At 33.6% G+C, this 144179-nt stretch overlaps 2 protein-coding genes across 2 annotated transcripts; both read left to right on the top strand.

Annotated features, from left to right (window-relative positions):
- Positions 1 to 71601: 71601 nt before the first annotated feature.
- Positions 71602 to 82210, top strand: ND-B8 (NADH dehydrogenase (ubiquinone) B8 subunit). The gene is made up of 3 exons (XM_035371378.2): positions 71602 to 71785; positions 73777 to 73883; positions 81962 to 82210. The coding sequence occupies exons 1-3, from the start codon at positions 71697 to 71699 to the stop codon at positions 82048 to 82050; spliced, it is 285 nt and encodes a 94-aa protein (XP_035227269.1). The 5' UTR covers positions 71602 to 71696; the 3' UTR covers positions 82051 to 82210.
- Positions 82211 to 90075: 7865 nt separating this feature from the next.
- On the top strand, positions 90076 to 112493 carry LOC118199503 (diacylglycerol lipase-beta-like). The gene is made up of 4 exons (XM_035371388.2): positions 90076 to 90187; positions 90825 to 90984; positions 99826 to 99959; positions 112085 to 112493. Exons 1-3 carry the CDS (start codon positions 90093 to 90095, stop codon positions 99880 to 99882), a joined length of 312 nt encoding a protein of 103 aa, XP_035227279.1. The 5' UTR covers positions 90076 to 90092; the 3' UTR covers positions 99883 to 99959; positions 112085 to 112493.
- Positions 112494 to 144179: the final 31686 nt, after the last annotated feature.

Below are 144179 nucleotides of genomic sequence, written 5' to 3'. Positions count from 1 at the left end.
CATCCACTTTTAAAGTTACTATAACACTGCAACAAGTTCAACCAAACAAAAAATTTAAATTCAAAACCGAAGCAATAAAACTATTGAAGTTAAAAAAAATTGACAAAGTCGAAAAAAATTTTTTTTTTATCTCCATTAAAAACTGATGTTAGACCACTCACTAGTAAACTCACTATAAACCTACTATTAAAACACTTGAAAAACAACAGTAAGAGTAAAGAGAATAATATCTTTTAACTACATTTCCAAAATTCCAAACAAAACCAGCTCTACCTTTCCAAAAAAAATTTTCAAAATTCACAACTCACAATTGCTGTAAAACACAAAACACACTATTCTACTGTTTTCAGACATTTCTCAGACAGCAATAAATATTCACAAACTAAGGTAGAAAATTAATTACTCAAACTCATAAAAGCTAAACAAGAAACTTCACTCCGGCTGAAAATTAACTTCCAAAAAAAAAAAAAAAAATTCAATGAATCCCTAAGTAAACTATCACGGGTCCCGCGCAACTTTACAAATGTAACCAATATTAACTTTAAGAAACAAACATTTCAGATTTTTCCAAAAATAATTTCAAAAATCAAATTTTTAACTCAATTCCATTAGGCACAAATTTCATAAAACCTCTTAACACACTTCAAGAAGTTTAAAAAATTACTATTTCTAGAACACAAAAATATACTGCTCTGACACTAAATAAATTAATTAAAATTAGAATCTCCAAAGCAATTATTCAAAATGCCATAAACAAAATCAACACATTAACACAAAAGCAATTCTCACCAAAAACTTTAAACTAAAGGATAAATGGATCAAACATCTAGGTGAGCGCAAAAATATTTTTCATCATTTATAATCAGAAATGTAGTATTCATACACATAAAAACAAAATAGAAAATAAATAGAAAATAATACTCAAATAATATACACAAAAATTATTCTAGTGCTCTGCCAGTCGCGAGGTCACGGCACCATTGTTGAATATCTGAAAATTAATGGTGTTTTAAACCTTTTTAAAACTTTAAACCCTAATTTTGATCCAGTTATGGTGCCGGACAAATTAAATAAAAAAAATGTAATCAAAACAAATCTAATTCATAATAATCAAAAGATCAATCAAATAAACAATCGTATATCATATCTATTAATCCTACAGTGGTATTGGTTTAGTACAATAGGGCGCGTTGTGAAACCCACTAGGGAAAATTCAATAACCCCAATTCAATAAAACTCCATGTTTCTTAAAAGCATCCCGGCTTAAACAAATGGAGAGACCTGACAAACCACAGTACATTATACACTAAATTAAAGAAATGAAACATTAAATATATATCAAACACATTTATTAATTTCTAGAATATTCAAACATATGATAACTAGGTAAACTGATCAGTCCCCTACAAATTAAACTTAAGATGTAAATTAACATATATATCATTTTAAATCTTACACTCATGTTAAGTGTAGGTGTACTAATTTTTTTTAACATTACATAACTCACAATTTCGGTGGTTGTACCAATTTTCTAGTTAATCGTTTACAGGTACACTTAAATAACTTGACATTACTTAAATCTTCAAATCATTTCGTTTACAAGTACATTAATATAACTACTCATTATTTAATTCTTCTATTCACTTTGTTTACACGTATATTAAAATAAGTATCATTACTCGGTTACAGTTTAAATAGAAAAGACAAAAAACATTCACTCACAGGGTGAAGTTCATCATCAAACTCCTATTTTCTCGCGTGTGTCATCATCGATTGAAAAGTACGGAGTTTTAAATAGTTCAACAGATAGTCCTGCTTAATTTCATTGACTGATTAATACGGAGTGTTAATAGTTCAACAGCTCGTCCACCTCATTTCGTTGACTATTCGAGGAAATCCACAAAATTCAAATCATGCTGCTTGCCGAATGCTGGTCAGTGAAACACACTACATTCAGGAACACTTAAATCAGGTCGAAACAGGAAATCAGGAAAGTATTGATATCAGGTAGCCTTTTTTTAAACAGGAACACTCTTAATCAGAAACGTTAACGCTTCAACAGAATCAAGACCCAAGGAAGACACAGGTATCGGGATGCTTTTTTTAAATCCGGAACAGTCTTTATCAGGAACCCTGCAATCAACCCGGAAAAAATGCCTTGAAAGGACCCTAACTCAAAAATGCACTAGGCAGGATAAGCAAAAAACCCACTGGTATCTGCATCACCCTGAGAATACCTATTTAAAATTCACAATGGAGAAACGACGATGCTATAAATTTTTGCGATGAGTTCTAGAGCCTTTTTTTATGTCTTTTCTCATCTGATCAAAGCCGGGAATCCGTAGCCGCAGCCCGCTGGTACACGCCGTTCGCAAGAGCAAGACCCGCCACTCTTTCTCTTCTTATTCTAGCTTTCTAGCTTGAAAATCAGAATCATAAAATATGAAATCTAGCCTGATGCAAGCACCCAGGAAATCTCAGTTTCTCCGCCTTTGTGAGTTCATAGGCTTTCAAAAATCATAAAATTAAAATCGCACCAATGCCGGAATTTTACGTTATCTAAACTGAGGAAATGACACACCCATGACGAATCAAACACCAGAAAAGCTGACAATGCAGTCCGAAAAACATCTGTACACACAACGTGAGAAAAAAATGGACCCCCCAGCTAACAAGCGGAACTAAGCTTTACGAGAACCCAATTACCTAAGCTTAGTTCAACCACCACTGTCTTGAAGTAAGCAAAACTGCAACTATAACAAAGCGAAAGGAAGACGATTTTCGTTTCAAACACCATTAGTAAAAAGTGACAACAGAGCACCCTACTGCCGCCGTTGTTAGTAAAAAGGCCATGAACCAATAAAGCAGATGGCTCTTGCAACCGTTTCCTGTCGTTGTTACATTCGCTTTCAAGAACTACCAGTTAAATAAGGCTTTAACAATTTAAAAATACTTTTTTCCAGATTAAAATATACATGAATACAAATAAAAATATTAGAATAATAATAACTTGAAACACATAATAATAATTAAAATTCGCGACATATCATTCCCCCACGCACCAGGGAAAAAAATTTTGAGCATCAAATTTTTTTTTCAAAACAAAAGAAAACAGCATTTCAAAACAGTAGCAAGTTAAGTGCCACATAAATAATCAGTTCAAAACTAGTTGTCACGGAGAGCAGTGATAAAAAAATTTCCTTGCAAAGCAGTAAGTTTAACAAATTAAATTCAAAATCCAAATACAACTCGTATAACCAACTAAACAGCAGCAGGAGTGAAGTGTCATAAAATCCATTTGCAAAAACAAGTTAATAAAAGCACACAAACCAAAAAAAAAAAAAATTAAATCACTAGTGAAGAAAAAAAAATACATTTTAACTTTCGAACCAATGAACAGTGACAAAAAAAAATCCTAAATGAATTAAACACTGAACTGAACCAGAAGATGAAACAAACGGAGAACACCCCCAGAAACGGAAAAGAGAACTTGACGAAAAAAAAAATAAGCCAAAAGAATCTAGAGCGCATCTAGAAGCAAAAGGGAAAAATAATTTAGAGAAACTTACTTGAAACAAGGAAATTAAAAGTTCGGACCAGCCGAAAAAATCATTAAACGCAAAGCTTTATTGTGTCAAGAACTCGAAACCGAAACTAAAAAAATTCATACAAATGCAGACAACTCCTAGACCAAACCATTTGCAAAATACGGAGGAAAAACCTTAAATACTCTTTCAAGAAAAACAAAACTAACACTAAAAAAATTGGAATTCAAATTCATAAACAATTCAAGATCAAGCAAAAAAATGAATTCTGAAATTAGTCAACAAGAATTCAACAAAAACTGAAATGAAGCAGGTTACGCACACAGTTTCACTGCCATGAAGAAACATAGAGCCATTAAACCATAGCCATGTAAGTCGGGAGAGTAAGGCAATTTAATGAACAATACTTGCAATTCAGTGCATTCCCTAGACAAACCACCAGCCCAGTTAAAAATGCACTCGGAATCCACGTCTAGTTAAAAGGTGATGTACCGAACTAAGGCTGTAATCAACACAACTGCAATGAACGACACAAAATAGTTCTCAAAAGTCTAGTTCCTGGAGAGTAAGTAATGAAGATGAAGAGTATGCATTGCACTTTAGGTAGCAGTCGTAAGCATGACAACTTCACAAAAAGACTACAAAACTGCAGGCACAAAAATGCGAGAGCAGACAAGAGGGAACAGTTTACACACACACACACAAAAAAAAAAAAAAAAAAAAAAAAAAAAAAAAAAAAATCAAACTTAAAATTTATAAATCTCACAAAATTCAATGCTATACTTCTTAAACCACTTCGAAACAAAACTCCTTGAAATACACTAAGCCTCAAGAGCAATCACAATTTGTCAGTAACCACACAGTGTCAACCAGAAAACCAGAAAAAAAAAAAAAAAAAATTCTGAAAGACAACCAATTTGAAAACAGAAACTCAATACAAAACTAAGTGGAGTTTATTACTCTTAAAATATCAAATCAAAAATTCTTCTCAAATCTTCATAACACTAAACTCACATAAGTAATTTCTAATTCCACAAAATCAAGTTTAACTTCTCAAAACAAATTTCACTTCCACTAATATCAATACAAATGCAGACAACTCCTAGACCAAATTTAGTTTAAATTTCCAAAACACATTTCACATCCACTTTTAAAGTTACTTTAACACTGCAACAAGTTCAACCAAAGAAAAAATTTAAATTCAAAACCAAAGCAATAAAACTATTGAAGCTAAAAAAAATTGACAAAGTCGAAAAAAAATTTTTTTTTATCTCCATTAAAAACTGATGTTAGACCACTCACTAGTAAACTCACTATAAACCTACTATTAAAACACTTGAAAAACAAAAGTAAGAGTAAAGAGAATAATATCTTTTAACTACATTTCCAAAATTCCAAACAAAACCAGCTCTACCTTTCCAAAAAAATTTTTCAAAATTCACAACTCACAATTGCTGTAAAACACAAAACTCACTATTCTACTGTTTTCAGACATTTCTCAGACAGCAATAAATGTTCACAAACTAAGTTAGAAAATTAATTACTCAAACTCATAAAAGCTAAACAAGAAACTTCACTCCGGCTGAAAATTAACTTCCAAAAAAAAAAAAAAAATTCAATGAATCCCTAAGTAAACTATCACGGGTCCCGCGCAACTTTACAAATGTAACCAATATTAACTTTAAGAAACAAACATTTCAGATTTTTCCAAAAATAATTTCAAAAATCAAATTTTTAACTCAATTCCATTAGGCACAAATTTCATAAAACCTCTTAACACACTTCAAGAAGTTTAAAAAATTACTATTTCTAGAACACAAAAATATACTGCTCTGACACTAAATAAATTAATTAAAATTAGAATCTCCAAAGCAATTATTCAAAATGCCATAAACAAAATCAACACATTAACACAAAAGCAATTCTCACCAAAAACTTTAAACTAAAGGATAAATGGATCAAACATCTAGGTGAGCGCAAAAATATTTTTCATCATTTATAATCAGAAATGTAGTATTCATACACATAAAAACAAAATAGAAAATAAATAGAAAATAATACTCAAATAATATACACAAAAATTATTCTAGTGCTCTGCCAGTCGCGAGGTCACGGCACCATTGTTGAATATCTGAAAATTAATGGTGTTTTAAACCTTTTTAAAACTTTAAACCCTAATTTTGATCCAGTTATGGTGCCGGACAAATTAAATAAAAAAAAATGTAATCAAAACAAATCTAATTCATAATAATCAAAAGATCAATCAAATAAACAATCGTATATCATATCTATTAATCCTACAGTGGTATTGGTTTAGTACAATAGGGCGCGTTGTGAAACCCACTAGGGAAAATTCAATAACCCCAATTCAATAAAACTCCATGTTTCTTAAAAGCATCCCGGCTTAAACAAATGGAGAGACCTGACAAACCACAGTACATTATACACTAAATTAAAGAAATGAAACATTAAATATATATCAAACACATTTATTAATTTCTAGAATATTCAAACATATGATAACTAGGTAAACTGATCAGTCCCCTACAAATTAAACTTAAGATGTAAATTAACATATATATCATTTTAAATCTTACACTCATGTTAAGTGTAGGTGTACTAATTTTTTTTAACATTACATAACTCACAATTTCGGTGGTTGTACCAATTTTCTAGTTAATCGTTTACAGGTACACTTAAATAACTTGACATTACTTAAATCTTCAAATCATTTCGTTTACAAGTACATTAATATAACTACTCATTATTTAATTCTTCTATTCACTTTGTTTACACGTATATTAAAATAAGTATCATTACTCGGTTACAGTTTAAATAGAAAAGACAAAAAACATTCACTCACAGGGTGAAGTTCATCATCAAACTCCTATTTTCTCGCGTGTGTCATCATCGATTGAAAAGTACGGAGTTTTAAATAGTTCAACAGATAGTCCTGCTTAATTTCATTGACTGATTAATACGGAGTGTTAATAGTTCAACAGCTCGTCCACCTCATTTCGTTGACTATTCGAGGAAATCCACAAAATTCAAATCATGCTGCTTGCCGAATGCTGGTCAGTGAAACACACTACATTCAGGAACACTTAAATCAGGTCGAAACCTCAGGAAAGTATTGATATCAGGTAGCCTTTTTTTAAACAGGAACACTCTTATTCAGAAACGTTAACGCTTCAACAGAATCAAGACCCAAGGAAGACACAGGTATCGGGATGCTTTTTTTAAATCCGGAACAGTCTTTATCAGGAACCCTGCAATCAACCCGGAAAAAATGCCTTGAAAGGACCCAAACTGAAAATGCACTAGGCAGGATAAGCAAAAAACCGACTGGTATCTGCATCACCCTGAGAATACCTATTTAAAATTCACAATGGAGAAACGACGATGCTATAAATTTTTGCGATGAGTTCTAGAGCCTTTTTTTATGTAATTTCTCATCTGATCAAAGCCGGGAATCCGCACCGCAGCCCGCTGGTACACGCCGTTCGCAAGAGCAAGACCCGCAAGGGGTCAAGCCCCGCCACTCTTTCTCTTCTTACTCTAGCTTTCTAGCTTGAAAATCAGAATCAGAAAATATGAACTCTAGCCTGGTGCAAGCACCCAGGAAATCTCGGTTTCTCCGCCTTTATGAGTTCATATTCTTTCAAAAATCATAAAATTAAAATCGCACCAATGCCGGAATTTTACGTTATCTAAACTGAGGAAATGACACACCCATGACGAATCAAACACCAGAAAAGCTGACAATGCAGTCCGAAAAACATCTGTACACACAACGTGAGAAAAAAATGAACCCCCCAGCTAACAAGCGAAACTAAGCTTTACGAGAACCCGATTACCTAAGCTTAGTTCAACCACCACTGTCTTGAAGTAAGCAAAACTGCAACTATAACAAAGCGAAAGGAAGACGATTTTCGTTTCAAACACCATTAGTAAAAGGCGACAACACAACACCCTACTGCCTGCATTATTAGTAAAAAGGCCATAAACCAATAAACTAGATGGCTCTTGCAACCGTTTCCTATCGTTGTTACACTACGCTTTCAAGAACTACCAGTTAAATAAGGCTTTAACAATTTAAAAATACTTTTTTCCAGATTAAAATATACATGAATACAAATTAAAATATTAGAGTAATAATAACTTGAAACACATATTAATAATTAAAATTCGCGACATAACACTTGATGATCACATTAGTAACACGATAGAGGGCTGTATGTTTACTCTTACGCCGAGTGATCTCGTTAGCAACACGATATAGCTTTGATTTCAAGGCAGGCAATGCAATTTTTTTTTGTCAACAACATCTGTAGTTTCGAAGTCTTTTTTTGAACGTTATAAGCCTAAAGTTAACCGCCCAACTCAATGCTTTTAAATGCCAGATATTTGAGAATACTCAACATAGATGTTTCAAGGATGAAAGACGCTGTAAATGTGGAGGTCATCACAGAAGTTCAACCTGTATTCTTAAGGATAATTAAGAACCTAAATGTATTTCCTGCGTTTAAAATCATGTAAGCTCATTTCAAGGATGCTCTGAATATCAGAAAAGACTCACCGAAATGCAAAAGAAAAGTGAGCCGCGCAACCTAGCACCTGCCAAAACTGAAGTTAATTCCCTTCATTTATTAAGGTATCTGCCTACGTTAAAAAAACGATTTCGGCGAAAAAATTCAATTTTTTTTATTGCCCAATTTGAAAGGTCAATTTTGTAGGATTCCGAAAATGGTTCATTTTTACGTTTGTGATAATTAGAAGAGAAGGTATAGCCAATTAACTGCACTGGAAGTGCAAGCAGAAAGACCGGAAGTGCCATTTAAAAGGCTCAACTTAAAGGTAAACAATGTTGTTATCCGTGTTTTTTTTTTAACTGTTTGTGTGTAAAATTGTGCTAAAACATTTCATTTTAATTCTGGGTACTTTTTTTTTTTGTTTCTGGCAATAATTATTTGCCTTAATTCTTTGAACTAGGACTAGCAACATTGCGGTTTTTTTAACTGGGTTTGGCAACATTGCGATTAGGTATAAAGACTATGTTGCTGGGTGCATATATAGCCGTTTTAATTTTTAATTCAGGGTATCTTGGATTACTTCCTGTGTTTGAACATTTAGGCATATCAATTGAACAAGAAATGATTAAAAATTACTTTGGAATTGATAACGAAAGAATAAAGAACTCGAAAATTCATTCGTCGCTCATTTCGAAAATAGCCAGAAAAAAATTAAAATCAAATAGGAAATCAAAATTACTTAAGTATAAAGATATGGAGGGTGTGATGTACAAATGTGGAGAATTTTAAGTGTGTAAATACAACAGAACAGTTTTTCTGTTAATGTGAAATCTTTAAATGCGTTTTCTGAAAAACTAATTTTTCTAGTGTTTTTACATACAAGAAATGTAATTACTCAAAATGGTCTAAAGATATCTCTATTAAATTTCCCTAAAATGTTTTCTATATTATTTATTAGGTTTTAAGCTACAATCTAAGTAATATTTATTAATTTGATTGTTTTATAAGTATTTCTATATAAAACGATAAGAAATATTTTACAAAAAACTGTGTTTTTTCATGTAATTACACATATTTTAGTAAATTTTAGAAATATCATATACATTTTAGTTCATAACACAGATAAGTGTTGTATTAGTATACAGTATAAAAAAAATTGAAATATATGCTGTGAGAAAAAATATACGGCATTTAACGTAAGTGTTAAATTCTCCTAAAAATTTGCATAAAATTGCATATATTTCAAAAATTTATAAAAATATTCCTAAAAATTTACCTATTTTCATGATTTGATATCATATTTTGACTAAATAAATATATATTTCATCAGAATTCTATGTTTTTAAAAAAAAGTGCTCCGAACGTAGGCAGATACCTTAAAGACGATCTCCCTGTCAGCTTCACTACAGGAAAAAATTCTCCTGCAGTGAAATACTTAAACTTTTCTGAAGATGAAAAACTCAACCCCATCTTTTACATATTTAAAAACGATAGCAATCTCAACTTCCTGCAAAATATTCTTTAAATTATTCAAAAAAGGGAAATTCTAAATCTCAAGTCGATAAATTAATATTAGGACTGCAAGCTTTTCAAATTATGTTAGCTTTTCCCGAAATTGATTAACTACGATTGGCCGTCAAATACAAGACTTCGCCCACTCATCCATCCCTTCACAGCTAAGTATTGTTTAATGCGCCATTGCCAATAATTCTTTACTCCTTTTTTAACAACTGGGATTTTTCCTGAATCATCTCCTATTTTCTCAAAGATTTAGCTCTCCTTTCTCTACTACCACTTAGACATGTAGGCTTTCCTATTATTTCTCCCCTTTCTTTTCTGTTCTTCCAAACTCTGTACATTTTTAATACTACTATGATGTGGAGGTGCGTGGTTTTAAACCTTAGGTACTCCAAAATGTTTCGTCATTGGCATTGGATATAGCTTTGCACTGTAGCCGACTGGCTCAGTTATGTAACCGACGTTTAAGTGAAATTTGCAGAAACTAGACCGTAGAAGATCGAGGGGCGAGGGAAAATTGTGGAGATTGACAAGTCTATAACTGAAAAAAGAAAGTATAAAAGAAAGAAAGTATGTCGATTGGTTGAGGGAGTGGGTTTTCAAGGGGTAGAACGAGATTCATGTGGCTGTTTTTTGGTTGCTGGGAAAGACAGAACAGCAGATACTCTTCCCGCTTTAACCCTTTCTGGCACGCTAGCTTTTCAAGTCGGAGTTTTGATTTAAAAAAGGTAGGCAGTCTAATTAGGCCTAGAGGAGTACACAAGTAAAATTTTGTGAAGATAGCACTTATCGTTTTAATTCTGTGGATATGCCCAAGGTGGCACACTGATTGAATAGAGCTTCGAAAAGAGTGTTGAAACGAGCATTGTTGTCAATGAACTGACCGATGAGATTGGAAGAAACAAAGAATACAGACTCTGAGTTGTCCTAGATTATTGTGGACCCCGGTCTGGGCACACCTAGGGTTCGCCGTTTACTTTTAGGCAAGATTTCAAAGTAAAAATTTTAAACTAATACAGAATAAGGAGATTAGCATACAGCCAAAAGGATAACTTGGAAATTTCTTTTCAAACAATTCGTTTTATACCCTAAAAAAAAATCTGGAAGATTTCTTTCAAAAATGAGGGTCTTAAAAAACTAAACATGGCTAAAATATATAGACTGGTTTGTGTTGAGCTGCCATCTCTTCTCTACATATAATAAAACAAAGAAACTGTCTGTCTCTCTGTCTGTCTGTCTGTGTGTGTGTGTGTCTTTCGTTCGCGCTGCGCGTAAGCTAATAGACCCACGTCTACGAAATTTGGTACATAGGTGCATATAGACAAGAGCCAGTGAACCTCGAAGCGATTTTTTCGAAATTCGAATTCGAATTTTTTTATTTTATGTTTTATGACGAAATCGCGTGATTTTGAGACATAATGGGCTATAAGGAAAGCCAGATTTTACTCTACACACTCCATTTTCACAGCATCATGAAACGTAGGCATTTAGCTATTTTACGAACTTAAAATAAATTTCGTGTTTCAATAAATCGATTAAATACGGATTTATTTAACAAAGTGAGCTTAACACCTTTTCAACGGGATTTTTTCTAAAAAAGTTTTTGCTTAAAAATGTACAGTTTATTTTGCTTTGATTTTTGGACACGTTAAACTTTCATCCTTGCGACTGCTTATACAAAAAGAATTTTGGAAAAATGATAATATTTTTTATTTTTAACAAATTTTTTAAATGAAGCTTTCCATTAAACTTCTCACATCTCACATCTTTAAAAATGTGATTTTGGCAACAATTTTCCTTTCTTATTGTTGTTGATAGATTTTTGATGAATTCGCGTCATTTTGAATAGTTTCATTCTTTTAGAAATACGGGTTTGGCAACAATTTTTCATCGTATTTCTTATATCACTGTTTTTAAGAGATTGGCATATTTCATTGTCATTTTTTATATATATAATACATTTTTATTGATGTTTTTTATAAAGTTGTTCTGCAGAGTAAAATTGTGTGCGGAATTTTTTGTTTTTTGAGTTTCTTTCATGTTATTTTTTGCTTATTTCACTGTTTGTAAGATATTGAAAAGTTTTGCATGATTTTTTTTAAAGGAAAGTTGGTTAATTTTTTTATTAGGATAATTAATATTTGTATTAAGGTATATAGCTTATTTCATCGTAATTTTTGGTGGTACTGTGGTAGACGGTTGCACGGATTTTGGTGATTTTTCTTTTGGCGAGTAATGTGACTTATGGTAAACCCATTGCTGGATAAGTTATTTATGGTAACCGATACTTTGTTGTCAATTTATTTAAAAAATAATGCGTTTTATTATTAATAAATTTCCGTGTTTAAAATATTATTTATGGCTTTTAAATATTAAAAATCAAAATTTTTATAATATTTTATATAATTTTATTTTGTGAATGATGTAATCAATGACGTCACCTTACTTAAAAAGTAATTGGTTTTATTAATATCTATAAATTAAATCTAATGTTTTAAACATTATTTATGGCTGTTAAATATTAAAATACAATTTAATTTTGCATTTGTTTTAAAAATGATTTTATTAGGAATGATTAATTAAATAATTTTAATTCTATGCATGATGTAATCAGCTCCCTGATTGGTTACTGAATATTTGTGCATTACCGCTCCATTTCAAAATTTTATTATTCATGTCTTCGAATTCCTCAGATTTCAAATGGAATGGATATGTCCGTTTCGGAGATGAATGTTGTTATTGGTAATTATCAAGAATTATTGGTATAGGAATAAAAACATTGCCCTTTGAGACCTTATTTTGGCCAACCTGGCTTTCCTAATCAAAGATTTATTTATAAATTGTTAATAGCGTCAGAGGAAATTTATTTTAAATTTTTGGAGAAAACCTCGCTAATTGTTTCTTCAATGAAGTGCGAGAGATGTGGATCATAGATGAAGATCAGTAGAAAACGTTTTGTGTGTGTGTGTGGGGGGGGGTATTTATCAATATACGACAGGTAAAACACTTTAAAAAATGTAAGTACATAATTTCCTTTTACTTTATAATTGCATACTTCAACATTTATTAAAAATTAATACAATGTTTTAAAAAATTCCTGAGATATTTATTGCCACATATGTTTTAATGTTAAATAATTATATCCTATAAAACTTATTTTAGAGTATTTAAGTAATATTTTAATTCTTTTAAACGTTGGTATGATGTTTTTAATTCGATATTCAATTTAAGTAATATATTAATTCAATTAAATGTTGGCGCAATGTTTTTATAGCGGTGTTTTTATTCTATTATATGAAGTAATAATTTAACCTTACTTTAGCATTTTATACCCTTAGTAAATGTATTTATTTACATTTGCCAGCTATCTTAAAAAACAACGTTTTCAACAAAAAATTAATCCATTATTTTTAATGATATTTATTTTTTACAGCTTCTAATACTTTACTATATGAGTAAAATACGTAAAAAGAACATTTTTCAAGATGGTTGATGACTATAAAAACCGCGCCAACAATTGCGCAAATGTAAATCGCCAAACATCCCTGCAACCGTCTACCAAAGTAGCAACTAATTTTTTTCTTTTGAAAATATAAGATAAAATATCATTAATTATACTTTGCTTTTCAGAATATTTTGTTTTTTGTATTCTTTCATGTTATTTATTGCTGATTTCACTGTTTTTAAGATATTGAAAAGTTCTAACTGATTTTTTTAGGAAGCAAAGTTCTTAACCTTCTTTATACCATTTGAGTTCTTCAGATTTTGCAAAGGGAAGTTGGTTTATTTATTTATTAGGATAATTAATATTTGTATTAAGGGATATTGCTTATTTCATTGTAATTTTGTTATACGTAATAACATTTTTTTATGAAGTTTTTCTGCAGAGTAAAATTCTATGCAGTTTTTAAATTTAATGTTTGGTGTTCCCTTCAGCCATTTTCCCGGTACATTTAAAAGCCAAACGAAGGCTGGCAGCGAAGCTGCTAGTCTACTATAAATAAAGGAGGTTCAGAGTAACCTATAGTAACCTATAAATCCTTTTAAATTCAATTTTTCTGTGCGTACAGAAGGAAATTTTTAGGTGTCTCCAGACTGGACACACTGTGCACAAAGGGTTAATTAATCAAAGGGTGCCGCAAAGGGTTAGGGATTGATCGAATCGGAAATACAGATTATTTCAGCCTGCTGGAAAGCTTATGACCATTTGAGCGAGAATTTTTAATCACGTGTAAATTAATCACGCGTAAGACAATGGGATGACTTTGCCGGTTTACAATCGTCGACGAGCCTTTGAAGAATACATAGCCTGGTATATGTGTAGGAAAATTTGCTTATCATTGCATTAGCGTCCATTTTAAATTTCTCAAAACTATTCAAGATATAAATTGGACTGATTCGGCATATACTTCAGGGAGGGGCGGTAAAGGATCTTCGAAATTTTAAAAACAATATTAATTTTTTTTTTATTTTTTCAAAAAATTTTTTTAAAATCTTCATGATCAAATTCGGCTATAAATTGCTTTTTTATGTTTATAAAGGTTTTTACATATTTTTTATTCCCGCCCTTGCCTTTTCATTTTTCAAATTTTTTTGATTAAAATCTAAACTATGGTTCTGATTTTTTGTTATTGGCCTTACTTAACATTATATGCTTAAAACTTAATAGAAATTCGACAGAAACGTAAGTACATATTTTTCTATTACTTTATATATGTACACTGCGAAAAAAAAAGGAAGGGGCGATAGTTCTATATCTCTCGTTCTACTGGGCCGATTGACGAATCTTGCGTTTTTCATGTAAGGCGCGACTTAGGATATGTATTATATTTATATACTTGTAGCTTCGCTGCCAGCCTTCGTCTGGCTTTTAAATGTACCGGAAAAATGGCTGAAGGGAACAACAAACGTTAAATTTAAAAACTGCGTAGAAATTTACTCTGCAGAACAACTTCATTAAAAAAAGTTATTACGTATAACAAAATTACAATGAAATAAGCAACATCTCTTAATACAAATATTAATTATCCTAATAAATAAATTAACCAATTTCCTTTTGCAAAATCTTAAGAACTCAAAGGGTATAAAGGAGGTTAAGAACTTTGTTTCCTAAAAAAATCACTCAAAACTTTTCAATATCTTAAAAACAGTGAAATGAGCAATAAATAACATAAAAGAATGCAAAAATACAAAAAATTCTGAAAAGCAAAGTATAATTAATGATATTTTATCATATATTTTCAAGAGAAAAAAATTAGGTGCTACTTTGGTAGACGGTTGCACGGATTTTTGGCGATTTATATTGGCGCAATTGTTGGCGCGGTTTTTATAATCATCAGCCATCTTGAAAAATGCTGCTTTTGCGTATTTTACGCATATAGTAAAGTATTAGAAAGTATTAGAAACGGCGAGTCATGGAGCTCTTCTAAAATATTTAAACGTGGACTCTCTGGGATCACTGCCCGATAGTCCTGATTATCATTTGTTAATTTCGTAATGCACCGCTCTATTGCGAATAGCTCTTAAGTCTATGTTCAAAGTTTTCGGGGTTTTCAAGATATTTGTAATTGTCTTTGAATTCAGTATCCTTTCTTAATTCCTCAATAATAGACTCACGGGATTCAATAACTTTTGAAGTGAGCATAGCAGACTTGACTGTATTGCCCTCCTCATCAATTTTCATTCGCGAAAGGGCTTCGGCTACTAAATTTTCTTTTCCATGCATGTGTTTTATAATTAAATTAAATTCTTGTAGTTTTAATGTTTACCGTATAAAGCGAGGCGATAGATTTTCCCCTGAATACAAGCGACCGACTGCCGCATGGTCCGAGTGTACCGTTATCGGAGAGCTTCCGAAGTAAACGCGAAATTTCGAAACCGCTAATAAAACAAGGAACGTTTCTCGCTGTGTTGCCGAGTAGTTCCTTCGAGTAGAGTTTAGGGTTTTTGAAAAAAAAAAGCTATCGGCTGCCCTTTTTGAGAAAGAACAGCACCAGTTGTGTAATCGTATGCATCCGCAGCAATCTCTATATCTTTTTCCCTTCCAGGGAATTTGAGTACGGGGCCATTAATTAGGACACTTTTTAGCGATCGCCTTGGCTGTCCAAGAAAATCTTTTTTTTTTTTTTTTTTTTTTTTTTTTTTTTTTTTTTTTTCCCAGCATCAAAAGAGGCTTAACAATTTTGGCGAAATCTTTTATAAACATTCTGTAATAGGAACTTTGGCTCAAAGACGAAGATAATTTCTTAGCCGTGTTTGCGGAAGGGGAAGTTTTAATCGCTAATATTTTGGAAATATCGGTATCGATGCCTTTCGAGACCGATAATTCCAAAATCTTATACCAAAGGTACCGCATTTCCTTGGCAGCAAACTTGCATTTTCTTGCATTTATTTTGAAACCGGCCTCGTTAAGCAAGGCAAAAACTTCTTCCAAAATGTTTCAAATGTTCCTTTAATGTTTCGCTGGTGACTATTATGTCATCGAGATTACTTGAAACTGATGATTGTACTTTTACTCAAAACTGGCCTTAAAACTATATCCAAGCCTTTTTGAAATGTAGCCGACGCTCCGCTTAAACCAAAATTTATTCTTAAGAGGGCATAGACGTCTGACTTTGTGATAAACGCCGTCTTTTCAATATCGTCGGATTTTACCGCAATTTGAAAATAACCAGACGTTAGGTCTAAGGTTGTCATAAACTTAGTAGAGCGAATTTTTCTGATAATTTGATCAGTTATTGGTAGGGGATACGTGGGATATTTTGTTATACTATTAAGTTTGGGATAATCAACTGCAAACCTGTACGCGTCTGGATGGCGTATTTCCAAACTCTACCCCACTTTTCGAATTTTTTACGCCACGGAAATATCGACTAGTTTCACCTGGCAAATAGAAAACGGGGTACCCCACTTTTGACTACTACGGCGCGCTTTCGAAAGAATTGGGGTGCAGAATAATGTGTTTAGGTGCTAATTGTGAGATTTTCCCAATTTAAATTATTATGAGTGGAAATTTACGCAAAAATCTTTAGTGTATTGGCGTAGTGTATTTGAAAAAAGAGGAGAATAATTCACTGCTGATGTATACAAAACAGATGAGATTGTTCGAAAAACTTATCCAGATCTGAAGTCACTATACAGAAATTTGTATGTGTGTCAATACAGCAATTTTAATAATAATAATAATAATAACAATAATAATAATAATAATAATAATAATAATAATAATAATAATAATAATAATAATAATAATAATAAACACCACTTGCAAAAAACTTCAGGTCAAGCAATAAGAATTGAAGTGCTTCTGTGTGCTTAAAAACCACGAAGCATTCTGCAAACTTTTATGCCAAAATTAAGGTTGACAAATAGATTAATACATTTTCATGTTATTTTAGTGTATACATTTCAAAATTATTAAAATAACTTGTACAGTTAATTGCTTAAAACAGCAATAAAGTTCACCTATAAAGATATACAAGGAACTTCATAATTATTAAAATACTTCATTGCTTTGGTGAAAAACTGAAATTTACTAAATTACCTAACTTTATAACATTAAATATCTTCGCAACTGTAGTATGTTTTGTTTGATGAAAGCTTTAACAACTTTATTCATTTGTTATACATTAAAATATTTTCTGATTTATATAACATAATTATCAGGATTACTAAATGTTTAGCTGTAAAAGTAAATTCACTTCAAGTATGTGTCTGTGCACTTTTGACGATGTAAATACTGAAATGTGTGTACAATAAAAATTCAACTAAAAAAATATCCGGAAAGCTCTTGAAATTTTGGATAATCAAGCATTGACTATCAAAAGCCAATATTTAATATTATGCAAGATTTTGAAAAAAAATGTATGCTGCTGATCTTTAGAATATGATAACGGGCGATTTTTGCAATGGTTGTTATGTGGATTAAGATTGCAAGTTGAGACTTTAGATATGAACATTAGTAACCTGAAAATTTGAAGTAGCAATTTTATATGCAACAATCTCTGCCAAATAACTTCCATGTTTTAAGTAATTAAAATATATATTTTTAACCACTTGTTATTTATTTTATAAAGTAACATTCTATAATTTAAATTTTATTTACTTTCATCTATTTTAATGTTTGCCAATATAAATTTCATACTACTTTTTTAAGATTTCATAGTTGCTAATTAAGCGAACAGAACAGGATATTTTTTATCCGGACTTCCTTTACTATTTAGTTATTTTATACATACATATATATTTTATGTAAGAAAGGAATTTATGTGCAATAGATATATACAGATGTGTTTGGATTATGTATATACAAATAATACTTTAAAAGGAAAATTTATAATCCTTTCAAGAATTTTCGTGCATTATGCTGCTAAAAATTGATTAGTAAAAGAGGTTCTAGCAAAGTTTGGTGTTAAGATTATTTTGAACATTCAAAGATTTTTCACTGTAGAATTTTAATTTTTCTACATTATTAAGGGCATGTTTTCATTTTTTAAAAATTCTTTTTAGATTAGAAAAATATTTTTAAATCGGAAGATATTTTTAATGATTTTACTATGTACTTTTGCCATTTTCCTCCGCTTTGAGGAGGACCAGAATTTTCGGGTGAACTATTAAGATAAAAAATATATTGAAATGGTTCATCAGCTGATTCTGGATACAGAAAAGCAAGGATTCTGTTTTAGAAGGGGAAATGTAATTAAATTCGACATACCTCCTCTTGACGATGTTATGTTGAAGTTGGTTGGATTCCTCATCTTCCTTATACTCTTTTTTTGTTTTTTCTTGTGATGATTTAATTTTTGCATTTAAAAATATTCTTATTCTACATTTATAGGATTTTATGAAGTTATAAAGTATTTCTCCCGCCTTCCTATCGTGCTTTCGTGGTGTAGTGGTTCTGCACGGTGGGCCGATATTAAAGAGGTCCGTGGTTCGATTCTCGGCGAAAGCGTTTGCTCATTTTTCGTCTTGCCTGCTTCCAAAAATCCTAATGTCTCTACAAAGTTCATTTGAATTTAAATTTTTTAGTCTTTGTGAAAAGTTGGTTCTAAGTTTCTTTATATAAGAACTCCTACACTCCTAGAAAAAACTAATTTATGTATTTATTTATGCACATTTTCATTTTGAAACATTTTAGTACATGTTTTTCCTCAATATTTTAAAAGTTGATTTTTTGTTGAACTGGAAAAATTCTATCAGAAAACATAATTCAACTCAGAATTGAAACAGGAGATAAATAGAGATAATAATGTGGGGTATTTGATCCTCTTCCCCTAATAGTCATTTGAATTATTTTAGCATGTTTTTCCATTCAGCTGAAACAGTAAAAATATAGAAAAATTCCCACAGAAATATAATTCGTTTGAGAAACAAACAGGAAAAAAATGTGTTGGCGTCAGGAAATTGATTGGTTTAAAATAGGGATTCTTAAACATTTTCAGTCGCTACCCTTTTTTATCACTGAGATTTTTTCGCGACCCCAGGAGTCCAAAATATTTCGAAAATTTTGTGGGACCCCCATAAGCATTGCAAAAATCCGACACACGCATGAGTGAAACTGTCAATTTTTTCACTTGTACTGTAAAATACTTTTGCAGTTTTAGGTCGTTAACTTTAATTTCTAATTTTAAGACATAGAACAATGTGAAAATTTTTATTAAGTAAGAGATGAAATGACAGCTTCACGTGCAAAGCAAGTAAAATGAACATTTATATTAGAAAAAGAATGCGTCGAAACGTTTTTGTTTTTCTATTTGTCTGTATTGTCTTTATTTTTCAAATGTATTGTGTAAAAATATTTGGTAATTGTAAAATTATTATATTAAATTAAAGAAATACCAAAAACGTTTTGCGACCCCCAGCTGCAAATGGGGGTCGCGATCCACAGTTTAAGAAACTCTAGTCTAAAATATCGTTACAATATTTGACTTTGCTAGAACATTGGATAACTGAGGCCACAGCCAGTGCTCTTATGGCAGGTGTGCAAAATTCTCGAATTTACAGAAAGATTAAGTAGTAAAATTTTTGGAATTTAAGAGCATAAAAGTTTTTAGAATTTAGGAGCCACAGAGATTGCATAGCACAGCAAAATGCACCTGCTGAAGCTAGACTAGTTGTCATTTTATTTTAAAAATAATGCGTTTTATTATTCATACATTCCGTGTTTTAAATATTATTTATGGCTTCTAAATATTAAAAATAAATTTAATTTTGCATTTTTATTTGAAATAAAAATTTTGTTGTTTATAATATTTTATATAATTTTATGTTGTGGATGATGTAATCAATGACGTCACCTTACTTAAAACGTAATTGGTTTTATTAATATCTATAAATTTAATCTAATGTTTTAAACATTATTTATGGCTGTTAAATATTAAAATATAATTTAATTTTGCATTTGTTTTAAAAATGATTTTATTAGGAATGATTAATTAAATAATTTTAATTCTATGCATAATGTAATCAGCTCCTTTATTGGTTACTGAATATTTGTGCATTACCGCGCCATTTTAAAATTTTATTATTCATGTCTTCGAATTCCTCAGATTTCAAATGGAATGGATATGTCCGTTTCGAAGATGAATGTTGTTATTGGTAATTACCAAGATATATTGGTATCGGAATAAAAAAAAATGCCCTTCGAGACCTTATTTTGGCCAACCTGGCTTTCCTAATCAAATATTTATTTATAAATTGTTAATAGCGTCAGAGGAAATTTATTTTAAATTTTTGGAGAAAACCTCGTTAATTGCTTCTCCAATGAAGTGCGAGAGATGTGGATCACAGATGAAGATCGTGTCTTTTTCTGGTACTTATCAATATACGACATGTAAAACACTTTCAAAAAAATGTAAGTACATAATTTTCTTTTACTTTATAATTGAATACTTCAACTTTTATTAAAAAATTAATAAAATGTTTTAAAAAATTCCTGAGATATTTATTGCCACATATGTTTTAATGTTAAATAATTAAATCCTATAAAACTTATTTTAAAGTATTTAAGTAATATTTTAATTGTTTTAAACTTTGGTATGATGTTTTTAATTCGATACTCAATTTAAGCAATATTTTAATCCAATTAAATGCTGACGCAATGTTTTTATTCTATTATATGAAAGTAATAATTTAACCTTACTTTAGCATTTTATACTCTTAGTAAATGTATTTATTTACATTTGCCAACCATCTTAAAAAACAACGTTTTCAACAAAAAATTAATCCATTATTTTTAACGATATTTATTTTTTTAAAGTTTCTAATACTTTACTGTATGCGTAGATACCCAATGTTCACATGAGAAACGGGATGGGTGGACCAACATCAAATAAACTTAGAGAAAAACTATTGATGAAAATGCAAACCAAAACGAATCCACTGGCTGTCTTTGCACTTCTAATAAAAAATTGAGTAAATATCAAGAAGAGTTTATTTTATACTGTTTTACATGTTGATTTATCAATGGAAAATGAATATTCATTGTGTGCTAAATCAGTGAAAACTTGGCACATGGAAAGCATGAAACCTGCGAGATTAAAAACACATTTAGAAACTAAACATAAAGATTAAGTAAACAAATCTGAAGAATTGTTTTAAGGAATGAACTGAGAGCATGAAAAATTAAAAACTGTTTTTGAAAAAATATACAACAGTTCTTGAGAAGGCTTTACGGGCATCTTTAAAAGTTTCATATTTAATTGCAAAAAATTTAAAACTTCATACAATTGGAGAATCGCTCCTTCTTCCTTAAAATGACATCATTTATGCACGGAGAAAAATATAGTAATGATTTAAAAACAATAGAATTATCAAAAGATACCGTTTCTCGCCAAATTTATGTCATGATGATGTCGTGTCTATGACAAAGTGCAATTATATAGCTTCGAAGCTGTCAAAGACGGCTTTTGCAACCTCGGCAGCTCTATCAGTATAAACTAGGTCCACTGGGTCTTCAATGCCGATGTCAAACAGTCTGTTCTGGATTGCTGGGCAGCTGAAGATGTGATATGGAGAGACAGTGGGATGCCATCTGGGCAATGAGGACAAATGTTGATGTAACTACGCTGTCCGTCTGCAGACATCCTCATTCCTTTTAAGTGATTTGTCCTAAGTCTGGTTATGATAGTCGATATGGCTCTGTCACAGTTCAATTCCTGGATGGAGTTTCTTTTAACTTGACCGATTAGTATTTGGCTGGCAACTGCATTGGCATCAACGAGGGTTAGGCAGTTAGATGGCTGAAGAGAATCACGGGATGCCTTTGCAAGCTCATTGGCCTTCTCATTACCAAAAATATTTACATGAGCCGGTATCCATTGTAAGATGCAGGATCTTTGGGCAGCAATGATTTTGTTTGTGAGCTCAATGATCTGATAACTGAGTTGACATTTGCCCTTCTGGATCGCTTGCAATGCTGATCTGCAGTCAGAGGAGATGATGATGCCCTTAGAACTCTGGTCTTCTTTATAGAGATAAATCTCCAGAGCACTTTTGATGGCGACGAGCTCGCGTGTATAGTTGGAGGCGATTTTCCCAACAGGAATACTGTGGCATTTCTGCACTCCGCCTGCTCCGATGAAGAAAAAGTCTCCCGCTCCTCCTCTGTTCAGATTGGAGTCGTAAGAGCCGTCTGTGTAGGCGATCGTCAGATCTTGAGTTAAGGTCGTGAGTTCCTCAATGGTATGGTCACCCTTTTCTTTGATTATTGCTTTGGGATCTTTCTTGGTACAAGGCTGTATGAGATTTAAATAAATTTTTGTTTAGGGGAGAGGGCACAGAATGTTTTAAGGCTCTTTGGAAATTTTGAGAGTCTCATTTTGAGAGAAATTTTGATCAATTTATGTCATATCAGACACTATAGAATACAAAATTCTGTCTTTACTATACAACTTGATGAAACTACCGACATTACTAAAATGTCTCAATTCAGTGTTTATCTGAGATACATTTTTGAAGACGACGCAGTAGAATATTTTTTATGTTGTAATATTTGCGAAGGAAAGGCAACTGGAGAGAAAATATTTGAAATTATTAACAGATATTTTGAAGCGAATAATCTTACCTAGACACACTGTGTCGCAGTTTGTACTGATGATGCTGCAGCATTAACAGGTAATTATAAAGGACTAAGAGGGTGAATAATGAAACGTGCTCCTCATATAATATTCAACCATTGTATGACACATAGACAAGCTCTTGTTTCAAAAGACATTAATGAAAAATTGCACAAGATATTGCAGGGTTATTACTGCAATTAATTACATTAAAAGGCAAGATCCTAAACAGTTGTCCCTTTTTAATACGCCGTAATGAGATAAGTGCTGTGTATGGGACATTATTACCAAAGTGGCTTCCACACAGAAAAATACTGTGACATATTTTCGATTTGAGAAATACAGTTTACATATTTTTGGAAGAAAAGAAACATACATCAGCAAGTTCATTCATTAATAATTATTGGTTAGGAAAACTCAGTTACATAGCAGACATTTTCTAAAAACCTAAACATTTTAATACTGAGCACCAATAATGAAGCTTTTAAAGCTAAGCTAATACTTTGGCAAGGAAAAATGAACAAAAACAACAGAAACATGTTTTCGGAATTTACTAAAGAAAATAATAGTGATTTCTTATTTAAAACAACATATGATAAAATTGACAGAACACTTTTTGAAAAATTTCCAAATAAGGAATTATGTTGGATCCGTGACACATTTTTCTTTGGTATTTTCAATTCCAATGTATTTCTAAATGAAAAAGAACAATTAATTGATATTTTAAGTACTGTGGAATACTGTGTGTTTAAGTTAAGTCTCTAACTTGCCAAAAACTTTAGTTATTGGAAACGAATATGCCGATTTAAAAGGAATGAAAGTAAATTATTATGTTTATTACATAAAATTGTATAGTAAACCTTTAGCTTATATTTTAAAGCTTCCAAAATGCTTATGTTACATTTCTCTGTTATATAAGCATTGAAAGTGGATTCCTCACTGAAATAGAAATAATTTTGCTATTGAATTAACATGGAGAATTTTTTATTGAAATATTTTTTCTGTGTGCCATTTAGTTGCATCTACTACAAACTAAAGATTAAAGAACTGTTTTTAAAACATTTTGAATTCGTTGTCATATTGATGTACGAAGCACTAGAATAGTGAGTTTTTATTACATTACTAGCAGCTTCGCTGCCAGCCTTCGTCTGGCTTTTAAATGTACCGAAAAAATGGCTGAAGGGAACACCAAACGTTAAATATTGGTTTAATCCTAGTATCCGGTGCACACGGGATTTGGCTACTTTTGGCGACTTTATGAGCAGTAGAAACGGGACATATACGATGATATGTGTATATTTGTGTTATACATAGTATGTACTATGTATATAGTGATAGTATATAGTGTATAGTATATACATAGACGTTCTTTGAGCCATTTTTGGTGTCGGCGATAAGTTTCAAAATCGCGCCAAGGCTGCACCGTATACTAGGATTTTACCGTTAAATTTAAAATCTGCGTAGAATTTTACTCTGCAGAACAACTTCATAAAAAAAAGTTGTTACATATAACAAAATTACAATGAAATAAGCAATATCCCTTAATACAAATATTAATTATAGTAATAAATAAATTAATCAACTTCCCTTAGCAAAATCTTAAGAACTCAAGTGGTATAAAGGAGATTAAGAAGTTGGTTTCCTAAAAAAAATCACTCAAAGCATTTCAATATCTTAAAAACAGTGAAATGAGCAATAAATAACATAAAAGAATACAAAAAACAAAAAATTCTGAAAAGCAAAGTATAATTAATGATATTTTATCTTAGGAACAGCTTTAGTATAGCCCACCTTCAAAGTTTGGCGAATTTGGTTTGGCGCCAAAACCCATGAAATACGTTGTTTTGAAAAATGGTTGCCATCCAGATTTTCGACGAAACTCCGTGTTTCAAAAAATGGCGGCCATCTTGATTTCGCCAGAAATCGTGGATAATGGAAATAAGTTTACGACTATTATACACGATTTTAAGAGAAAGAAATATTAAGAAATGATTAATAAAAATGATTAAGGTTAAAAGTATGTAATTTTAAAAACAATACCGGAAACCTTTAGCTATTTCACCTTTAATAAATAATTTGATGTGACGTCACAAGTTGGCTGTGGTGTTCTCCATGCTACGCGTAATTTCTATTTTCTCTTTAAAAAAAATAATGAATTGTTTATTATTGTAAATTAACATCAAATTTTCTAAATTTACATTTCTGAGCTTAGGCGTAACTGAAAATAAGTATAATAAATTGTTTATATTTAAAATTATCATGATACAGTAAGCGAATTCTACCGGTTATTACAACGATAAAGAATGTCGCAGTCTCATACTTGTATTTCATACAGCTTCAGCATTTTCAAATATTTTTAAGCTTTAGCATTTATACAAATAAAAAAAGTTTTTTTTATTAATACTCTGGAAAATATCCATTTTATCATATTTACAAATTAACGTTTTGCTACGTAACAACATAATCCCTTACATACCAGTAAGTAGACAATTTTCATTATTTTCTAAAAATTTTAAACTTCACATTAATGAAAAACAGGTTCTTAAATTCATAAATCACATTATATTCTCTGTACGCAGGCATACTAGAATTCTACACATAAATAAATAAAAAAATTAATTTCTCGCAATGAAAGAAAATATTATAAGAAAATAAATACTACAAATTAGGAACACTAAGCAATGCTTCACATACACACACACATACAGTGTCTCACAAAAGTGATGGGACACTTGTGCTTTACAATAGGAAACTGTAGTAAAATAAATTAAAAAAAAACATGTAAACATTTTTGTGGCTGTGTTTCATACTTAAATTTAGTAACAATTATTACATAACATACATTTTCTCAAAATATTAATTTAATAAAAATACAATTGTTTAGAACGGAGCAAAAAATGGCTCACATAAGTGATGGGACACTTACTTTTCCATCAAATATTTATCCAAAAATTTTATTTTATAAAAGGTTTTAATATTTTGTTGGATTTCCTTTTACTTTTAAAACATGATTTAATCTTCTTGAGATGGATTCGACTAATTTTTTTTGCGATTTCTGAAGTGATTTTACCCCATTCTTCTTGAAGCACCGATTTTAATTGTTGTTTTGAAGAAATGGTGTGTTTGCGAAATTCTTCCCTAGGTTTTATCCACACCAAGATTCTACCGTCAGAATAAATTTATTAAATTTACTCTCATCAGCAAATATAACTTCATTCCAGTAATCAGAATTCTTATTTATGTTGGATTTTGCGGAAGCCAGTCTGAGGTTTCTATTCTTTTCACTCACGAAGAATTTTTTCCTGGCTGCTCTACCGTGATATCCAGCAGATCGAATTACTCTTCCAATAGTCTCAGGATTAACAATTACTCCATATAATGCTTGTAAATCAGCAGCAACTTTAGGAGCACTCATTCTTGGATTTTTTTTTAATATTTCGAACGATAATTCGCTTTATTCCATTGGATAGCTTTGATGGTCGGCCAGGTCTTCTTTTATCCTGAATCATATGATTCTTTTTATATCGTTTAATGATATTGAAAACTGTTGAATGACTCAGGTTAACTGTTTCAGCAGTTTCTCTAATAGAATTTCCACGTTCAATATGCAAATTAATAACTAATTTTCGAATTTCAGGCAAAGTTTCTTTTCGTTTAGCATTCATGGCTACACAGAGATAAAAAACACAAAAATTCCAAAACAAACTGGAGAGAAATACTGCAGACAATTTTATAAATTATTGCCAATTGCTTTTGAGTAAAAATAAAAACCCCCAACAATATTTTTATTGCTTACTTCAGACGATTTTTGTTGCATAGTACGTAGTAGTATCTAATGCTGTCCCATCACTTATGTGAACCATTTTTTGCTCCGTTCTAAACAATTGTATTTTTATTAAATTAATTATTTTGAGAAAATGTATGTTATGTAATAATTGTTACTAAATTTAAGTATGAAACACACCCACAAAAAATTTTTACATGTTTTTTTTAAATTTATTTTATTAAAGTTTCCTTTTGTAAAGCACAAGTGTTCCATCACTTTTGTGAGACACTGTATTATCAAAGAACTCATATTATCAAGTGCGATTACGATTGCAAACACTACGTATGATAATAATGAGGTAAAAGTTACACAACGATCCGTATTCGCTCGAAAAACATCAAAGCTCGGTGTCCATGTACACATCCATCTACTTCCACCTTCAAAATATCAAAGAATTGCACAACCTCGGCATTGCGCACTACCTTGGCTCTGCCCATGTACACATCGATCTATTTTCACTTAAAAAAACATCCTTTTGCCCATGTACACTTCGATCTATTTTCACTTAAAAAAACATCCTTTTGCCCATGTACACTTCGATCTATTTTCACTTAAAAAAACATCCTAGAATTGCATAAACTAGGCACCGCGCACTACATTGGCTTTGCCCATGTGCACATCGATCTATTTTCACTTAAAAAAAATCCTAGAATTGCACCAACTAGGCACAGCGCACTACATTGGCTTTGCCCATGTACACATCGATCTATTTTCACTTAAGAAAACATCCTAGAATTGCACAAACTAGGCACCGCGCACAACCTCGGCATTGCTCACTGCATTGGCTTTGCCCATGTATATAGCGATCTCTTTTCACTTAAAAAATCAGAAATTGAATAAACTCTGCATTGCTCATATACTAAGAAATCTGCTTTCACTTAAAAGAAATCGGAGAATTGCAGAAATTCGCGCATAAGCAACTCCATTGATTCGCGTTGTAAAAAAAAAAAAAAAAAAAAAAAAAAAAAAAAAAATTAAAAAAAAAAAAAATTCTAGAAAAATTGAGCTTACTACAGGCGAATCAAAATCCTAGCCTAATTGATTTCTCAGCCGTACATTTCTTGCAAATACTACCATTCGATGACTTTTTCTGACTAACTAACCAGCATGGTATCTTAATTTTTCACAGTAAACGTTATCCTTTAATAATGGACAATCCATCAAAAATCCTCTAAAAAGTTCATACTCTATTGTTAATTCATACATAAAATATCTGTTTCCAAAATTTTACCCTTGTTTGAAAACTCCCACCTTAAATTTTCCTTTATAATCTTCTGATACTTAATTACAACATTGTAATATTTAATAATTTGTAAATGGTAACATTTAATATTTAGTAACTTGTAATTGGCAACACTTTGGATAGAGATTGAAAAATAGAACTATGCTGGTATTGCAGTTCTCTGTGATTATACATTCTAAGATTGTAAATAAATAGTTTCTAAAAATTAAAAGTGTACCCTCATAATTTTATATGGTGTCAGAAGTGTTTTGCTTTCAAAATGGAAAGTTTAAAACCACCAGAGCCGATGAAATTTGATGGAAATCTGGCTTCGAATTGGCAGAGATGGCTGCAATCATTTGAAATATATGAAGTAGCTAGTGGATTACATAATAAAGAAGAGAAGGTAAGAGTTAATACTTTTCTTCATGTAATAGGAATTCGTGGTCTTGAAATATATAATACATTTCCTATAGAAGAGGGTAAAGAAATTAAATTAAGTGAAATTAAAACAAAATTTACAGAATATTGTATTCCTAAGAAAAATATTACATATGAAAGACATTTATTCTTTACTAGAAATCAAACCATAGATGAATACGTAACTGATCTTCGAAATAAAGCTAGAACATGCGAGTTTGCACAATTAACGGATAGTTTAATAAAGGATAAAATTGTTTGTGGTATTAAAGATGATATAGTGAGAGCAAGATTGTTACATGAAACAGAATTAACATTAGAAAAAGCTCTTGATATATGCAGATCTGCTGAAATAAGTGCACATCAAATGAAAATCATAAAGGATGAGGAAACTGCTGTAAACTTAGTGAAAAAGAAACTAAGTAAATATAATAAGAATACCTACAAAGAGGTAAATACCAATAAACAAAAGACAAAAGTTTGTTCTAAATGTGGAACATCTCATGAGTATCGAATGTGTCCAGCATATGGAAAAATCTGTCATAAATGTAAAAAGGCAAATCATTTCGCGAGTCAGTGTAAAAGCTATATAATAAAAAATGAAGCAGTCAAGGTAAACAAAAAAGATAGACAAATTAAATTAATAAATCATGACTCTGAGAAAGAGTTAGAATTTTATGTTGGCACATTAAACCTTAATTCAGATAACAAGGAAGAGAAATGGACTGTTGACGTTAATGTAAATAAAAGTAAACTAAATTTGCAGTTAGATACTGGAGCAATGTGCAATGTTATTTCTAAAAGCAAACTGAAATTGCTAAATGTTCCGATACAGAAGTCTGAAATTAAAAGATTAGTTACATTCTCTGGGAATAAAATGGATACTTTAGGAAAAGTAGTACTTAACTGCCAATATGGAAAAAATAATTATGTTGTGGAATTCCAAGTTATTGACAAAGAAGTACCTTCTATATTAGGATTAAAATCATGTTTGCAACTAGGTTTGATTCAGAAAGTAATGTCTGTTTACACTGAAGACTTACTGGAGGAATACAAAGATGTATTTGAAGGCTTAGGTTGTTTGAATGGAGAATATAAAATCCAGTTAAAACAAGATGTAACGCCAGTCATTCATCCTCCAAGAAAAATACCCATAGCTATACGTGATAAAGTTAAGAAAGAATTACAAAGAATGGAAAATTTAAATGTTATTGAGAAAGTAAGAGAACCAACTGAATGGGTAAATTCAATGGTTACAGTTGTCAAACCGAACAAAATAAGAATATGTTTAGATCCTAGAGATTTAAATAAAGCTATAAAACGAGAACATTATCCGATGTTAACCATTGACGAAGTTGTCACTAGAATGCCTAACGCAAAAATATTTTCTGTTTTAGATGCTAATAGTGCTTTTTGGCAAATCCAGCTTGACGAAGAAAGTAGTAATTTGTGTACATTCAATACACCTTTTGGCAGATACAAATTTAAAAGATTACCTTTTGGCATATGTTCAGCTCCAGAAATTTGCCAAAGAAAATTAAGCCAAATAATAGAAGGTCTAGATGGTGTTGAATGTATTATAGATGATATCTTAATATGGGGATCTAATGAAAAGGAACATGAGCTACGACTTAAAAAAGTACTCCAGAGAGCACGAGAAAATAATTTGAAGTTCAATAAGGCTAAATGTAAAATAAAAGTTAATCGTGTGAATTATATAGGACACGAGTTAAGTGAAAATGGACTAAAACCTGATTTTTCTAAAGTGGAAGCAATTGTTAAAATGCCAGAACCTACAGATGTGCCTTCGCTACAAAGATTTTTGGGAATGATTAATTATTTAGCCAAATTTATTCCTAACTTAACTACTATTACTGCACCATTAAGACAGTTACTTGAGAAAAATGTCCTCTGGCACTGGACTGAAAAGCATCAAAAAGCTTTCGAAACACTTAAAGAACTGATTGCAAAAGCACCCGTATTAAAATTCTATGATGTTAATAAGGATGTAACTCTTTCAGTAGATGCAAGTTCTGAAGGATTAGGTGCTGTTTTACTACAAGAAAACCAACCAATTGCTTATGCTTCCAGAGCTCTAACAAAAAATCAGAAAAATTATGCTCAGATAGAAAAAGAGCTTTTAGCTATTACTTTTGGATGTTCTAAATTTCATCAATATATATATGGCAAACGTATTACAGTTGAAACTGATCATCGACCATTAGAAAGCATAACTAAGAAACCTCTTTTTAAAGCACCACAGCGATTGCAAAGAATGCTGTTAAATTTACAGAAATATGATCTAGATGTACGATACAAAAAGGGGAAACACTTATTAATAGCAGACACTTTGAGTAGAGCATATTTGAATACAACAGAAGAAGATAATGATGAAGATACAGAAATTTGTACACTGATTCCAGCATCTGATGACAAAATTTATGAATTAAAGAAAGAAAGTGAATGTGATGCTACACTACAGTGCTTAAAGAAATATATTCTGAGAGGCTGGCCAGAAAGGAAACATCAGGTAGAACCTCAAGTCAAAGTATTTTGGGACTACAGAGATGAGTTGACAATGGAAAATGATTTATTTTTCAAAGGAGGAAGGGTAATTATTCCTTTATCTATGCAAAAGGAAATGTTAAATTTAATTCATGAGGGTCATTTTGGTATAGAAAAATGTAAGAAAAGAGCTAGAGATGTTTTGTTTTGGCCATTTATGAACAAGCAGATAGAAGATAAAATTTCAAAATGTTCTATATGTAATGAATACCAGAACAAAAACATAAGAGAGCCTATGATACCACATGAAATTCCCAATTTACCTTGGTATAAAGTTGCGACAGATTTATTTGAGATTAACAAAGATGTATATTTATTAATTGTAGATTACTATTCCAACTTTTTTGAAATCTGCAAACTACCGGATACTCGAAGTCAGACAGTGATCAGTTACATGAAATCTCATTTTGCAAGATACGGTATACCATTGATAGTGATATCTGATAATGGACCTCAGTTTGCAAGTAAAGAATTTTCAGAATTTGAAAAGAAATACCAATTTAAACATATAACAAGCAGTCCATACCATCCACAGTCGAACGGATTAGCAGAGCGTTCAGTACAAACGGCGAAGAAATTGTTAAAGAAAGCTCAAGCAGATCATGCTGATCCTTATTTAGCATTGTTAGCTCATAGGAACACTCCAACTAATGAGATGCTAGGATCACCAGCTCAACGACTTATGAGTAGAAGAACAAGAACGATTCTTCCTACATCTGAAGAATTACTTAAACCTCAAGTTGTGAGAAATGTAAAAGAAAAAATCAACCAAGAAAGAACTAAACAGAAGTCATATTATGATCGTCATACAAAAACATTACCATTGCTAAATAAAGGAGATTGTGTTCGGGTATATCAAGATAATCGCTGGAAACCAGCAGTTGTAGAAGAAGTGCATAAGACGCCTAGATCATATGTACTTAGATCAGGTGGATCAGTATTGAGAAGAAATAGAAAAGATATTAGAGGAAACAGTTTAGCTGTTGATGAGAATATCAGAGGAACAGAACAAGGAGTTAATACACAGAAAACAGATGTAAAAGGATATGATTCCAGATATTCTCAAGGGCAAAGTTTAGAAGATCAACTACCAAACTCTGCTAACTCAGAAACAAGGAACGGTGAGCTAAGAACTAGAAGTGGGAGACTGATTAGAAAGCCGGCCAGGTATTTGGACTGATTTTAGACTGTTAAAACTTTTGAACTTTTTAAAAAAACGGAAGATGTAATATTTAATAATTTGTAAATGGTAACATTTAATATTTAGTAACTTGTAATTGGCAACACTTTGGATAGAGATTGAAAAATAGAACTATGCTGGTATTGCAGTTCTCTGTGATTATACATTCTAAGATTGTAAATAAATAGTTTCTAAAAATTAAAAGTGTACCCTCATAATTTTATAAACATCACTAACAGCAGTTTTAGAGCAAGCAATAACTAAACGCAAAAATATCACCTCAAGTAGCCAAAAAAATATATACAAAATAGTATTTACGGTATGAGCTTTAAACAATCGCCAATAACAGTGTTACGAATTGTGTATTTAGATATTAATTTTAGTAGAATTCTAATTTAAAATGTTGTATTTCCTCCTGCTCACGCTGTCTCAAATTTGTCTCACGCTGCGTTGCAGCGTGAGACAAATTTTTAGAGAAATCTATACTGGAAAAGTAAGAATACAGGGCACGTGCATTAAACTTTGAGTAAACGGATATGTCGGTAATTTGTATTGAAATTGAATAAATGTAACTGACTACTAAATTAGCTGTAACCGTAATTCCATCCTCTTGTTTACATTGCGTTTGGCGAATAGTATGGGTTACCAGATCATATCATTTATCGCCGCTCTTGGCGATATTTTTTTTGTTTAAAATTCCGGGTGGGCTATACTAAAGCTGTGCCTTATCTTATATTTTCAAGAGAAAAAAATTACAATGAAATAAGCTATATCCCTTAATACAAATATTAATTAGCCTAATACAAATATTAATTAATCAACTTTCCGTTGAAGAAAAAAAATCATGCAAAACTTTTCAATATCTTACAAACAGTGAAATAAGCTAAAAGTAACATGAAAGCAACTCAAAACACGTAAAATTCCGCGCAGAATTTTACTCTGCAGAAGAACTTTATAAAAAACATCAATAAAAATGTATTATATATGTAAAAAAATGACAATAAAATATGCCCAACTCTTAAAAACAGTGACATAAGAAATACGATGAAAAATTGTTGCCAAACCCATATTTCTAAAAAAATGAAACTATTCAATATGATGCGATTTCATCAAAAATCTATCAACAACAATAAGAAAGGAAAATTGTTGCCAAAATCACATTTTTAAAGATGTGAGATGTGAGAAGTGTACTCGGAAGCTTCATTTAAAAAATATTTTAAAAAGGCAAAATGTTATCATTTTTCCAAAATTCTTTTTGCATAAGCAGTCGCAAGGATGAAAGTTTAACGTGTCCAAAAATCAAAGAAAAATAAACTGTACATTTTTAAACATAAACGTTTTTAGAAAAAATCCTGTTGAAAAGGTGTTAAGCTCACTTTGTTAAATAAATTCGTATTTAATCGATTTATTGAAACACGAAATTTATTTTAAGTTCGTAAAATAGCTAAGTGCCTACATTTCATGACAATGTGAAAATGGAGTGCGTAGAGTAAAATCTCGCTTTCTTATAGCCCATTATGTCTCAAAATTACATTTCGTCATACAACATAAAATTAAAAAAATTCTAATTCGATTTTCGAAAAAATCGCTTCGAGGTGCACTGGCTGTTGTCTAGATGCACCTATGTACCAAATTTCGTAGCCGTGGGTCTATTAACGTACGCGCAGCTCGAACGAAAGACACACACGCACACAGACAGACTTTTTGTTTTATTATATGTTGAGATTGACAAATATTGTTTTTAAACAAACAAAAAATTTTCAGCGGAGATAATTATTTGTCAAATATGAATGTGATTTCAAAGCAGAAATAAATAGTAAGTGATAAAAAGAAAATTCAGCTAGAACATTCACATCTCTAACAGAGTAATCTGCTTTGATTTAAGCTTTGTAATACAATATATTTTACAATGATAAGGCAAAATCCAACGTGAAAAGTTATGTGAAGATTGCGATAGTACCTACAGTATTCAGCATTTCATATAATCCTATAACCAGATAATAATACTAAAATAAATTTTATCTGAATGAAGTTTTCTTATTACAGAAACAGTCAAATTATGCAATTACATAAGCAAATGCACTTTCAGACTACATACTTAATACTGTTTACAAGTGCAAGTCAAAGTTCTGTTTATGTTATTTTTCGCCCTTCAGCGCATGCTCAAGAATTACCATCCAGGCGAAACTAGTCGATTTTTCCATGACGTCAAAAATTCGAAAAGGGGGGTAGAGTTTGGAAATAGAAATGGGTCGATTTTTCCATGACGTCAAAAATTCGAAAAGTGGGGTAGGGTTTGGAAATAGAAAAAAGAACCACCGGACATGCGTATGGGCTAGTGCTCGGCACAATGACTTTAATTTCTAACATTTTTTATATGATGTTTCAGAATCTTTTTTTTTTTTTTTTTTTTTTTTTTTGACTCTATCTGTTTTTTGACCCTTACCCTGTTTTTTGACCCATTTTGACTACGGCTCCGGTGCTTCTCAATTTTTAAGATAAATTACAATATTACCCGAAGGCACCGGAGACCTAAATAAGATGAGTTCCAGTACTTTTTATAAAACTGAACCACAATTTAAAGTGAAAAAAATTATAATTCCTAGCGTTTTAATTTAACAATAAGCAGACCTTGCAATACTCTATTTCCCTAGAAATACGAATTCATGAGAACATGAGACGTTCATGTAAAGTCCCCTCACTCACATGCGGAAACCTTTTTCTTTAAGAAAAGCAATAAATTTGGGGAATTTTGTTTAGGAACGCGTAAATTTCTCGCCATGCCATCGTATCTAGTGTATTGTTATCGATGCTTACAGTTAGTTATCCTTGTAGGAAGGAAAATTTGTGTTCTTAAATGTGCGTTAAGTGACCGCGAGTACAATAAAAGTGAAATACTGAGAAAAACTGCTCAAGCACGACAGTATCCACTTATGGGGGGGGCAAAGCGTAACCAGCAACTTTTACATTCATCCTTAGAAGTCAGAGTCAGGACTCATTTTACCTCTGATACACATCTGCTTGACGGCTATAATTTTATCAGCAGAGAGCGGCGGCCAAAGAGAATATTCTCTCTCACCAAGATTCCCCTCATTTTTTGTTTCCACCCACTCATACCCTCATTCTGTTTCGCCCTGGAAATTTCATCAGCTATACTTTAAATATACTTAATTTTTGTGATGATAAAAGAACTAGCCCCCTCCCGCCTACGATCAGAGCTTAAATTGGGCCGGAGCCCACTGGATCTCGGCTACGGTGCTTCTTAGTTTTTGTAATAAATCATAATTCTAGCCGGAACGCACCGGAGCCGTGAATAAGAAGTCTGCGGCACTTCTTTTATGTAACTGAATAACAATTTCAGTAAAACTTTTATCTCGAAAATTTTATTTTAACAATAAAATGATATTAAAAATCGCGTATAAATTTCAATTTATCTCTTTACATTTTATTTAATTTTAATTATTTAATTACTTCAATCTTTAATTATTTCAGTACATAATAATTATCAGTTAAATTATAATTAATTGATTATATGATAATTGTTGATTAAATAAGAATTTATAAAAATTAATTAAATGGCTATTAATTCCTTCGATAATAATTAACCATTTAATTTTAAAATTATTAATGAGTTTGATAGTCATTTTATTTATTTATTTACTCTTGTTCCTCTTTGCTGACGGTCTTCCATAGGGCTCCGGCACTTCTAATCTTAGAAATTAAGCCCTGCATATCGATATGGATTTGATTGAACTGGAGAGGCAATCCCCGCATCAATAGTGTGGGTAACAACCTGACAAAAACCCGGTTTGTCGTTAAACAACGAATTAAATTTTCTTACCAAGTTTTCCATTTTGTCCTACTCTTCGGGTTTTAGGTGGTTCAGGCTTATATATAGCATAGTCCCTTCCTCTTCTTCCACAGGGTCCATGTGTATCTGCAACGTAGAATTCTGAAAATTAAAATTCGCGCTAGCTGCGCGTAAGTAATCGACCCCTAATATTACGGATGTTAGGAAATCTTTAACCACTAAAAAATTTACTTTTAACACCTCGTTTTTAATTTGTACATGCAGTGCGGTTTTCCCGAAACGTACGCACTGCTTGCCTTGGCGGCAATTACTCGTTGTCCCGTGGTTTTAAACAGCCTATAATGACGAAAATGTTTCTTAAAGAAATCCTGTGAGAGAAATGAACACTGAGCTCTGGTATCCAGGAGGGTGGTGGTTGACACGTGTTAACTTCCTTTTGTAGTTAAATTAATCACTCGTAAAATGGTTGTAAAAGACAAACATTTATTTAAAGATAAATCTTAATAACTTACACGTAACGTATTCGTAAACGTACATAACATAACAAACGTACTTACTGCATCGTACCATTAAACATTTCAAGCGTACATCATCTCAATGTATATTTTAAAGTTATAAAATAGAACGACATCCAGAAATTAGCTGTTGCCATTTTCTCAATAGATATTTTGTCTAATAACAATTAAATAATTTACATTCGTGCTTACATTCGACCATCCTGACTTTTCAATTGTCCTCAATTGAACCAAATCTTGTCATACATTAAAACGACAAATAAGCAACAACAAAAATATAATAATAGGTAGGGAAAAAATTAAATATTTAAAAAAAAAATTCCTTAAGTCCTATACAAAGTCTCTATAACGCAATGGTTTGCGCACTGTTCGCTTGGGCCTTTTAAGTTCATCATCGTCTTCGTCATTATCGTCATCGTCGCCATTGTCATCATCATCATTTGCTTCTGCATTTTTCCAAGATTTTAGTTGACTTACATGAGCAGTTGACGCATAAAAGCGACAATCGCAGGCTTCTTCTAGTTGTGATATTCTATAAGTGTCGCCCGGAAGTACTTCTGTCACAACCATTGGACCACGATACTTAGGTTGAGTTTTGGTTGGTTCTCCTGGTGTAGATTTCGAATTTCTTTTAATTACTACTATTTCTCCTTGCTCAAATGATGGAGATCCCGATTTCCTCTTGTCATAATAAGTTTTCATTTTTTCTTGTTCTCTAACAATCTTTTCTCTAGCTTCTTTTTGTAGTTTTTCCGGCTCCTTCCAAACTTCTGCTTCTTCATCAGCAAGTAATCTCAAAACTCCATCTTGAAATCGTGGTACATATCCATGAAGTATTTCAAATCGTGTTTTCCCAATAGTTTTATTGATTGTGTTATTCAAGTTTCTCTCGACTTCTTTAATTCTTTTGTCCCAATCCTCTTGATCTTTACTTTTCATTGATGTTACTATCGTTGATAAAATTGTTCTGTTCGATCTCTCGACCATACCATTCCCTTGTGGGTGGGAGGTTGAATTTAATGTATGAAGAATTCCCTTTTCCTTGCAAAAATTTTGAAATTCCTTTGAAGTAAAACAAGAACCTCGATCTGATATTATACGATCTGGTAATCCAAGTTCTTCTATGAAACTCATCAATGATTTCAGTACGTTCTTCGAAGATGTGTTTTTCACAGCATACAATCGAACGAATCTCGTCATATTATCAATGACGACTAACAATTCCTTGTATCTTTTAGAACTTGTGATGAAAGGTCCAAGATGATCAATGTGTATTGTTGCAAAAAGTCTGCGGCCTGGGGGGTATAGGATGCAAATGACCCTGTCTTTTTCCACCGGGAACTTTGTTGATCAGGCATTCGAAACGCATTGATATATGTCGACGAACATATCTCTTCATAGCAGGAAACCAGTACAGTTCTTTGATTTTTGAGACAGTCCAATCAACAGCAAAATGTCCCATAAGGTCATGAAACTTCACAGCTATGCTTTTTCTCATGCTTTTAGGTACGACGTATAATAACTTCTTCTTTTCTCCATCCTCCACAATACGGAACAGTCTATTCCTTTTCAAAATATAATTCTCCACATTTTGATTTCCTTCTTTGGTTCTTTCACTTGGGTCTTTCTTCAAAACTGTTATTAATTTTCTTAACTTTTCATCTGCAGGCTGTATCATAAGAGTTTGTTCATCTAAATTTAAGGTCAGACAAACTTCTAAATTATCTTCTATCAAAGAATGCATGGTGTCTGATGAATAAATAACAGGAGCTCTACTGATTGCATCGATATGAGACATTTTAATTCCTGGTTTGTGGCGTATTTCAAAATTATATTCTTGAATAAGGATACTCCAACGAGCAATTTGAGGATTGCTAGATTTCTTTACATTCATGTAAACCGATGCTTGGCAGTCGGTAACTACCGTAAATTCAATTCCGAGTAAGAATTGTCGAAGTCTATCTAGAGTTCAGACAATTGCCATTAGCTCAAGTTTACTCGAGTGATAATTCTTTTCAGCTTCTGTTGTCTTTTTACTCATGCAGTAGACAAGATTCCATTTGCCGTCAGTTCCGAGTTGAAGTAACATGCCAGCAATAGCCTCTGAGCATGCATCAGTATGGACTTCTGTTTGAGCTTTAGGATTGTACAAAGCTAAAATTGGTTGATTCGTCAGTTCATTTTTCAGCACTGTTAAAGAATTCCGCTGACTTTCTTCCCATCTGAATGTTGGATTTTTCTTAGTTAGTTGAGTCAATGGTCCAGCTTTAATGGCATAATTTGGAACAAACCTTCTAAAAAAACTTGTTAAACCAAGAAATCGTCGAACTTCATGAAGGTTTTTAGGTTCTGGGAATTTTCATATTACTTCAACTTTTCTCGATCCCGGTTTTATTCCGTTTTTATTGATTATAAAGCCTAAATATTCTATTTCTTGTTTGGCAAATTCACATTTCGGTAACTTCAGGGTTAGTTTAGCTGCACGTAGTGCTTCGAATACTTTAATTAATTTCTGAATCATTTCTTCCCAAGTCCTTGCTGGAACAAGTATATCGTCAAGGCAGCACAACACTTCTTTATTACATAATGAGGATAATGCATGATACATCAATCGTTGAAATTCCGCAGGCAAATTTTCTGTTACAATTCCATTTTCTTTCCATTCTTGAACTATTTCTTTGATCGCAGCTCTTTCAGAGGAATTTTTTCTATAAGGCTTCATACATACTGGCTTTGAACCTTCGATTTACTTAATGTCCATTTTTAGGAGATCTGTGCACCCTGGTTCTGAAATATTTAGTGCAAAACAATCTCTGTATTCATTCAGAAAACACAATAACTCTTGCTGGTGATCAACGTCGAGATCCGAGCCAATTTTAACTTGGCTTAAACTTATAGGAACTTTTATGTTGTTAATATTTTCCGTTTTTGCTAAGTTCGAGCTCAATTCAGAAATTTCAGTATTTAAACATAGTTCTTCTTCTTCTGCTCTCCCAACGCATTGATCTTTTTGGAGCTTAACACTTCTATCGCCAATGGTATACAAGTTTCGCCATTTTTAATTTCTAATAAACAGCCGATACCTTCGGAAAGATATTCTATCATAATTAATCCATTATCTACAGAATCTGTTTGAGAACTGACAAGACTGATTGTATTTTTCTCTAATTCATTTTCCTCAAGAGCTTTAAGGCAGACTCAATTTATTTTTTCATCAATTTGGAGGTTACTAAATAGTTCATCTTCTCTATACCCGAAGTGAAATCTTTTTCCTATTCTGACATAAGCGATGTGAGGTAGATCAAGCCATGTCCGTCCGATTATTAGATCAACTGGCTGTGCATTATGAGGTACAAGGTATATATTTATGCCTTGGCCTTTTACATTATCAACTTCAATATCGGCTTTAATCATTCCTATGGAAGTCACTGCAGGCACCCTTTGATTTCCAAAACCGTACAATTCATTCATAGCAGGTTCTGGTTTCACTTTAAGTTTCTGAGCAACTGAAGTCCTTAAGAGATAACAAGAACTCCCCGTATCAATTAAAGCCTGTACTTGTTCAGAATTATTCAGTTTTGCTTTCTTCAAATATGAATTGCTCTCTTCTATATTTTCGCCAACTTGCTCAACAGAATAACTTTTATCATTTGAATGATTATTTTCAGGTTTAGTAACACAATTTTTAGCTTTATGACCTGTTTTCTTACATTTTCGGCATGTTACTACTGGTTTGGGCAGCGTACAGTTCCTTGAGATGTGTCCAAAATTATTACAGCTGAAGCATTTTGGTTCACCTTTTTCATTATGTGCGATACCGTAGAGTTTTTCTTTTCGTTGATTGTAGCAACTGGACCATCTTTAAACGAGTTTCGTTTATCGTAAGACCCTTCTTTACGCGGTTGTTTATTGTTGAAAGTTGACTTCAAGGTATCGTAATCATCTAGTTTTTCAACTAAATCAATTGGTGAAATCAACTCAGACCAGATGTCAATAAAATGATCTTTTACTTCTGGAGACACTTTACGCTTTATCTGATCCGCTACAATACGGTCGCTAAGTTTCTCAAAAGTATCTACTTTAATTCCGCTTATCCATTCATTAAAAAAATTTCTTAACTCATACGCAAAATTCTTCCATGTGTTTCCTACACTCTTATTGTACGTAAAAAATTTTTGGCGAAATTTTTCAGGTGTCATCTTGTACCGTTTTAATAAGATCCTTTTAACTTCTTTATAATCGTTTGCAATCTCATCGTTTTCTCTGGCGATTAACTGAGCAATATCATACGGCAATAAGCCAAAGAAATGAGTAACCCATGTATTTTCTGGTATTTCAACTTGTTTAGCCAAACGTTCAAACATGATTAAATATAAACTGATATCATTCTCGTCAGGTTTAAATTTTTGCATCAAACGATGAAACTCTAACTTTGGATTCATGTGCGTACCACTCCCATTTCCATTGGTGCCAGAATTTGTAGATCTACATTCTGCTGAAATACGTAGTTTTTGCAGTTCAAATTCCATTTCATGCTTTCGTTTTCTTTCCTCATATTCTTCTTTTCGCCTACGTTCTTCAATTTCTTCTTGACGTTTTCGTTCTTCAATTTTTTCTTTTCGCTTACGTTCTTCAGTTTCTTCTTTTTCTTTTCTTTTATTTATTATAATGTTCAACCATTTTTTGGCGCATTCTTCATCGTACTCTTTGCTAGCCAAAATTATCTTTTTCAAATCGCTCATTTTATGACTCTCATTTACATCTTCTTCCAATTCTTCAGCTAATATTCTTAAATCGCATTTCTTTGCCTTATCGAAAATAGACATTTTCGTACTTATTAAAATGCAAATATATATATATGCTATTATTATTAACTTTCAATTAGACAACTTAATAGAACACAGTTATTGGTATTTTATAAGTTTGTTCGACGTTTTAATTATATTTCAAAATTTAAAGAAATGAAAAAAATAAACTCTGTCCAAAATGATAAAAAAATAACAAAATTAAATTCTATAATAAATATGTTACATCAATCAATGCACATACCTTGAAATTCAAATTCGTTTCAATTTATTTACGTATAGCAAATTCTTGTAGCTTTAGGCTTAGGTTTCAGAATAATCCCACTTCTGATTTATGTTAACTTCCTTTTGTAGTTAAATTAATCACTCGTAAAATGGTTGTAAAAGACAAACATTTATTTAAAGATAAATCTTAATAACTTACACGTAACGTATTCGTAAACGTACATAACACAAAAGTACTTACTGCATCGTACCATTAAACATTTCAAGCGTACATCATCTCAATGTATATTTTTAAATTATAAAATAGAACGACATCCAGAAACAATTAAACAATTAATAACAATTAAATAATTTACAATCGTGCTTACACACGTTATTCAAAAGAATATGTATCTGCGGCAATGTTAGATTTTGCTCCACCACTGAGTTTAAATTAATTTCTTCCTACTCGGTGACCGTGCCTCCTTCTCGATCACCGCTGTTTGTTTAAATTCTGCTCAATGATGGCGCTGTGATCGCGTATGATGGAGGCAGGATCTTAGAAGAGCTCCTAAATTTTCAAAGATGTTTTTCAGAAAATATCCTTTTATTTAAGAAAAATTTTCGCGAATATCCTCTACATTGTCTCGTTCTCAAAACCGAAAGTTCTCCTGATGGTCTTATCTTCCTTGCAATCTTTTACAACAGCAAGACGGAACATTCAGAAAAGTAGAACTTCTTTTCTCTAAGCTAAATCAAATATCTGACATTAAAGTACCTTTAAATTCATTTATTTATTATGATCATTATTATTATGCTCATTTTATTATGTTCTGGCATTAAATGCTTAATAATTGATTTAAATCATGTGGTTCCTTTTTTGTTTTTGTTTTTTGTTTACCATCTCGTAGGGACGCTATCCATATCAGTAACCCTTATCAGTAGTGTAGTCTGTTAGCGCTACCCATTGGGGCCCCTTTGAGGAATTTCTCGAGAGGCAAAACACACGATCTTGGGCCTCAATGAATGTATAGATTTGTAGTTTTTGCTCCTTTAATCTATATATCCTATCTATTTAAATTAAAAGCATGTATTAATACAATGTGCCTCAAATTGATAAAATAGTACACATATAATAAATTATGACCATTAACTTAATAAATAAATAAAATGCTTATTTTTTAAAAAAATTAATTGATATTAAAATAAAAAAACTCTGTAATTTATTTACTTATTTATTTTTGCTGATGTGTTCTCGCCTTGTTTTAGATTTATGATTTTATCTGATGGTGTTTTCTGAGTATATGAATACGTTGGAAACCGCAATTGATGATGTTACTTAACTTTATGTATAATTTTGCACCATATTATATGCATCTTGATCTTATGTGTCTTCTGTTACTGTGTCTCAAGGTAAAGGATAACATATTGTTTCCCATGTTAAAAAATAAAAGTTTAATTTAAAAATGTTTAGTTTCCCTGTTATAGCAAAAGTTAGCTTCTAAACTAGACTGTTATGTGACTGGACCCCCAGTATTTATATTTTGTTATTAATTTTCCCCCATCTTCACATCTATTCAGCTTTAAAAAACACACTCATTACACACACCTGAAAGACTCTATTTAATGTAAATGATAACAACTTGTTTTGACTACACTCATGGACACATCGTGTTTTTTTAACAAAATTCTCTTACTTCCTTTCCTTTTTGTTTCTATAAGCCCTTTTTTTTAAATTATAAATATAATTTTTTTCCCCTCTCCATTATTTTTCGGCCATTTATTTTGTCCCATCTTTTCTTCCTGGCCTTTCGAACTCGTATAAAATATACGAAGTTCCTTTTTACTCTCCTCTAAAATACGAAATTCCCCTTCCCCCTTTCTATAAACCTTTCCTTCGCACCTATGCTTGATTTTTCGCCTATCGGTGCAGAAAGACTTAGCGGGTGCAACAAAAGACATCTGTATACTTTGTCTGTCTGTCTGTCTGTCTTAAATTCTGCTTTTTTTCCGCACCCTCTTTCTGCTCCTTTTTGCAGCCGAAAGCCTTAGATTTAACAGCGCTTTTGCTATCGGACCTTACACCTTTTCCCGTCTGCGTATTTCCAAACCCTACCCCACTTTTCGAAATTTTGACGTCATGGACAAATCGACTATTTTCGCCTGGATGGTAATTCTTGAGCATGCGCTGAAGGGCGAGAAGTAACATAAACAGAACTTTGGCTTACGCTTCTAAACAGTATTAAGTATATTGTCTGAAAGTGTATTCGTTTATGTAATTGCATAATTTGACTGTTTCTGTAATAAGAAAACTTCATTCAGATAAAATTTATTTTAATATTATTATTATCTGATTATAGGATTATACGAAATGCTGAATACTCTAGCTACTATCGTAATCTTCGCATAACCTTTCACATTGGATTTTGCCGTATCATTTTAAAATATATTGTATAATAAAGATTAAATCAAAGCAAATTACTTTGTTTCCATTGAACTGCGGTGCTTAACCACCAGGGTGCCTGAGCGCCATAGCCCTACCCCTCATCGAATGACATGATAAAAGTTTCGAATTATGAGAAATATAACTGAATGTGCTAAATAATTAAATGAGTAAGAGTTTAAATTCATAATTGCTAATAGTTAAATACATATTTTTTCCTTAAGTACCTAATTACTAATCCATACATAATTAACTATTTTTAACAACTATTTCACAGAAGAATACATGTACACACAAGAGAAACAAAATACGAAGTGCGACGCCTTAGTGCCACTAGTAAAAACAAAATGCAATCAGTAGGTAAAAAGAACAATATACAATAAAGAATCTGAGCAACAATTTGCATAACACATATACAAAATTACATATTACTAACATTTAGGATCGCCCTTGGGCATTTACTGAAATTGGGGTCCCTAGTATCATAGCAATAGTTTATAACGTTGCGCGCCTCTAACTTGCAAGCAACCAAGAGGTGACTGTAAAAGCTTGTATAAACCACAGAGTCTTATAAAGGGTTTAAGTCCCTTTTTATTCAACGTAATAAATTACAATGGCGTCCTCTTGACGCTTACAGACTGTGCCCACTAGGCAGTCAAATAAAAATAAGAACCTGAAAAGAAAATAAAGACAATATTCTAACTACGAGGCTCTCTAAAATAACTAACTCACCGCGTTTTACAAATGCCGCAGCTAATTCAGCAGACTTGAAGCTCACTGGAACAATTTCCACTACTTCCCGCCAAGCACATAGGCCGCAACGCGGGGTTCTTCAATTCTCGCTAACTACCTCCGCGCTCGCTAAGTAAGAATCTCACTCTCCCCGAACTTGTTTCCTTCTATTTAAATCAGAATACTTCCGCTGATAATTTGAATCCTTGCGCGTTCTACTAAAATTTACATATTCTGGCATTGGCAGTTCCAGGGGAAAGTAAGGCTTGACAGGAAAGATAGTTTAAACTTAAAATAAATGTTAGTTAAAATAAATATAAACCCTACATTTGCCGCTGCCAGAATTTGGAAAACTTGGAAGCATGTCCTACAAACGACGTGTTGTAAGTTTATCTAATTCTGAACTAACTGGCGAAAGCCTCGTTTACACAAAAAAATCTTATGTAACAATTATATATTAAAATTCTGTTAGTCGTTACAAAGCTTTCTTCTTACAGCAACTTTTCCTGGACTTCATCAATCAATCTTGGTCTTTCCTTCCAGCATCTGGAAGGAATAAGTATCAGTATCTTTCTGCATACATTATAATTTACACATTCTTGACACAATAAATTTTTGTTTTTAACGTTTCGTTTTTCTTAGTTATTGCTTACTTCACATTCATTCAATTTTTCAAGCATTAATTTAACTTTACCCTGGCTCTCCACCATGTGTGGTGTCAAACGGGAATATTCGAGTTTTAGTCTTACAACACTTTCCCTAACCACTATGATTTGTTAGAATTCAACAACCAAATAGACACACCTTACTCGACATTCTACAACTCAATGAGCTACTTTAATATTCTTAAAAATTCAAATGTAGGTGGAGAACCCTACAAAACACATTCATTCTAACTTCCCCCTCATTCATCTTTAAACATGCAGGCTTTCGCTCTAAAGCATGACTTTACAGTTTAATACTTAAATTTTGACTTCATTGCTTTTAAGCATTCACTTTTAGCATCTACAATTTTATGCTTCTAGACTAAATTCTACTTTTACATAACATGCAAGTATTTACATACATTTACAAAAGTTTAATACATATGCTTTTTACAATTTACCATAAAATGAATAAGAGAAAATAAATTTTTACTTTACTCATTCTTCGCCAAGCTGGCGGCACTGAAACTAAAATTCTTATTAGTACAAGAATACGAAGTTATTTTTATCTCCGGCCAAATTTTGGCTTTAACATAACAGAATTAGTCTTTCGACCAACAGAAAATGCTTGTTTTTAGCTTTTACACTTAAAGAAAATAATACTTTTGCCTTAGCTAAATAAAGTAAAACAAAACTAAGTCTCAACCGAGACATATTGACTTTCGTCAAAACATAGAACTTCGTACTTATGCATAACATTTCGGAACAAAAGAGAGAAATATTTATAGAAGGTTTTAACTTATCTTTGAGTTTTCGATGCTTGAAATTCCGTCATCCGTTTTTGGCAAAATTGATCCCAAGTTAGAGGTGTCATGGATGTCAATCTTCTCCTTATTGCTCTCCGAGTGTCGTCCCCGTTGCTCTTTCTTTTGCGTCCTCTACATGCTGGCCTCTTGACGGAGTAATCGTCTGGTTGTTGGCCTTTGCGTTTCTGCCTGGGACGGCTGGTCGTGACGTCCTCCGGTCTGGAGTCCTTCTTGAATTTCTTCTGTTCGTCGTATTTTTGTGCCTCCTGTTGGCGTTTCAGTTTCCGGAACGGCGGCCTTGCTGGCACCTGACTCTGTGGCCGTGTGCGCGTTCTCCTTGATGTGTAATTTCTCCTGCTATCTTTTGTAGGTGGTGTTTTCGTCTTTACCACGGTTTCTTTACCCGGTTCATCTGTATTTTTGTTTTTCTTAAACGCTGGGGTTTGAAAATCCTTTTTTCTTTTTGATACCGACGTACGGGTTGTAGAAGTGCTAGGTCTCTCTTCAGTTCTCCGTTTCTTGGGTGGTGGAATAGTTGTTGCAGTCTCTGGCCCTTCTATTTCGTTTAGACTTGAGTCCTGCAAGAAACTTTTAAGGATTTCAAAATCATTTGGATTATAGTATTTTTTCACCTGGTCGGGACTTGCTTTACAGATTTCCCCTCTCTCGTTTTTAAGATATAAGACTACTCCTTTGATTTCCTGAATTACATAGGGGCCTTCAAACTTTGGAGCTAGCTTTGCCATAAAATTGTCTGGGGCACTTGATAAAGAAAATTTCCGTTTCAATACTTTATCCCCAACTTTAAAATCTGCTTCACGGCGTTTTCTATCATAATATAACTTCTGTCTATTTCTTGCCGTATCCGAGGTTTTAAGCGCCTGATCAATCACCTTTTGCACGTCTTGTTGTCTAAATTCCTGCTCTCTTTGTTGCACAAAGAATAATTTATCTAAAGGCGTAATTAACTTTCTGCCTAAAAATAATTCTGCTGGAGTTTTTCCCGTAGTATCATGATGTGCCGTTCTTAAAGCATAAGCTAATTCATTTATGTAGCCATCCCAGCGCTTGTGATGTGTGCTAACGTAACTGCGAATTATTTTTACAATGTTTTTATTAACTCTTTCTGCTATGTTAGCCTGTGGTCTATACGGAACCATTTTGATATGGCGTATATCAAGTCCATTGCATATGTTTTCAAATATTTGACTAATGAATTGTTTTCCGTTATCGCTAATGACTTTTATCGGTGCACCGTATTTTAAAATGTATCTGTGTAAGAATGCATCTGCGACTGTTTTGGCTGACGCGCGTTTAAGTGGAACAATTTCTATCCATTTTGAAAAATGATCTACTATTACTAAAAGAAAACGATTTTTATTTAACTCGCTCTGGGGGAAGGGACCAAGGAGATCTATGCCTAAAATTTCATTCGGAAATGTAGCGCGAATGCTATTTAAGTACCCGGCCGGGCTGTAATTAATATCATTTATTAACTGACATTGATTGCAGGACCTGACATACGCCGTTACTATTTTGTATAATTGCGGGAAATATACCGCCTCGCGTACCCTTTTTAAAGTCTTTCTGACCCCGAGGTGGCCCGCTGTTTTTTTTTCGTGCAACTCCTTCAAAATGCTTAATCGAAGCGAGGCTGGGATGACTGGCTTATACTCAAGATTTTCGTTTGTTGTGTTCGTATAGAATAATAAATTATCTATTATTTCATAGTTTTTTGCTCTATTTCTTATCGCATCGATATCTGTATGCTCAAAGCATTCGGGGTCTTTCAAATAAGCATAGATATTTCCAAATTCAGGATCAGCTTTCAGTTCAGTAATAACCGTATCTCTAGAATCTAAAATTTTTGAAGTCAACACAGCGCATTTAAGTTCATTACCTTCATCGTCCAGTTTTATACGAGAAAGTGCGTCAGCTACATTGTTTTCCTTACCCGGTTTGTATCTTATTGTGATATTATATTCTTGGAGTTTTAAAGCCCATCTTATTAACCTGGGAGTTAGGTTTTTTCCCGAGTAAAGTCTACCAACAGCCGCATGATCCGAAAAGACTGTTACTGGCGATTTGCCGAAATAAACTCGAAATTTGTGTACAGCCATTAATACGGCTAATGTTTCTCTTTCTGTAGCTGTATAATTCCTTTGTGTTTGATTCAATGTTTTACTAAAAAATGCCAGCGGATGGTTATTTTGCATAAGAACCGCACCCACCGCATAGTCTGATGCATCTGCCGCAATTTCCAGGTTTTCGTCCCCCTCAGGGAATTTTAAAACAGGGGCATTAATAAGCGCTTCTTTTAATCTTTCAAAAGCTGTGTTCGCTTCCGCTGTCCACGTAAATTTACTCTTTTTTCTTTTGATTACTAAGAGTGGTTCAACAATATTAGCGAAATCTTTTATGAAAGATCGATAGTAAGAACATAGTCCAAGGAAAGACGAAAGTTTCTTGGCGGTGTTGGGCGGTGGGAAATTCTTAATAGCTTTTATTTTTGAATCTTGCGTTTCTATACCCTTTTGCGAAATTTTATAACCGAGATATTTAAGTTCTTTAGTTGCGAACTTGCATTTTGAGGCGTTAATTGTAAGACCGGCCTCTTTTAATAATTTAAAAACTTGTTCGAGGTCATTAATGTGTTGTTCCAACGTATTACTCGTTATAATTATATCATCTAGATAAATTAGAGTTGATTTTCCTAGGACAGGCTTTAGAACAATGTCCATAGCTCTCTGGAATGTTGATGGGGTCCCACACAACCCAAAAGGCATGCGTAAAAATGCATAAGTGCCCGATTTTGTTATAAACGCGGTTTTATGTATATCTTCGGGTCTCATAGCTATTTGATAGTAGCCAGACGTTAAGTCCAAAGTAGACATATATCTCGTCGATTTGATCTGTCTAATGATCTCGTCTATAACCGGCAAAGGGTAAACTGGAAATTTAGTTATGCTATTTAGTTTTCTATAATCGATAGCAAACCTCCAAGCCCTTTTATCCGAAGGAGGAAACTCGTTCTTTTTCCTACATAGTACGACTGGACTCGCGTATTCACTATTTATGGGCGTTATTATTTTATTCTTTAACATCTCCTGAATATGTTCTTCGATGATTAAGTCTTTTTGTTTATCATAGCGATACGGTTTAGTCCTACAAGGTTTTTCGGCATTTAATTGAATCTTGTGAGTCACGATCTGACAGTTTCCCGGTTTTTCTGAAAACAAATGAGAAAAATTACTCACCACTTGCTGTATTGCTTTACTTTCTTGGTCATTCAAATGGCTAAGGTCCAATTCAGGTGTCTCCGCAGGTTCCACCACCCTCTGGTCCATCTCCAGCACCACGGAACTATCTTGAAAATTTAATTTGGCCCTCGCGGCCCTTAAAAAGTCCATACCTAAAATAAGAGAGTGTTGGAGGTCTTTCACCACAAAAATTAATACTTTGAGATTTTCCTCTTTTACCTGTACGTTTAATGATACTTTCCCGATGCAGTGACATGTTTTTCCTTACGCCGCTATAATTTCCGTATTTCTGGTTTTAAAGAGTCGTATCCTATAAAAATTCTTTTTGAAGAACTTTTCACTCATGAAATTTCCTTCTGCCCCTGTATCGATGAGAGCTTCTACTGGTACATCGCCAACCAGGACTTGTATAATTGGTAACTGTGAGTTTTTTACGATGACTGTATTTAAATGTCTATTTGAGGGTTTTTCTAAAACTTCCGGGGTCTGGACCCTCCCTTTCACAGGCCCCTCTAGTCGTTTAAAGCTTTCCTTTCAATCTGTGTCTTCTGGGTACGCGGATGCTTATTTTCAAATTTTCTTTTTGGGGCTTGACCTTCGAGTTTCGATGCGTTAGCTTGATAGTTCTTTCCCCCATACGAGCGATTTCCATTTCTGGTTTCCTCCTTCCTTCTGGTACTTTGAGAATATGTTTCCCCTCTCGCTCTTTCCGCTATTCTGCGATTTTGAAATTTCACCGCCAATTCGAAAAGTTCCTGCAATGTGGTTGGGTTTCTAATTTCAAAGTAGTCTTGGACAGCGGGTAACAATCTTGGTAATATTATTTCAATTATCTCCGCATCGGGTTTTTTCCAATACAACATATCCGTTAGTTTGATTTTTCGTAAAATAAAGTCCGTCAATTGTGCTGTATCCCGTTGATAGAAACTATATAGCTCGGCTTCCAGACGTGCGCGATCTTTCACTATGGGGAAGGCCTTTACTAACGATTTTTTGAAATTTTCAAATGTATACGTCGGGCTTCCAAATTCACCTAGTAGAAATTTTCCTATATTTTCCACCATAGCGCGGCCTGTCCTCTTAGTGCTGATGTGGCGATGGCGACTTTTTGTCTTTCAGGCACAGGGTAGAGCTGAAAGTGGTTTTCTATACCTTCTAAAAATACGGACACCGAATTTTTTCCGTCGAAATAGACGTTTGGCTTGATTGATGCTCTCAAAGTCTGGACCAGGTATCCAAATCCTTCTAACTGCGTTGTCATTTCTTGGTGTTGTCCAGCGGCTTCCATCCAGTTTTCGGCCATTTCAGTTCGATAAGTGTTCGGGCGCCAATATAACGTTGCGCGCCTCTAACTTGCACGCAACCAAGAGGTGACTGTGAAAGCTTGTATAAACCACAGAGTCTTATAAAGGGTTTAAGTCCCTTTTTATTCAACGTAATAAATTACAATGGCGTCCTCTTGACGCTTACAGACTGTGCCCACTAGGCAGTCAAATAAAAATAAGAACCTGAAAAGAAAATAAAGACAATATTCTAACTACGAGGCTCTCTAAAATAACTAACTCACCGCGTTTTACAAATGCCGCAGCTAATTCAGCAGACTTGAAGCTCACTGGAATAATTTCCACTACTTCCCGCCAAGCACATAGGCCGTAACGCGGGGTTCTTCAATTCTCGCTAACTACCTCCGCGCTCGCTAAGTAAGGATCTCACTCTCCCCGAACTTGTTTCCTTCTATTTAAATCAGAATACTTCCGCTGATAATTTGAATCCTTGCGCGTTCTACTAAAATTTACATATTCTGGCATTGGCAGTTCCAGGGGAAAGTAAGGCTTGACAGGAAAGATAGTTTAAACTTAAAATAAATGTTAGTTAAAATAAATATAAACCCTACAAGTTAACAACCACAGGATTGTCCAGAAGCTCCTGTTTATCATAAAATGCCCTAGATAGGCGGCAATAAAAATCACAAAGATCCTCTATTCTTAACTCTTTACGAATTTGGCTATTCCGAATGTACCAGGGGGCATTACATATCATACACAATACCCGTTTTGGGCAGCTTGTAACTGCCTTCTCAAACTTTTGCACGAGTATGCCCAGACGGGGCATGCATAACTAAGAATTGGACGCAACATGGTTTTGTAAATGAGCAACTTATTATCAATAGATAGAACACTGTTTCGAGCAATTAAGGGAAAGATTGAAGCTTTACTAGCTCGAAACTTCCTGAGAATATGTGTAACATGTGGTTTCCATGTAAGAGATTTACTGAGGATCACCCCAAGATAAGGGACCTGCTTGACCCAGGGAATATCCACACCATACATTTGCAGGTGAGTCGGGAAGTAAACAGTATGGCATGTGTCTTGTCGACATTCACTTTGACTTTCCATTTGGTCAGCCAAGTCTCTAGCGAGTGGATGTGGTGTTGTAGCTGTTGTATTGCTGAACTAACAAATGCACTTTGCGTAAGGATCCCTGTGTCGTCTGCATACATGGTTAGTGTTGTGTTGTGTGTAGTGGGGATGTCGTTCACGTAAATATTGAATAGGGTAGGGCCCAGAAGGGATCCCTGTGGAACACCAGCTCGTATAGGCCGGTTTGTGGATAATGAACCAGAAACATGAATGACAAAGTGTCTATCGATTAGGTAGGATTTAATTATGTTTGTGATGTAGCCTCGGAGTCCCAGGTTGTGTAATTTGTATATGAGGGCATCCAGCCATACTCTATCGAAGGCCTTGGCGACATCTAAGAAAAGTCCACCAGTGACACGATGTTGTTGCATCCCACTGCTTATTAACTCAACAACTCTGTAGAATTGATGCGTTGTTGAGTGCTTACGCCTGAACCCAAACTGATAGGGTATGAGGATCTTCTGCTCATCCAGAAAGATATTTAGTCTATGGAGAATAACTGCTTCCACGATTTTGCTAATTGAGCTTAGCAAACTGATTGGTCTGTAACTCTTAGGAGTAGTCGCAGGCTTGTTTTGGTTTTAGCAGAGGGACAATCTTGGCAGTTTTCCAACAGGTTGGGAAGTATTGCCATCGTAGTATGATATTTACTAACTTGGTGAAGTTGTAATGTTACGCGCTTCCAACCTGCACGCAACAATAGTGGTGACTGCTATGAACTGGAAAGTATACAAAGTCTTGAGAAGGGTTTAAAATCCCTTTTTATTCAACTTTAGAAATTACAGATGCGTGCTCTTGACGCTCACAAACTACGCCGACCCGGCGGTAAAATAAAAATAAGAAATTAAAAAGAAATAATAACAAGTGACTAACTACGAGGCTCTCTAAACGTAACTAACCTGACCGCGTTCTGAGATACCGCTGATAATTCAGCAAACTTCTGAATATTACGTTGAAAGATTTAACAATCTACCGAGGCAAGCACACAGGCCGAAACGCGTGGTTCTTCAATTTCTAACTAGCCACCTCCACGCTCGTGAAGCAAGAAAGCACACTTTCGAACTCGTTTCCCTTCTATTTAACTCAAAATACTTCCGCTGACTATTTTGAATACTTTGCGCGTTCTACTAAAATTTACATACTCTGGCATTGGCAATTCCAGGGAAAAAGTAAGGCTTGACAGGAAAGATAGTTTAAACTTAAAATAAATGTTAGTTAAAATAAATATAAACCCTACATTTGCCGCTGCCAGAATTTGGTAAACTTGGAAGCAGGTCTTAGAAACGACCTGTTGAAAACTTTCCACAATTCTGAACTAAAATTTAAGAGCCTCGTTTACATAAAAAAACTGATTTCTCACAAAAGGTAGAATAAATTTCTGTAGATACTTATTTAACTCTCTCTTCTTACAGCAACATTTCCTGGACTTCAGCAATTAATCTGTTCTCTTCCTTCCAGCATCTGGAAGGAATAAGTATCAGTATCTTTCTAAATACATTGTAATTTACACTTTCTTGACACTGAATAAGTTTTTGTTTTTGAACGATTTATTTTCCTTAGTTACTGCTTAATTCACATTTATTCAAGTATTTAAACATGAATTTAACTTTACCCTGGCTCTCCACCATGTGTGGTGTCAAACGGGAATATTCGTGTTTTAGTATTGCAACACTTCCCCTAACCACAATAATTTCTTAGAATTCAACGACCAAATAGACACACCTTACTCGACATTCTACAACTCGATGGGCTATTTTAACATTCTTAAAATTCAAGTGTAGGTGGAGAACCCTACAAAACACATTCATTCTAAATTCCCCCTCATTCATCTTTAGACATGCAGGCTTTCGCTCTAAAGCATGATTTTATCTACAGTTTAATACTTAAATTTGAATTCATTTCTTTTGAGCATTTACTTTTAGCATCTAAAATTTTATGCTTCTAGACTAAATTCTACTTTTACATAACTTTCAAGTATTTACGTATATTTACAAAATTCTAATACATATGAGTTTTACAATTTACCATAAAATGAATAAGAGAAAAGTAAATTTTTACTTTACGCATTCTTCGCCAAGCTGGCGGCACTGAAACTAAATTTCTTATTAATACAAGAATACGAAATTATTTTTATCTTCGGCCAAATTTTGGCTTTAACATAACAGAATTAGTCTTTCGACCAAACAGAAACTGCTTGTTCTTAGATTTTATACTTAAAGAAAATAATACTTTTGCCTTAGCTAAATAAAGTAAAACAAAACTAAGTCTCAACCGAGACAAATTGACTTCCGTCAAAACATAGAACTTCGTATTTACGCATAACATTTCGGAACAAAAGAAAAAAAGTTTATAGAAGATTTTAACTTATCTTTGGGTTTTCGATGATTGGAACTCCGTCATTCTTTTCTGGCAGAACTGTTCCCACGTTATAGGTTTCATGGACGTCAGTCTTCTCCTTAATGACCTCCGAGTGTCGTCCACGTTAATATTTCTTTTTCGCCCTCTGCATGCTGGCCTCTTGGAGTGGTAGTCGTCGGGTTGCTGTCTTTTCCGTTTTGCCCCTGGACTACTGGTCTTGGCGTCCTCCGGTCTGGAATCATGCTTGAATTTCTTCTGTTGGTGGTGGTCTTTTCGTTCCTCCTGCTGTCTTTTCGTTCTCGGGAACGGCGGCCTTGTTTGCACCTGACACTCTGGCTCTGGAGGCGTTCTCCTCGATGCAGAATTTCTACTGCGATACGTTGTAAGTGGTGTTTTCCTCTTTACCAAAGCTTCTTTACGCGGCGGCGTTGCTTTCTAGTATTTTTTAAATACTGGAGTTTGAACGTTTTCGTTTCTTCTTTTCGGTACCGTCGCATGACTTGTAGAAGGGCTAAGTTTCTCTTCAATTCTCTGCTTCTTGGGTGGTGGAGCCGGTGACGTTACTTTTTGACCTTCCACTTCTTTTACGCTTGAGTCCTGCAAGAAACTTTTAAGGATTTCAAAATCATTTTGATTATAATATTTTTTCGCCTGGTCGGGACTTGCTTTACAGATTTCCCCTCTCTCGTTCTTAAGGTACAATACGACTCTCTTGATTTCCTGAATTACATAGGGGGCTTTAAATTTTGGAGCTAACTTTGCAGTAAAATTGTCTGGGGCACTTGATAAAGAAAATTTCCGCTTCAACACTTTATCCCCAACTTTAAAATCTGCTTCACGGCGTTTTCTATCTAGGTATAATTTTTGTCTATTTCTTGCCGTATGGGAGCCTTTAACCGCCTGGTCAATACGTTTTTGCGCATCTTTTTGTTTAAATTCTTGCTCTCTTTATTGCACAAAGAATAATTTTTCTAATGGCGTAATTAACTTCTGTCCTAAAAATAATTCTGCTGGAGTTTTTCCCGTAGTATCGTGATTTGCCGTTCTTAAAGCATAAGCTAACTCATTTATATAGCCATCCCAGAGTCGTATTTCCAAACCCTACCCCACTTTTCGAATTTTTGACGTCACGGAAATATCGACTAGTTTCACCTGGCAAGACGCCTACCCCACTTTTGACTACTACGGCTCGCTTTCGAAAGAATTGTGCTATTGAATAGTGTGTTTAGGTGCTAATTGTGAGATTTTCGCAATTTAAATTATTATGAGTGGGAATTTACGCAAAATCTTTAGTGAATGGTTATTGTTTATCGCCGTAGTGTATTTGAGGAAAGAGGAGAATAATTCGAAAGATCTGGAAGGTGATACTCAGCAATAAATGTGCTGCATTTCATCGCAAAATTTAGCGACGCCAGTAAAACAAACGAAAGAGTTCGAAAAACTTATCCACATCTGAAGCTACTATACAAAAATTGTATGTGTGCCAATACAGCAATTTAAATTAAAAAAAAAAAAAAAAAAACCGCAGAAAACTTCAGATTAAGGAATAAGAAAGAATTGCAGTGCCTCTATGTGCTTAAAAACTACGAAGCATTCTGCAGACTTTCGTGCCAAAATCAAGGTTGACAAATAGATTAATACATTTTATTGTTTCTTTTAGTGTATGTATTTCAAAATGGAAGCCCTTCCGCAGAGAACCCGGTAAATGTAAACATCGCCAACTTTGGCGATAATAGTTCAAACCTGGTAACCCAGCGGATTTATCGTATTCGCTTCTTCGAAGTTTGCAACCATATCTCTTGCGTTCATTTTGTTAAATTATCACTGTCGTTGTTCGCATTTGCAGATTTATATTATTCTTCTCTTATTTATTATTATTTTTTCTGAATTTTTTAACAACGAATAGATAGAAATATTTTCGTAGTTAGATGCCGGTTCTCGTTTCGGGATGAAAGGAAGAAAATACGGCGGGAGGAAGAAAGGGATTTATGTGCAACAGATATACAGTGAAAATCATTTAACACAAAACTGCGAGGACTGAAACATTTTTTCGTGTTAAAGAATATTGAAAGGAAAAAAAAAAAAAGCATATATTCAACAAAATTAAGCTTGTTAAAGTACATTTTATTTACATAGATATGTATATATGCATGTATTTAATAAAAACCAATGAAACAAAAACATCCACAACAACTTAATGGAATTTAATACAAATTTTTCAAGTTTTTAAAAAACAAAACATTTATTGAGTTTTGGGAAAATAATCTGATATTTTTCTTTGCATTGTCTTTTTTAGCATCAAATTGTTCAATGTCAAACATTTTGTTATTCATTTCACCATTGGAATGTGCCTCTAAATAACTGTCCATACTTTTTATGATATTCCTCATTTCGGATGACGTGGGAACAGGAACTGCATTAATTTTATTTTCGTCATCAGAATCTGCATCAATGATATCTTTTTAGCTTTGAACAAATTCCAAAATAACTTTGCCATAATTGGGGCTGTACACACATTATCATAAACTACTGCAACGAATTCTTCCGATAGTACAGTAGGACAATTCATTAATACAGAAATATTCTCAAACATTTCATTAAGTGTTTGAGAAAATAGTGTCAGCTCAGTTTCAATAGCCTACTTCTTCATTTCTTTCGGCGCCGAAGAATCTGATACTTTTGAGAATTGTGTGTAATGAAAATAATTTTCATTTATCCTTGGAGTCGCTGAATTCTATGCAGTGCAACGTATGAGCCAAACTCACTAATTTTACTCACACTGCCATGTACTCATCACTGAATTCCAAAGCTAACTGATGAGAGATGAGATGTTTGTGTGGCGCTTGTAGACGTTATATTTTTTTATTGGTTATTGTCATCTAAAATTATGAGAATAAATCAATTTTCTGGCGTAAAAGTTTAACAAGATAATATATTGTTAATGCTTTTCTAACAATAACCTTTCAGAGGATGGCAGGTGTGACATAAATAGATGATTAAATTGAAATACAAAATATTATTGATTATCTAAGATGACAGAATAGTTTGATGCATCACCATGGTCATCAAAATTAGCAAAACACTGCTGGTGTAAGGAATATATTGTTTTCTGTGTTAACTGGAATTTAAGACAAATTTTTTCGTTTATCACGTTTAACCAGTACCGTAGATAAACAAAACTGGCTGTTGATCTTTACATTATGGTAACTTGGCGATTTTTTGGCGAAAATTTGGCGACCAACTCTCCTACAGCAACCCTCTATTTTTTTTTTCCCGCCGCCATTTTGTCTTCGAAGTAAAGACATGTTTCTTTTCTTTTTATCTACTGAACACTTCTTTCAACAATCTACCAGCCGGATTACACTTATGCTAGAAATTTTATCTAACAAAACTGCTTAATCATGACAAATATTCACTGCAAAATTGGGAAAAAGTGCACAATAGCAAACTCCTTGCGCGTTTTTCAAAATAACACATACACGTAAACCATGTACACGTCGACTTATTTTCACTTAAAAAAACATCCCAGAATTGTACAAAAATTGCATTGCACACACTCTTCACTATATCCATGTACACCGCTTTTTTCTCATAAATTAGAAAAATTTCACGAAAATGCATGACAATTTTCTAAATCTTTAAACCCGGTAAAAAGAACATATATGAAATTACCTGATCGCGAAGAAGTATATACCCTTTCCAAATTTGAACATTTCCCCGTATAAAATAAATAAAATATCCAAAAACTTTTACCTCTACATTATCTATTATATTACAAACGTCACCAACTAATTCATACCGCAAACATCACAAATGGTTACAAATACTTAGTGTCAAATATTTAAATTACTTCCATGCACGTTTACTTCCACTCTAACGTATACCAAATTCCTACAAACATATAATTCACAAAATAACTATCATTTAATTAAAATATAATTAAATTCAAAAACACTACTTAAAATATAAAAATCATTCCTAATAACTATTTTCCAATAATACCATATTATTTTATTTACTCTGTTAGAACACTTTGCATTTCACTATCTTGTCAGTAGATGGCTGCACCAGTCCAATACATTGGATTTGAACTTAGCATTTCAGTGGCCTGGTGATAGCTCAGACATTGGTAAAAAAATCAATTTAAATTATGAAAGAAAAGTGTAATAATTATTTGTCATTGCTAATAACTGTAATAATGTGCATTTAATTTTTTTAAATTAAGTGTGTGAATTTTCAGAACATGTTTGTTTTGCTGTGTTATTGTTTTTAAATTTTCATATGTAACTGTAACATTGACTAAAGAGTTTGTTGACCATGTGTTTGGTGGACGTCTGTAATTTTTTTCTGTATAAGTTTTTAGTGCTGTTCATGATTATGAATAAAAGTTTGCTATGAGTTGAACTAATATCTGGTGACCCGTGTTTTATTAGGAATGCTAATGTTTTAGTTTGACTAAAATTGCAAACATGCCATTGGACAGTGAATCTGCATCTACTTCAAAACTTGAAGCTAGTAAAGTGAGTGTTAAGATACCGCCATTTTGGGTAGAGAAACCTGAAATGTGGTTTTTCACCGTAGAGGCACAGTTTAAAATCAGTGGAATTACTTCCGAAGACACAAGATTTAATTACCTGGTTGTACAACTTGAACCCAAATTTATAGAAAATATTTGGGACATCATTCGAGACGACACGCCAAACAAATATTCAGCCGCTAAAGAAAGACTTCTGATCATTTTTAAAGAAAGTGAAAACAAACGCATCAAGCGATTGCTAACTGGACTAGAATTGGGAGACCTAAAGCCCAGCCAACTACTCCGAAAAATGCGTGCCCTTGGAGATGCTGATGATGTGTCTGAAAAAATTCTGAGAACCTTATGGATGGAGAAACTGCCAGACCAAGTAAAAAACATTTTAATTGTTAGTGATGAAGGTACTGATAAGTTGGCCACAATGGCCGATAAAATTCTTGAGATGAATCCCCGGATAGAGCTTGCGAGTGTGGTCCAAGAAGCTGGCCCATATGATATGTTGCTAAAAAAAATTTCTTCACTTGAGCAACAAATTGCGACTCTGAGTGTTCAATACACGAGAGACAGACGACGAAGTCGAAGCCATCAAAGAAATAGGAGTCGCAGCAGATCCCGCAAGCGTTTTGACCCAGATGGAAAATACTGTTTTTTCCATTTCAAATTTGGAAAAAAATGCTACCCTGATAAATGCAAACCTCCCTGCAGTTGGAAGCAGCCGGAAAACTGCAATTAGCAGTAGAATCAGCGGCAAGCCCTGCTGCTACTGGAAACATTAATTGCCGCAAATTTCGCCTTTTTATCAAAGACAGAAAAACAGGAATCAAATTTCTTATTGACAGTGGAGCAGATATCAGCTTGATTCCAGCTGATACGAAATCTAAAAGTACCTGCACTTCATACAAGCTATACGCAGCTAACGGAACTGAAATCCCAACGTTTGGAAGTAAGGTGTTGACCGTGGACCTTGGACTACGTCGCCCATTCCAATGGCCATTTGTTGTAGCAAAAGTAAACAGAGGCATTTTAGGTGCCGATTTTCTGAATCAGTTTCACTTACTGCTTGACATTCGCCAGAGAAAATTAATTGATGGTGTGACAAATATGTTTGTACATAGTGATGTAATGTCAGTAACTGAAAATACTGCGATTAGCACAGTGAGCAATTCTGTAAAATTCTCTGAGCTGTTGCGAAAGTACCCTGGTATTACGAAGCCCAATTTATTGAACACCAAAGTGAAACATAAGGTCCAGCACTATATTGCTACAAAAGGACAGCCAGTTTACTCTCGTGCTCGGCAGCTTGATTCTAAGACACTGAATTTGGCAAAACAAGAGTTTCAGTTCATGTTAGACAATGGTATAATCAGGCCATCTAAATCACAGTGGGCTAGTCCTCTGCATCTGGTTACAAAGAAAGATGGAACTTTAAGACCCTGTGGTGATTAGAGACGTCTGAATGAGCAGACTATTCCGGACAGATACCCGATTCCTAGGATTGAGGATTTTCATTTAATCTTGAGTAGGAAAACAATTTTCTCAAAATTAGACCTATTCAAAGCATACTATCAAATACCCATAGCTGAGGAGGATAAACCAAAAACAGCCATTATTACACCATTTGGACTGTACGAGTTTAACGTTATGAGTTTTGGTCTCCGAAATGCTCCCTCAACCTTTGAAAGATTTGTACACGAGGTGTTTCGAGGGCTTTATTTCTGTTTTCCTTATCTTGATGATGTTTTAATCGCCTCGTCATCTGAGGATGAGCATAAAACACATCTGAGCTTAATTTTCGAAAGGCTTGATAAATATGGCCTATGCTTAAATGTGTCAAAGTCCGTATTTGGAGTTAAAGAAATTGAATTTTTGGGGTATCTCATTACGCCTTCTGGTTCGCAACCACTGCCAAACAAAGTTAAAGCTATTCTTGATTATGAACTGCCATCCACTCTTCATGGCTTAAGAACGTTTTTAGGCTTGGTAAATTTTTATAGGAGGTACTTGAAAGATGCAGCGCAGACCCAGGCCATGCTACATGAAATGCTTAAGGGAGCAAAGAAAAAAGATAAAAGTAAAGTACCTTGGACTGAAGAAAGCATAAAGCAATTTGAGAAGTGAAAAACTGACTTGGCTAATACTGCCCTCTTAAGTTATCCAAAGTCTGAATGTCCATTATCTCTGTGCACTGATGCCTCAGATTGGGCAAATGGTTCAGTTTTGCAACAGTATGAAGATGGTAACTGGAAACCAGTTGCATTTTATTCAAAGAAGCTGAATGGGGCTCAAAGAAAATACAGTACATATGATCGTGAATTGCTTGGAATATATCTCTCTGTGAAGCAATTTAAATACATGCTGGAAGGACGAGATTTTCAAATTTTCACTGATCATAAACCACTGATTTTTGCATTCAAGCAAAAGAATGATAAAGCTTCACCTAGGCAACTGCGTCAGTTACAGTACATCTCCCAGTTTACTACAAATATACAGCACATTAGTGGAAAGAACAATATTGTAGCAGATACTCTCTCCAGAATTGAAGAGATATCTGTAATTGATTATGAAGAAATTGCAAAGGCACAACAGAATGACCCTGAGTTGAAAGAATTAATTGCAAGTAATACCTCATTAATTTTCAAGGAATATGTACTACAATCTAAAAATGTCCTATGGTGTGATACTTCAGCTAGCAATATTCGCCCATATGTACCTCAAAGTTTTCGCAAGAAAATTTTTGATCATATCCATAGTTTTGCACATCCTGGTGTCAGATCCACTGTAAAACAGATAACTGCCAGATTTGTATGGCCCAGGATGAAGAAACAAGCAAGTGATTGGGCTAGAGCTTGTCTGCAGTGCCAGAAAGTTAAAGTAACAAGACACACCAAATCGACCTTTGGTACATATCAAGAACCTGATGCCAGATTTAGCATCATCCATATTGATTTGATTGGGCCTTTGCCACCATCTAATGGTAAAATTTACTGTCTAACATGCATTGATAGATTTTCCTGTTGGATGGAGGTAGTTCCATTAGAAGATATCACTGCAGAACTGGTGAGTAAAGCTTTTTATGACCATTGGGTGAGCAGATTTGGAGTGCCACAGTGTATTGTTACTGACCAAGGTCGCCAGTTTACCTCCCAAATGTTTAAAAATCTTGCTGCTATTTGTGGTGCTAAACTTCTGCATACAACGCCCTATCATCCCCAATGTAATGGGAAAATAGAGCGCTTTCACAGGACACTAAAGGCTGCAATAAAAGCTCACAATAATGTAAAATGGAGTGATATGCTACCCACTATTTTGTTGGGTTTAAGAGCTGCTATCAGAGATGGTACAAACTATTCGGTTGCTCAAATGGTATATGGTACCAATATCAGGCTTCCTGGTGAATTTTTTGAAAAACCCAGTGTCCAGGTTGAACCTGACACATTTGTGTACAATCTTCAGCAGCAGATGGCCGTAGTAAAGCCAATGAAGTCTGCAGATACATGTCAATCTTATCAAAACGTTTTTGTACATAGAGATTTAAGGACCTGTACTCGTGTTCGTTCGAGTTGATCGGGTGAAAAAACCACTAGAGCCTGCATATGATGGCCCATTTCTTGTAGCAGAAAGACATGATAAGTATTATTCTGTGCATATTAAAGGAAAAGATGTTAACATCTCTATTGATAGGCTGAAACCTGCTTACCTTATGAATGCAGATAGCATGCCAGAACTACCGAATCAGCTTCTTGACGACGATGTCAATGGTGGATCCTCAAAGGAAATGCATCATAGTAATTTCCCAACAAACACTCGTTGTGGTAGAGAAATAAAACTTCCTGTTAGGTTTCGAACTTAAAACTAAATCACAACTCTTATTTCTTGTTACTGCAAATATTATTATTCATGATCTACTTCCCCAATTAAGGCTAATGTCATATCGTATTTATCTCCTTCACAATAATGTATACTGATTTTATAATTTCTAATTTATGTTTATGTATCTTCTGTAATATACCAGAGTCATAGTGGTGTAGATATTGAACAATATATTACTGTTCATGAATATATTCAGATATACTTTCCATATTGTTTTTACTGTTCTAGAAATTTTTGCTTCAAATTCTATATGCATGTAATAGCTGTAAGGGTTGGTATTATTGTGTTTTGGAATACAGTGTGTTTTTGCTTAGGCATAACATCTGCATTACCTCCTTAGAAGCTATTTTATAAAATACAATTATTGTTTCAGTTAGAATATTTCAGTGCTATATAGTGTAGTGCACATATATCTATGTATTATGAGATATGTCTTTTTCACTAATTTGTTAATGTTAGATTGCAGTATTGAAAATTAAGAATTTGAGCTGTATGTAAATAAGTAGTATTCTAATCATGTTGGTATTAGGCATATATGAGCTTTAGAGCAAATATAATTTCTATCCAGCTGCAGTTTAATGCAGTACTAATACCTGTTTTTCAGAAAACTAATAATTCTCAAAGAATATTAGTTGCTAAGGTGTATATTCAGGACAGTGTTGCATTGAGTCAGTCAGGAGTGAGTAAAATAAGAAAAGTGCATTTGGTGTTTAAAATACCTGCTATGAAATGTGAAAATTTTAGTAATACTGATCAGATTTTGATTGGTGTTAACTATTTTCATGTCACTGAAAGCATGTCATTGAATTGTTCAGTTAAGCCCAGATATGGGTGTATGTATGTATATATTAACTTTGAGATATAATAATGAAATGTATAATGAATGTAGAGAATATTGAATGTGGTATCTACAATTATGTGGATTTCCAGCATGGAACAAAAAAGATTAGTGATATATCTTGAAGTTCCAACTACCTTAATTATTATTTGTATTTTAATTTGCTATAACCTTACAATTCAGAACCAGATGCAAGCTTAAGAATTCATTCTTTTATACGTGAAGTGCATTTTGATCATGAGATGTAGTGATCACGTTATTCGATTATTGACCTTACCAATGCAATTTAAGTATCGTAACTTAGTTACTGGTGAGGGAGTAATGTTAGAACACTTTGCATTTCACTATCTTGTCAGTAGATGGCTGCACCAGTCCAATACATTGGATTTGAACTTAGCATTTCAGTGGCCTGGTGATAGTTCAGACATTGGTAAAAAAATCAATTTAAATTATGAAAGAAAAGTGTAATAATTATTTGTCATTGCTAATAACTGTAATAATGTGCATTTAATTTTTTTAAATTAAGTGTGTGAATTTTCAGAACATTTTTGTTTTGCTGTGTTATTGTTTTTAAATTTTCATATGTAACTGTAACATTGACTAAAGAGTTTGTTGACCATGTGTTTTTTCGTTCACCACATGTGTTGGTGTTGGGTGTGCTCAAGGTGGACGTCTGTAATTTTTTTCTGTATAAGTTTTTAGTGCTGTTCATGATTATGAATAAAAGTTTGCAATGAGTTGAACTAATAACTCCTTACATTTAGAACAATGCATAAAAATAATATCCTCAAATAATTAAAAATACTAACTTACCTAATCTTCTTCAGAATCTTGATTACGTGTCCGATAAACTTTTCTTATTTCCTCTGCTAAATAAAAAGCAAGCGTATGTGCGCTTGTTTCAGGATCTTTAAAATCATACTTATAGTTCACAGCAAGGTACCAGGTAAAATAAATAACTTAATAAAACATCGGTACTTTTCCGTTTCGCCGGCGCAAATCTCGCCAAGCAGACTTTATTGGCGACAACATACATTATACACACAAAAAATATTAAAAAAATGTTAGTCCTAAGAATTTTTTTTTTTGAAGGTATAAACATTTTAATATCGCTTAAAATTTTATAAAAAGCCAATAAATAAAGACAATAAATTTATAAAAAGACATTAATTTAAGAATTTACAATGCTTTCATGGTTCAACATCCTGTTTCGCCGGTTCATATCACGTGACCCCAAGCGATCTCATCTCACGTATACTACTCTACAAAAATATAATGCTCTCAGTAATTATCTACATTAATTTCAAGTTAAATCTTAATTTGGAACACAAGTTTAAATGCAAGAAATACTTCAATTCGTACGAATAGCTTACTCAGAAATTATGTAAAACTGCAGTGCTTTACTTCGCTAATGCATTCTCATTAGAATTGATGAATTTAACCCTTGACTTTACCTTTTCTATATTTTCGGCTTCGGGTAAGCGCTGTGATTGCATCCTAATTGATTTAATTGCCGAAAATGGCTTAGACATAAAACTGAACTATCTGAATGAGGCGTAAAAGGTTACCAGCGAGAATATTCCGTTTGGCATCGGTTGTACCATTATTGGCGACTTTATCGCTTGCGCCGGCAAAACGGAAAAGTACCAAAACATCTTTACTTCTATCTCGCACAACCTTAAAGAAACACTTATTACTACCCCTTTCAATCCCACTAAATACCCATTTAGAATTCACTTTAGTTAGGGCCATGGGATCCAAAAATTAACGAACACTGTTTCACACAACACAGAATAAAGCTAAATACAAAATTTCCAGATTTTTTCCCGATTTCCCCCCTTTTCCGATTAAAGAACTGTAATTCGACCATTAATATCACATGACATATTCCATGATCTCTCATTTCCCTCACACAAAATAATGCGTAATCGGAACTGAGTACTGCTCACATTATTACCAAAGTCCCAGGTAGTAACCTTTATCGCCTCCAAAATGTCGCCAAACTACCAGTTACTATATTCTAAAGATCAGCCAAACTGGCTTGTGTCACAGACTATTCCGAGGGTATTTCAAAGCCAAATTAGCCTCTTTTCTACGAAACATGTGAAACCACCTCTCTTTTATTTCACACCCAGCTTAAATCTCGCCAGCGATGCCAGTGTTTTCTGTATTTTGTTCATTTCCAGAAAGGATACCTTTTCGTGTTAAGAGAAACAAAATGCATGAAAATACATAATAGTTCGTCGGGACTGTTGCATTATTTCGTGTTAACCGATATTTTGCGTTAAACGTATTCCACTGTATACAGATATGTTTGGACTATGTATATACAAATAATTTTTTAAAAGGAAAATTTATAATCCTTCCAAAAATTTTTGTGCATTATGCTGCTAAAAATTGATTAGTAAATATATAAAGAAAGAACTTTAGAACCAATTTTTCAGAAAGAATAAAAATTGAAATTCAAATTTGATAAAATCCTGTTTAGACTAGTAAAATCTTTTTAAATTGGAAGATATTTTTAATGATTTTACTTCCCCCCTCCCATTTTCCTTTGCTACTGCTGTTTGATAAGAGGTTCTAGTAAAGTTTTGTGTTTAAATTTTGAACTTTCAAAGATTTTCCACTGCAGGATTTTAATTTTTCTACATTTTTAAGGGTACGTTTTCTTTCTTTCTTTTTAGATTAGAAAAATATTTTTAAATCGGAAGATATTTTCAATGATTTTCCTACGCTTTGAGGAGGACTAGAATTTTTTGGTGAGCTATTAAGATAAAAAATATATTGAAATGGTTCATCAGCTGATTCTGGATACAGAAAAGCAAGGATTTTGTTTTAGAAGGGGAAATGTAATTAAATTCGACATACCTCCTCTTGACGATATTATGTTAAAGTTGGTTGGATTCCTCACCTTTCTTGTTCTTTTATACTACTTTTTTGGTTTTTCTTGTGATGGTTTATTTTAACATGTTGACTGCTGTGGGGGTCACCGGTGACCTGCACTCGACTTGGCTACAGCGCCGTGGGTGCCACTGGCAACGTGACCAATTGTAAAATACATAATTAGAATAAATATTGATACTGATAAATTTTTAAATAGTACCATTGTTACTATAACGGTTTGAAGAATAATAAATAGTATAAATTTAAATTATAAATCACAAAAATGGTCTGCAGATGTTTGGAGGTCGCTGGTGACCCCCAGCATGAAGCACAATTATATAACATTACTTTCTGTAGATAATATTTCGACATAATATATATCGCATAATAAAAATTTCAACTTGGCGTCATGCGCAAATCACGTAAAATGCACGCGGCAGTCAACGTGTTAATTTTTACATTTTAAATTATTCTTGTTCCACATTTATAGGATTTTATGAAGATCATTTGAACTTCAATTTTTTAGTCTTTGTGAAAAGTTGTTTCTAAATTTCTTTATATACTATATATAAGAACTCCTAGAAAAAACTTATTTATCCCAAATTTTCATTTTGAAACATTTTAGTACATGCTTTCCCTCAATATTTTAAAAGTTGATTTTTTGTTGAATGTAATATGGAATATGGAAAAATTCTATCAAAAAACATAACTCAGAATCAAAACAGGAGATAAATAGAGATAATAATAATGTGGGATATTTGATTCTCTCCCCCTAATAGTCATTTGAAACATTTTAGCGTGTTTTTCCATTCAGCTGAAACAGTAAAAATATAGAAAATTTCCCCCAGAAACATAATTCAGCTGAGAAACAAAACAGGCAAAAAAATGGATTGGCGCCAGGAAACTGATTGGTCTAAAACAGGACTTCTTAAACTTTTTTCAGTCGTGACCCTTTTTTATCATAGATTTTTTTACGACCCCAAAATATTTATGAAAATTTTGTGGGACCCCATAAGCATTGCAAAAATCTGACACACACATGAGTGAAACTGTCAATTTTTCACTTCTATTGTAAGATAGTATTGCAGTTTTAGGTCATTATCTTTAATTTCTCATTTTAAGACATAGAACAATGTGAAAATTTTAATTAATTAACTGACGAAATGACAGCATCACGTGCAAAGCAAGTAAAATGAACATTTATATTATAAATAGAATGCGTTGAAACATTTTTGTTTTTCTCTTTGTCTGTATTGTCTTATCTTTATCTATTTTCAGATACATTGTGTAAAAATATTGGGTAATTGTAAAATTATTATATTAAGTTTAAGAAATACCAAAACTACTAAAATTTTTTGCGACCCCCTGCTGTAGATGGGGGTTGCGATCTACAGTTTAAGAAAGTCTGGTCTAAAATAACATTACAATATTTGATTTTGTTGGATCATTGGATAACTGAGGCCACAGCCAGTGCAGGTATGCAAATTTTGGAATTTACAGAAATATCAAGTAGCAAAATTTTTTTAATTTAGGAGTGGAAAAGTTTTTAGAATTTACTTACAGAGATTGCATAGCACAACAAAATGTACCTGCTGAAGCTAGGACTCCAGTGCATGGTTATATTCTTATAAAGAGTTTATGCCCGAATGCAAAGATGCATTTTGAGTCATCATCGCTAGGTCACCAACCTACACAGCATTGTGTGATACATCATTCAGGTAAATAAGAAATAAAATTGATTGCACTTTAGTTAAAAAAACCTAACTCATTCCTTGTAAGTATTATGCAAGAGTATTGTAATTGTTGAATAAGAAAGAATACAACACTTGCTTTCTGTTCATCTGAAATGGGATAGATATTCTAGCAGTTATTCCAGCAGAAGTTTGCAAGAACGGATCATTCTGTATTTAGTTAGATAATCAAAATATACAAGCTATGAACATAACATATTAAACCGTAATTCACTTTTCACATTGGACAGTCTATGTTTATCAATTTTCACATAAGTCGTACTTTCCCGTAAATTTGAAAATACTCTATTGTATGCTGTTCTGTTGAAGACAAGCCTGAAATCACTTTTTTTTTCCAAAATGCAATTGATAACAAAATTTTAACCTAGGAGTCATTAACAAATTTGCGGGGGGGTCACCAAATTCAAAGAAATTTATTTGACAATAAAAGATATACGGAATTTGAAGAGAATTTCGGATGTTTTTTAACATTTGCCAGGAATTTTAAATTAAACATTTCCATATTTTAATTCTGATTTTATTGCTTTCTACTTGATTTATGTGTTATGTTTGACGATTTCCAAACAGCTCGAATCAAATTTCAAAGCAACTGCACACGCGCAGCTAAGATTTAGTTTTTTCGGCTATCTTAGCAGTGTCTTGCAGGCAATTTGTAATTGTAATACGCATCATTTATAAGCTATGTTTCTTATTTCTAATCAAATTTGTTGTCAAGTAAGCACATAACAATTCCTAAGCATTGGAAAATTCAGTAGTGTCTCAAAGGATAATAAAAACAATTTTGTTTTCGTTGCAATTTTGTTCATGGTGGTTAAATGGCCCAAAATCTCTTGTAAGAGAAATGGGATGGATGCACCAACATCAAATAAACTTCGAGAAAAACTATTAATGTAAATGCAAACAAAAATGTAACCATTGGCTCTCTTTCTACTTCTAAAAAAATTGAGTAAATATCAAGTAGAGTTTATTTTATACTGTTTTACATGTTGCATTATCAATGGAAAAAGAATATCCATTGTGTGTTAAATGCAGTGAAAACTTGGCACATGGAAAGCATGAAACCTGCGAAATTAAAAATATATTTAGAAACGGTACTTTTCCCGTTTTGCCGTCGCAAACAATAAAGTCGCCAACAACGGTACTACTGATGCCAAACGGAATATCTTCGCTGCCAACGTTTTACGCCTCATATTCAAAACAAGTCGCAGCCATTTCTTATCAGATTGTTTCTTTCAATATTGGCATACAACTACATAGAATTTTTACAAGATAATTAAAATTTATGCCCCAAGACCATTTGCGGTAATTAAGACAATTAGACTGCAATCACACCACTCACCCAAAGACAAAATCAAGTATTAAATTCATCAATTCTAATGAGAATGCAGTAGCGAAGTAAAGCACTGCGGTTTTACATAATTTTCTCAGTAAGCTATTTGTACGAATTGAAATAATTCTTGCATTTAAACTTCTATTCCAAATTAAGATTTAACTTGAAATTAATGTAGATAATTACTGAGAGAATTAGATTTTTGTAGCGTAGTTTACATGAGATGAGATCACGTGGTGTTACGTGATACGAACCGGCAAATCAGGATGTTGAACCATGAAAACATAGTTAGTAAATTCTTAATGTCTTTTTACAAATTTATTATCTTTATTTATTGGCTTTTTACAAAATTTTAAAAGATATTAAAATACTATAGTAGTACCGTGTGCCTTCAAAATAAAAAATTCTTAGAACTAACGTTTATTAACATTTTTTATGTATGTGTATATTGTATGTTGTCGTCAACAAAGTCTGCTTGGCAAGATTTGCGCCAGTGAAACTGAAAAGTACCTCAGAAACTAAACATAAAGATTAAGTAAATAAATCTGAAGAATTTTTTTAAGGAATGAGCTGAGAGCATGAAAAATGAAAATGTATTTTTGAAAAAATATACAACAGTTCCTGAGAAGGATTTACAGGCATCCTTACAGGCAAAGTTTCATATTTAATTGTAAAAAATTTAAAACCTCATACAATTGGAGAATCGCTCATTCTTCCTTCAGCAATTAAAATGACATCATTTATGCATGCAGAAAAATATAGTAACGATTTAAAAACAATAGCATTAAAAAAAGATACTGTTTCTCACAAAATTTTTGTCATATCAGACACTATAGAATACAAAATCTAGTCTTTACTATAAAACTTGATGAAACTACCGAAATTACTAAAATGTTTCAATTCATCGTTTATGTGAGATATGTTTTTGAAAACGACGCAGTCGAATATTTTTTATGTTGTAATATTTGGGAAGGAAAAGCAACTGGAGAGAAAAATATTTGAAATTATTAACAGACATTTTGAAACAAATAATCTTACCTAGACACACTGTGTCACAGTTTGTACTAATGTAAGCTTTTAAAACTAAGCCAATACTTTGGTAAGCAGAATTGAATAACAAAAAAAAAAAAAAAAAAAAAAACACGCTTTTGACAATTTACTAAAGAGAATAATACAGATTTCTTGTTTAAAACAACATATGATAAAATTGACAGAAGTGTTTTTGAAAAATTTCCAAATAAGGAATTAGGTTGGATCTGTGACCCATTTTGCCTTTGGTATTTTCAATTCCAATGTATCTCTAAATGGAAAAAGAACAATTAATTGATATTTTAAGTGACGGAATACTGTGTGTTAAGTCTCTAACTTGCCAAAAATTTTAGTTGATTGGAAACTAATATGCCGATTTAAAAGGAATGAAAGTAAATTATTACGTTTCTTACATAAAATTGTACAATAAACCTTTAGCTTATATTTAAAACTTCTAAAATGCTTATGTTACATTTTTCTGTTATATAAGTATTGAAAGTGGATTTCTCACTGAAATAGAAATAATTTTGCTATTGAATTAACATGGAGAACTTTTTTATTGAAATATTTTTTCTCTGTGACATTAGTTGCATCTACTACAAAATAAAGATTACAGAACTGTTTTTAAAACATTTTGAATTCGTTGTCATATTGATCTACGAAGCATTAGATTAGTGAGTTTTTATTATATTATTGAAAAACATAGTTTTTAAACAATCAAAAAATTTTCAGCAGAGATAATTATTTGTCAAATATGAATGTGTTTTCAAAGAGGAAATAAATAATAAGTGATAAAAAGAAAATTCAGTTAGAACATTCACATCTCTAACAAAGTAATTTGCTTTGATTTAATCTTTATAATACAATTTATTTTAAAATGATAAGGCAAAATCCAATGTGAAAGGTTATGCGAAGATTACGATGTACCTAGAGTATTAAGCATTTCGTATAATCCTATAGCCAGATAATAATAATATTAAAATAAATTTTATCTGAATGAAGTTTTCTTATTACAGAAACAGTAAAATTATGCAATTACATAAACGAATACACTCTCAGACAATATGCTTAATACTGTTTACAAGCGCAAGCCAAAGTTCTGTTTATGTTACTTCTCGCCCTTCAGCGCATGCTCAAGAATTACCATCCAGGCGAAAATAGTCGATTTGTCCATGACGTCAAAAATTCGAAAACTGGGGTAGGGTTTGGAAATACGCTTCCCGGCTGCCGATACCGTCACCATCGAGATGGTGACGCCGATACGCACTCTGTTGAACTTGCGGATTCTTCTGCGGAGTAAACCTTGAATGTTTCAGGCTGCAGCTTTCAAGTATTTTCATTATTCAAGTATCTTCATACAGTTGCAGCTACCTCCGTTTTCGTATTTTCCCAAGTGATTTTTTTTTTTTTTTTTAAAGATATACTAGAGATAGGGAGGATTATTAAAATATATTACGATATGTCTGTGCCTAGGTATCTGTTGTTCGCGCTACTCAATTGACGCATGCGCAATATATTCTGAGTAGTCTGTGCAGAACTTCGAAGAGCAAATCTCTGAAATCTGAAATTACTAGGTTAAATCATTTGGACTTGTACTATGGGTTCGAAGGCTTTGAAGTTGGGTCCTATTCTGAAAGAATTGCGCATACATTTATGTCAGAAATCAAAGGAGAGTGCTGGAGTGAAGTATGAACACATGATTTTTCACTAAACGCTTTTAATTCTACACTAAAGCCAAAGAAACATTCATTGTGTGATGGATAATTGCAATTAGTCTAGTTTAGTGGCATTTACGCGTTCATCACATCTTGGTAATTTTTCAATAACTAACAACAGCGATTTTGATTATGAATTTGTTTTAGCTATTGAACTACAAAAATATAGATTTCAGCAAAAATTTTTTGCTTAAAGAATGAAAAACACCTTACGGTACCTTTAAAATCGTATAGTATGTCTTTCGATACCCATGATAGAGTATTCTCTACTTTTATTTTGTGTTCCAAATGCATAGTGAATGCACTGAAATTAAAGATTTGCGCATGCCGAAAAGGAAATATGTATGGGTATTTATGCATATGCTTGCAAAAAACATGTATCTGCCTCTAACAAAATAGATAAATATTTAGTAAATTATTTATAAATGTATCTGAAAAGAAGGATTTATTCATTCATAAACTCCAGTGAAGAAATGTAATTATTAAACGTATCTAAATTTATAATGATTATAAGTATAGTATAATAACCTTACTATTGAATTATAAACATAAATTGAAATCTAGTTGACAAATACGTTTATAAAACTATTTAAGCAAGAATTGTTCGTTCTGGAAAGCAATCTGTTAAAAGGTATTGTAAAGCAAATTCTATGAGATGCTTACTTAAAGAAGAATTTTAGGATATGTATTGTTGAAATTATGGGTTAAAAAAATCATAAGTATAATTAAAAAAGAATTATTCCCTTACATTTTATAATAACACAGTTACAAGTTTTAAATAATATGTTTTTTTATTCCTTTTCAGAATTATTCTGAGAAAGTTAAGTATATGGAAATGAGCAGCAATATTTAACATATTTTACTATTAAAATAAAAGGTGCTCTAAAATGGACCAAATAAAGCTATAATTATAAATTGGCTTGGTTTTTTTGATTTAAAAGATGCCTCAGAAGCTAAAAAAATCATGTCATATTTGAAAAAGTATTTTAGGAAGAAGCTCTATAAATAGGAAACAAATAATGCATAATTTTAATATTAATAATGCAATAAACTTTGATCTTACTTTTTGTAATCCTTAACCGAATAAAATTGAATTACCTTAAAAATTTTTTTTTTCTAATGTGATTAACGAAAACTTGTGAAAATATTTCATTCAAATTAAACCGAGCAAACTGCTCTGTGAAAAAGTGAAGCATTTAATTCTGTTCAGAATGAAATGGTGTTTAAAAATGTATCCTGTTCACATACTTAAATATTGTAGAAAAAGAAAACATATATGTAAATTTATGACGTAATTACAAAATATTTGCATCCAATCGTTTCAAAACCCACTGATCTTAATGGTAAGTTACTGAATGTTTTGGTCATCATGAAGGGATCACCAGCTCATCAAAGCAATATATGGAGAAAACCAGTTAGGGCCTCTCCTTTTTACTTCCTACGTCCATGAACTGCACAAGCAATAATTGTAAAAACAATTATAGTAAAAAAAAAAAAAAAAAAAAAAATCAAACCAAATTGGCACCAAGGAAGTATGACAAAACAAAAAAGGTACCATGTGGTGCAGCTTTAATGAAAAAGTTCCTTTGGGAGGAGAACTGCTAAAGTCATGGTTGTCATTGTCACGTTGCTAGTTTTCAAAAACAGTATCTCCCACAGAGAGAGGCTTTTGCATTTTTTATTTGCATGCTTTGTTTTAAAAAAAATCCTCTTGTAGGGTTGCACCATTACATGTATTCTGTGAAAGTAAATTGTTTTTTATGCAGTGTCCTGGACTTTTTTTTTTTTTTTCTCTTTCAGAGAATATAGTTAATTGAACAAATAATTAATAAGTATTTATAAACCTTTGATAGTAAAATAGCATTAAATAACAAATTGTTATTTGTTGAATTATTAGTATTTTCATATTAATTATTTACCTATTACTTATAAAATATAATGAAAAATAAATTGATTTTTCAGAGAATTCATACAGAAGCATTATGTTCCGATAAAGAAGAACAATCCTGAATTTCCTATTTTGATACGAGAATGTAAAGGAGTGGAACCAAAAATTTATGCTAGATATGGTATGTGTTATATACATAGAAAGTTGTTTGATATAGATAAAAAATATTTTCTTGATGTAGATAGAGCTGAATATCTTTGATTTCAACTTTTTTTGTCAACCAGAAGTGAAAGTGCTTTTGCAGTCAATTAAATTGTAATTTAAAAGAGAGATTAATTTTAAAGACCTTATCAGAAAAACTGTATTTTATATAAAAAAAAGTTGTGTATTAATATCTAAAAGTGAACCATGCCAAAAAATGTTGAATACATTTAAAAAGTACTCTCTGGCAGATTCCTTTGAAATGGAAGTTTTTCTCTGAAACCAACTTTAGTCTAAAATTCAATTTCGTTAGGAGGAGTATAAAGCTGAGAATCTGCAATCTTGAAATATAAAGGACAGTCGTCCTCGAGATTTTCTACTCTGGTTTCTTGTAAATCGTAAGATTTCCTACGACAGGGTTCTCAAGCTGAATTGCAGTTTTAATGCCATAAAGTTATTTAGATTGTATACTTTTTTCATTTATCTAATTACTTTATCCTCTTTTTTGGGGGGGAGGGGAGGTAGTATTTTCATATTATGTGCTGAGTGTGTGGGAAGGAAGTCCGAAATTTCATTTGGTATTTGAGAAATTTTCTCTGCTGTTGATATGTGTGCATTAAATTTTTAAACACAGGACAAAGACATTTGAGTAAGAATTCCTTTAGCACAGTTAGGAAAGAATAGCAAGTTATAATAATTATGATTCTTTATTAAGGAAAAAATATCACTCAGTAAAATAAGTTGAAATCCGCAGAAACATTAAAAAATAAATAAAATCTGAAAGCTTTCAAATTTTACATCAATTTTTTAACGTTTTGTGTGATGCCTTTGTTTGTTAGATATCATGTTCTTCACACTTATATTTATAAATAACAGCAATATTAAACCATAAAATTTAATTCAACAGCAATATCATAAAATAGTTTTTAAATGAGCATATCTTTAGAATTTCTGATACACAGTCTCGCTTGCTGGAGATAAAATGCCCCCCCCCCCCGTACAGTGTTGCCATTGCTCGCTTTGAAATTGTTGAGTTCGTTAATGAAAAATTCGTTAAACTATTACGAAATATGAAATCTATAATAAAACAAATTTCAAATTGGGGCTCCCACATTCCGCTGTTTGATGGAGAATTATGTTATTCAAAACTTGATGGCTCTAGATACTGTTGTTTTATCACAATGCGAGAAACATACATACATTTATGCAGATTCTTCATTATTTAATTTCTTTAAATATAACACAAACAATAATATTTGGTGGCAACAAATTGAAAAGTGAAATGGACATTTAAAGTTTTCGATGCAAAATGCCAAAATGAAATTAATAGCCCTTCTGGGCTAGTAAATTAATATTTCAAATGACATTTACATAAACTAATTTATTCCTTTTGAAAAATGCCAATTTTAGGTGGCATGCTTGCTGCTTGATCATTTCTGAAAAGAATGATGGTAGAATGGTTGAAATGGCTAAATTTCCCAGTTAATCCTGTCTTGCCAATTTTGTACCTTTTGGCACATGTCTGATCAAGGTTTTTGAGCTTCAGTATACGAAAAGGATAACTAAATTCTTCTAACTGCTGCAACTGTATTTTATTAAAAAATATTCTAACATTATATACATGTCTTTAAAAATATAACTGCTGCTTTCAGTGAGGATTTTTATTTCAAGCCAATATTACTCCTACTTTTTTTCCCTTTCACCTAATATTTGAAAAGAATTAATCAGAAATATTGGTGAATATAACATATGCATAAGAATCTAAATGAAGTAAGTTCAAAGCAATAATGCTGAAATTTAATATGAATTTTAATACATATATAGACTAAGCACATTTCTACAAATATTCATCTGTCATTTTGATTAACTTTGCTAGTAGTTTATTGATAGCAGTTGAATGATACTTGTAATGTGTCTGATAGCAAACAGATAAAATTAATAGATAATTAAATAAACTGCTGGCTATCCCAAACTCAGCACTGTGAAGGAAGCACCCAAAGCATGAAACTTTCATCATGTGTATACTGCAGTGTATTCAAATTACAGTTTCAAAACATGTGCACATCATGGGCAACTGCAGTGCTTCTTACAAGCCATGTGTAAATGTAGGAAAAAGGTACATTTCCGTTTCGCAGGCGCAAATCTCGTCAAGCAGACTTTGTTGCCGACAACATACAGTATACACATAAAAAATATTAACAAACATTAGTTCTAAGAATTTTTTATTTTGAAGGCATAAACATTTTAATAAGGTTTAAAATTTTGTGAAAAGCCAGTAAATTTGTAAAAAGACATTAATTTAAGAATTTACTATGCTTTCATGGTTCAACATCCTGATTTGTCGGTTCGTATCATGTGACCCCAAGTGATCTCATCTCACATAAATTACGCTACAAAAATCTAATTCTATCAGTAATTATCTACATTAATTTTAAGTTAAATCTTAATTTGGAACACAAGTTTAAATGAAAGAATTATTTCACTTCGCTAGTGCATTAGAATTATGAACTTAACCCTTGATTTTGCCTTTTCTACATTTTCACCTTTAGGTGAGTGATGTGATTGCATTCTAATTGACTTAATGCGAATGGTTTTAGGCATAAAATTTAACTATCTTGTGAAAATTCTATGTAATTGTATGCCAGTATTAAAAGAAACAATCAGTCTGGTAAGAAATGGCTGCGACTTGTTTTGAAAATGAGGCGTAAAATGTTACCAGCGAAGATATTCTGTTTGGCATCAGTTGTACCATTGTTGGCGACTTTCGTTTGTGCCGGCAAAACGGAAAACCGGTTGAAATTTTGATACCATTTTGAATAATGTGAATTGTTTTCTTGCAAGTTTTTCTTCATAGTGCCTGATAGGAAAACATGGGCATCATTCAAGTATGTTTCTGAGTTCAACCAAGGCAGAATCGTTGCATGCAGAGATTGCAGATTATCCTTCCAGGAAATCAGTCATCTGTTTGGATGTATCCAATCAACAGTCATGTGAGTATGCAGTCAATGGATGCAGTTGGGAACAACTGACAGACAAGAGCCTCATTGTATCACTTAATGGGAAAACATGTTTATTGTGCACATGGTACTGGTGGAGCGCTCTGCCACATCTGCAACCATACCACAATGAATACAGTCGGTAACACAAATCAGTGTCTTCTAGAACAGTTCATCATTTGCAGTACAGTGGACTGTCTGGTATGTGTCCATTGATTCCCTTACCTGTATACTACAGGCATTTGCGTTTCTAATGGTGCACTGAATAGCAGAGGTTCGAATGGTGTAACATTCTGCTTTCAGACAAATCGTACTTCTGCCTGAAGATGGGAGTTTGGAGTCACCATAGAGAGAGGCTGCTTGTGTGTTGTAAAATTCATCTTCATACTAGTCCTCCACCCTATGTTACGGTGTGGGTTGGTATAGGATTCCACTTCTGTATACCCTTAGTAAACATTATCGGTAGTACCACAGTGGTAAGATTGTAGTTAGGAGTCACCACAGAGAGAAGCTGCTTGGTTGTTGTAAAATGCATCTTCATACTAGTCCTGCACCTTATGTTATGGTGTGGGGTGGCATTGGATTCCACTTCCGTATCCCCCTGGTAAACTGACTAGTCAACTCTATATCGCTGAGGTTTTGCAGCTTGTTCTCTTTTCTTTCATTCAGGGCTTACGTGCAGCCATATTTCAACAGGGCAGTGTGCAAACACATTGCACACAATGTAAGCTTTCATCTTAGCTCATCATATTATACCTGAAAGAAGGTTGTATTTCAAATCAATTAACATTGATACCCTGGAATAAATTTGGCTTTGATATCTTGTGTCCTTTTGGATTATCAAGAGGAGGAGTTGTATTTCAAATCAATTAACATTGATACCCTGGAATAAATTTGGCTTTGATATCTCGTGTCCTTTATGTTACATTTTGGATGGTATGTGTCTAAAGAAAGAAGTAATATAAGTTTCAAGGTTCTTATTGCCTGCCTTGATTTGCACATTGAATTGCTTTAATGTTTGATAAAATTTGGATTATCAAGAGGAGTTATAAATTTGTAAATAAAATAAGGATACAAATGTTTAAAAGAATAAGGTAATATTTGTAAGGAAGAAACAAATCTGCTGAGGCTGTTCACACAATTTTAGACAATTTTGATGTATTTACAGGAATATACACTGCTGGCCATTGTAAATGCAACACCCTGAAGGAAGCATGCAAATAACATGAAATTTACAACATGCATTAGCGGAGGTGAGATATGCAAATGATTAGAATTTCAGCGCAGACGCACTTCACGCACTCCTGTGGCGCCACTTCAAAGCGCTATTTAAGGCTTGGAGTTTTCAATGATTTCAAGTTCGGCAATTGTGCTTTTCTTGTGGTTTTTTAAAAAAAAAAACGATCAGTTATGCCATGTAGTAAACAGCGATCATCATTTGATCAAGTGTCCGAGTTCTACAGAGGAAGGATAGTGGCCTACCGAGAGTGTGGATTATCTTTCAGGGAAATCGGTAGTCGTGTCGGACGAAACCAAACAACTGTAATGCGGATATGTGACCTTTGGATACAGGAAGGTATGATGGACCGACGTGTTCGATCACATCCACCTTAGCGCACCACTTCATGACAGGAACATTGTGCGCATGGCAGTGACGGATCACTCAGTCACATCACAAACCTTAGCACAGCACATTCAGTCTATAACGCATCATCCAGTGTCTGCTTGTACCATTCGACGCCATTAACAGCAGAGTGGTCTGTCCGCAAGATGTTCATTGCTTCGTCTATCCTTGATGCAGAACCACAGACATCTCCGCCGCCAATGGTGCGATGAAAGAAGGATGTGGACGGCAGAATGGAATGAAATTGTCTTTACTGTTGAATAGCGCTTCTGTCTGCAACACCATGATGGTTGGATTCGAGTCTGGAAACACCGTGGAGAGACTATGTGGAACAGCTGCATTATGCACCGTCAGACTGGCCCTGCACCTGATATTATGGTATGGGGCGGTATTGGATATCACTCTCGCACTCCTCTAGTACGCATTGCCGGTACTTTAAACAGCCAGCACTACATCTCCAAGGTATTGGAGCCAGTTGTCCTTCCTTACCTTCAGGGCTTGCCCACAGCAATGTGGGTAAAGAGAAGTTATCACATATTTGAAAATTGCATATAAAATATGTTCCTGATAATATGTGGAATTGATCTTAAAATTTCTCTCTTTTTATTTTTTATTTGCTGCTATAGGAAAAACCAGCAGCAGTAATAAAATCCCTTTGAAAAACTTTCTTTAATTAAGACACAATAACACGCCGAATAAATACTAATTCAGAAGTCAAACAACAAAAATCAGCGTTAATTTAAAATTTTTTTTTTTTACAAAATATTTTGTAAATTAATGCTGATTTTTGTTGTTTGACTTCTGAATTAAACTTTCTTTAGTTGACTCACCTTCAACTTTTTGCTGCTTGCCAAGTCAGTTTCAGATATCTCGTTACAAATTTCCAGTTTATAACCACAGTTTTTAAATGGTTATACCTTTTGATACAAGACTAAGTCAAAAGTTGCCCACCAGCGGCCGAGCGGTAAAGCCGCTGAACACTGGTAGTTCGGTCCGAGGTTCGAATCCCGCGAACGGGCTGGCTGCATGGGTGTTTTCGTGGTTTTCCCCATGTGTAACGTGTATACGAGCCAGTTTCCCTTAGAAAGTCCTCCACGAAAGGCATCCCTCCTCTTAGGCAGATAGCCCTAGTGTGCTTTGCCATAATTAAATACACCACACCTAAGTCAAAAGTTCTTTTTGAGGAAAATATAAACTCAAAAGACTAATCTTAATAAAAATTTCAGATGATACTTAAAAATGAACAAGTTAATAAATTATTTAAAGAAAATTCTCAAGCTTATTAGGATTAATAAATTTTAATTATCAGAAATAAATGATATATGGTTGATAATTTTTACACAATAATCTAAAGCAATAGATTGTTACGAGAAAATCTGCATCAGTTTTAGGTATCCTATTGTGTAATGGATAAAACGTCTTCTGGAGTGAAAGACTGTGGATTCAAGTGCCACAGGGAGTGGTGTTGTAACAGAGTTGGTATTAAAAGAAAATATTTGCAGAAAAATTTATTGCTGCTTTCAGAGTAGTGCAGATGCTTATTGAGTTGCCTGAAGGTGAAATTTGAAAAACAACTTTCCTTGCAAGACATCTTAATGCAGAGACAACACATTGAGTAGATAATTCAGACAGTACTAAATATTTGTATTACAGGTTTAGGCCTTACTTTTCCTGATTCTAATGGTGCGAGTACACTGCATTTTTTGTTATCTACTGCGACTTTTGTGTGTGTGTGCACAAGAAATTTGCATTTATTTATCATTGATGATTTTCTAATTCATAAGATGATCTGATTCTGTAATGATCGATGCCAGATTAGCAAAAGTGATGCTGGTATTAATATAAAATTGCAGTTTTAAATAATTTTTAAAATTCAGTGAGTTCCTAATTTAAAAAAAAAAAAGTGGTGATGAGTAAACCATCTGTTTAAAAAAAATTTGAAAACTATTATTTATACAGAAAGGAACCTTGTCAGTGTGTAGCTGCTTTTACAGAATACTTCAAGGCATTTTAATTTTAATGATTTCATGTATGTTTTCCTAAACATTCACGACCATTTTTCAGACAACCTATATAAGAACTTAGCCAGAGGTTTAATCATGATGATAATTTTTTATTAATTTAAAGAAGACCTCCATGAGCATTAGCAAGTTACTAATTGTGGAATCCAATTTTTAAAACAGAAAAAAATGTATGAAATGCCTTTACTTTATTGAGTTTTAGGCAAAAGTGATTTTATAAAACAAAACTTTAGAGAGTGGCTCTTCTTTAATACATTGACTAATTGAAATAATTACAGTTACATTTAAGGAAAAACACATGTAGTTAAAGCAGAAACTATGTTTCAAAAAACTTTTTTAAGTTTCTGTTATTCATTAATTTTTTTTAAATAACTGCTTCCTTTTTTCAAGTATTCCTATAAATCCTATATATATTTAAACAAAATACTATTTTTATTACATTAATTAAAACAATTATATTAAGGTAAGTTCATACATCATGCAAAAAATTTTATGGTTTTCTATTCCATGAAAAATTCACTCTCTAAAGTCAAAATTAAATAAATTAGATACATATAAAGAGCCTTTACTGTGATATCCTATTCTTATCTACAATAGGATTCTTTTTTGCAATATTTTGGCTAAAATTAGTGATCTTTTTTTGGTTAAATGATTCAAAGTGGGCTAGAAATTCATTCAACTGATGAGGCATCATGTGAATGTAACTAAAAGAAATTTCGATGTCTTTCAAGCGGATTTCTTCAGTTAAATTATTTTCATCTCCTTGCTGCAGTCATCTCTCACATATGAATATAAACCACTGCTTTCTACTACTCTTACATAAAGCAAAAAGAAAAAAAAAAGTTTTAATCTACCGGAAATTGGATCCACTTTAATTAAAATATATAACCGTAAAAAGCAAAAATGCCACACAAAAATTCATGTTTTTTCCCAAGCGTCTGGTATGTGCATGTGATAACTGTTAAAGTGAGTTTCAACCCTGGTGTGAACTGACGTACATGTAAAGCATTTTTTCCTGTATTTCCACTTCTTACTCCAATGGACCCGTGTGAATGCAGCTTTAGACAAAGGAAGTCACTTTCCATTTCCCCACACATGCCATCTTTTGCAGTATGAAAATAAGTGATGTTTGTTTTCTTCTTATTTGTATATAGATTCATTCGAAATCTCTGATGATAGTGCATGAACTATAAACTCAAAAATTTTAGCTACAAATAACTTAGAGTGCAACTTGCTCAACAGAGTGAAAATAAGGTCATTGAAGACACAGGACATAAGTTAGTCTGGAACTGAGATGTGTGTGAATTTTGATGGGAATTAGTTTCTTTGTAAATCTGTATGTCTTAAAATTGTTCTGTATTAATGTGTTTGAAAGACAAATAAAGCTTCTATATTCATTTTTATTATTTTTTAACAGATTTTGGGAAAGAAACTTCACTTTCTCTAAACAATTATGACAGTGAGAGAATATTGGATGTGGTAAAGAAATTAGCTGCAGCAACTTGAAGATACAGTATTTAATTTAATCTCTTGTAATATTTGTTTACATAGATATCTGTAGCTAAGTTTACTTTTAAATATTGCTGTATCCCTTTAAAGGTGTAATATTTGTTAGTTATTGTTAACTTTTACAAAAATTTATGTCAATAAAGTTTCTTTATTTGAATATTGATCTCTCAACTATTCTTTATTTTTAAATGACTTGTTGTCAATATTCATTATAATGACCATCTGCATCATACAGAAAAAATATATCGTTGGAGGGTAATAAATAGTTTTAGTTTACGCTTAACAGCTACATGATTAAGATTTTAAAGAAATCCTAGATGCAGGATACAATAATCAATTAATGTTCACTTTATTAGCGTATAAGCATTTGCAATAATATATATATACAGTCAAAAGTCGTTAATTCGGACACCCATAATCCGGACCTCAAAGCTACAAACTTTCTGCGCATGCATCGCGTTTACGCATGTGCACAGGCGTTTACGAGAGCGCATAAGACCCTTACAGCTGCGAATATGTTTGTGCGCATGCGCTTTTAATGTGTAACGGAGTTATACGCTAAGCTAAAGTTATCTAATTCAGTTAATGTTGCAGATTGCGTTGTTCCTTAATCTTCGAATTGGATCCGGCTTATTATTTTTTGCAGACTGTTAGAGCAATTTTATAAAAGTAAGCTTGAACTTTCAATTATGTCAAATAGAATTTCCGATATATATTTACTACAAAGCGAAAGTATGTTTTGAAATCCGAAATCTGTTTTATCAATTTCACGCTGCTCTGCGGCAGAGGGGGGGGGGCAGAAACGTCATTATTAGATTATGATAGATTAGAAAGATTATGTCAAATAGAATTTCCGATATATATTTACTAATATGTAATTTGTATCTACAAAGCGAAAGTATGTTTTGAAATCCGAAATCTGTTTATCAATTTCACGCTGCGGATTGGAAGTTGATCTGTCAGCACTATCCTTATCTTCAGAGCAGATGTTTTTATTTTATTTGGTTTATAATTCCGTACTAAGTGTAGTATTTCATCTCGATATACTCCGTCTTTGATATGATTTAAATCAAGTTCCTCGTCATTATAATTCGCTTCCGATAATGAAGAAAGTGACCCAGAGGTTATTGAAAACGAAAACATCTCGATTGACAAATTAGTCGGTATTCTCAACACAGCAATTATAGGACTTGAACAGCGGAACTTTGTAACTAAACAAGAAATTATGTCTGTTTAATAGAATTAAAGAGAAAGTATTATCACATGAAACGAAGCAACTTACATTGAAGGAAATGTTTAATAAAGTAAACAAATAAATATTAAGCTTTTTCTTTTTGTAAATTTTGATAACCTTTAGATCATAATTGTTCTTTATTTCATAAATTACGGTTTCATATTTTTAATTTTGTAATTTCTGCATGCCATCTTACCAGATTTAAACTGATGACTCCGGATTAACGACTTTTGACTGTATATATATATATTAAGAAATCAATATTTATTTCTAAACTTTAAAGTAAATATAAAATTTTTAAAAATATTTGTTTGTGCTTCTTGAGTATGCTATCAACATTTACTTCCTTAAAAAGCAATCAAAACTTACTTCCTTAAAAAGTAATCTGAAATCTGAATTTATTTTTATGCATTCAATAGTTCTTAAAATATAATTTTCAGTCTGAGAATGATAAGTTATTACCCCCAGGAAACATTTTAAATTGGGAACATATATAATGATTTTTATATTATATAATGTCTTTAATTAAATGTGTTTTTGATCCAATGCTGATGCCATTTTTTTTGCTGTGCATGATAGTAAGAAATGTCATGTCATTTTTGGACAGATTTTCTGCACATCCTAGGTCTAGTCAGTTGTAACATAATTTCCCAAACCAAACTTTATTCAAATTTACTTCCTCAAAAATGTTCTATAGCATTCCTTTTTATCGAAATTTTGAACACTGATTATCTGAATAACTGAATATTAAGATGTTCAGTTATTGATAGTGGAAATTTTTCAGTATTCGACATACAAGAGACCTGTTACATATTCAGTTTTTCTCTTCCCACTTATAGTTTTATCTTAAAAATCTGAAGAACTAGCAGATATCACCTTGAAAATGGTCTAAACTAATGTGCGTTAATGTATGCCTTCTGGGGCATATTTACCAGTTATGTTCTTCACTTCTTTTTCATATATGTTATTTCATAGTTGATTAATTTCTTGCTAAACTTCTGTATAATTCATTTGAAGCTTTTAATCTTACTCAAGATTATTTTTTGAGATAAAAGAAAAAAAAAATTGTTTCCCTTCAGAAAATTTCTGTCTAGTAGAAATTATTATTTCTATATATTCTGTCTTTTGAATATATTAGTTTTGACATTCGTATAGTACTTTTTCAAATTGCTGAAATTCATTTTCTCATGACCAACTTCATAAAATGGGGATGCATAATTTATTGTATGAATATGTGAATTAAGCAGCAGCCAGTCATAATATAACTGTAGAAGAAATATAATTTAGGTATGTAAAAGTCCGTTGCATGATTGGAAGTTTATTCATACAAATAGTATGGTTGTTCCTTAATCACAATTCAAAATTAATGCACACTAACATAAAAAAATTTAATCTCAGGTTTTACTACAATAATAATTTGTAATTGGGAAATACATATCAGAATTATGTTCGCTAACATGAAAACATTTCATCTGAGATTCTAGTAAAATAATAAGTTTTAATTGGGAAATTCTTAAAAACAGAATTAAATTCTTTCAATACCTGTTTATGTTTGAAATTTTAGGATAGTAAGCAGGGGCACTTATCAATAGTTAAGAATTATGTTCAGTGTAGGCATGCAGAAATTGTATCTTGCAACTCATTTAGTATTCTTTGTATCTGAATAACTTTCTGGATTCTTATGCAATTTCTTTCACTGAAAAATTTTATCTTGCAGAGTAGAAATGGGTAAGTTCTGTATAGCAATCTTAATGCATTGAGCGTACTGTTTGTTAAAACGTGCAGATGTTAGCATTATTGCAGCTTTTGTAAATGACAAAACTCAAGTTGAATTAAATATGTTTTTCCCTTGCTTCATAAAAGTATTTCCCACCGTATTTTTGTGAGACATTTTATAAAGCAAGCAGTTACCACTAATTGATGTGGGAATAGTCTTTGAGTATTTTCAAGCCTCTAAGAAAACTTTTCAAATCATACCAAACTGTTCTAAAATAACATTAAAATAAACTATATACCAGTGACTCTCAACCGTTTTTGCCTCATGCAAGCTTTTTACCACTGCTTGAAGATTCCTCTATCTACTTTCCAAAGCTATATAATAATAGAAAAAGTAATACATATGTATTATGTATTATTTTTCTATATTTAAACTATTTTTAACAAGTTTTTATAAATTAAACAATAAAAAGTACAGAAAATACTTATAAAACAAAAACTTGAATAAACATAGTTTTATATATATATGTATATACCATATATATATATATTCATGAAATGAAACTAAATACTTGACAGCAAAATAAAAGGCTCACTACATTTTCCACTGAAACTAAACTGAAATTTGCCCCAGTTGAGAACCCCTGTTATACACACCATAGACAGTTTCACAACCAAAACTGAGAAGAAAGCAAACTCACTGAAAAACTTTATAGTTAGTCAAAGCTGAATTAAACATTAAGCAAAATAAGCATGTGCTAAGGGCATTGAAAGAACTTAGCTTTGTCTGTTTTGTCATGGAATGCATGATGCAGCTAAATCAAGACTGAGAGAAAAAGCAATGAGGGAAAAATTTGACTTAAATGAATGTGAGAGAACGAAATTTTTAAGTGCATGAGGCCAAAAGTCAATCTAGCCCACATTGGATTTTGAATGTTGTTCAACCATATTGCTTTTACCTATAATTGGGGCATGCTGTAGGCATATGGCAGTAATTAAAAATAAGTGCCACTGAAATCGGCGAAAATTCTGGTCTGCTTGAGTTGGATATGATTTAGTCTTGTCTGGCAGAAATGCTGTTCAAGAATACAAAGTGTTATGTACACAGTATACAAAGACAGTAATTGATTAATATGCCATGATGAGTATTCATGGTCTTTGAATACATTTCTACTGTAGGGTCATAATGTCTGCAAATTTAACAGTGTGGGTCACATGTTGAAAATGTAATTTTCTTGAAAACGTTATGCAAGCTCTAAAGAATAAAACCTTGTGCATGTTGCACTTTCAGATCTTCATGTAATTCTGGTTTCTGATAAACTATGATGCATTTGTAATGGCTTTTAAAACCTTATTCTGAAACAGCATTAGTTTCTTCCTGACAGTTTTTAAAACTATAGCCCATATAGGTATGGTGAAAAAAGTGCAGATCTTATTTGGATGAGAAAGTCCTTTTGAAATAAGGTTTAATTTGGATCATCTCCCCCTGAGACTGTATATATCCATAAAGGCTGCATTAGCTTTGTTTATCGCATAGATCATCTGCTATTTAAAATTCAGTTGTGCATCTAATATGATGCCTAAATATTTAGTTGAATTTATTATTGAAAATAATTTATTATTCATTGATATATTTAGGTTAGCTAGATGATTTTTCTTACAATGTCTAAATAAAATGACATTGTATTTGCTTGCATTTAGTTTCATTTTCTGTATTTTGCACCAATGTGCTACAATATTAAGTTTTAATTGTAGTTTGTCAGTGGCATGTTTTAGCCCTGGTGGCAGTTATGAGTGTGCATGGAGTTTTCAGATGTGGGTGGTGGATGATTCAAGATCTTTGGTATACAAAAGAAAGGACAAGGGTCAGTTGTTGGTATCTTATGGTCATTTTTAAAAGATTTCTTTGTCAACAGTTTCAGTGCCTGCCTTATATGCCTGAAAGTTAAAATTTGTTGTACTGTCCCCATTGTGAAAAGTTTGGCAGGAGATAATATGCCTGGTTCCCAAGACTGGCGTATTTTTTTACTACCATATAGCTCTCTGTGGGTAATCCAAGCATCTTCCAAAAACTACCTTTCTATATAATTAGTCATTTTTTTCTGCATAAAGAAGCTGAATCAAAATTTTGGTTTTAGTCTTTTTTTCGTAAAGTGAAGTTCTGAAGAGTGAAAATTCTCTTCGGATTCCTTTCATTAATTAAGTAGGAACTGATTTAGGTCTTTCATAAAAGTTAAATTTTGTAGTAAGATATATCCATAATGCTAAATAATATCTATGAGATGCCCAAATGGATTAGATAGAAATTTTAAATTGTTTATATAGAATTTTTTTATATATTAGATAGAAATTTTATATTGTTTATATAGAATATTTATTTTATTTTACTTTTAGAATTAAAAGATGTAATAAAATTAGAGGATTTAACAGTAGGGATAGGTATTTTAACCCAACACTGTACTAAGCCTTTTAAAGAATTTGGTAAATTATATCATATTATGAAAAGTGCATATAAGATCAGGGATACTAAATAGGGGTAATTTATCCAGGGCTTAATTTTTAACAGACAACTGGCTACAAGGAGTTTTCATGTTTTCTGCATGTGTAAAATTAATAGAAGACAGATTTTTCTAAGCAAATTCATCCATGAAAATACTACTTATAAAAGAAAGCTTCCTTTTCAGTGCTTGCCCCAATCTTATGTAGGATTTTTCTTTTAAATCATTGCATTCAGTTAATCATCTTATTTGCTTGTAACAGTTTTTAAAATTTTCAAAAAATTGAATGTGCCTTAAACAGGAGTAGCTTTAGCTACAAAAATTGAAGTACAAATAATTAGTTGTATTCTATGATTCGATTAAAAAATTATGCAACTTCTTTAAACATAGCTAATTTTTCTTTAATTAAGGATATAATTAACATGAATAAATATTTCATTTTATAACAAACTTTTTATCGATCTTTACCTTTTTTGCAGGAATGGGGTGATGTTATTTGTAGTTTTGTTTATATTCTGCCTTCAAGAAATGTAACCTTAATTGTACTGAATATTGTTTTCCTTCAAGTACATTGCTAATGTTCTTATAATCAGAAAAGATTCTCGATTTTGATGAAATTTTTAGCTGGTTTTTCATCCAAAAAACATTGTTTTATAATTCAGATTTTTTTTTTTTTTTTTAATAACAGAATTAGTTCTTTTGTCTGATTTATGCAGAAGATTGAAGCTGTTACCATATTTGACGGCATATAAGACGCACTTTTTTTCCTTAATTTGGTCTCGAAAAAGTTACCTGCGTCTTATACGTGAAGGACACAGTCTTATACGTGAAGGTAATTGCATTCAATAATTGTTTATTTGGCTTTTACAAAACGTAAGAACTAAAAGAAACCACGTTATTGAAACTCTTTTTCCTTGTGTGTGGCCGTCTAAATAAAGGTGCGTCTTATATGCCGTCAAATACGGTATATGTTATTGTCAATTTCTGTAATTTATTAGAACTGATAATTTAATTTTTTATCAGAATCTTTTTCATATTATCAGGTTTGTTAGCATGACTAGTTAATTTTTTAGTGAGATTATTGAGAAACGAAACTGTATACAAGTCTCTTTTTATATTAAGCATCAAAACTGCTCTAGATATGCATATAAAAGGATTAAAACTAGATCAGAATTTAATTTGTTATTCAACAATCACTGAAGTGCATAACAAGAGAGAAAACTGTATATAAGATTATTACATTACTTTGCATTATTAGTATTTCTTAAATTCCTTTTTAGTAGATATGAATTTCTAACTTTTTATGTAAAGGACTTAAAAAGCTGTGTACTTCTTTTGATCAGTTTTAATGTTCCTAAATTTTTTATGTAGAAGTTAGATTTATCTCATCTTCATTTTAATTGGCTCTTACTAGTATCTCTTTCTTAAAAAAATTTTTCTTTAAGTAATAAAATAAAATTATTATCTTTTTCAAAAATGTGTTTTAATTAAAAATTTTTTAAATGCATTTGACTGGAGAAAAAAAGCTTACACTATCAGAATTTTTTTTTCTTTCAGGTTAGCAGTTAGAAATAAAACTGATGTATATTCTGTTTAAATATAAGAGTGATTTCACTTTTTAAGGATTTGGAGAGTAGTTAACTTTTCTTAATAGATATATGTTATAGTTTTCTTCTTTCATCTTAAGTTTACAAAATAGATCAAAATGTGTAAAGTAAAATACTAAAGCTCATCTGAATAATTTAAGTCCTATAGTAAGAACTTAGATCACTGCACTCATGAGATTTAGTTGCACACCTTCCCATAATTTGCTGGTATCCTTTCTCAATATTTGGTAAAGAATGTTTAATAAATCAACCAAATCTCATAAATTTTTTGAGTGAGTCATTGCTATCAGGACTTTCTATCTTCATAAGGATGTCAGAAATATGTGAAATAGCTTTACAGTTAAATATCTATAAGATATCTTTGACTATTAGATTTTTCACTGCATTTCCAATTAAACTTGCATTACTGATTTAAAACAACATGCCAAATAATGATTATTGAAGGTACTAAGGGAAGGGGGATTAGAGACACTAAGCACTTTAAATATTTTGGTGTCCTCACATATGTTTGTTTATGTCAGCCTTTTCTTCATTTCTTCTCTTTCTCTTGGTTTTGGTTTAGCTGCACGATGCATTCCATGGTAAACCCAGTAATGGGGACTTTTGTTGAATACCTAAGGATCTTTTTGTGGTGCCTCTTTTCCTTAATGCCTTGAGCATGTGCTTATATTGCTTGAAGATTAATCCAGCCCTGTACTAAGGTATATCTTAGCATCTCCAATAATGTCATTACTGAATTAAAAAAAAAATTCTTATATTGCAAATCTCATCCAATTTTAAATCAAATTTTGTTAAAGAATGTTAATGGATCCTTGTTTTATTTTTGTTACATAATTTTAAAGTAATGTTACTTATTGATTGTATTAGTTTATTTTATATAGCTTTCCTACCCCTCAAGAAACAGTAATTATTGAGACAGTAGTTAGATTAGATTATTATTGTGCCTAAAATAATACTTTTCTTTTGCAGAAATCAATTTAAAGAATGCCAGCATTAGTATTTTTGAACCGAAAATGGCTTATTGCTTCTGATGATCTTATGATACCATGCTTAGCAGAGGCATTTCTAAGACTAGTATGGTAATATAATGTTATTTGTTAAAATGGTTAAATATATATAATTTGTAATTTATTGGATATTTGCTTTTTTAGACCCATGCTATTACTTACATTCTTTCGTGTTCAGTTAAAATGTGTTTCATACTGGAAATAAAATTACTATAATTTTGTTTGCAATGCAGTAATGAGTCCTTATCTTTTAATATTTTTAATATAAAATCCTTTTTGTTTGCATTTGCATCCACTTATTTTCCTTTCATGTATCATAAACATTAAGTCTCTTTTTTTCAACCTTAACTTACAGCATCCAATAATCTGAAATATAAGTGAATAGTAATGCTAAAATATATTGCTTAAGTTTAATATTTTTTGTTCAGAAGTAAATCCCAAAACAATTGGAAAATTCTTTTTCTTATACTTTTCTACTGAAAAACTATAAAAGTATAAAACTATAAAAAGATTACTGTAAGATTAAAAAAATCAGTTTTCTGTGCAGTTGATAATGCAAGCTGGCGAGGTGATAAAAGAAATCATATTCTGTGTATAATTATAAATGATAAATAACAGTTTCTTTCAATGTAGTTTTTATAAAATGATTATCGTTAATAAACTTATATGAAATATGACTAATTAATTAAAAACTTTTTTATTGATATAGGCTAACTGCTGGCTTAATTATAATGATGTTTAAGAGTAGCAGTTGCCATGAATCTCAACTTGGTGATTATTATATGTATAGCTGTATTGGGGATCTTTTAGGAACATCTTGTCTGTCAGCAGCAATTTCTTTTGTGAGTAGTAGAGGTTCTGTTCTAGAGGTACGTTTAAAAATGAAACACATTTCTCATCTTCTTCTGAATAATTTTCAGACTTTAATAGTATTTTATTTTAATTATTATGTAAAATATTTAAACCTTTTTTTTATTTGTACTAATTTGTGTTTTAAAATGTAAATTTACTATATTTTGAGCTTAAAGCCTACATCTACGTTTTCTTACTAATGATCAGCTTCTATAACTTATTTATAGTTTGACAAATATTAATCATAGAAATTTATTTTAAAAATGCAGAATCTCAGTTAGAACAATGAAGTATCATCATCCTTTTTATTAGTGCAATTCTAAGAGCAGTTTTTTTTATTTCTTAAGCATTATACCTTTTAAAAATTAATAAAACTGATGAAGATAATTAGCAGTAAGCAATTTCTGCATAGTAAAAGGAAATTCATAAGTGTTCCTCTTAATATTTTATGTAAATTTTTAATCAAATTCTGTGGTGACATTAATGTTAAAATTGCTAATAAATTTAATCGGTTTTGAGATGCCAGAAATGCAGTTTATAACAAAATGGCTATAGATGTGTATTGTTAAATTCTGGTAGTGAATAAGGTCCTCTGAAAGAAACATCTAATGCTAAAGTAATGTATATAAAATTGCAATAAAATGATGTCTTTTTTTTTTTTTTTTAATTTGAAAAACTGAAGATAGAAATTATTCTTTTATCTTACAGCTATATTAATAAACAAATTACTTTTGATGTGAAAGAATTTTAACATATATATATGTTTTGTTTACAAATGTAAAAATCTATTTATAACATTATAGTGATTTGAATAACCTAGAATAATTAAATTATGCTTGAAGAATTAGTTAAATTTCATTTGTAAATAAATAACAAACTACGCAGGTGTATATTAGGATAAGTAGATAAGAATCGGGAATTTGTAGATCATGAAGCATTTCAATGAAATTTTGGATGAAGGGTTTCCTGGATAATTCTTATATATGTTGAGTAGTAATAAAAACAAATAATATTTTTTTAAATAGATAAGTATCATCTTTTAGGAAAAGTGATAATATGGCTGTGTGATATTAATAAATATTAATTTTTGGAGCAAATTTATATGTGTTGATCATTAGAAACTGAAATAGTCAACTACTTATTCTTTCAAAATATCATCAAAGAATGCATATGTGCTGAATGATGAAACAGTTATTATATATCCTATTAGTAATATATTGGCTTGCATTTTGCTGTAATTATCATCAGCCATACTGCTCAGTAACGATTTAATGAAGAATTGACCATGAAAAGATAACATTGGCATTGAATATTTCGAAAGTGCTTGCATAGAACATTCATTCATTCTTTCTCAGTAATTTCTAGTTGGTTTTTAGTTAGTGATGGCATTCAAGCATTATAAATTAAATTGAATGTTTCTCTGACTACATTCAATTATCACCTATGCATTGTAGCATTTTCCTCCCTTGAAAATGTGTCATTTTATGGAAAAGAAAGTGTAAATGGATAACGAGGATGTTTGAAGTTTTAAATTAAGATAAAGGCTTCCATAATGCTGAGATATTCTGTATAAATATACGTATACACTTTAAACTGTTATATCATATCAAACTTGCTTACATTATCGTGATTTTGACATCAAGAAGCCGTAATTATACATCACCTATGATATACCCATAAATTTTCAGCGGCGGATTAGAGCTGAAACCATGATCTGATGGTCCCGATGAGGGGTTTCCAGTTTGCCTGTCTCAATTTGCAACAGAATTTTAAAAACTATAGCTTAATCTTTTAAATCTTGTAGAAAACAAGGGGACATAAAAAGAGTATCTGCTGCCATAACATTCGTTTGCCTTGGTACGAGGGAATTCTTTTTATGCAGATTAGTAGATGGACTTTTTAAAATTTTGATATGATTTTTAGCTATTGGATTTCTAGTGAAGATGCAGCATAGTCAGGTGCGCATTTTCTTCTTTGGCTTGGAACATTACTGTTTTCACTGAGCTGAAGTAAACATGTAATGGCCTGTTGGAAAATTTTGATAGTTTAGCACTTGCTGAAGTTGATCAGCCAGCCTTCAAGGCACCTGCAACTTGGGGTTGATTAAAATCACTGATATTGTTGTCTTTATCTATGATGTTATGCTTATAATTGTTTTCCAATATATGCAGACTACTCTGTTTATAGAAATTGTTGAGTTCAGCATATCCATGATAAAGTAGAGATCTGCGTCAGGATCAGAATGAAGATCTTCACTCTGCAATTGGCATGTAACTGCATAAATTTTAATTCAAAACTTTTGATTTCACCTTAGGATCTTTCATGAAATATTTGATTACATGCCCTCGCACTGTTCCCTGAAATGAAGAGATGAGCCTTCACTAAAATTGATCTCAAATGCAATGCAGAAATTTAGCTGGTGCCACCATCTGATGTGGAATGCAGTTGGTACTACAGTCATCATTTAGAATAATTTTTCTTGTAAAATAAAATATATGCATACAGAGTGTGCACTAAATAAAAGTGAAGAAACATTTTTGCAATCATAAAAATATAATGACACAAGTTCTTGTAAAAGTAATAAAAATAAAGTAATAAAAGTAATTAACAAGTTGGGCCCAAACTCACAATCTGAGTGTTCAAAGGAAAGTCTTATATGCACTGATATCTGCATCTTGCCAACAAGGTTGTATATAACAATTGTCTTTTAAATTTATATGAATTACAGTGGGTTATAGATTGATCTGTATTATTTTAATTTTGTATTGCAAATTTTTATGCACAGATCATTTATGACAAATGACTCCTGATTTCATATTAAACAGTAAATTTCGCTTTCTTGTTTAACCGATACATATACGAGGGTAAGCTGAAAAATAAGTTTCCCTGTCGACTGTGGTAAAAGTAATTAACAAGTTGGGCCCAAACTCACAATCTGAGTGTTCAAAGGAAAGTCTCATATACACTGATATCTGCATCTTGCCAACAAGGTTGTATATAACAATTGTCTTTTAAATTTATATGAATTACAGTGGGTTATAGATTGATCTGTATTATTTTAATTTTGTATTGCAAATTTTTATGCACAGATCATGTATGACAAATGACTCCTGATTTCATATTAAACAGTAAATTTCGCTTTCTTGTTTAACCGATACATATACGAGGGTAAGCTGAAAAATAAGTTTCCCTGTCGACTGTGGTCAGAGTTGTGTATGAAAGTCAAAAAATAGAATGAGACAGTAAAGATATGATATACCTTTATTTTTCCACATAGGTACCAAGTACATTGAGATATTTGTCATATCGCTTGATAAGCTTCAAAAAGCCCTCCAGGAAAAAATCAGGGCTTTGCATATGGAAGAAGCGTTGAACGGCTATGGGCGAAACGCGACACAGCAGGAAAACGCGCAAGTCACCGATACACCATTGGGTAGAGGTCGCTGCAAATCAAGCAGATGGCGCTGTTGCAGTGCCTGCGCAAAGCGGAGAGCAGCCTCTCATTTGAGCCCCGGTAGGTGGAGAGAAGGTGCGTTTTGAATTCGTGGTCAAAGGAGGAAGTGAGAGCAGTTATCCGCTGTGAATGGGCACGTGGAGTATCAGGAACAGAAATTCATAACCGCCTCGTGGAAGTCTATGGGCCAGGTATGATGTCGAAGCAAATGGTGCGGAGATGGTGTCGCACATTCAGTGATGGACGTCAGCAAGTGGAGGACATACCGAGAGCTGGACGGACGCGCACGGCCACTACAGATGCAAATGTCAGGAAGGTGGATGACATGATTAGAGCGTACCGGCGTATCACCATCGATGAAGTAGCGGAAGAACTTGGAATCTCACATGAGCGAGCTCAAAACATCATCCACGACATTCTTCGATACATAAAAGTGTCAGCACGATGGGTCCCCCGACAATTGACCTCGACACACAAGGAACAACGCATGGGGGTCAGCCTGGAACATCTCGTGCGTTACCATGAAGATGGCAATGACTTTCTGTTTCGGATTGTGACGGGGGATGAAACGTGGGTCCACCATTTCACGCCAGAATCGAAGGCCGCATCTATGGAGTGGAAACATCCGTCATCACCTGTCCGAAAGAAATTCAAGACAACTCCCTCTGCAGTTAAAGTGCTCCTCACAGTTTTCTGGGACGCCCAAGGAGTTTTGTTGCTGGACTTTTTGGAGGTTGGAACCATCAATGCTACGCGCTACTGTGACACCCTGTCGAAATTGAAAGAGGCGATTCGGAAAAAGCGGCCTGGCCTTCTCACATCTAGCGTTCTGCTGTTGGATGACAATGCCAGACCACATTCGGCGAGGGCAACGCAAAACCATATTGCAACTCTTGGTTGGGAGCGCCTACACCATCCGCCATACAGTCCTGATCTCGCACCAAGCGACTTCCATCTGTTTCGGCTTTGAAGAAAAATCTCGGGGAAAGGCGCTTTGGAAGCAATACTGAAGTGAAACAAGCCGTTCAACGCTTCTTCCATATGCAAAGCCCCTGATTTCCTGGAGGGCTTTTTGAAGCTTATCAAGCGATATGACAAATGTCTCAATGTACTTGCTACCTATGTGGAAAAATAAAGGTATGTCATATCTTTAATGTCTCATTCTATTTTTTGACTTTCATACACAACTCTGACCACAGTCGACAGGGAAAAATTATTTTTCAACTTACCTACGTATTTAATAGCACTTTAGTTACATTGTTAGAAATCAGATAATTGAATGTTTAACATGAAGAAAAATCAAACTTATAGTGGATATTTTATTTTATCAAATTATCTAGAATGGAGAGATAAAGCTGAAATTTTTTTATCTATAATGATTTAATTTTGCATACTAAGTTTGTTAGTTTATATGTGTAATTGCTATATGTTAGATCTTTCTAGTGAATAGTCTTACCAAATCTGGTTTGCTAGAAATTTGAATTTATGTATAAGTTCTTTGTTGCTGAAATTTTGAATTTTTTAATGTTTATACTAGCACCGAATTATTCATAATATCCTCCGCGCTTTCAAAACGCAATAAGCGAAAAAAAAAAAAAGATGAATACAGCAAAAACGAACCTTGCATAAAATACAAAAATAAATCACGTTAAAAAAATGCAGGAGTAATCAAGTATAATAGCAGCTGGAGTAGATGGCAGCACACATCCGACTGAAAGCCATAAGTGAATCAAAATGGCTTTCACGGGTGAACAAAAAGCTTTTTTTATGTCCTAGAACTTGCTCATTCGGAATCAGTGGTGTAGGTGCACCGGGCATTTCATACGAAATAATTGGGACCTATGCAGGGACCCACTGACAAAACAATTCATGTGTGGTAACAAGTTAAAAGAAACTAGACGTTTGTGTGATAAGCAATGAAGTAGTCGGTCGGGTCCGACTGCAGAACCGTAAGCAAAGAATATGAATGGAAGCCCAGTTCAAATTCTTTGCCGTAAGTGATATATGGAAAATGTTTTTGAGAAACCGATGAAATTAACCGTTCGTGCAAGCCGTAAATTGAGGATTTCGCAACCAACACTCTGGTGAGTGGTATGCAAAATTCTGCACATGAAGCCATATCGATTGCAAATGATGGAAACACTGACTTTGGAGGGTTGCATTTCTTATATAAACTTTTGCATCGATGTCCAAGCGGATGATTCACTACTAAAGAAAATTACTTTTAGTGATGAATCTTCACTTGTCCTTAGTGATGAATTCACTTGTTCGGCAAGGTAAACCAGCACAACTTCCGCATCTGGGTCACCAAAAAAATCCTCCTGCAGTAGTGGAATATTGTCGTGATTCCCTGAACGTTAATGTGTTCTATACTATCTTCTCCTCACATGTGTACATGCCATTCTTTTATAGAAGGGATTGTTACCGACGTACACAATTACATGAACTGTAGAAACATTAGGTATTTTTAATAACAGGAGAGATAAAAAATGAGCAACGCCTTCGCCGGGAATCGAGCCACGGACCTCTGTAATACGTGCCCAGCGTGCTGATCACTACACTACGAAGGCATGCCAAGAAGGCAAGAGAAAGACCTTATATATTTCTCCTTTTAAAGGGCGACTGGTATTTTTAGGGGACACAATCGCCAAATCCTGGGTGTGGAGAATCATCATCCACCACCCTTTTAATTCGGGCGCCACTGTAGAGACATTAGATATTTTTAATAACAGGAGAGGTGAAAAATGAGCAACGCCTTCGCCGGGAATCGAACCACGGACCTCTGGAATATGCGCCCACTACACTACGAAGGCATGCTAAGAAGGCCGTAGAAATACCAATGCACATAATCAAATTAATGCAATGTAATATGCATATTTTAAATGTATTTGTCTTTGTATATGTAAGATTATGTACTATGTACCTTATTTGTAATATGCCACCATACGTAATATGTACCTCAATTGTAACATGCTGTATGAACCAAAATATTATTGTATGGCAATGTACTATCTGCCAAGGCCCTTGTATGGCACTGTATTTAAAATCGGTGACTAGTGTCAGGGGGTTCATGTGGCCCCTCACCCTTTCCCATACCATCTTGGGGTGCTCTAGACAAGGGGGACGTGGCGCTATACCAATTAACCGCTATGGTAGAGGGGTGGTGCTCGCGTCCTCCGTCACTTATCACTTATAGATTATAAAACAATTATATGAACATGAGGATAATGTTTTCATCTTTCAACAAGTTGGAGCTCCAACCAGAGCTTAAATTGCGCCGGAACCCGGCTCCGGTACTTCTTAGATTTCGGGATAGATCATAATTCTAGCAGGAGCCCTAAATAAGAAAGCTCCGGCACTTCTTTTATATGAACGAACAATTATTCAAATTCAGCAGAAATCTGATCTCGAAAATTTTATTTTTAACAATATAAGTTATATTAAAAATCAATTCTACTTTCTGATTGCATGCTTCTCTTTACTTGGAAAACAAACACTAAGACGGGGGTCGAGACTTTTAAGGAAAGAAAAGCTTCCACCCGCATATGAAAAGCTTATTTCATGAAAGTACAGTGAATTTATGACAGCAGGTAAATTTTTCATTTCAATCCTAGCGTCTTCCCTTGGAAAGCACTTGCAAAATTTTCAGAAAGATGTAATCAAAGACGGGGAATGAAAGTTGTCATTTGTTGCATTTTTATCAGCTAACCCTCGGATTTGGGAAAAATTTGTTCCCCTATCACATTCTGCTTGACAACTAGGATTATATTGACAGGAGATCGTTGTCAGATGGAATGTTGGACTCTTCTCAAAGCACTGGACTTCTTTCTTTTTGTTTTCATTTTTAGAGATCATCCATTAAAATTTTCTTCATATTCTGTTGCTGTGTATAGCATTCTCTCTAGTCTCATTAGTCATGCTTTAACCATTTCAACGTTTTGCATTTGTGTGCTGGAAAAAGAAATGATCTTTATTTCTATGAGCCCTTGAAATATTACATTATATTCAGGTCTTAAATTCAACTGGAGACAAGTTGAGCTATTTTTCAGTTTTTGTGTGAAATTTGAATTCCATCCGCAACGCCAAACAAGTCAAGGTCCAGTACTTTATTTTATTATTTAAATATTAACCATTTATTTAATGACTTATTATGTTTATATTTATCTTCTTACATTTTATTAATAATTTTAATTATTAAATTATTTAATTATTTGAATAATTTATTTTTAATTAATTATCTTATGAGTCATTTTACTGATTTATTTACCCTAGATCCTATTTCCTGACGGTCTTCCATAGCGCTATGGCACTTCTAATTTTAGAAATTAAGGCCTGGCTCCAACCCAGGGTTAGCTTCCAAAGATGACGTATCTATTTTTCCATGGCCCGCATGCTCACCGGATTTAACACCATGTGATCTTTTCTTCTAGGGCTATGTAAAAGACCTTGTTTTCTTACCCCTCTTTTCCGTGTGATTTAGCAGAACTATGTGAAAGGATGACACACGTGCTGTCAATGCCTTTGATAGTACCATGTTGAATAGAGTCTGGCAGGAAATGGACTATCACATTGATGTATGCTGTGTGACCAAGGTTTGCACATAGAACACCTGTAAGGGCTGTAAATAAAACTTGAATTGTTTCTGCATTTAGTGCATGTTCGTTTTTGTTCTATTCATCTTAGTTTTTTTTTTTTTTTTTTTTTTTTTTTTTTTTTTTTTACGTCTAAATGGGCAATTTGGCCAAAAGAACTATTAATCTCGTTTTGGCATTCTGCGTTGGTTCATGATAAATGTCAGTTCACTTTTCAAATTGTTGCCACCAAATATTAGAGCCCTGCATTATATTTAAAGAATTAAATGATGAAGAATCTGTGTAAATGTATGTGTGTACGTTTCTAGCATTGTGATAAAACAACGGTACCTAAAGCTATCAAATTTTGCATAATGTACGGGGACGTAGAAGCCCAAATTTGGAATCTGTTTCATTATCTATTTCATATTTTGTAAAACTTTTAACGAATGTTTTGATTAACAAACGCAACGATTTCAAAGCGAGCAGTGGCAATACTGTACGGGGGGGGGAATAGTTTCTCTATCGCGTGACACTACATATCAGAAATTCCAAAGATATGCTGATTTTAAAATTATTTCGCGATATTGCTTTTGAACTGAATTTTATGGTTTATGTGCGAAGAACATGGTATTTAATAAATAAAGGTAACACACAAAACGTTAAAAAAACGCCCTTTTGGGCGTAATGTAAATCGGAAAGCTTTCAGATTTTATTTATTATTTTTTTTTTACTATAGTCTTCTAAAACCCCCAAGGAAATTATGAATAACTCGGTATATTATAATACAAATTAAGTAACTGTATAGTTAACAAAACTGCTTTGCTTTGCAGGAAGGGAAACGAAAATTTATTGAAAACTATTATGCATTAAGCTTATTACAGTTTTAGTTGACTGTACAATAGCTTTCTTTGGAATTTGGCTCTTCATGGAAAACTTTTGTACCGAAAAGAAAATTTTTATTAAGGTAAATTAATCTATTTGGTTCATGAGTAACAACCAAGTGATTTTATGAATAGTGTAGTTTTACAGTGGTTCACATTTGTTTTTGGACACTTGTGTTTTGCAGTTTTATTTGCAAATTCTAGGTATTAAATATTAGCGAAACGCCTTTATTTTTCTTTATATACTTTTGATCATCTTTTTTAAAGCCTGCTTATTTCGAATTAAATTTTTCAAAATGATTCTGGTAATATATATAATTGTTTTTAAAACGGACTCAAATAAGTATTTAGACACTTTGAGTAAACAGTTAAATAAAAACATGAAAATAATAGAGCATTAAATACACTCACTTCCGAAAGTTAAGCATGAAGATGTAAAATGCAAAAAAATCAACAAATACTGCTTTGATTGACACAAAATTCGTCAGGAAAGTAGCATATATATTTATGCATAAAACAAAATCAATAATTATATACAGAAATGAAAACAATACTAAATTTTTGTAAGTTATCAGATAATGACATACTCGAGACTTAAACAGAATTATGTATAAAGTGAAAATAAACAGCATAAAATGAAAAAAAAAAAAAAAAAAAAAAAAAAAAAAAGGACATTAATAGGTTATGTGATCCCCCTCATCTGTATACAAAGTTTACACGTTGTGACCATGCTTTCAATTAGGTGGTCAACCACCGCAGAATTAAGCAATCGCCATTCTTCTTGTAGAGCAGTTTCCAACTCAATAAGAGTGGCTGGAGGTGGGAAACGTAAAGATACAGCACGGCCGAGAGCATCCCAAAGATTTTCAAAGGGATTAAAGTCGGGCGAATATGCTGACCACGCCATACGCGCAATCCCTTCACTCTCCAGGTAGTCATCGATGATGTCAGCTCTATGGGGACGTACGTTATCGTCTATTAAAACAAAAGTAGGGCCAACTGCTGCAGCATACAATCTCACAATGGGTTCTAGGACTTCATCTCGATACCTGACAGACACACTTGACGATAGATCTCAGACCCAGGTCATATTATAGAGGACCCATACAGAGTTTAGATATCTATAGTCCAAGGGACCTCATCCTCGCGGCGCAACCCCCACAGTCCCCGCCCGGTTTTTACAAAGCTTTGGGCAGAACGAATCGTTGCTATGCAAAAACTCTGGCACCTTGCCTCCGGGCACCACTCCATTGGCAAACGTACGTTGATGTGGGTGCTCTGTCCATTCTGTCAGTCCCCGCCACGAGAACTGAATGAGGCCAAACCCCCGGGGATTCGGTTGACGATTTCCGATCTAGCTCCACCCTACCCGAAGGAACAGACACGACAGTACCAGTACGGTCCATCCCAAGCCTGTACCAACCTGAGTACAATACTCGGGCTCTAGTCCTGTGAAGTCAACCCCCCGTGGTTGAGACTGCCTAGGTACAAATCCTAACCAGTACTTCCCAGGCATTCGCCTGAGTCAAGCCCCGGGGAGGGGCTTGATACCCGACAGCTGTCAAAGAACCCCGTTTAAAGAAGTGCAGGTCGGTGCGGTATCCTAATGAAATCCCTGCCACTTCGGAATGCGTGATGTTCGGTGATGTTTTGGGTGTTCGTTGTTCATGCCATATCCTTATACGCTTGTCATCTGGCTCCAGAGAAAATCTTGACTCATTAGTAAACACGACATTGCCCCAGTCAGATACATTTCATTTGACATGTTCCCGGCACCACTGTAATCGTGCCTCTCTTGATTGGACGGATAGAGGAACACAAACTCGAGGCACCCGGGCGTACATTTCACTCATATGTAATCTTCGGCGTACAGTAGCTGCAGATATCGCCTTACCAATGGACGCTGTAACCATAGATGTCACACGTGTGAAGGTCGCTCTGCGATTCCGCTTGGCTACAATAGCAATATATCGATCTTCCACGATCCTTGGAAGACCGGCTACGGGCCTTCGGACAACTGTCTGTATGGTTTGGAATTAGAATTATTTCCATAAACGTGAAATTACAGAATGATGAACGCCGAAGAAAAGAGCAACATCTGTGATCGACTGTCCTGCTTCAATGCGCCCCAGAATACGCTAGCGCTCAGAATCTTCCGTTCGTCTTCTGGAAGTCATAGAAGCGCATATGTCTTGAGAACAAATTGTACGAAAGTTTTAAACACCTTCTATCAGCACTTACAATCAACTTCTTTACCCTTCATAAAGCTGGCTTCTTATAAGACTGCCTTTTTTGCATATTTCTTGACATGAAAGCGCGATGGGCTGTTACTTAACATATTTGCATACTTCCATCTACCTCTGCAGCGAATTGCATCCTCTTCAATTCTGATTGGCTTCCAAAAATTAGCATTTTCCTCTCCATGCTGAACTTTTGGAAGTGAGTGTATTTTGTTGGATAATTAGAATTATTCTTTTCATGCACTTTTGCGTTGATTCACTAATTTTCTCGTTTAATAATGTTCAACCTCGTTCCATTCTTCCATAAGAATTGCTTTTAGTAAAACTTTAGAGAAAATATCGTGTTTCCTTAGTTTTTTCTCCAACTCACTCCATCTATGTTCGATAGAGTTCAAGTCTGGAGAATATGGAAGAGTTTTGATTATTTCAGGACACCTTCAGGACAAGAGAATATTTAGGGTTGCATGTTTAGGATCGTTATCCTGAAATAACTTGTATATATTTTACATTCCAAGTTTTCTTGTAGATGCTTTCAGGTTTTCATTAAGAATATTTATAGATTTATACTGTTGAATATTACTTTTTATGAAAAATTTCCTTCGCAGTTGCAGCAAAACAACTGCAGACTCCTAAGTCTCCACCCCAGCGTTTAATAATAGGCATTAGAGTTTTCATATTCAAGCCTTCATTCCAGTTTTGCCCCATAAGTCATCCAGTGGATTCAGATATATTAAATTTTGACAAACATAGCATACGTGCTTACCACTGATTCTGCAAACGCCAGGCCTATTTTCTTTGTTTTCTTGTTGACGAAGAATTTCCTTCTTGCTGATCATCCATTCTATCCATTTGCTCTAAAGACTCTTTTAATAGCTTCATGGTTACGTTTAATTGAAAACTGTTCTAAATACCTCATAAGTTTTATAGCACTATATTTTGGGTTTTGTTTGACTTCTAATTTCAAATTCTAACAAATTTCTGATTCTTTTGTGCTGTCTTGGAATGTGTTTCAGACTTCAGTAGTGCATTTTGAACTATTCCACGTGGTTTCCCTTATTATAATATCATCGAAAATGGTTAAATGCTTTACACTAAAAATATTTTGGATATTTCAAATACTTTTACCATCTTTAAAATTAATTTAAACTAAAAAAAATGTTTAAATTTTTACCAGAAAATTTTCTTGATTTGTAGCTTCTTGCTATGTTTACTTCAAATATGAGATTGTTAATATATTTTGCCACACAATTATTAACTTCCAAATGAAGATGATAATTCTTATCATGTACTTTTGTTTAAAACAAAAAATTATGATAAGAAATATTGATTTCTAAAACATCTCAGCAAAACTTTTGAGTGTCCGAATTATTATGTAAGTTAATGAATAACACATTTGAAACAAATTAGCTTGATGATATTTATTTTGCAACAAGCAAGGCTTAAAATAGAGAGCAAGTAATATGGTAGGAAAAAAATTCGAAGTCTGTATTGTACCAGATTTAGTACCAGATTCATAGAAATAAATTTCAAAATACAAATGCCCCAAAACAAATGTGTGCCAATGTGTGTTTTGCATGGGAAATTTGTTGAAATGCTGCTTATCTTTCCCAGAATTATATGAAATGTAAAATTTTGAAATGTAGTTTAAGTCTTTCAGAAAAGAAAATAGAAGAAACTTTTTCTCAGAGAAACACTTGTACATCATGTTGAATATTGAATCATGGTGAACATGATGGTATTTAAGTAGTACTTTAGTGGTGGCATGATGTTATTAAAGTGAATATTGAATTTTCTGTTATTACTTTGTTATTTGATTTTAATGTAAACAAATGTATTATATCTCAGCTATAAGTAACTTCTGGATTTATATAACTTAAATATATATATATATTAAATTTTAACAAACAGTATATACATAAAAAGTAAATTTAATTTATATATATAGGGAACTGTAACTGGGGGAATTTACTGTATATCTGTGAAACTGGTGGTTTGAGCAAGTGAAATAAATATTGTAGCCAATCTTTTAATATAAACACTACTGCTAATATAAACTGTTGGATTAACTGTAACAACAAGGGTGACCTCTGGTGAGTAGCCAGAGAAGGACTTCAGTAAAAGCCAAGTGTTTGACCTGATAGTTTGCTTCAGACTCTAGCTCTGTAATTTTCTTAAAGTTAAATGTAATGTGTAACTTAAACTTGTTAATAAATAATTGTTACACTATAAAGAACTCTTATATGACCCTATGCAACATAACCCTTTATAATATATTAATAAAATAATCCATAAATTAATGTAAAAACAGATGATATATTCTTAAAAATATTCCATATTTAACTGGAAAAAGTGATCATATTCTTTAGTTGAAGTCTAATTAACTTTTTAATTTAATCAGAAATGGTTTTGTATTTGGTGTGCATCACTTTATTGAAATTATTGCATAATAGAAGTGCACTTTCTTCTTTAATAAAGTACTTTTTAATACTTGCTTTCACTGTAGCTATATTTTTATTTCACATCTTTTTAAGATTTTTGAATACCCCAGAATCTAATTGAATATCTTCTTAAAAGAAGAACATTTTTTTTTCATTCTGTCCTTACAAAAAATTGGTGATGAAAAATTTACTTAGTAAACGTGCACGCAATTTCTTTTTAAACCGCTATCAATCAAAGAATTAGTATATTTTGAATATTTGGATTTTTAGTGAATCACAAAACCCATCAATTCAAGAAACTGAAAAGAAGAAAGAATGAAACAGTTTTAAAGCTATTATTGTAGCCAACATTTTAAATCAAATCATATTAAAAGTTTTCAGCTTTTCAAAAATTCTCACTAACTTTTGGTATATCTGTAAATTTAAAAGTTATATAATAAAATCATTAGTTTTTTGTAAGTTTTATAAAATATAACTACTATTTTTAATAAAATCTAAAAGAAAAATGTTTAGAGTTTTCAACTTTAATTGTTAATTAATATATTTTTTGCAAGTCTTTTCTAATTGGATAATTATTCAGGATACAGTGGAATAAAAATTTGAATAATAAATGGTCCATTTCACAGTGTAATTTAGGAAGTTAAGAGTGGAATTTGTGTGGAAAAAATCATATATATTCCAAGATTTTTTTCATTTGTGTAATATTTTTCAGAAGTTTTATTTTCAGTATCCTTCACATTTATGTTTTGTAATTATTTCTTTCTATATTACATATATTTATCGGATTTCGAGATTTGAAAATATCTGTCATTAGTGTAATTGTTCATATTTATGTAAAAAAGCAAGTAGACATGCAGCGTTGAAATTCAAAATTAGACAAAAGTCAGCCTTATATTTGCATAGATTTGAAGTAAAAAGATTGCACTTGATATCCGTGTCAATATAAGGTTTTACTTTGCTTAATTTATTTGTATTAATTCCCTAAAAAAAGAATGGCCCACCAGCGACCGAGCGATGAAGTCGCTGAACACTAATAGTTCATTGTGGGATTCAAATCTTGGCGAATGGGCTGCAGCATGGCATTTTCGTGCTTTACCCTATGGGTAACGTAAGGTAGTTTCCTTTAGAATGTCCTCCATGAACGCATCCGTTCCCTTAGGCAGATAGCGAGTGCTTTGCCGTAAACAAATAAACCAAACAAGAAGAAAAGAAAGGAGAACAGTTTATCAGTGGAAAGACATTTTAGAAATAAATCCCAATCCACTGTCTGCTTAGTTAATGCCTTAGGTCAGAGTTGTTTGCGTAGCAGTCTAAAAGTTAAGTTCCAAGAAATGGTTCCAAAAATTAGCTATCTATATATATACGAGGACTATTCACAAAGTAGCTTATGTTTTGCTGCTGCGTGGCTAGATATAGTGCTAGTATCCCTCTCTTGGTGTCGGAGTGTCTATTGAATTCTTACGCATCCGGTTGTAATCGTTGATGGCATGTATTGTCTCTGCTTTGTTCGCTGTGAATGTTTAAAATGTTGATGGTAATAGAAAATCCCGCCAGTTATGAAGTGTGATCAGTTAGATTTTTTTGTTCGGAAAAAAACTGAGACCAATTGAAATTTATCAGGAACTTTGTACGGTGTATGGAAACGACGTAATGAGTGAAGCTGGAGTGAGACAGTGGTGCATCATGTTTAAAAATGGCCGCACAAATTTTCACGAGGCAGCACGAAGTGGCTGTCTAAGCATTGTTAATGCTGAACTCGTAGAGAAAATCGATGAAAAGCTTCACAAAATCTACCATTTCATAATTTCGGAGCTCTGGTTGAATGTTTGAAGTCTCAAGCAGCAACATTCTATGATGATGGAGTTATGGAGTTAACAAGCTCCTGTACCACTATGATAGGTGTCTTAATTTATACGGTGATTATGTAGAAAAATCCAGAATAATGTGCCAAATGAAAGAATTTTTTTTTTTTTTTTTTTCTTAATTCTAAAACTTGTTACTTTCTGAATAGCCTACGCGCATATACGCCCACACTCATAGTGTCTACAAAAAATTCTTATTTGGCATTTATCTTCGCAACCGTTGATCATACTCATATTACTTCCAATTACAAAATATTTTTAAATGATGCAAATACTCATGTTTTGGAATTTCTAAGTTAAAGAAATCAATTTTAGGAAAATTATGTTATCTAACTTTTTATACATTTGTTTGGTCCCTATGTTTACGTTTAAGAAAATTTTGTACTATCTATAAAAAATAAAAGAGTTAATTACCACAGTATAAAAATTGACCAAAATGTTTAATATTCCGATAATTTTTAAGTCTGAGATTGTATTTAGGTTCTGTACTTAAGTTGAAGAGGGAAATGTTTGCATTTGTATGCAAATGAAAATAAAATATCAGCTCAGAAAAAAAGTTTCTGAAGTTAATAGATTAACTGATGAGCATTTCTATGCAGATTAATGTGGAAAGTATCAGTCAGTATATATATATATATTTTTTTTTTTCAAAAGGGAGATCGTATTCACAGAATCTTGTAGAATTCGTGTTGTACAAGATACTAGCAGACTTCAATATTGGCACATAGTCAACTTGTGACATTATTTACATTAATTAAATATGAAAAATACTTGCAATTTAATGATTTTTTTTCAATTACCGGTCATTATTCTAAAATAAGTAAACTTCATAAGAATAATAATGAATTTTTAGACTGAAAATTTATAAATTACTTGTGTGACAATTTTTCTGGCAAACAAAAACAAAGTTGAAAATTAAAGACACTAGTAAATCACAAAAAGAATATCATTGAATGGCATTTAAAGGGAAAAAAAATTAAACCTTTAGTTATTTTAATTTGTCTATTAACCGACTCCTCTTGTAAAAGTAAAATATCAAAAATTCAAAATTTTGAAATTAAATATCTCAGTCAATTTTTATCATATCGAAGTCAACCTTTTTATGTTTTATAATGAGTACAACATTTTCCTAAACATAAGTATAGGGATTAGGAGTTTGTTTGAAGTTAAATTTCAGAATTTTCACAAAACTTTTTTTTTTAATTTAAAAAATGCCCCAATATGATTACTTGTGCCAATTAAAAAATTTCTGTCCTTGAAAGTATAGTCTGCGACCAACGGTTGCAAAAATAAATATGGGATAAGGACTTCTGTGGACTTAAGTGTATTTATGTATGTATATATACCGGGTGGCCATAATTAAACTGACAGTGCTCACAGTGGTCTGTAGCGCGATCTATTTGCGAGAATGACGCCACATTTTGTAGGAAGATTAAACAAGACGGGAGACGAAGGATTCCGCGAAAAAAAAAATTAGTTCCAAAATTCACCGCTAGGGGAATATTTGGCGCTGTGTAATAGAAAATAGAGTGTTAACAAATGCAAATTAATGCGGAATAAAATTACCTTTTATTATGGATATGCCTTATGGAATATGGATATGCCTTACAGTACGGTAGTATGGAAAACCTTACGAAAGATTATCAACTTCTATCCGTACAAGATCAGCCGTGTACAGGAGTTACTGTACCCCGACCATGATAAGCGATTGACTCTTAGAAAGTCCTCCACGAAGGCATCCCTCCCCTTAGGCAGATAGCTCTCGTGTGCTTTGCCATAATTAAATACACCAACACCATAAGCGATTGACTTTTGCTCTCACCTTTCTTGCCAGAATGGAGGTGGATGATGCTTGGCCGTGATGGATGATCTTATGGGGAGACGAGGCCCACTTTTACCTGAATGGAACTGTGAATACCCAGAACTGCCGAACTTGGGATGACAAATCACCACATGCAGTCACAGCAATTCCCTTACATTCACCTAAGGTAACTGTTTGGTGTGGGTTCACAGCGGAATTTATCGTAGATCCATTCTTCTATGAGAACATTACCCCGACAGGACCGGAAACCTGTTCTGTTACCGGAGAGAAATATCGCTACATGTTGAACAGCTTTGCCATTCTGGCACTTCAGCAAAGACAATGCCCGGGGGAAATCATTTTAATGCAAGATGGAACCCCTCCACACGTTGCTGTACGGGTGCAACAGATGCTACGACAGAAATTCACAACAGAAAGAGTCATTAGCCCCTACTTTCCAACTGCATGGCCACCTCGGTCGCCTGATCTTACCCATGCGACTTCTGGCTATGGGGTTACCTTAAGTCCAAGGTCTATCAAGGAGTAGTCCAGGACCTGGCTACGTTGAAGGATAATATATCACGGACAGTACGGGATATTCCTGCAGACATGTTACTTTCTGCTGTTGTGCATACTGTGCACAGAATGCAATATGTGGTCCACTATTACACAGGGCCAAATATTCCCCTAGCGGTGACTTTTGGAACTAATTTTTTTTCGCGGAATCCTTCGTCCCCCGTCTTGTTTAATCTTCCTACAAAATATGGCGTCATTCTCGCAAATAGATCGCGCGGCAGAACACTGTGAACACTGTCAGTTTAATTATGGCCACCCGTTATATAATGTATCACACCATCTATATATTACGTAATCATTATGTATATAGTATATAAAGGGTGTGTATAAAGTCCCGGACCCATTTTGATGTTTAATAACTCATAGAATAACAAAGATATAAACAAACTTATGGCATTTATTGATGGAATAACTTATATATTTTCCTTTTCAGGTTTGAATATCTTTACTTTTGTAAATATCGTCTGCGCGTGTGGTTAATTTCAGATAATTTCATTTTCCAGTCTAAATATCTGTACTTTTCTAAATATCGTCTGCTTATTAATTGCATTTTTCTCTCTTTTGTTTTTGCCAACTATTGCAATGTTATGGACTTTTTCCTTTGGGGATTTGTAAAGGACAACGTTTACAGGAGGAGAGTGTTGAACATTGATGACCTAAAAGCCAGAATTACAACCGCAATAGCCTCTGTGGATGCCGACATGCTTGCCGGTACCTGGCGTGAAATTGAATATCTACTTGATATTCTCGTGCGACGAAGGGGGCACACGTGGAAGTTCATTGACAAGGGTCATGAAACTTTTTGAGTCTATCTAACCAATTATGTTATTAATTTTAATCTATCTTTATTATTTTATGAGTTATTAAACATCAAAATGGGTCCAGGACTTTATAAATACCCTGTATTATTACGAATTTTGTCGATAGCTAGATAATTGTAGTGAAATTATATGTAAAATTGTTGCAATTTTCTGCCTAATGTAACACGCAAAGCTGAGAGAAATGATGCTCTGCCGGAAAAATAAGAATACAGGAACAAATCTACTTAACATTGAGTAAATGGCTATCTCACTAATTTGGCGAAATATTGCCAAGCTGGCAAAGGTTTTGGCGACTAAATTTTGTTGCCCAATATGGAGAGAAATCGTCAAATCTCGCCAAAGTTGGCCACCCGTTTGTTGATATTCCTAGTACTTTCTGCTTCTCAAAGTTATTTAAATTATCATTGCTACATCCATCTCTCCTGCCCATCACCGCCATGCTACTGATATTTCTCGCAGGTCCGCGTTGCTGCTCCCAAGAACCAAGCTCACTCCTGATTCGCCAGCTCCTGATCCCGGCTCTTGACAGACTAAATCCCAGCTCTCCCTCACCACTGCCACCGCCACCAGATGGCGACACGTGCACGATCTCCTTATAGACTTTTTCTCTTCTAGCTTCTACCTGATGTTTCTCCTATTTCTGGATGTACCTGAGTTCCTCTCAAAATCATGCCGTTCGAGAAATCTCTTATGTTACTGGGAAGTACTGCTTTAAGCAGTAGAACCCCAGCAAACCACCTTAGTATCTTCTCAAAGTTACTGGAAGGCATATGAATACGGAATGTGGTTACAGTTACACAGAACATCAATTACAGTTATTCAAACACATAATTGCAGGGACTGGACCAAAAATCGCTAAACTTGGCGACCGTTTGACGACATTCCTTTCAACTGTTTAGACATTGTGTTTCGTCCTTGCTATGCATATGCATATCGAAAGAAGAAATTAAATTAAATATAAATATTTAATTCCCCAAATTTAGCATACTCGTATGCATATGAAAAATTCCCCTACACAATGTAAATTAATTTAAAATTATTTGGAATAAAAAATTTTATTTAAATGCAAAAATGCTTTTAGAACAAAACGTAAGTATTTATTGAATCAATGAGATGAGCAAAATATTTAAAAATATAAAAATAAAACTGCCCGGGACGTGCAGTCCTTGGAAGGGGGCAGTGTTATGAAATGTACAGGCGTGGTAAGATGGCTTTCCCACAAAGCAGATTCAGGGTTGCCACATTTGGCGAGGAATCGCCCATTTGGTGACAAAACTGGCAGTATACCATGGACGGATAGAGAACCTTCTGGAACGAATTCTTACCGGTTTAGCCCAGAATGTTCTCGAACACAAGCCGAAAGCTATATAAACCCTGCTAGTCCGCAGTCAGTTAGTGTGTGCGTCGTCTAGCGAGCTGATAGTCATTGAGCGAGTTTCTCGAAGTCTAGCACCGAGTTGGTCGTCGAGTGCATCGAGAGAGTCTTTTAGTCGAGTTTTGTCTTAGACTGTGCTGAGTCGAGAGCTGTACTCTTGTGTATCGTCGAGTGCATCGCGAGTTGTAGCGTGGAGAGTCTGGAGAGTACCTGGAGTTCCGAGAACGACCAAGCAGAGTCGGGAGCTGTACTCTCGTGCTTTGCAGTGAAGCTGTCTCCACCGTTATTGCCTGACAGTGTGAAGGCTGTGTCGCTGAAAGTGTCAGCGTGGTTATAACAGTTCGACGACTGTAAAAGTGATTTTGGAGCTATTTGATTAATATTGGTAAATAAAGTGTGTTTCGATATTTCATCAAGTGTCCTCGTTATTCACTTCAAATCCACACGAACCCCGTACGAACGTGAAGGAAGAAAATAACGTAACAACTGGTGACAGAGAAAAACGCAACAATATATATATATATATATATGATGATGATGATTTATTTAGTTGTGGATGGCTACTACTTATGGATGATATGGGATGACTACTTGGTTAGTAAAAGCATCAATGCACTTTTTTATCATGGCCAAACAAAATGCTGCATAGATCACTAGAATTCTTGCAAATCACAACTAGCTTGATAGTTAAAGCATAATATTTTTTTAAAGGACATAAAATAATTCTTTGAAAGCTCATCACATAGCATGATGTGTGCAGTCTGCACCCCCCACAATTTTATATATGCAGTTACATTTAAAACAATGGAAGCAGCAAACAGGAGTTAGGTAGGCGAGAAAAACTAAGTGCTCGCAAGGCAATAACTCAGAATTTTTTTTTTTTTTTTTTTTTTTTTTCTTTTGAATTCTGGATAGCGATTTGGCAGGAGCTTTTGCAATTCAGAGAAATGTTGATGCAAAATGGCGCAATATCTATTATTGAAAAAAGGATGTACTCTGAAAATTAAGAATTTAAACATCTATATGTAAATTTGTTTTTTTTTTTTATTTTATGTTTTACACATACACATATATTCTTTAACTTTTCATTTTCAGGTAACAACTGTCTGTGCTTGGATTTACATATTTATTTTTGGAACTAGTATTGTAATTTTCTACAGTTATCTTGGTTCAGCAAAATATTGGAAAACAAAATCAAATACGAAGTCTTCAAATTTCTTTCAGAAAGCAGAACACATTTGGAAACTAAGGTAAATTAATGAAATACATTTTAAATTCCATGCATAGAAAATCCTTGCAGTTTGAAAGTATACTTTTCTAACTTGTAGTTTATATATAAATCACTGCTCGTTGTGTCAGGATGTTTACTCAGACTTTTAAAAATGAAAAATTAAATAATTTCCCATTATTTGTGTTCCAATATTTTTTTAACCATTTAATTAAACTTGTTATTGATATTAGTTAATTAATCAAAATTAAATTTGTGTTCTTCATACTTTCTCGATAAATTAGAACGTATTTGTAAATTATATGCATAGAAAGTTTTTCATGTTAATAGTATATTTTTCGGAATTGTAGTTTGTTGAAAAAGTGTTATAAATTAATATTCTTTATATTAATCGTGACTGAGATATTTAAAAATGAAGAAGTAAAATATTTCAAACATTTATTTTTTCAATGTTACTTAATTAAACTTGGTTTTTTTGGTTGTAATTTAATTAAGTGAAATTGAATTTGTGTTCTTCACACTTTTTCTTATAAATGTGAACATATTTCAAAGTTATGGTAATTTTATTGAGTACGTTTAAAATCGTGTATAGTTTCAGGGCAGGGAATGCAGCCAGCTTTTTATTTGCGTGTTAACTATTTATTTAGTTTTAGTTTAAGAACATAAAAAATTACTTTCATTATGTTTTGGTATTTATCAATATCTTTTGTACTTTTCCTAATTTATTATATTAAACACATTAAAAAATAATCTAAATTTAAATAAATGTAAATTTATTTTTTGACTTGTATTCTTTTCAAAACTTAATTAATTAAGTTTTGAAAAGGTGTGGATGATCATCTAACAGTGATGAAAAGAGTGTATGGTACAATACAGATTAAGAACCACTGGTATAGAAAGTCTTTGCACATTGATAATATATTTTTCTGTCTTTTAATTTGCTAGAAAGGTATATTGAAGTATTATTCAGAATTTGAATTTAGTATTTTAAAATAAAAAAGCTTAATAATTCCAAATTATTTTCTAACTTAATATTTTTCAACACCACTTAATTAATTAAGCTTTGTTTAAGCATTTGCATAATGGCCTTTAAATTTTTCAAGGACTAATAAAAAATGACTTTGTACATGGTTTGTGATAGTAAGCATCTATGATAGTTATTAAGGGAGAAATAAGAGTGTAAGTAAGAGGGCTAATGAATATGTGAAATGCAGGAAAAAGAAAAATTTGTTCTGGGATGCTTAGCAAGAAAAATCCAAAAAAATCCGTGTGTATGTTTGGTCCAGCAGACAGACAAGCCCTTGTTCATATTATTCAAATTATGAATAATCTGAACCAAGGCTAACTTAATCCAGATGATCTTTTAATGAATACTTCTACCATAGATGACTGAAGCAGAAAGCCAAGATGATCAACAACATGATGTACTTTTAGTTTCCTCAAGAAACAGAAATTCAACAAAAAACTGTTCAAAATTGATTTTGCTATCTGGTAAATAACACTTCCAGTTGCACTATTCAGAGCAGACTTGTTACAAAGGTTGATAGACATGGCTGAAGAAACAAGTATTTAATCATAATAATAGTAATATCCTTAGCCTGGAAATTTGAACAAGATTTAACCCTCATTCTATTACTTCCACGCAAATTGAAAGAGTATCTGTACAAAATAAGCGAATCTGACATCAATCTTTTTTTTTTTTTTTTTCCTCAAAAAATCTTTTAGGCTTACTCATGGGCTTAATAAAAGTTCTTTCAATCTACACCGGTGTTCACTGTTAAGAGAATTTTCACACTTAACTGGGGCGAATTTTAATGAAATTTGGTATTTGGTATGGAATTAAGTTAATATAATACCAGAAAAAAATCATGGCGTAAGTGCAAGATCTTTCATAAGGTGCATCAGTGTAGGAAAGTCTAAAACTGAGGTTGCAATATCAAACACAAAAATTGGCCAATAGGGGTAAAGGTTCCCACTAACAATCATACAACTTTCACAATGATACTACGTACTGGAAATAAGGCAGTTTGTTAGCCCATGTGGCAGCTGGTCCCACTTCTGCAGTAAAATTTTTTCACATCCTGTAGGGTTCTGAGAAGGATAAGATTAAGTTGCAGATTTGTTCCAAGAGTGTCCCAGACATGTTCTATAGTTAAGATCTGCAGATAGGGCTGGCCAGTGTACCCAGTTAATATCCTCACTTTTCCGACTACATCCTTAAAAACAGCATTGTTGTGGGAGGGAATCTGACAGCCACAGGGATTCATAAACTGCATCATTTCCAGTATGAATTCTAGATATGGCTGCAGAATCTCCAGATAGTAGCAGTTTCCAATAACAAGCTAGCCAGTCTCAGTAAAAGTCCAATAGCCAACAATTGTTGCTATGGGAGTGGGGCTGACAGTCACAAGGACTCATAAACTATGTTATTTCCTGTACGAAGTCACATTATGACATTTGTATGATGGTTTGAAGGTACAATACCTTCTATTTGCTTCCTTTTTTTCAACTTTGTAACATCTGGTTTAGACCTTCCTACACTGATAAAGCCTTATGCACAATCATATGTGTGTACCATGACTGTTGTAAGGTTGTAGGGTTTATATTTATTTTAACTAACATTTATTTTAAGTTTAAGCTATCTTTTCTGTCAAGCCTTTACTTTCCCCTAGAATTGCCAATGCTAGAGTATGTAAATTGTAGTAGAGCGCGCAGTATATTCAAATTTAGCAGAAGTAAGTTGAGTTTAAATAGAAGGGAAGCGAGATTTTAAGTGTGCTTCTTGAATCGCGAACGTGAAGGTTGCTAGGTAGAAATTTAAGAACCGCGCGTTTCGGCCTGTGTGCCCATCTCGGCAGTTTGCTGAATCTTTCAACTGCTTAATCAGTAAGCTCGCTGAATCTCAGCTGTATTTTAGAACGCGGTTAAGTTAGTTAAGATTTCAGAGCCTCGTAGGTAGTGATCTAGTTATTTATTCATCCAGTCATTATTTTTTTAGTTTCACATTTCTGTTTTTGTTAAACCGCCGGGTCGGCGTAGTTTGTGAGCGTCAAGTGAACGCAGCTGTTATTGTTAAAGTGGAATTAAAAGGGCTTTAAACCCTTCTTACGTGTTTGTGTAAATTTACAGTTCTTAGCAGTCGCTACCACAGTTGCTGACAAGTTGGGGCCACACAATACTACATTGGCGCCCCAACATCTTACGAACTCAGATGGCCGATAACTGGATGGAAGCTCCTGTAAAACTCCAACAGCAAGAAATGGCGAACCAGTTAGAAGGGTTTGGATACTTGGTCCAAACGATGAAAGCATCTATCAAGCCAACCGTTAATTTCGACGGAAAAAATTCGGTGGCGATATTCTTAGAAGGCCTCGAAAATCACTTCTAGTTATACCCTGTGCCTGAAAGACAAAAAGTTGCCATTGCCACGTCTGCACTAAGAGGTCAGGCCTCACTATGGTGGAAGAGTATATGGAATTTTTTATTAGGAGAATTCGGAGGCCAAACATATACCTTTGAAAATTTAAAAATATCATTATTAAAGGCCTTCCCCATAGTGAAAGACCGAGCAAAGCTAGAAACTGAACTTTATAGTTTTTATCAACGTAATATGAAAGATTTGACGGACTTTATTCTGCGAAAAGTTAAGCTGACAGACATGCTGTATGGAAAGAAACCCGACACGGAGATAATTGAAATAATTTTACCAAGATTGCTACCTGCTGTCCAAGATTACTTGGAAATCCGAAATCCAAGCACCTTGCAGAACTCTTCGAGTTGACGGTCAGGTTCCAAAACCGTCGAATAGCGGAAAAATCTAGAGGGGCGGAATAGCGGAAAAATCTCAAGGTCCCCGAAGGCAATTCTAAAATCAACAGACCGGTAACACAAATCGTTCTTATGGGGGAAAGAGCTATCAAGCCAACTCATCGAAGCTAGAAGGTCAAGGCGCAAAAGAGAAAATTGAAAACAACCGTTCGCGTACCCAAAACACTGAAGTTGAAAAGAAAGCTTTAAACGAGTAGAGGGGCCTGTAAAAGCGAGGGTCCAGACCCCGGAAGTTTCGAAAAATCCCTCAAGAAGATACCTAAACACTGTCGTGGTAAAGAATTCACAATTACCAATTATACAAGTTCTGGTTGGCGATGTACCAGTGGAAGCCCTCATTCATGCAGGAGCAGAAGGTAATTTTATGAGTGATAAATTTTTCAAGAAGAATTTTAATAGGTTACGGTTATTTAAAAATAAAAACACAGAAATTATAGCAGCCCAAGGAAAAACCTGTCAATGTATCGGGAAATTATCATTAAAAATACAGGTGGTGACAGGTGACGGAGGACGGGGACGCCTGATGTTTGACAGAGGTAAACAGGCATATGTCCCGCGCCCTCCCCTATCTAGTGGCAGCAACTCCCAGGAGCCTCATGAGGCCACCTTGGGAGTTTATTGAAGAATTTTACGTAGTTGTACATGGCCATACAGAGGCGTCTTAGGAATACATTAGTTTTGATCGATAGGCGGATGATTTGTTACATCTTGGTTTTTAGACACTGTTAGACACTAATTACAGCATATACATACACATACAAGTACATACAATTGCACATATAAAGATACATACAAAACACTTGTAAAACACATATAAAAGCACATATATAACACATATAAAACATGTAAGCACATTATATAAAAATAGAAATTAGATACTAGTTTGCACACACTTATACAAGTAAAACACATACTTATAATGAAACATATTTAAGCTAATATATAGTATACACTTACACTAAAGACACATTTAGATCATTTAGACACATTTAGATCACATATGACATGTAAAATGCGCAAATAAACATACATAAAGCATGCAGGCACACTGTAGAATATTAAATTTTGTTATTAGATGATATAGTAATTACAGATGAAACTTTACTCTGGAGAATACATTATGCAATACATTATATCAGGTACACAATACTTATTTAATTTGAATAGATATGCAGCGCTTTTTATATACATAATGCTTACAGAATTGATACACAATGTAAAAACAGATACACTATGCTTGTAAAGCATTAGATACTAGAATTTACGATAAACCCTGTAGGACTAAACCCTACAGGTATGATCAACCGAAAGAACAAATTATTGAGGAACACATTAAGGAAATGCTGCAGAACCAGATAATAACGCCCATAAATAGTGAGTACGCGAGTCTAGTCGTACTATGTAGGAAAAAGAACGATTTCCCTCCTTCGGATAAAAGGGCTCGGAGGTTTGCTATCGATTACAGAAAACTCATTAGTATTACTAAGTTACCGGTTTACCCTTAGCCGGTTATAGAGGAAATTATTAGAAAGATTAAGTCTACGAGATACGTGACTACTTTGGACTTAACATCTGGCTACTATCAAATAGCTATGAGACCAGAAGATAGGCATAAAACCGTGTTTATCACAAAATCGCGCACTTATGCATTTTTACGCATGCCCTTTGGGCTGTGTGGGGCCCCGTCAACATTCCAGAGAGCTATGGACATTGTTCTAAAACCTGTCCTAGGAAAATCGACTTTAATCTATCTAGATGATATAGTTATAACGAGTAGTACGTTGCAGCAACATATTAAAGACTTGGAAGAGATTTTTATATTATTAAAAGAGGCCGGTCTTACAATTAACGCATCGAAATGCAAGTTCGCGATAAAAGAACTTAAATATCTGGGTTATAAAATTTCGCAAAAGGGTATAGAAACGCAGGATTCAAAAATAAAAGCCATCAAGAATTTCCCACCTCCCAACACCGCCAAGAAACTTTCTTCTTTCCTTGAGTTATGTTCTTATTATCGGTCGTTCATAAAAGATTTCGCGAATAATCTTGAACCGTTGTTAGTAACTAAAAGTAAAAAAAGTAAGTATACGTGGACAGCAGAAGCAAATACAGTATTTGAAAGGTTAAAAGAAGCACTCATCAATGCCCCTGTTTTGAAATTCCCGGAGGGGGACGAAAACCTGGAAATTGCAGCAGATGCGTCGGACTATGCTGTGGGTGCGGTTCTTATGCAAAATGGGCATCCTTTGGCATTTTTTAGTAAAACTGTAAATTCTACTCAAAGGAATTATACAGCTACGGAGAGAGAAACATTAGCCGTATTAATGGCTGTACAGAAATTTCGAGTTTATTTCGGTAAAGCGCCAGTAACAGTCCTTTCGTATCATGCGGCTGTTGGTACACTTTACTCGAGGAAAAAACTAACGCGCAGATTAATAATATGGGCTTTAAAACTTCAAGAATATAATCTAATAATTAAATATAAACCAGGGAAAGAAAATAATGTAGCTGACGCACTATCCCGAATAAAACTGGACGATGAAGGGAATGACCTCAAATGCGCTGTGTTGACTTCTAAAATTTTAGATTCTAGAGAAACAATTACTGCTGAATTGAAAGTTGATCCTGAATTTGGAAGTATTTATGCTTATTTAAAAGACCCCGAAATCTTTGATCATACAGATGTCGCTGCAATAAGAAGTAGAGCAGAAAACTATGAAATAATAGATAATTTATTGTTTTATACGAAATCAACAAACGAAAATTTTGAGTATAGACCAGTCATCCCAGTCTCTCTTCGATTGAGCATTTTGAAGGAATTACACGACGCGCCATCATCGGGTCATTTAGGGGACAGAAAGACTATTAAAAAGGGTACGCGAGGCGGTATATTTCCCGCAATTATACAAAATAGTAACTGCGTATGTCAGGTCGTCCTGCAATCAATGTCAATTAATAAATTATATTAATTACAGCCCGGCCGGGTACTTAAATAGCATTCGCTCTACATTTCCAAATGAAATTTTAGGCATAGATCATCTTGGTCCTTTTCCCCAGCGTGAGTTAAATAAAAATCGTTTTCTTTTAGAAATTGTAGATCATTTTTCAAAGTGGACAGAAATTGTTGCACATAAACGCGCGTCAGCCAAAACAGTTGCAGATGCATTCTTACACCGATAAAATATGGTGCACCGATAAAAGTCATTAGCGATAACGGTAAACAATTCGTTAGCCAAATTTTTGGAAACATTTGCTCTGGATTCGCATACGCTATATCAAAATGGTTCCGTATAGACCACGGGCAAACATCGCAGAAAGAGTTAATAAAAATATTGTAAAAATAATTCGAAGCTATGTTAGCACACATCAGAAGCGCTGGGATGGCTACATAAATGAGTTAGCTTATGCTTTAAGAACAACAAATCATGATACTACTGGAAAAACTCCAGCAGAATTATTTTTAGGACGTAAGTTAATTACGCCACTAGATAAATTATTCTTCGTGCAACAAAGGGAAGAAGAATTTAAACAAAAAGATATACAGAAACTTATCGATCAGGCGATAAAAAACTCGGATACCGCAAGAAATAGACAGAAACTATATTACGATCGAAAACGCCGTGAAGCAGATTTTAGAGTAGGTGATAAAGTGTTAAAGCGGAAATTTTCTTTATCAAGTGCCCCAGATAATTTCACTGCAAAATTGCAAGGCCCCTATGTAATACAGGAAATCAAAGGAGTCTTATTGTACCTTAAGAAACGAGGGAGGGGAAACCTGTAAAGCAAGTCCCGACCAAGTGAAAATATATTATAATCAAAATGATTTCGAAATCCTTAAAAGTTTCTTACAGGACTCAAGCGCAAAAGAAGTTGAAATTTCAGAATTAACGCCGCCCGCTCCACCAGCCAAGAAGCAGAGAGCAGAAGAGGAACCTAGCCCTTCTACAAGTCATTCTAGGGTTCCGAAAAGAAGGAAGGAAAATGGTCAGACTCCAGCATTCAAGAAATTCAGGAAATCAACGCCGCCTCGTAAAGAATCTTTGGTAAATAGGAAATGACCAGGTACAACTTCCCACAGTAGAAAATCTGTGTCGAGGAAACCACTTCCAGGGCCAGATAGTCAGGAGCAAACAAGGCCGCCGTTCATGAGAAGATAAAGAAAGCAAGAGGAAACAAAAGATTGTCACCAGCAGAAAAAATTCAAGCAAGAATCCACACCGGAGGTTGCCAAGACCAGCCGTCCAGGGACCAAACGGGAAAGACAGGAACCCGAAGACTACCACCTCAAGAGGCCGGCATACAGAGGGCGAAAAAGGAAAGTCACCATGGAGGAAACTCGAAGAAACCAAAAGAGGAGATTAACTTCCATGAATTCTGTAACTTGGGATCAATTCTGTCAGAAGAGGATGTCGGAGTTCCAAGCATCGAAAAGTCAAAAGATAAGTTAAAATCTTCTATAAATTTTTCTTTTGTTCTGAAAAGTTATGTGTAAATACGAATGACGGAAGTCAATTTGTCTCGGTTGAGACTTAGTTTTGTTTTAATTTATTTAGCTAAGGCAAAAGTATTATTTTCTTTAAGTATAAAATCTAAGAACAAGCAGTTTCTGTTTGGTCGAAAGACTAATTCTGTTATGGTAAAGCCAAAATTTGGCCGAAGATAAAAATAACTTCGTATTCTTGTATTAATAAGAAATTTAGTTTCAGTGCCGCCAGCTTGGCGAAGAATGCGTAAAGTAAAAATTTACTTTTCTCTTATTCATTTTATGGTAAATTGTAAAAAGCATATGTATTAAAAATTTGTAAATGTATGTAAATACTTGACTGTTATGTAAAAGTAGAATTTAGTCTAGAAGCATAAAATTGTAGATGCTAAAAGTAAATGCTCAAAAGAATCGAGTTAAAACCTAAATGTTAAACAGTAGTTAAAATCATGCTTTAGAGCGAAAGCCTGCATGTGAAAAAATGAATGAGGGGGGAAATTAGAATGAATGTGTTTTTTAGGGTTCTCCACCTACACTTGAATTTAAGAATGTTAAACATAGCTCATCGAGTTTCAGTATGTTGGATTAAGGTGTGTCATGTTTGGTCGTTTGAATTCTAACAAATCATTGTGGTTAGGGGAAGTGTTGTAATACAAAAACACGAAGATTCCTGTTTGACACCACACATGGTGGAGAACCAGGGTAAAGTTAAATTCATGTTTGAATATTTGAATGAATGTGAATGTAAGCAGTTCATTAAGGAAAAGAAAAGGATCGAAAACGAAAACATTATCGAGTGTTAAGAAAGTGTAAATCATAATGTATTTGGAATATACTGATACTTATTCCTTCCAGATGCTGGAAGGAAGAGAAAAAGATTGATTGATGAAGACCAAACAGCAGAAAGGATCCTGTAAGAATATATTGTATTCTAATCATCTACAGAAACGATTGTAAATGTTTTAGGCAAAAGTTTGCTTTATCTAAACGGGGCTCTTGAGTCTTAGGTTAGATTATGGAAACTTTTCAACAGGTCGTTTCTAGGACCTGCTTCAAAGTTTACCAAATTCTGGCAGCGGCAAATGTAGGGTTTATATTTATTTTAACTAACATTTATTTTAAGCTATCTTTCCTGTCAAGCCTTTACTTTGCCCTAGAATTGCCAATGCTAAAATATGTAAATTGTAGTAGAGCGCGCAGTATATTCAAATTTACCAGAAGTAAGTTGAGTTTAAATAGAAGGGAAACGAGATTGTAAGTGTGCTTCTTGAATCGCGAACGTGAAGGTTGCTAGGTAGAAATTTAAGAACCGCGCGTTTCGGCCTGTGTGCCCATCTCGGCAGTTTGCTGAATCTTTCAACTGCTTAATCAGTAAACTCGCTGAATCTCAGCTGTATTTTAGAACGCGGTAGATTTCAGAGCCTCGTATGTAGCGATCTAGTTATTTATTCATCCAGTCATTATTTTTTTAGTTTCACATTTCTGTTTTTGTTAAACCGCCGGGTCGGCGTAGTTTGTGAGCGTCAAGTGAACGCAGCTGTTATTGTTAAAGTGGAATAAAAAGGGCTTTAAACCCTTCTTACGTGTTTGTGCAAATTTACAGTTCTTAGCAGTCACTACCACAGTTGCTGACAAGTTGGGGCCACACAATACTACAAGGTGTACATTTATTATATCAACCTATGTCTCTACTGGATTTCATTAGAATCTGTATATCGATTCTTGACATAATCGACTCAGAAATGTGAAAGCTTTCTTAATTTTGAATCCAGTATATTTGGCGGTCTTCTTTGACTTTTTAAATCATTCAAAATGAATATAAATTTCCTAATTATTTTAGACTAAATTCAGTGCATTAAAAGGAAATTAAAATTAAATTTAAACTAGAAATAGAAATTCTGCAATCTGCAGTTTTTAAATTTGATTATGACGTTTTATCAGAATTGATTACTCTGAGTTAGAATAAAAGTATTCTGTGAAGTTTTGAAGCTTATTAAATTGAAAAACATAATAAGTAAAAAAAAGGTTAAGAAGAGAGATAATAAAATCGATGAAAAACTTGCTAAAAGATTAAGGAATTGATCATCTGTGTAAAGATTTTTAGCCATTCTGATAAAAATCAATTTCTTTGTTTCCTTTCCCCATGTAAAACGCTGGTAAGTGTTTTACCATAACTAACTTAATCTAAAACTAAAATATTGTTGTTTTCTTTATGGTTTTATGGATTTAGAGTGATTGATGACAACACTTGATGAAGAATGAAAACACAATTTATTAGCCAGTATTACTCAGTGCAGCTCCAAAAACACATTTACAGTCGTTGAAAAACTACAACAAACATGCCGAAACAATCAGCAACACGGGCTTCAGGCTATCAGGCTATAACGGTAAAGACAGCTCCAGGGCAAAGCACCAGAGTACAGCTCCCGACTCGGTTCGGTCGTTCTCGGAACTCTACATACTCTCGAGATTCTCTACGCTACAACTCACAATGCACTCGAGGATAAAAACGAGTATAGCTCCTGACCCGGTTCGGTCATTCTCAGAGCTCAACACACTCAAGATAAAACTCGACGAGGCACTAACTCGTGATCAACTCGATAGACGAGACGCTGACTGACTGCTATTCGTGCAGGCAGCGTTTATACAGCTTTGGGCTGCCTTCGAGAGCATTCTGGTCCAAACAGGTAAGAATTCGTTCTAGAAGGTCCTCCATCCGTCTATGGGATATCTCTAGTGTAGCCAAATGTCGCGATGCGGGCGATTTCTTACCAAATATGGCAACTTGCATTTCTTTGCCCATTTTCTGGAAACCCTAAAACACGCTTTGCAAGGAAGCTATCTTACCATGGCTGGACATTTTGTAACACTGCCCCCTCACAAGGACTGCACATCCCGGGCAGTACAATCTTTGGTCAAAAGCCAAATTTGATACAAATAAAACGTAAGAAAACAAACAAATAACATAATTAAAGAAACAAATATTTATACTATATAAAGTTATACACAGAAATTAACCACATAACAATATTAAATTATACAAATTAATGTTCAGAATGAGTTTCAGTCTCAGGCTTTTCATTACGTTATACCCGGGTCAAATACTCTTTCACTGCAGTTATCAGATGTATTTCTATTTTGTGTAACATAGTCTGAAGATTCAGACTTTCCATCCACAATGAGATCTGAAACAGTTTGCTCACCACGCTGTAGTTTATTCACATCATGTGAACAGCTCATCTCGGTACTTTTCGCGATTGGTACATTCTTATTTTCCTCTATTTCTTGAAAACCAGTTCCGATGTTTGCATTAGAGTTATGAACAGAATCCAAACCTTTACAAGCAGAGGTATCCTGGTTTCAAATCAAATTTGTGTCTGTAGAACTTGTATTATGAAACACGCACTTAGTTTGTAAAGTCGGTGCACTTTTTTGCCATACTTGAACACTCAGCTTAAGCTTTACATCAGCTTCTTCCCTCTCGGCCATCATATGCATTTTCAGATGGTTCAATACTTGCCGACTGCGACTTCGTAACTTCACTATCAGTTTCTATGAACTTAACAGTCGCATTTTCACTTTCTTCGATCTCTATTTCAGGCGCTCGAGAATCAGAAACTTTATTTCCATGAAATATTTCTTCACCTTTTTCAGGTGCTTTCCTAGCCACTTCTTTTATTTCTTCATCTTTACAAACAGTATTATCGCTTTCTTCCATTTCAGCTTCAAACAATCTCGTTAGATGTTTCATCCTTCATTTCTTGATGTTTCTCAGACCTCTTAACCAACTACTTTCTTCATTTCTTCATATTTGATTCTTCAGATGCCACTTCTGTCACTTCCACATCTTCTTTTATGACTGCAGTTTCTTCTGAAAGCTCCACTTTCATCTGTTGGAGTTGCTCTTGCAACTTTTCTTCGCCGACTTTCATCTCTTCTCATCCGGCTTTTATCTCAGCTATCATCTCTTCATATCCGGCTTTTATCTCAGCCGTCATCTCTTCATATCCAGCTTTTATCTCATCATATCTGGCTTTTATCTCAGCCTTCATCTCTTCATATTCCGCTTTCAACTCATCTAGTCCAGCTTTTACAGCTGCTAAGTCCTTGAACTTTATTTCCTCCACAATGGCTTTAACCTGTAGGCGGGTCAGTGGCATCCACTCGCAAATCCCACGTCTGACACCAGTTGTTGCATTCTTCACGGGTTCGTGGATTTAGAGTGATTCATGACAATACTTGATGAAGAATGAAAACACAATGTATTAGCCAGTATTACTCAGAACAGCTCCCCAAACATATTTGCAGCCATAGAAAAGCTACGAAGAATACGCCGAAACAATCAGTAACATAGGGTTCAGGCTATCAGACTATAACGGTGAAGACAGCTTCATGGCAAAGCACCAACTAGGTGCCGATCGTTCTCGGAATTCTACGTACGCTCGAGACTCTCCACACTACAACTCATGATGCACTCGACGATAAGCACTAGAGTACAGCTCCGACTCAGTTCGGTCGTACTCAAAGCTGAACACACTCAAGATAAAACTTGATGAGGCATTAACTCGCGATCAAATCGATAGAGTGATGATCAACTCGACAGTAGTCTATGAGACACTCACTCACTACTAACTGACTGACTCGCGATTGACTAAGAGACTCTGATGAGACACTGACTGATTGTGACTCCGCTTGCAGACAGGGTTTATATAACATTTGGGCTGCATTCAAAAACATTCTGGTCCAAACCGGTAAGAATTCGTTCTAGAAGGTTCTTTCATTTCATTAAAAACAGATCATTCAAAATTCTGGATAAGCAAATGAAGCGAAGTTGCTTACCTTTATGATCCTCGTTCTTCGATTCCGCCGCTTTTGTATACTACATTTTAGATCTCATCTAAAATTGATATTATTTTGCACGAAACACTTAATTTTTGACATTTCACACAAAAAATTACAATATCTCAACCATTACAACAGAAACACTCCTAAACTACTTTGCGTCATTGTTCTACTTAGCGTAATTGCTCTACACGTACACTTATCATTTCGCTAAAAAAAACTTCCCTCTTCTGTTCTCCTCGGTCTGGAGGATCGATCCGTTCCCCAAGAGCGGAGCATGCGTCGTTCGCGACAGGTTCTCCGACCCTGCCTTCCTTTGCCATTTTCTGGCAACCCTAAACCTAACTAAGAACATATAGTGAATTTGAGTTTCAGAAAGCAGAGCCTCCTTTTACTCTGTATCACGTGAAGAACATCAGTAAAACAAAAAGACGAAAGTAAAAGTCAGTTGGCGACCATCAGTCGACGAAAAAGGTGAGTGTCTGGTCGAAGGTCCAAATCAGTGAACTGAAGAATCTAGTATAAGTAAAAAATGTTAAGGATGGAGAATGCCAGATGGATATTTGTATTTTTCTCTGGGAAATGGAGAACATCTGAGAGAGTTGATGCAGTTCTTAGGATGAATGAGAACTGAATAGAAGAAATTTCTGGTAAGTTTTTGAATATAATCTTGAATTTTATCTACTTTGAGATCACGGTGCATATACGAATTTGGAATGAACCATGGCACATTGATAATCTCTCTGAATGCTTTGTTTTGTGGAACTTGGATGTGTTGAAGGTGAGTTTTGGCAGCGTTGCTCCAGACAGGACTAGCATAGAGTAATGCTGGTCGAAGTATAGATTTATATAAGAGGAGTTTATTAGAAGCGGACATATGACTTCTTCTACCAAGAAGTGGGCGCATAGTTGCAAGTGTAATATTGATTTTTTTCACAGCTTCCCTGAGATGTTTCTGAAAAGTCAATTTTTTTTTATCAAGAATGACTCCCAGATATTTAACTTCGTCAGCCCACTCAGTTTCTTCATCAAACAGGAGAGGTCTAGGTGGAGTGAAATTTCTTAGGCCTTTGCGAAAAATTATTGCTTTTGATTTTTCAGTATTAACTGCAATCCTCCAAAGAGTGAGCCAATTTTCTAGATGATTGAGGTAATGTTGAAGAAGGAGCTGGACATAAGTAACAGTAGAAGCTTGGATCATAATTGCAGTATCATCAGCGAAAAGAGCAATGGTAATTTGTGGGTCCTTAGGAATATCGTAAATGTAAATGTTATATAAATATGGAGAAAGTACAGATCCTTGGGGCACTCCAGCGAAATTTTTTATTGTGGAAGAAACAGAACTGCCAATTTTCACTTCAAAGATTCTGTCTTGGAGATAGGAAGCAATAAGTCTAATACAATGATCGGAGAAGTTTAACTTGATAAGTTTGTATATAAGTACCCGGTGCCATACCCTATCAAAAGCTTTCGCAATATCAAGGAAAATGGCTCCAGTAGGGAACTTACAATCGAAACCGTCAGTAATATAGTTGATGACACGAAGCAGCTGGTGTTCAGTACTGTGAAGATGATGTAAGCCAAACTGTTCTTCTGAAATGTAGGATATAATGTAGGTTCTGGAATAATTTCATTAAGGTGATATAGAATAATTTTTTCAGCTGTTTTATAAAGTTGACTGAGAAGGCTTGGGCGGTAGTTCTGGGGAAACGTTGAATTTCGATGCGGTTTTGGGAAGACGACGATGATGGCATGTTTCCATATATTAGGAAAGTAAGAGAATTTGATGATAGAGTTTATTATCTTAGTAAGACAAGTAATGGCATTGATAGGAAGATGTTTGGTAGAAATACTTTCAACACCTGGAGCTTTTTTGGGTTTTAAGGAGCTAATATAATCGGCAGCCAGCTTAGGCGTCGCAAGGAATGTAAAGTTCAAAGGACCTGGGATTTTTAAGAAGGTATTAACAGTATCATTAACTTTGGAGATATGATTGCTGTCGTAGAGGGTAGTATTGGGAGTAAACGTTTCTTCTAGTATATCTGCAAAGGTGTTAGCTTTATCTTCGTCTGAATAAATCCTTCCATTGGTACCATGAAGTGACGGAATTTGCTTGAAGGGTTTCTTAAATTTCTTTGCAGTGTCAAAAAGAGAATTATCTTCAGTTGCGAGAGAGTTAAGGAAGTTTCGCCAGCGTTGCATCTTGAAGTTACTAATGTCCTTTCTGATGTCACATTGAAGAGCGTGACTGGCTCAAAAGCGTTCAGTTGAGTTTTGAGCCTTGGGTCTCTGTATTTTGCCAGTTTTTCCTAATACGATTTTTGCATTTGATTTTTTTGTCTTATGCTGGCTGGAAGAGGAAGAAAAGGATGGAAGCTGATGAATTTATTGGGTGAAAAATTGATAGCATGCTGAATATAGGTGGTAAACTTTTTGATTTCAGACTCAATATCGTTTTCATTGGTAATTTTGGGATTTCCAGGCATGGTGTCTGAAATTATTTTTGAAAATTTTTTCTTGTCTGTAACGCCAATACTCTTGCCCAGTGAAGGTAAGTAACTATTTACGCTGATTTCAAGAAGAATGGGATTATGGCTAGATGAGAGAGCTGGAATAACAGAAATTTGGCGATTATAGTCGAGGTTGTTAGATAGAAAAAGTCAATAATAGAAGAACTTTTATAGCCGTAATGCGTAGGTTTATCAGAAGCATGAATGGTATAATTTTTATTTTGAATCATGCAAAAAATTTCTCGTCCTTTTCTGTTGCTAGCTCCTTGATTCCAGCATTGATGCCTAGCGTTAAAACTCCTCCATTTAAAGCAGGAGACTTAAAATCCAGTAGATGTTCAATTTCAGAAATGATTGGACTATTATTAGAAGGTATATAGATATTAGAGATAATGGATTTTTTGTGCTCAATTTGAATTTCAATAGTATTGCTTTCAAAAGAAGTAGAAAAATTTTGTTTGAGTTGATGTTGGATGCTCCTTTTTGCTTTGTGGGGAAGCTATTTTACCACTGATGGACAGTTCGTAACAATATATTAAGAGATATCTGAAGTGATATTATCTCAGAAGCAATGTTGTATTATATCAGACAAATTACATCTGAATTGGTATTGTTGACAGCACTTGGGTTTATAGTATTAAATTCATACGAATTAAAACCTTCACTTAGATAAAACCATTATGAAATTTATTTTATAATGAATGAAATTTCCTTTTATTTGTCTCATTTTAAAAGATTTTTAGCTCAAAAGGCATTAGCCCAGAGGGGCTATTAATTCTGTTTTGGCATTTTCTGTTGATTCACTTTCTCCGTCGATTCATTTTTCAAACTTTTGCCACCATCTATTACAGCCTTTTTACTATTTACAAAGTAAAAAGGAAGTATTGTAATCGCAAAAAGTTTCACGCAGCATATTTCAACGAAAATATCCATTTTGACCGCTATCGAATGCAATTTAACGATGTTTTTGCGTGATATCTGGACGTAAGGACAGAATAAAAGACTTTTTTTCCTCCAAAAAAATCATAAAACTGCTTTAAAATGAATCATGAAGAGAATTTTTCGTGGCGTCTGTACGAACGTATGTACGTACGTACGTACGCACGTATCTCGCATAACTCAAAAACGAGTATCCTCAGAACGTTGAAATTTTGTGTATAGGACTACTATAACATATAGATGTGCACCTCGTATTTTGGTTGCAATCGGCCGCACCAAACGTATATAAATGTATTTATATATATATCCAGTCTGTTACCCGGCTCAGTGATCTCAGTTTCTTTACTCTTATATGTTTGTAAATTGTAATTTTTTTGCTTTAAAAATGATTGAATTATGTTGTTCTTATCTTCCGGTTAAGGTTTTTATGCCTTTAGTAAAACTGTATGCAATAGTTTGACAATTATCAACAATTTCAAAACTGTTTAAGTGCCCCTAAGCCTAATAATTTATTTGATGGCGGCCATTCTTTGTTTACATTTGAAAAAGCAGACTAGTGGATTTGTTGCTAATCTAGAGAAACTTAGTTTCGCAACAACAAAGATAACGCCTTCATTTATTATTGTGAATTAAATCATGCGTAATCCTTTCTGGAATTTTTTCGAGGAAATAAGTGTTTCAGATTTACTTCGTAATTTTTAATACATATATTTTGAGTTTTTATGTATTTTTGCCTTGTCGCAAAGTGAGAACTGAATTAATTGAATGAGAAATACTCAATCGTCTGTGAAAAACTGTTTCTTTTTTGTTTTGTTTTCTTAATTTCTTTTATACATCGTTCTAGATTTATTATAGTATTTGAATAGAACATGTGACAACGATTAGATTATACTTTAAATGATATAAATTTTGTGCATTCTGAATTATAATATGAACGAAATATAATACTGTTAAAGGAATCTAGCGCCAGAGTGTCGCTATGGTAAACAAATAGAGTGAATTTTAAAGAATGCATTTATTCTATTGTGGTTTATGCGCTGTCGGCTAAGTAGATTTAATTCAATCCAATAAGTGTAAATGAAATGCAAGAAAAAATGCGTATAATTTAATATTCCGTACAACGAAGTCATGTGGTGTACACATCAGATTTTTTATATTTAAAGAAATTAAATAATGAAGAATCTACTTAAATGTGTGTATGTTTCTCGCATTGTGATAAAACAACGGTGCCTAGAGCCATCAAATTCTGAACAACGTAATCATCCAGTGAATATGGGCATCTGGAAGCCCTAATTAGGAATTTGTTTTATTATCTATTTCATATTTTATCAGACATTAAAAATTTTTTTACTAAGAAACTCAACGGTTTCAAAATGAGGAATGGCAACACTGTACGAGAAAAAAAGAATCATTTATATCTCCAGCATGCGAGACTGTGTATCGACAATTCTAAAGATATGCTCATTTTAAAATTATTTTGCGATATTGCTGTTGAACTGAATTTTATGGTTGAAGAGCGAAGCATATGATATTTAATAAATAAATGTAACACAAAAAAAAGTTAAAAAAGCCCCCTTGGGGATAATATAAAATCTGAAAACTTTAAGATTTTTTTATCTATTTTGTTTAATTCTATTTTAATTAAATGTTTTAAAATAATTTGTGTTCTAATGTAATTTGATGGTAGAGAAATGTAAATGGTATTTGTAACCTCTGAGATATCTTATTTCTGAGAGGATTTGCTTGGAAATGTAATGCAGTTGTAGTATTGTTCTGAAAAATAATAAAAAAGTAATTTTTTACAGATCTTCTTAATATTTTGCTAAATGAACTTCTACCTATTTACTTTTTAATAAGTAAACTTGCTTCTTTTCATGTCATATGAAGACACATTTTGTAATAAAATATTTGCGCTGTATTTTATTTATATTTGCATTAAAATCAACATTATTTTAAAACTCTTTTTTGTTAAGTATCATAAAATTTACTGTTTTCCTTGTGAAATATGTACTATTTTGTACTATTTAACTTGTAACACTATTTTGATTAATAAAAACATCAAAATAGTGTTATTAATCAATATAAAAACATAATATTAATATAAATACCAAAGCGGTTTCATTTAGTGTATTACAAAAGTTATTTTATGGAAACAGTTCTGTAGCAAATTTTGGGGAAAGTGCAGAATCACCCACTGCTTGGCGCGTTTTTAAGAATTGCACATACTCGGTATCGATGTGTGTACATCGTGGGGGGGGGGAGGGAAATCCGTATACAAACAAACAAAAAAAAAAAAAAAAAAAACTCCCAGAATTGCACAAAAATGGCACTGCGCACTCCCTTGACTTTATGTACGTACACATCGACGTATTTTCACATAAAAAGTAAAAGAAAATTGACAAAAATCCAATTGTTTTTAACCCTTGTAAAAAGCGCCAAACAAATAAGTGGGCGATTCTGCACTTTACCGCAATTTTTGTATACTTACCAATGCTGTAATAAATTATATATATATATGAAATGTAATTTCTCATACATTATTTGTTTTGTGCAGCCGGGGCAACAGGAATGAGACAAATTTTGGAATATAAAGTGGCAGGTTTATTTTAGCATCCATCTCACAAGCGTTCTCCTCGTACCTTGAGCAGAAGCCCTACTTATACATATGTGTACGTCACGAGGCTCCTCCAATCAGCGATATTAATTGAAATCACGAGGTGACGCTATCTTCTCATCAGGAGTGTTCTTAAGTACTTTATGTAATATGACAGATTTATGAGTTTGGCGATTTGGCGGGCGCCAACAGGTTAATATATTGTATACTAAAGAAAGGATTTCGCCAAAATTTAGGAACAGGGATGCAATTTAGGTAGAGAATCGCCAACACGTTATTAAGCAATATTAATAGAATTTAATTTAATCAATTGATTTAAAAATATCATTACAGATTATCCCCCCCCCCCACCTGAAAAGGCTTGCAGTCGCGGCCGTCGACCCAAGACAGTCCAGATAGTGAGAGCAGAAAATTTAGTTATTTGGAAATTAAGTGAGTAGGAAAACTGATTGGATTTATCTCAAGGCATACAAAATGTTTACATAAAATATGACATAAAATATTTGAATATAATTAATACAGTATATAAAATATAATAAATGATTAATGAAATTATAATATAGTAACTAATTGCAGAACAAATAAAGCACTAATAACATATTGCTGGTTAGCTACGCGGCAATAGGAAATATAGGAAATAACTGAATTTGTAAGTTTATATCTTAGGGCATGCCATTCACAGTTTGTGTATGAGTCCGTACAATTATTAGAGTTGTCATTCAGGCTCATCTTCAGTCTTTTGCTGGTCTTTGGAGATCTCCGGATCATTTAATTAGCGCTAGAATTATGGATTAGCATTGGCACTGAAAACATTTGAGTTTCTATGCCACGATACTAGAGCTCTTATACTCTTGTTGAAAATACACATTTTTCTAGGTTTTTAACATATTTCGTCACTCTATTTTTCTCTTATTAATGATAACAAAACAAAATTTAACTTCCAACATCCATACCAGTTTCTGTACACGATGCTGCAGAAACATAAAATGAAATTCAGAAGTTTCAACAACTGAAATTTAACTTTTTCAACTGTTGCTACAATTTATAACACAAACATAGGAAAACATGAGCTCAAGGAAATGTGAGGGTATAGTACTCTACTTGTAGTATAGCCTCAATTGAGTGTTTCCCACACGGAAAGTGCATTGAACCTGAAACTCAAGTTTGAAGAAGCCCAGTAAAAGAAAAGGGCAGACAAACCTTTCAGACACTGAGATATAAATCAACTATTAAGGGGGACAACATGATGAAAACTAAAAGAAGGGTTGTAGATAGTTTATTGATTTATAAATTTTGATTTATTCATGATGTAATTTAAAGTTCTCGGGTGGATAATAGAACCTTAATTTTGACGCATGTACAATCTCAGTTGGTTTTTTCGTGTGAAAATTTTTCCTGTCGATTTCATAATTAACTTCAGATAATTTATTCATAATCTGATAAGGGCCTGAATAGGGTGAAGTCAATTTTCTAGTATTTGGGTATTCGAATTCCTCGTAAAGGACAAAATCTCCAGGTTGAAATTTAGATTCTACAAATCTGATATCATATCTAGTTTTATTCTTTTGGTGGTATTCGATAGTTCTTTTCTTTGCTAAAGCCCTTGCTTCATTTAAGGAAGGGTATTTATTTTGATCAATTGGAGATTCAAAAGGGAGGTTATTAAATAGTAAGTATGCTGGGGTGAACTTAGTTACCGTATGAGGGGAGTTGTTATATTCAATAACAACTTGCTCTAGCACTTTAGTCCACGGTACTTTTTTAGAAGAAGAATTTACTTTACATTTTAGTCGACTTACTATTGATTGATTTACTCTTTCTACTTTACCATTTGTCTGGGGATGGTGAGATGAAGTTAAAAGTTGTTTAACATTATGCTTTTGAAGAAATTTTTTGAATCTAGAGGAAGTGAAGGCTGCATTCCTGTCACTCAGATTTTTTTTGGGGACTTGTATTTGAAATATTTGTTTTAGACAATTGGCATAGGTTTCTGAAGTTACACTTTTAGAGGGAAAAGCCCAGACATATCTTGTTGCATGGTCAATAACTATATGTAAATATTTTTTTGTAGAATTATAATAATTAAATCCTCCCACAGTGTCAATAGAGAGACATTCGAAAGGTTTGTCGGTTGGGGGTACGTCTTGCATAAGACCAAATTTTTTCTGTTTTTTCTTTTTATTAAGTTGACAAGTATGACAATGTTTAACAAAATTTCCTATATCTTCGCTAATATGAGGCCAATAATATTGAGGGGTGATTAAGTTAAGCATAATTTGAACTCCCGGGTGACCAAAATTTTCATGGGTTTTATTCAACAATTTTAATCTTAAAGATTTAGGTACTACAATTTTATAAAAATTCTTTTTCTTAATGACCATCATATCATTTATCTCTTGGTAATTTTTTCCGCAGACATTATCAGTTTTTTGTTGTTAGATTATTTCATTTCTATCAAGTAAATGTACATAATGTTGGAGGTGCTGTGAAACAGGATGTTTAGAAAGCATGTCAGCTTCAATATTGGTAGAGCCCTTCTGATACTTTACTTCATAATTGAACATACTTAGTTTGAGTGACCAACGGAAGAGTCTACCTTTTAAATTTTTAACATTTTTGAGCCAAACGAGGGCCGCATGGTCCGTATGTATAACAAATTTTTGTCCATGCAGATAGTAATAGAATTTGTCTAGGGCATCTACTATGGCCAAACATTCTAACTCAGTAATCGTATAATTTTTCTCATAATTTCTTAAAGTTCGGGAATGATATGATACAGGGTGAAGGACATCATTTTCATCTGGTTGTTTCAAAACGGCTCCAACAGCAGTTTGAGAAGCGTCAACAAAAATATGACATGGCCTACTGGAATCATACAATTGTAAAACAGGTTTGGAAATCAGTATTCTTTTCATTTCGTCGAAAGCTTTTTGACATTGGTCATCCCATTCCCACGTGACATCTTTTTTCAAGAGTCTGTTTAATGGAGCTCTAATAGTTGCATAATTCGGAATGAATCTATGATACACATTCACACTTCCCAAAACTCTTTGTAACTCTTTGGTGTTACTGGGGTTTTTAAGTTTCTTAATAACTTCTATATTATGGTTATCGGGAATTATTCTACCATTTTTTATTTCATAGCCAAGAAATGTGATCTGATCTCTGGCGAACACACGCTTGTTTCGATTCAATTTAATATGCTCCTCTTTAAACACCTCAAATAAAATTTTTAAATGTTCTAAATGTTCTTTCTCAGAGGAAGAGTAAACGATTATATCATCAAAGTAACTGCAAGCGAAATTAATTTTATTTTTTGTTAATATTCGTCTAATTGTTCTGTTAAAAATTGCAGGTGCATTTTTGAAACCAAAAGGGAGTCTTAACCATTCGAATATTCCAAAATTCGTGCAAAAAGCTAATTTCTCAGTATCTGCAGGGTGAATCGGGATATGCCAGAAGCCAGATCTCAAATCAATTGTAAAAAATACTTTTGCTTTACTTAATTTGTCTAACAAAGTGTCAATGCGAGGAAGAGGGTTTGCATCTGTTTTAGCCAGGGAATTCAATTTTCGATAATCTATGCACAATCTAGTTTTTTTTCCTTCCTCACGTTTAAGTACTAAAGTCACGGGGGACGAATATGGGCTACAACTTTCTTTAATTATACCTGCTTGTAATAATTGATCAATTTGGGTCTTAATTTCCTCTTCTTCCATAGGTGATGTTCTATAAGGTCTTAATGATACAGGCAAATCAGAATTTAAATTAATTCGTTGAGGTTCAATATTAATTTTTCCTACATCATACTTCTTTTTAGAAAACACAGATGAATAGTCATTTAACAATTTTTCCAAGTTATACTCTTTGTTATCGACAGTATTAGAAACAGCATTTTTCACATAAATGTTAGACTGAGAAACTAATTCCTTTGGATTTGTAGTCCAAGATTTACAGGTTGGAAAATTTCTTACATCATCATCATTATTAACACATGGATAAACATTTGTTGTACCACCTTGAAGTTGGAGATGTAGAGATATGGGTCGGCTGTCAAAGTGGCAGTCATCATTAAGTACTATAGCTCTCTGTTTAATTTTTAAATTAGTACAATCAATACTCAACTCAAATAATTTGCATTCATAAAGTCCTAAAATTACATAATTCAAATTATTATCAAGAACAAACAAGGTAATTTGTTTACTAATCCGTCCAATTTTCATTTGTATACAACATATTTTGTTGAAAATTAGTTTTCCTTGAGTTTGGGTTACTGAAAATGATCTAACTCTTTGTACTTTTAAACATAATTGTCTAGCCGTTTTGGAAGAAATTATTGATATGGTGGTACCACTGTCTACAACACACTCTAGACGTTCCTTATTGGGCAAATATCCCGACACCTTTAATAGTCAACTACTGTGAGGGGTTTCTGGGGTTGGTTTTATTGCAAGGGGCGTAACATTAGGTGTATCAGATCCCTCCCCTCTGAAAGGACAAACCTGAAACCAGTGAAAAGCATTTGGGATTCCGTTCCGGGTGCAAAGTCTACAGGGACTGGGTGGCAATGGCAATCTATTTTGAGAATTATAATTATGATGGCTTGTAAATCCTGGACCACTGAACCGATTATAAAAATTACTTGGTCTCTGAAAACGTTGGAAATTGTTGGGTCTAGGAGAATCTTGTCTCACAGTAGTTTCATAGCTTGAAGTTGAAATTCTACTTCTATTAAATCTATTGTAATCTTGGGGACTGTTCCCAATCGGAGTAACAACTCTGGGAGGTGCACTTTTGATTTGTTGATTTTCGCTAATCTTAATAAGCTTATGGACATGAGTAAGCCAAGAGATGGGGTCAGAGGGTGCGTTGATCGTCATTAAGGATTTTAATTCTATAGGAAGGCCATCCGTCAGACCCTCCAAGATCATTTCATGAGTTAGATTTAACTTTTTACCAATATCTAATTTTTTGCGAAAATATTGCGTTATGTCCTCTTTATGATTGTATTTGTAATTGGCAAAATCACCAAACGTAGTTAAAGTGGGGTCGAAAAAATTTTCCTTTAAAATTTGGACTAATTCCACATATTTAGTAATTTTATGGCAGTTTTTAACATATACGCTAAGTGCATTACCTTTTAGATATCGAGATACATTATTAAGCTTCCACGTTTCATCTTTATCTAAATGAGTTTTGTTAAAGTACTCAAGCCATGAATTTATATCCATATCATTCTGCGCGTCAAAGGGAACTATACTTGTTTCAGGTTCAGCGCTAGCTGCCCTTAATGAATCATCAGGATCAGAGATGTTTTCATTAGCCATTATTCTTTTAATAATACTTTCATAAATAAAACTAATAATACATTAATAAATAAAACTAATAATACTTTCATAAATAAAACTAACTCAAAAATAATACTCTTTAAATTTTCCCAAAACAATATTAAAACCTAAATACATTCTTTAAATACCAAATTTAAAATACATTTATACCAAAATAATACTTTTTAAAATTTTAAAAATAAAAACACTATTATTAAATCAGTAATTATAATTCAATAGTAATAATATCATTTGCATCACCAATCTTTTTACTAATTGCTTCTGTTTGACTTATTGTGACGAGAATACGAGTGATGAAATTGACACGAAAATACACATTTTTGTGCACTCTTGATTAGATTTTCGCAAAACACGATCAATCACCACACAAGCACAAAGCTCTCGAGAGCAACACAGAACGGCGTAGACGTAGGGAAAGATTTCCATCCTCAAAAGTAGGTCAACGGTAAGAGCACATTTGATGAACGACGAACTTACGATGGAAACACAGATCACACATCACAGGGGGCAGAAAGATGCTTCTCTGGACGTAAAATAATCTGCAGTATACCAGAATACAAGTAACAGAAGGATGATTTTCTTGAAGCAAGAACGCCTAGAGAAAAATGTAGAAACATAGAAGTCGCACAGCGGCAAATTCATCTAAAGTGCGTAACATTTTATCCGTATAATCCTTGGGGTATTTTCTTTTTTTAGATAATCCCTTTGAAAGTGGTATCCTACCGGCTTTCTGAAATGTAATTTCTCATACATTATTTGTTTTGTGCAGCCGGGGCAACAGGAATGAGACAAATTTTGGAATATAAAGTGGTAGGTTTATTTTAGCATCCATCTCACAAGCGTTCTCCTCGTACCTTGAGCAGAAGCCTTACTTATACATATGTGTACGTCACGAGGCTCCTCCAATCAGCGATATTAATTGAAATCACGAGGTGACGCTATCTTCTCATCAGGAGTGTTCTTAAGTACTTTATGTAATATGACAGATTTATGAGTTTGGCGATTTGGCGGGCGCCAACAGGTTAATATATTGTATACTAAAGAAAGGATTTCGCCAAAATTTAGGAACAGGGATGCAATTTAGGTAGAGAATCGCCAACACGTTATTAAGCAATATTAATAGAATTTAATTTAATCAATTGATTTAAAATATCATTACATATATATATAATTACAAAACAATTCTTTTGAAAACAAAACACAAACATTCCTAGTTATTTTCGTGCATTTAGCTGCAGAAAAATGCATTTCTATGATTATTTGAAATTTATTAATTATGAATTTCAATTTCTGGTCTTTGTGAAATATTAGTTCTAAATTTCTTACTTTATGTCTTTAAATTTATTTACTAAATAATATTGATTAATTAATTTACAACATATATATATATATATAATAGAAAGAATAATAGAAATAATAGAAAGAATTCTATTTAAGAAAGGAAGGTATTGGATATTTTTAGATGCAGCTTGTAACTTCAGTTTTCAGAACAATTCAGAATGTAAGTTATATATCAGAATGTATGTATATATGTAATAAGATGACCTTAGTGGAAGAAAGTTGCAACGGATTGGCGTTGGAGAGGTTTAACTGCGTAGTTAGAAAGATGGCACTCGAAGAGAGACATAACGGTAAATTCCATACATCATTTTATTCCTTAATAATGCACATCATCACTATGGGCACTATGGACATCATTACTGTGTGCTATGCACCCCACAGTTTTATATAGCTTACATTTCTTAAACAATAGATGAAAACTGGAAATGTAAACTCTGGATAACGGCAAAGCGATGCAGCGAAATGAAGAAGAGATGGGGAGTGGCTGACTGACTGTTTAAATATCGCCAGAATGCAGCTCATGGCCGCTTGTCCGGCTCCATAAATTATGCCACGAAGGCACGTCGCAATAATACTATCTTCACATAAGAAAAGATAGGAGGTGGTAAAAAGGGGGGCCAACATCGCAGAGCCAAGCAAAGAAGACGATCATGGACAGAGACGAGTGGTGTGTGCGTCATCAGTGTGAAATAAGAATACAAGTCTACAAAAAGCAAAATACAAAAATTTTATTAATTAAAGTTACATACAGAATGCATAAACACTATGTACATGGGTATATACAAATATGTACAAGTCATAATTATGTGGGGAAATTTGAGTCGTGTGTTAGGTGAGACGCGAGAGGTCTCAAATCTTCATCATCAGGGAGGGTAACATAATTAAATGTGTCAAAAATCGCAAGATGGTCACAGTTCAGTGCTTTATTGAAAAATTGCGAATTCAGTTTATGCAGGTGCTCCTTTATTGAGTGGAGTTCGAAATCGTGATGCAAGGTGATATTGGTGACATACATATGTGCGTTGGTCATCTGCCTAAGCACATTATTTTGTACAATTTGCAATTGTTTGATGTCTTTTTCTTTCACAGTGGCCCATGCAGGCGACGCGTAAGTCAGGATAGGCCTAATCATGGTAATATACAGGAGCTTTTTTCTGCGTAGGTCTAAGCTTGAATATTTGCCTAGTAATGGCCTGAGGCAGTTAATAATGGAATACGCTTTCCTTTTAAGGTTCCTGATGTGGTTCGTCCAGGTGAGTTGTTTGTTGAAAACTACACCTAAATAGGTAGCCTGGTCAACATGTGGGACAGTTTCCCCAAACAGTTTGATATTTTCGTTGATCTGAGAGAGTCTTCGTTTCTTTCTAATCAATAATAGATTAGACTTTTGTGCGTTGATTGAGATTCGCCATGTGCAGAGCATCTCCACAAAACTCTACCAGTCTAATCAGTTGCTTAGTGGTGGATAATTCGCTGCGGAAGCCGAACTGCTCCGGCGGAAGTACTGATAAGTAGGGCCTCAGTCTGGTTAGAATAATTCTTTCAAATATTTTTGCAAAACCAGCGAGCAGACTAATGGGCCGGTAACCATCCGGCTTTGTGGTGTCTTTTCCGGGCTTCGTGATTAAAATCATCTTTGCATTCTTCCATGCGCTGGGAAAATAACTCATGTTCAAACATGCATTTAGAATGCTCGTATAGCTAGTGACACAGCTATCTGGCATGTTTTTGATGGCATTGTTGCTTATTGTGTCGTAACCAGGAACCTTCTTAGCTTTTAGTCTTTTGATAACCTCTTTTACCTCAGCAGGCGAAGTGAACTTAACAAGATTTCTTGCAGTCGGTGCATTTAACCAGTCCCTAATAAAATAGCAAACTTCGTATGTGAAATTAATATTTCTAGGCTCGCGGTTCGGCATAAACTGCTGTTCAAAGTGGTTAGCAAATATCTGTGCTTTATCACTATTGGTGGTGGCAATGTAGTTGTCCGTATAGATAGGCCTATTGCTGCATGGCTTCCGTTTTAAATTTTTTGCGAATTTCCAAATGGAACCATCTGCTGGGTTAAGATTGAGAAGTTTCTCTTCCCATACTTCGTTACGGTACTCGGCGATTTCCCGATTTAACTTATTCCATTCTCTTTTGACATAGGGACTCCAAGTCAGATGCCATCTCTTGCGTAGTTTATTACGTTCAGTAATAAGATCCTTAATATTCCGGGGGAGAAAACTGGCGAAATGTGCTCTACTGATTTCTTTAGAGGCATTATTAATGGCCGTTTTGACGCCATTGGTCAAATTCTCTATTGCAACATCTATATCCTTTCTAGACTTGAGCGTACCAATATTCGGGGGATTAATCTGAAGAATGTCTCTGTAGAGATTCCAGTCTGTAAGTTTAATTTTATCAGTATTCTTGTCCCTAGCCACTCCAAGTGTGACAACCACTGGTAGATGATCCGATGTGAGTTCATGTAGAACCTCGACAGTCATAGGAAAGGAAGTATTAGTAAGAAGGAGATCCAATATCTTCGCCCTTCGAGGATCATTCGGCAGGCGCTTCAAATGCAATGGGGTGATTTGTTATAAAATCATGTAGCATTTTACCATATTTATTTGTTTGCCTGCATCCCCATTCTTTATTTTTTGAATTAAAGTCTCCAGCCACTATAAACTGCTGATTTTCAGGACAGATACTTTTCAGCACTTCTTCATTAAGCTGAACATAGGGGGGATTATAAAAAGCACTAAAATAAATTGTCCCTATGTAAGGCAGTAAAACTGAAACTGTGACCATTTCATTAGTGTTGTTCCTGTTATCGGATATAAAACATGATTGCAGGGAGTTCCGTACGTAAATTGCGATTCCCCCACCTCTGTGACTCAAGTGATAGCATCTATAGGTGCGATAATTATTAATATTTATGTTCTTATACGGGGTCGCGTAAGTCTCAGAAATTAGAGCAATGTCAATCTCATGAGTAGTGAGAAAATTGTGAAGCTCCGTGATTTTATTGAGAATGCTGTGAGCATTCCAAAAAACTGCTCTAATAGGGGCCTTATTAATGTTGTGATTGGCCATTATGGTCTCCGGATTGTTGGGTTTCTTTAATTACTTCTTTAGTCTGTTGAATTTGCTGTGAAAGCAAAAAGCCTGAGCTTTTAATTACATTAACTAGTTCAGCCAAGTCGGCGAAGACCTTTTTCGCTTCACTGATCGTGTCGGAATATATTCCAGTGGAAAGAGCTTGCGCATAACTTTTGCTTTCCACCACCCTACTAGTGTTGTAAGGATCTTAAGTTTTACTAACGTTTATTTTATTTTAAATCTTTACTATCACTTCTTATTTTCTACTTCCGGCCAGAATTATAAGCGTGAAGGATTTTATGCAAAGTTGTCTGGCGAACGCCAAGTATTTAAGTGTGGCCTTTTTGCCAAGCAGGAGAGAGGAAGCAGTGACTTCGAAGCAGGCCGCTTACCTTAGAAGTTACGCAGTTGCTATTTGCCTTCCAGGCCAGAGGTTTTAATCCTCTTGATAAATTAAACGTATTGTAGTGTTCACAGTCTCTGTGCTACATACGCTTCCTGTTATTATAAGGCCAATCTTATTCTAAAGTTAAATTAGAGTTTAGTTTTATTTTTATACCTTTTACGTTAGACCCCGAGTGGAGGGTCATTGTATTCCGAAGTACGGAAGTCATTGTATATAAAGAAAAATAAAGGGTCTTGTATACCCTTCGTCTGTATCCTGTCTACTTACTACAATTAGTGAACATAGCTTTAGTAAGCTCTCTGTTCCTAGTCAGGTCATTGTATGTTTCCGAAGAAGGTTAGAAGAAACATTGAACCTGATAGTGGCGCCCGACGAAGAATAACCATGGCCGAATTTCAAGAAGAACCTGTGCTGCCTGCAGAAACGGCTCAGAATCCAGAAATGCCAGCTGCCGCTCTGGAAGGATTTGGGTACATCGTCCAGACCATGCGCGCTTCGATGAAACCAGAAGCAACGTTTAATGGAAACTCACAGGTAACCAGTTTTTTGGAAAAATTGGATGACCACTTCATGCTCTACCCCGTGCACGAGTTTCAAAAAGTTACCTTAGCTACCAGCGCTTTGAGGGGCCAAGCGCTTAACTGGTTCAAATGTATCGGCAGAAGTCTCTTGGGTCAAGCAGGAAGTCCCACCTATACTTACGAAAATTTCAAGACTGCCCTACTAAAAGCCTTCCCTGTTGTAAGGGATCGTGCGAAATTAGAAACAGAACTTTTCAGTATATATCAACAAAGAATGGAAAACCTCTCGAGCTTTATTTTAAGAAAAATTCACGTTTTCAAGCTCTTGTATGGAAACCGTCCGGATCCTGAAATAATTCAAGTGATTTTGCCGAGGTTACTACCCCAAGTGCAAGACTTTATTGAATTACGAAATCCGACTACACTGGAAAAGTTATTTGAGCTAGCAATCCAGTTTGAAAGTAGAAGAACGGCGGACGTCGAAAGAAGACGCCAATATCAACAGCGAAACCAATTTGGTACGCCAAGACTACAGCAAACTCAAGCACATGGCTACGGAGAAAAAGCGAATCAGTGGGCAAGGAAACCCGAGCATTCAAAAACAGCCGGCGAACGTCGACAGTTCAATAGCAACCCAGGAAAAAAGTCTCAAGGCCAGTGGAGAAAGAAGGAAAGCACGGAAAGGAAAAATAATTTAAACTAAAACGGATTTCTGCTGACGAGAGGGTGCGGAAATCCGAAGGCCACGAAAACCCCTCTTCCTACAAGTTAAATACAGTAATGGTGAAAAATTTAACTCTTCCGAAGATTGAAGTCTTGGTAAATAATATCCCGGCCACCGCACTCCTGGATACCGGCGCGCAGTGTTCCTGTGTGGCAGAAGTCTTTTTTAGAAAGTATTTTCGCAAATACCGCATATATAATGCGGATAATACGACAGTATTAGCGGCGCAAGGAAAAGAATGTAAGTGCGTAGGTAAAGTACCTTTATATATCCGTATCAAGGACGAACAAGTAAAGGTGATGTTTTTTATAGTAAAGAATTTGCAAGCACATTTAATCCTAGGAATAGACTTCCTTTCAGACGCACAAGCTACACTGGATTTTAATGAAGCGTCCCTTAGGCTGACAATGAAACCAGTGCGTGTAGAAAAGGTTGAACCGCCAAGGTTAAATCTTGACCACCTGCCTAATGACGAGCAAGATAGAATCCGACAAGTGGTAAGTGAATTTGCTTCCTTATTTAGTGATATTCCAGGATTTACTCAGGTTACTAACCATAGTATTGACACCGGAGATGCATTGCCGGTTCGTCAAAAACCATACCGGTATGATGAGAATAAGGAAAAAATTATAGAATGGCATATTACCGATATGCTACGTAAAAAGATCATAACGCCCATCTCAAGTAGTTATGCTAGCCCGGTGGTTTTATGTAAGAAAAATAATGATTATCCTTTGGAGCATCCAAAAAGGTGGAGATTCGCTATTGATTACCGTAAATTAAATTCCATAACGAAATATCCGGTATATCCGTTACCGATCATAGAAGAAATTTTAAGGAACATAAAATCAACCAAATTTATGACGACTTTAGACTTAACGAATGGTTATTTTCAAATAGGGGTCAGGCCTGAGGACGTGCCTAAGACTGCTTTTATAACCAAGTCTGGCACTTATGCATTTTTGCGTATGCCGTTTGCCCTTTCAGGCGCCCCAGCAACATTTCAGCGATGCATGGACATTGTGTTAAGACCTGTTCTTGGAAAGTCCACATTTATCTATTTAGACGATATCATTATTACTAGTGATAATCTCGACCAACATATACAGGATTTAAGACAGGTGTTTTCTTTATTAAATGAGGCCGGTCTAAAAGTTAATGTCGAAAAGTGCAAATTTGCAGCCCCTGAATTAAAATATTTAGGTTACAAAATATCGCAAAAAGGGATCGAGACAGATGAATCAAAAATAATCGCTGTACAAAAGTATCCGACTCCAAACACGGCAAAGAAGCTCTCTTCTTTTCTAGGACTTTGTTCA

This window comes from Stegodyphus dumicola, chromosome 2, assembly GCF_044657685.1.
Source record: "Stegodyphus dumicola isolate Sdum_Otavi_A_Nest chromosome 2, ASM4465768v1".
In the NCBI taxonomy this organism is placed as follows: domain Eukaryota; kingdom Metazoa; phylum Arthropoda; class Arachnida; order Araneae; family Eresidae; genus Stegodyphus; species Stegodyphus dumicola.
Note: the sequence above shows the minus strand (reverse complement) of the source record. Positions and strands in the feature narration are given on the sequence as shown.

What these genes read in the sequence shown, in the direction of transcription:
- ND-B8 (XM_035371378.2), top strand. Translation starts at nt 71,697, where the DNA reads ATGGGTTCGAAGGCTTTGAAGTTGGGTCCTATTCTGAAAGAATTGCGC. An exon ending in AAGGAGAGTGCTGGAGTGAA is followed by an intron (nt 71,786 to 73,776) that starts GTATGAACACAT and finishes TTGATTTTTCAG; the next exon opens with AGAATTCATACAGAAGCATT. An exon ending in AAAAATTTATGCTAGATATG is followed by an intron (nt 73,884 to 81,961) that starts GTATGTGTTATA and finishes ATTTTTTAACAG; the next exon opens with ATTTTGGGAAAGAAACTTCA.
- LOC118199503 (XM_035371388.2), top strand. Translation starts at nt 90,093, where the DNA reads ATGCCAGCATTAGTATTTTTGAACCGAAAATGGCTTATTGCTTCTGAT. An exon ending in GCATTTCTAAGACTAGTATG is followed by an intron (nt 90,188 to 90,824) that starts GTAATATAATGT and finishes TTATTGATATAG; the next exon opens with GCTAACTGCTGGCTTAATTA. An exon ending in GTAGAGGTTCTGTTCTAGAG is followed by an intron (nt 90,985 to 99,825) that starts GTACGTTTAAAA and finishes TTTGCTTTGCAG; the next exon opens with GAAGGGAAACGAAAATTTAT.